The sequence below is a fragment of the Heptranchias perlo genome, chromosome 4, assembly GCF_035084215.1.
Source record: "Heptranchias perlo isolate sHepPer1 chromosome 4, sHepPer1.hap1, whole genome shotgun sequence".
NCBI lineage: Eukaryota > Metazoa > Chordata > Chondrichthyes > Hexanchiformes > Hexanchidae > Heptranchias > Heptranchias perlo.
This window is the reverse complement of record NC_090328.1, coordinates 49,495,996-49,640,174: the sequence shown is the minus strand read 5'-3', so window position 1 is coordinate 49,640,174 and position 144,179 is coordinate 49,495,996. Positions and strand designations below refer to the sequence as shown.

General features: G+C 44.2%; 1 protein-coding gene across 4 annotated transcripts; it reads right to left on the bottom strand.

Annotated features, from left to right (window-relative positions):
* Positions 1 to 32,104: 32,104 nt before the first annotated feature.
* Positions 32,105 to 128,877, bottom strand: LOC137320914 (membrane protein FAM174A-like). Of its 4 annotated transcripts, XM_067982902.1 has the most exons (4): positions 128,342 to 128,877; positions 113,640 to 113,774; positions 93,936 to 94,089; positions 75,802 to 79,770 (listed from the first exon to the last, which is right to left on the bottom strand). In XM_067982902.1, the coding sequence occupies exons 1-4, from the start codon at positions 128,641 to 128,643 to the stop codon at positions 79,663 to 79,665; spliced, it is 699 nt and encodes a 232-aa protein (XP_067839003.1). In that variant the 5' UTR covers positions 128,644 to 128,877; the 3' UTR covers positions 75,802 to 79,662. The 4 variants fall into 4 exon arrangements, with proteins under 4 accessions (XP_067839005.1, XP_067839003.1, XP_067839006.1 ...); XM_067982904.1 differs by lacking the exons at positions 75,802 to 79,770; positions 93,936 to 94,089 and adding an exon at positions 32,105 to 32,345; XM_067982905.1 differs by lacking the exon at positions 93,936 to 94,089 and having other exon boundaries at positions 79,681 to 79,770; positions 128,342 to 128,860.
* Positions 128,878 to 144,179: the final 15,302 nt, after the last annotated feature.

Here is a 144,179-nt window from a genome sequence, read left to right as displayed (position 1 = left end):
ATTAACCCTTCACAAGGTATACAAGAATATCCTGGGAATGGTTCTCCTGATATTTCTTTCATCCGACTGGGGAATCATGTGGCCTACACTCATGCAGCCACCAAATCTAAAGATGTCCAGATGACTGGACATCTGCAGATCTGAACCCACATCCTACCATTCTGTGCCTTCACATGTTGAGCTACTGCACTATCTGCAATTCTTTTAATGTATGTTGATGATCAGATTGTCCCATGGCAAGGACCATGTACTCAAGTCAAGGTGCCAGCCTTGGCTCAGTGGGTAGCACTCTCGCCTCTGAGTCAGAAGGTTCTAGGTTCAAGTCTCATTCCAGAGACTTGAACCCATAATCCAGGCTGCACTGTCGGATATGCCTTCATTCACATAAGATGTTAAAGTGAGACCCTATCTTCCCTCTCAGGTGGGCGTAAAAGATCCCATAGCGGGTCATTTATTTCATTGAAGCTTGTGGGATCTTGCTGTGTGCAAATTGTCTGCCATGTTTCCTACATTACAATCATGACTATACTTCAATAGTACTTAATTGGCTGTAAAGATCTTTGGGATGTCCTGATGTTGTGAAAGGTTCTATACAAATGCAAGGTTCATTTAAATTTGCAAGATGGGGAGCTATATAATTCAGTTAGCAACCAAATTCATCCCAAAATTTTCCTCAGCTCTGTCAGTAATTGAATATATCTTAAAAAGGGTTAATAACAAGCATAGATAGGAAAAAAAGTGTTAAGCAGTCTGGCACTGCTCAGCTTCTAAATTGATTTCTTACATGAGACCTACCACGAAGATGTGGAACATTTGAACATAACATTGGAACAAGGCGAGTCAATCTTTCTCCCCATATTCCTTAAAGAATAGGGAGCAACAACATTTATAATGATAAATTTTTTGTTATTCACTCTGTCTTACTAACAAGCTGTTGCTAATAATGTATAATACTGGTCAGTGTGTGTGCCAGCAGATGAGCATTCTTCTTATATATGTACAATACCACATAGCACAGTTCTGCTGTAATTTGTTTTTATTGCTTAATCAACACCCAAGGGATCTGGTTACTGGAGGTGGTGACTTCAATTGTGCCCTCAGCTCTAGGCTAGATTGATCACCAAGGGATGGAACCAAACACAGTGAGACTGCACACAAAATCACACATCTGTGTCATGCAATCTGTTTAAAGTATGTCTGCCATACACAGTAGCCACAGGTCAGGAATTAAACCCTTTTTTATCACCCTTAGGAGCCTTATTCCAAATTATTACTTATGCCTAAAAGCTAATTGTACAGTGTTTCGAATTGATGGACCAGAAATATTTTATTTCCTGATCACACGTTGGTGATTCCAATCAAAGCTGTGAGTGTCCTCCAGATCCAGACAATGTAGGCTGAATCAGAGCAAATTTCATCTCACTACTAACTCGTTTTTCAGCGTGAATGGGGCAGTATTGAGATAAATATGTTTTTTAAAAACTTACTGTTGATATGCTGCCCAACGCCCACCCGATGCGATTTTTGAGCAGGCCTCAATTTAGGCAGCCAGCACACCTGCCTGAAATAGAGAGGAGCTTAATTAAAATATTTAAATTGGGATCCTTAAACGCGTTTAGGACCCCAATCCAATTTCGGTCTTCCGCTGGGCGGAGTGTTCACTGGGCCTGCTCCACCCCGTGGAACTATATGTAGAGCAGCCTGACTCCGGTCATTAAAGGGACTGCTGGAATCATAAATGCTCCTCCTGGCCCCACAACAATTATCTCCACCTCCCACTGGTCCTTCCCCGGTATCGCCTGTCCCCCCACCAAAGTGTCCCTGTCAGCTTGGCTCCATGGAGGAATTCCTCTCCCTCTGATTGGCGAGCTGCCTATCAGCAGTCATTTAGTGCTGGCAGCTTGCTGATTTTATTAGACTGAGGCCTGGTCAATAAAGTTGATCAGGCCTCCCGCTGACAACATTGAGCGGGCGATGCGATCACCTTGCCAACTGCCAGGCCGATGTCCTACCAAATCGAAAATCACCCACAATGTTTCCACATGACCCAGATGCTTCTTACTTTGTGAAACATAAATAGACTTTATTCCTATACTAAATTGCTATGGGAGAGTAAGAAGACAACTTTACACTGGCAGACAGTAGCTTACACGTTAGTAAAGAAGTCTAATACAGCTAAACAGGTTGAGTTTGAAAATAAAACAATCTCACTGGTGATAGAACACAACAGAATGACTAGCGAGGACCATCTTGATAATTTTTCCTGGCCCTTTGGCAAGTTCAGCTTCCTACTCACCAAAACAACAACAATAACAACTTGCATTTATATAATGTAGTAAAACGTCCCAAGGTGCTTCACAGGAGCGATTATCAAACAAAATTTAACACCAAGCCACCTATTAGGACAGGTGACCAAAAGCTTGGTCAAAGAGGTAGGTTTTAAGGAACGTCTTAAAGGAGGAGAGGTAAAGAGGGGGAGAGATTTAGGGACGGAATTCCAGAGCTTAGGGCCTAGGCAGCTGAAGGCACGGCCTTCAATGGTGGAGCAATTAAAACCAGGGATATGCAAGAGGCACAAGTTGTTGGAGTGCAGAGATCTCGGAGGGTTGTATGGCTGGAGGAGGTTACAGAGTTAGGGAGGTGAGAGGCCATGGAGGCATTTGAAAACAAGGATGAGAATTTTAAAATCGAGATATTCCCGGACCGGGAGCCAATGTAGGTCAGCGAGCACTGCGGAGATGGGAGAACGGGACTTGGTGCGAGTTACGATACGGGCAGCAGAGTTTTGGATGAGCTCAAGTTTATGGAGGGGGGAAAATAGGAGACCAGCCAGGCGAGCTTTGGAATAGTCGAGTCTAGAGGTAACAAAGGCATGGATGAGGGTTTCAGCAGCAGGTGAGCTGAGGCAGAGGTAGAGATGGTAGCACTTTGGTAGGAGAAATAGAAAATTGGAATATTTTTAAATGGTGAGAAACTATTAAATGTTGGTGTTCAGTGGGATTTGGGTGTCCTTGTACAAGAAACACAGAAAGTTAACATGCAGGTACAGCAAGCAATTAGGAAGGCAAATGGTATGTTGGCCTTTATTGTGAGGGGGTTGGAGTGCAAGAGTAAGGAAAACTTGCTGCAATTGTACAGGGCTTTGGTGAAACCACACCCAGTGTACAATTTTGGTCTCCTTACCTAAGGAAGGATATACTTGCCTTAGAGGCGGTGCAATGAAGATCCATGAGATTGATTCCTGGGATGAGAGGGTTGTCCGTGAGGGAAGATTGAGTAGAATGGGCCTATACTCTCTTGAGTTTAGAAGAATGAGAGGTGATCTCATTGTAACTTATAAGCTTCTAAGAGAGCTTGACAAGGTAAATGCTGAGAGGATGTATCTCCTGGCTGGAGAACGAGGGGGAATAGTCTCAGGATAAGGGGTCAGGCATTTAGGACTGAGATGAGGAGGAATTTCTTCACTCAGAGGGTCATGAATATTTGGAATTTTCTACCTTAGGTGGATGCTCAGTCGTTGAGTATATTCAAGACTGAGATCGATAGATTTTTGGACTCTGAAGGAAATCAAGGGATATGGGGATCGGGCAGGAAAGTGGATTGAGGTAAAGATCAGCCATAATCTTATTGAACGGCGGAGCAGGTGCGAGGAGCTGTATGGCCTACTCCTGCTCCTATTTCTTATGTTTCCTATATTTCTTATGGGCAATGTTACGGAGGTGGAAGTAGGCGGTCTTGGTGATGGAGCGGATACGTGGTCGGATGTCATCTCAGGGTCACATAGGAGGTTAAGATTGTGAACGATTGGGTTCAGCCTCAGACAGTGGTCAGGGAGAGGGATGGAGTTGGTGGCTAGGGAATGGAGTTTGCGGTGGGGACCAAAGACAATGACTTCGTTCTTTCCAATATTTAGTTGGAAGAAATTTTTGCTCATCCAGTGCTGGATGTTGGACAAGCAGTGTGACAAATGAGAGACACTGGAGGGGTCGAGGGAGGAGATGGTGAGGTAGGGCTGGGTGTCATCAGCGTACATGTGGAATCTGACGTTGCATTTTCGAGGGCCAGCATGTAGATGAGAAATAGGAGGGGGCCAAAGATAGACCCTTGCGTGACTTCAGAGGTAACAGTGTGAGAGCGGGAAGAGAAGCCATTGCAAGTGATTCTCTGGCTACGACTGGATAGATATGAAAGGCACCAGGCAAGCGCAGTCCCACCCAGCTGGATGACGGCGGACAGGCGTTGGAGCAGGGTGGTGTGGTCAACCATGTCAAAGGCTGAAGACAGATTGAGAAAGATGAGGAGGGATAGTTTACCATCGTCACATAGGATGTCATTTGTGACTTTGAGCAAGAGAATCTACAACAACAGCTTGCATTTATATAATGCCTTTAACATAGTAAAACGTCCCAAGACGCTCAACATGAGAGTTATCAAACAAAATGTGACACCGAACCACATAAGGAGATATCAGGACAGGTGACCAAAAGCTTGGTCAAAGAGGTAGGTTTTAAATATCTGTGCGATACATGTTTTACAGGTATGAGAACAGCTTGAGCAACTCACCCATTGGTATTCTAATAAAGTGTCAGTGTTGTTATCTGAATTAAAAATTACACACCAAAATCAGCTCAGAGTTTGTCTGTTTCTATAAACATATAGATTCATTCAGATTATTCACAGGGTGTGCTCAAAAGGAAAATGCCAGAGCAAAGCCTACTTTACAGGGTGACATTCCTCTTTTAACAGAAAATGGGATAATTCATGTTTTTCTCCATAATTAGTGACCCACTAGCAAAGTTGCATTCTCAGAACCAAGGCCTGGAGTTTCTGTATGTTTTCTGCCTGGATATCAGCGCAATCTGGGCAGAATCTACTGAAATAATGCAAAAGATCGCGGAATTTAAAACGTAAGTGAGTTATGCCCATAACCACTTACTCTCGAGTTTCCATGATCTTTTACACTGGTTCAAAAGTCAATTGGCCCGAAGCAATTCCCGCTCACAAAACTGGCCACGCCCTCAGGGAGTCAGGTCATGTTCCCGTCAATTGTGCCCATTTGGTGGTGTTCAACACATTGCGCTCAGAAATTCGGGCGCGCAGGCACCCATCGTCACATTAATCCATCATTAATGACCTGCAGCCGCAGTGACCAGCAGTCTATTGAAGCCTCTCTTGCTACAATTACTTTAAATTACTTTAAATTCAGTTTAAATGAGTTTAAATTCAGTCAATTGATCGGCTCTTGGTACACAAGACCTGTGACCAGCAGTCAATTGAAACCACTGATTGGCCTGTTTCTTCAGCTGCAGCAATTACTTGACACATTTTCAGTTTAATTCAATCAACTTGAGGCCCTATTGGCCATGTTGCAAACAATAATCGATTACGTTCGATTATGCTGCTCGACTGCGCTGATTCATGGGAGATTTTACATTCGGGCTTATGCAAATGAGTTTGCGCCAAAACTTAGGTGTAACTTCACCTCGGCAAAACCAGCGCAGTATCCAGCGCATTCTGGACGCATTTTTCCGATTGCGCCCCTAGCGGAAACTCCAGGCCCAAATGTTTCAAGGCTGCACATTTCTGCGATTTTGTAAATGGTCACTAATTATGGGCAGAAATATGCATTTTTCCATTTTTTGTTGTGAGGAATTCTGGGCCCCAATTATATTCAGAGGATTGACAAAAAGAATCTGGATTCCCCAGTAAAACTTATGTGGGTCATTCCAGTTATTCAGGCCATGTTGATTAGTAAGGATTAGATGTCTAACAGTCTCCCATAGGATCTACCTAAAAAGCTGATCAGCTTATTTCCCACCACTCCAGTCAAAATGTTTTAACTCTAAATGGGTTTCTGTCAGATGCAGCTTGTGAGGCTCTGATAACAGTTTCCAAAATGGAAATGTATTACCCACCAGCTGATTTCTTGGCTGAGGTGTTGCTTGAAGCAATATTATCCAAGATCGACAAAATGCCTAAACTGGCTTATGTATCTTTTGCAAATTACATACTTAAATAATTCAATAAGCTGAAGGAAGAATATTACTGTGGCAATCTTGATGTATATTGATATTTACAAGTACAAATCTGGCCCTGAATTAATAAAATAATCTGCTCACACAGATGCCTCTTCTTTATTACTCCATAAAGCACAAGCAACAAACTATTCTCTGAGTGATACAGATTATTCATGAACATGTGCAAGTTTGATATATCCTTGATTAACGTTATCTTGGAAGTAGGACTTAAGTAAAGTAGTGGTAGATGAAGAGTGGGAGGCCATGTGAGAGATGATCCATTCAGTCCACAGTGTAAAAGAAATGCAGTTCAAAATTGTGAGTTGTAGCTATTATCTCTGCAACAATTCATTACAATTTTATAGCTCGCCATAGATTCTATCTCATACTGTGCCTCCGCTTTCTGTGATAACCGATTGAATTATGTCATCAAGTTTCATCTATACTTACTCTATAGAACACAGTCCACATCACCTCAAGAACTCAGCACTGACTTTTGCCCAGGAGATAAGCAGTTTAGTACAGCAAACTTGAATCGGAGGCTACCGTAGCAATTTATTGAGGCCAGTGATGGAACTATTTTATTTGTTTTGAATAAGTAGATTGTAAATATAAGTACTCTGTAATTTATATTCCACTGTCAGCCTGCAGTATATTATTGTGTGAATGCATCAATGTCATTACATCCCCCATAAAATGTTATTAAAAAATTCTCAAAACATGACAGATTTTTTTAATATTGCAGAAGTTGCCCATTATACATCACTTGGTGCAGTCCATGAAGTGCAATAAATGTATTTTACAGCATGAACTGAAGGACCAGAATGTTGACAGAGAAGTCAGCGAGCTGATTCACTCCTGTGGAATCAACTGCTGCTGGAGTCTGATATTGAATCAGTGCATGAATAAGGCAGTGTTCTCTCTTAAATAAATGACTGAAGTATTGTGCAAATCATTGCAGAAAGCCAGAGAGTCAATTCTCACGAAATTCTGATGAAGGGTCACCGACCTGAAACGTTAACTCTTTCTTTCTCCACAGATGCTGCCTGACTTGCTGAGTATTTCAATCATTTTCTGTTTTTAAGTCAATTCTCACCCCTGTTTTAAACTGTTGGTAAAAAGATTCCAGCAGACAAAATCCTCAAAGTTCCTTTGAATCAAAAGTGAGTTCTGCATCCATATTTGTACTGGCAACTTTGGTTAGATTGGGTGTGAAATGTGCTGAAATCTGACCTTTGCCTAGCAGTGCCAAGTCCTCTGCTATGAATCAGAGTTCAGCCAAATTTCATGCACTGAGCGATTGAACTAATTTTCGTATAGACCTCATTGCAGTTTGCTTCTTTTGATCAGTTTATAATATCTGTGCTTCACCTTCAGGTTATTTTTTACTTCCTTATTTGGTCACTGTGACTTTAGTTTTTGCTTTCCTTCTCTTTCTTCTCACAGGAACATACTTGCTTTCTACATTGCTTAAAATAGTCTTAAAAATGTTCAATTTTTCTTGAGTTGTTTTCTGCAGTGTCTATATTAGAGTGATGCCCCCAGATATAAAAAAGAGCAGTGTTTGTATTACAGTGCTGTCTGCGGAGTAGGGTTGCCAACTCCGATTGGACATATCCCAGGGGGTTTCATCACATGACGTCCGGCCTCCAGCCGCCACACCCTCACGCTTCCCCATTGGTCACCTGACACATCCATCCTTATGGAGCACTGCCTTCCCAAGCCAATTGGAAAGCGAACAGACTCTTTGTTACTTGATTGGATGATTCGTGACTGTCAGTTGAACAGCTCTTTTTCCCATCTCCAATCTTTTTATAACTATTAAATGAAAGTGTCAAAAGAAAATTTTTAAAACACACAATTTTCTTTGATGCCCCTATGATTTTTCCTGGAGATTTGTCCTGGAGATTAATCTTTAATTCCTGGAGATTCCAGGACAATCCTGGAGGTTGGCAAACCTACCCCAGAGATTCACAAAGGCTGCTTCTAGAGTCAAATTGCTGCTGAAAGCAAATGTAAAGGCCATGCAAGCCACTGCTGACTACCATTTTATTGGGTGCATGTGGGCTGTGGTTTTGACATTACTGTCCTGGAAAGGCTTTCCCTGACATCGAGAAGGTCAGACACATAAAATAACAAATGTTACTTTTGAGCAACTGTATACTAATTTGCAACACCACTAACTTCATCACTGGAAATAATTTCACAATATAATAGTATCATTATTTTCCAATTCCATTTTCCACTTAATCCTTTCTTTCCTGCTTCAACCTGCTTCTTAATTCTCCTTAGAGTTCTTCTCATAGCTCCAGGTCTTTCATAATTGCATTTTTTCCACCACGTTCACAATCCAACTATACAATCATCACTAAAAGTATTTGCCAACTTCCAGCTAACTAATCAGTTCAGGCAGATTGCCAAACACTAATCTGATTACAAAAGGCTGCCAAGAATCTTCCTAAAGCAGTAAACAACTACTATCGGTAAGTAGAAAACATTCATTTTTATTGAAAAGAAAAAACTGCAAATCCAGCAAACCTGAAATAAAAACAGAAAATACTGGAGCTACACAGCAGGTCAACACCTAGAAAAATAGATCACAGATAAATATAGGGGCCAATAATGTTAAGCACTTGAAGCATCACAGAGTTTTAGGCATTGGGGCCACATATTAATGAGCACTGAGGCCTCTTCAGTATCTAATGTACACATCACCCCAAAATGCAACAGTTAAGGACCTTGAGTGCATTGAGCCTGCACACTCACTGTGCTCAAAGCTGATCAGGTACCTGATTCTATTCAAACTAGGGATCATTCCCATAACACAGTAAAAAGTGCTTCATCCCTGGCAGCTCTTTCTAGCATGCTCCCCAGTTCTAAGCTTCCCTGCAGCCGCATAGGCCTAAGCATAGGGCATGATTGGAGGGAAAGGCAGCCATTACAAGGACCTCTCCTCAGGGCCATTATCACTGCTTTCCAGCACCTACTGCCACTTTCAACATGGCAGCCCTGAGAAGTGCTCCTGGGTGGTCCCCTCCTTCTACTGGAGCCACCCCTTGTTCTTGTCCCTACCTTTGTTTGGCCTCCAAAGATCAATTCTTGAAAAGGGTCTTTGGTCCCCACAATATTTGTCCAGCCTAAAAAATTGATGCAGCTGTAAGGACAGCTAGCAGCCCTTTAATAGCTGCTGGTGCCTGATAATGCAGATCCTAAACTCCGTTGCACTCACATCGTGTCATAAGCTAAGCAAACAAATGTAATTGAACTGACCTTGCCTTATCAGGTAAGGTCAGCTGTGTGGGGCACAGATGCAAGAGTCATCTGAGGTGCAAAGGTCCCACCCGTGCTGCACCAGGACTGTACAATCAAACAAATATTTGCTTTTGTATTGACCATTCCTATACAGATAAAATGATATTGGAGAAATATGCTGTGTATAAAATATATTAAGTGGCTTTGGAATTGGAGCTAAGGTATCAGCCTGCATTACTGGGTCAGAATTCTTCTGTGATGACTGATGAAATTGTATATTGCTGCTATCTATATATCATTTTCTACCCTTTTTACCGGTTAGCATATTGTTCATGATCCACATGTGTTCTCACATAGCAGAAGAGGTAGTTCTATTGAAAGTTAATTTATTACTAGTTGATCCTTTGTAGCATGCTCATCCAAAACTCTGTTGCCCGTATCCTAACTCGCACCAAGTCCCGTTCACCCATCATCCCTGTGCTCGCCGACCAACATTGGATCCCAGTCCAGAAACGTCTCGATTTTAAAATTTTCATCTTTGTTTTCAAATCCCTCCGTGGCTTCATCCCTCCCTATCTCTGTAACCTCCTCCAGCCCTACAACTCTCCAAGAACTCTGTATTACTCCAATCTGGCCTCTTGTGTATCCCCGATTTCCTTCACTCTACCATTGGCGGTTGTGCCTTCAGCTGCTTAGGCCCTAAGCTCAGGAATTCCCTCCTTAAACCTCTCCACCTCTCCAACTCTCTGTCCTCCTTTAAGATGCTCCTTAAAACCTACCTCTTTGACCAAGTTTTTGATCACCTGTCCTAATATCTCCTTATGTAGATTGGTATCAAATACGCTTCTGTGAAGCGCCTTGGGATTGCTATGTTAAAGACGCTAAATAAAAGCAAGTTGTTGTTGTTGCATTGCATTGCATAGACTCTTTGGGACAGAGTTCCTGCAGGACAGGACTTCCATCCACTCCTCTTAATCTGTCCCTGGGTTGGGGGTCATTATTGATGCGTGGTGAGCTGCCAGAGAAATTCCTGCCATGAAGTTGGAACCCAACCAATGCTTGGCCATTACTTCATGGTGCTGCTGCACTGTGCCACAATGAAAAGGGCAGAAGAGTCCTGAAGATCAGGAACACTGCAGCTGTAAAGGCCTCAGCAGACAGCATGATTGGAGGGAAAGGCAGCCATTACAAGGACCTTTCCTTTCATTGGGATCCTCAGGGCCATGATCACTCCAGCACCAACTGCCACTTTCAACATAGCAGCCCTAAGAAGAAGTAGTAACTGGGGAGCATGCTAGAAACAGCTGCTGGGAATGAAGGCCCTGCAACCCCACACCTCCATTTGAATACAGCAGGTGGGGAAGAAGTGGCCAGCAGCAGTCCCAATAGGGACAGAGAGAGAGAAACCCAGGTTGGGCTGTGAAGGGGAATCAGTCCTTGTCCTATTGCTTTTCTACATGTTGCCTCTCAATGACATTAGAAAGAAAACAATTGTATTTATATTGCAGCTTATCATACCTGAAACATGTCCCATATCATTTCATAGCCAATGAATTACTTTTGAAATGCAGTCATTGTTGTTATGCAGGTAAACGTGACAGTTGATTTGTGCACAGCAAGGTCCTACAAACAGCAAATGAATGTATGACCAAATAACCCATGTTTGGTGGTGATGGTTGAGGAAGGAATGTTGGTCGGGAAATTGGGATATCTCACAGCTCTTTTTCAAAGGGTTCCATGGGACCTTTTACATCCACCTGAGCAGGGAAAGGCTGCTGAAAAGGCTATGATGTCTACACTGAGTGAGAAGGCCGGCTAAGGAACAGTGATTGGTCTGTGTTAATCACGCGACCAATAACTTTAAGTCCTACAGTGCTATAATATGGGGTTCTTTACCAACATTTGTGACTTGTGCTCACAGCAAAAAGACAATGATGTGTGCTGTAAATAGCATAGCGTGCCAAAGGACTAACAATTGTTGTTTGATTTTTGGTATAATAAACCAGAGACCATGTGAGATACCACCATGCTGTTTTGCCCAATCTAAAAGGCAGCAAATATCAGCCTGCCAGTCCATTACCTTCAGGCTAAAACAAATATTCAAAATTAATTACAATGAAGATAATTTCAGAAAAAAATATAGAAAAAAACACAGCAAAGTGCTAATGGTACAAATATTTACAAAACAACCAGGCTGAACTGTCCGCAAGAGTTTGAATATCTCCTTCAGAACCTATTTCTTACACAAACATTTGGAGAGCCTGGTCTTTATAGACTTCCTACTATGATATTTGTATATAGGTGAGAACTCTGCAGTGAGCAATCCCTGCCGATTGTACAAGGTTGGAGTGTTCATAGCAGAATCTAAAATGGATTTGAAGGCTAAAATCTAAACTTGAACTGAGGATGAATAGTAATGGCAGTACAATTAATTTCCGAGTACAATTAATTGCTGAATACAGGTAACAACGGTGATGAGAAAAATCATCTACGACAGAAGACTTCTTTTGAAGCCAGAAGAGTTTGTGCATTGGCTACACTTTGATATAAGGTCAAAAGAGCACTTTTAAGAATGCAGATACCCAAAGACAATTTTTTAAATGAAGTTCCACTAAAAATACCTAATACAGAAATGTTCACTATTTGACATATGATAAAACTCAACTTCCATCACAGTGGAGCCTGTGGACCAACCCAATCACTATAACAATGATGGAGAACATGATGTGGAGATGCCGGTGATGGACTGGGGTTGACAATTGTAAACAATTTTACAACACCAAGTTATAGTCCAACAATTTTTATTTGAAATCTACAAGCTTTCGGAGGCTTCCTCCTTCGTCAGGACGAAGGAGGAAGCCTCCGAAAGCTTGTAGATTTCAAATAAAAATTGTTGGACTATAACTTGGTGTTGTAAAATTGTTTACAATGATGGAGAATGAAGCAATCAGATCGCTGGAATTGATGGAGTGAACAAACTAATCCGATGGCTAGATGAGAACCAGGCTCAATGATTTTACTAATTATAAAACTAGAGAGTACTTAATAACAGTATGAACATGACAAAAGTGACAATTAATTCAACAGAAAGTATCCACATTTGTAAATTCAAAAGGGATTTTTCTTAAGCAATACACTGGATTGTAGTATTTTTTCTAGTTTAAAAGGCCAAAGATATAAATGTGCCACTTATGACTAAACTATAAATCAAAGATTTAAGATTGGAATTTAAAAAATAATCCAAGTTCAATATTTGCATTGAAGAGCCAGAAATTTTGCAGAATCTTGAGTGATGGTCTTCTGAGAAAAACGTGTGCAAAATGATACGGTGAGAATCAGATGAAAGTTGCACTGAAGTGTCCCAGCACACCAGAGAGCTGGATGCCAGATGGTCTTTAATAAGTCTCAAAGAAAGTCCACTGCACATAGTTACCTAATTATGAAAGAGAATTTTTCACTTTTAAATGACCTGCACGCCAGTGTGCATGTGTTGCGCACATTAACTTATCACAAATTTGAAGTAATGTGAGCTTCAAGAGCAAAAGTAAAATGAATGCTGGTGTTTGCAAAAGCAAAAGAAAAATGGTGCAGAAAATGTTGGCGTTTGCGTATTAATGTTATGCAGAGCTCCCTATGGCTCGTGTGGAGCATAAACACCATGGACCTGTTGGACCGAATGGCCTGTTTCTGTGCTGTACATTCTAAGTAATTCTATGTAATTCTATTACATTGGTTTTCAAAATATATAGATCTTCTGTTTTCACAGATGTGTTGTAAAAAATTTTAATCATTTTGGAACATCTCAAAGGTCATGGTGGATTTTCTGTGTGTCTCTTTAGGAGACATTTATTTTGGAGTTGTTCGGTTGGGAATGTGTGTGGGTGATTGCTCCTCCAATGTACCATATTGTGGAAAGGCAAATAAAATGAGGTAGCATCACACAGCAAGTATGACAGTGTTATAAGGTTAGATTTATTTAGACTAAAGCTGGGATTTTCATTTATATGTATATATATATATATATATACTATTAATATCTTCCTTGGTCTCCAACTGAAGTCTTATCATTGTTGGCAGAGAAGCCCACAGAGATTTGACATGTATGTATATGCTATACTAAAGCAAGCAGATAACGGGAGTTTTAATTAGGCTGTGCAATTAACTCTCTAGTGGTGTCGAGGGTATGTTTGCTACAGCATGCGAGTAAATGCAATTCACATTTAGCACTTGCTGCACATCTTCAAACTATTTTCTTGGTATGAATGCAGAGAATGATTACAGAAAATAAACAACTATTGTGCCTAGTAATTATACATGAGTATACTGTCACTGTTATTCAATTTTGCAAATCATTCAGCCTTGTCCATTGATGCTCAACTGCACTTTGTTACTGTAAACACTATTGCCGTAGGAGCTCATTGGACCAGATTTTGCTGAAAAACTAATGGTGTTTGAACGACGCACACCGTTATTATTGCACAAATCGGTCAGCAACTTGTAGTGAGGAAGAGATCCAACGTGAATTGCGAATTGCCACAAGTTGCTGGTCGATTTGTGCCTCTCCACCGTTAGCTTCGTGAAAACGGCACCTTGTCCTTAACCCCCCGCATGATTTTCATGAAGTTGCTGCATTTACACATTAATTGTTCATTAAGCTTGCCACAGAAAGTTAAGTTTAGTAATTAACAGTAATTACTAGACTTAAGATTCTGTGGCAAGCTTAATGGAGAATTATAATTGTTCATTAAAATGTCAAATTATAAATTTTAAAGTTTTTTTTCTTACATAACATAAGAACATAAGAAATAGGAGCAGGAGTAGGCCAATCGGCCCCTCGAGCCTGATCCGCCATTCAATAAGATCATGGCTGATCTGATCCCAACCTCAAATTTAAATTCATGTCCAATTTCCTGCCCGCTCCCTGTAACCCCTAATTCCCTTTACTTCTAGGAAACTGTCGATTTCTGTTTTAATTTTATTTAATGATGTAGCTTCCACAGCTTCCTGGGGCAGCAAATTCCACAGACCTACCACCCTCTGAGTGAAGAAGTTTCTCCTCATCTCAGTTTTGAAGGAGCAGCCCCTTATTCTAAGATTATGCCCCCTAGTTCGAGTTTCACCCATCCTTGGGAACATCCTGACCGCATCCACCCGATCAAGCCCCTTCACAATCTTATATGTTTCAATAAGATCGCCTCTCATTCTTCTGAACTCCAATGAGTAGAGTCGCAATCTACTCAACCTCTCCTCATATGTCCGCCCCCTCATCCCCGGGATTAACCGAGTGAACCTTCTTTGTACTGCCTCGAGAGCAAGTATGTCTTTTCTTAAGTATGGACACCAAAACTGTATGCAGTATTCCAGGTGTGGTCTCACCAATACCTTATATAACTGCAGCAATACCTCCCTGTTTTTATATTCTATCCCCCTAGCAATAAAAGCCAACATTCCGTTGGCCTTCTTGATCACCTGCTGCACCTGCATACTAACTTTTTGATTTTCTTGCACGAGGACCCCCAGATCCCTTTGTACTGCAGTACTTTCCAGTTTGTCGCCATTAAGATAATAACTTGCTCTCTGATTTTTCATGCCAAAGTGCATAACCTCACATTTTCCAATATTGTATTGCATCTGCCACATCTCTGCCCACTCACCCAGCCTGTCTATATCCCCTTGTAGGTTTTTTATGTCCTCCTCACTCTCTACTTTCCCTCCAATCTTTGTATCATCTGCAAACTTTGATATGTTACACTCGGTCCCCTCCTCCAAATCATTAATATAGATTGTAAAGAGTTGGGGACCCAGCACCGACCCCTGCGGAACACCACTGGCTACTGGTTGCCAGTCCGAGAATGAACCATTTATCCCAACTCTCTGCTTCCTGTTAGATAACCAATCCTCCACCCATGCCAGAATATTACCCCCAATCCAGTGATTCTTTATCTTGAGCAATAATCTTTTATGTGGCACCTTGTCGAATGCCTTCTGGAAGTCTAAATACACTACATCCACTGGTTCCCCTTTATCCACCCTGTACGTTATGTCCTCAAAGAACTCAAGCAAATTTGTCAGACATGACTTCCCCTTCATAAAGCCATGCTGACTTTGTCCTATTAAATTATGCTTATCCAAATGTTCCACTACTGTCTCCTTAATAATAGACTCCAAAATTTTACCCACCACAGATGTTAGGCAACTGGTCTATAATTTCCAGCCTTCTGCCTACTACCCTTTTTAAATAAGGGTGTTACATTAGCAGTTTTCCAATCTGCCGGGACCTTTGCCGTGTCCAGAGAATTTTGGAAAATTATTACCAAAGCATCCACAATCCCCACTGCCACTTCCCTCAAGACCCTAGGATGTAAGCCATCAGGTCCAGGGGATTTATCCGCCTTGAGTCCCATTAATTTACTGAGTACCAATTCCTGAGTGATTTTAATCATATTAAGCTCCACCCCCCCAGAGCCCCCTGTTTGTCCAGTGTTGGGATATTCTTAGTGCCCTCTACCGTAAAGACTGAAACAAAATATTTGTTCAGCATTTTTGCCATCTCCATGTTTCCCACCATTAATTTCCCGGTCTCATCCTCTAAGGGACCTACGTTTGCCTTAGCCACCCTTTCTCTTTTTATATAACGATAGAAACTCTTGCTATCTGTTTTTATATTTTTTGCTAATTTATTTTCATAATCTATCTTCCCTTTCTTAATCAATCGTTTAGTTACTTTTTGTTGTCTTTTGAAGACTTCCCAATCTTCTATCCTCCCACTAAGTTTAGCTACCTTATATGTCCTTGTTTTTAGACGGATACTATCCTTAATTTCTTTACTTAGCCACGGATGGCTGTCATTTCTTTTACACCCTTTTTTCCTCAGTGGAATATATATTTTTTGAAAGTTGTAAAATAACTCCTTGAATGAACACCACTGCTCATGTACCGTCTTACCCTTTAATCTATTTTCCCAGTCCACTTTAATCAATTCCGCTCTCATACCATCATAGTCTCCTTTATTCAAGCTCAGTACGCTTGTTTGAGAACCAACCTTCTCACCCTCTAATTGGATATGGAATGTAACCATGTTATGGTCACTCATTCCCAGGGGATTCTTAACTATGACATTATTAATTAATCCTGGCTTATTACACAGGACCAGGTCCAAGGTTGCTTGCCCCCTTGTAGGATCAGTTACATACAGCTCAAGAAATCCATCCCTAATACACTCAATAAACTCTTCCTCAAGGCTGCCCTGCCCAATTTGATTTGTCCATTTAATATGATAGTTCAAATCCCCCATAATTATAGCTGTTCCCTTATTACATGCCCCGACTATTTCCTGATTAATACTTCTTCCAGCAGAGTTGCAACTATTAGGTGGCCTATATACTACGCCCACTAGTGTTTTTTTCCCCTTATTATTCCTTATCTCTACCCAAACTGTTTCATTGTCCTGATCTTTTGTCCCAATATCTTTTCTCTGTATTACAGTGATTCCTTCCCTTATTAACATAGCCACCCCACCTCCCCTTCCTTCCTGCCTGTCCTTCCTGATTGTTAAATACCCTGGCATATTTAATTCCCAGTCATTGTCACCCTGCAGCCATGTTTCTGTAATGGCCAAAAGATCATACGTAGTTATTTGTGCCGTTAACTCGTCCATTTTGTTACGAATGCTACGTGCATTCAGATAAAGAACTTTCAAATATGTTTTGTGACACTTAGTTCCTGCTTTTTCCTTTTTTAACACTTTACCATTTACTCCATACCTTCTGTCCCTTCCTGGCACACTTTCCTCTGTCTCCCTGCTCAGGTTCCCAACCCCCTGCCACAGCTTTGATGCTGGGTTAATCGCCTTGCGCCGTCTAGTTTTTATTTTATCTGTCGTGCCTAAAGTACACTTTCTTTCCGCTGCTCTACGCTTTTCCCTTTCACTTGTTCTTGAACAACTGTTTGTGCTATTTGTATTGTAGATTTCCCCTGGGTCTTCCCCTCTCTTGCTGCTCTCAACTTTATTCTTTTCTGACTCCCCGCTCAGGTTCCCATCCCCCTGCCACTCTAGTTTAAACCTTCCCCAACAGCACTAGCAAACACCCCCGCGAGGACATTGGTCCCGGTCCTGCTCGGGTGTAACCCGTCTCGCTTGTACAGGTCCCACCTTCCCCAGAACCGGTCCCAATGTCCCAGGAATCTAAATCCCTCCCTCCTACACCATCCCTGCAGCCACGCATTCATCCTGTCTATTCTCCTGTTCCTATACTCACTAGCACGTGGCACTGGTAGTAATCCTGAGATCACTACCTTTGAAGTCCTGCTTTTTAATTTATCTCCTAACTCCTTAAATTCACCTTGCAGGACCTCATCCCTTTTTTTACCTATGTCGTTGGTACCGATATGGACCACGACTACTGGCTGTTCACCCTCCCCCTCCAGAATGCCCTGCAGCCGTTCCGTGACATCCTTGACCCTAGCACCAGGGAGGCAACATACCATCCTGGAGTCACGTTTGCGGCTGCAGAAACGCCTACCTGTTCCCCTTACAATTGAATCCCCAATCACTATAGCCCTGCCACTCTTCTTCCTCCCCGCCTGTGCAGCAGAGCCACCCGTGGTGCCCCGAACCTGGCTCTTGCTGCTTTCCCTGATAAGCCATCTCCCCCAACAGTATCTAAAGCAGAATATCTGTTTGAGAGGGAGATGGCCCCAGGGGACTCCTGCTTTACCTGCCTAGTCCTTTTACTCTGCCTGGCGGTCACCCATTTCCTTTCTGCCTGCGTAATCTTTACCTGCGGTGTGACCACCTCACTGAACGTGCTATCCACGATAGTCTCAGCATCGCGGATGCTCCACAGTGAATCCACCCGCAGCTCCAGCTCCGAAAGACTGTTAGCCAGTAGCTGCAGCTGGACACACTTCCTGCACACATGGTCGCCAGGGACACTGGTAGTGTCCATGACTTCCCACATAGTGCAGGAGGAGCATATCACGGGTGCGGGCTGTGCTGCCATGACTTGCCTTAGACTCTCAGACTCTCCTCCCGCTCTAGGCCTCCCCTTTTATACTCTGCTCACCTCTCGGACTCTCCTGCCTCACCTGTGATGTCGCACAGTAGTTGTCTCTTGTTGCAGGTCTGCTGCTGCTTTTATTCCCCAATCTCAGTCTTCTACGCTCAGGTCTACTTCCGCTCTGGGGAAAAGTTAGGAAAAGCTTACTTTTCCTTTCTGTCTCTTTTTTTTCTCTCTCCCTCTTAATCCAATCTCTCTTTTTCTCTCTATATTTTTCTTTCTGTACCTGATTTGTCATTGAATTCACCTTCTTTCTCAGTCCTCCCTCTGTTTATTTCTCAGTCCTTAAACTGGTTAAGGAAGTACCTTATTGTCCAGTTGTTCACCAAGGTACCAGATGCTCTGTTGCCCTCACTGTGCCTTTATAAGCTCGCACTTCCAGCAACTTTGTGGGCAAAAATGTTTAAAACCTAAACGTGCATGAACAAGTCTAACTTATGGGGCATGCCGTGAGATCCCCCGCTCCGGCAAAATCTGGCCCATTACTGGGTGGTGTGCTTCTCACCCAGAAACTGGAAAAAGACAAAAAACTGCAGATGTTGGAAATCAGAAACAGAAAGGTCTGGAAACACACAGCAGCTCAGCCAGCATCAGTGCAGAGAATTGACAAGTTTACATTTCAGGTGCAAAGTCTTCTGCAGACTGGTAACTAGGCCCCAAAAATCCAGTGGGGGGGGGGGGGGTTCCGCAGATGCTTGGAGGAATCCCCTGGAAAATTGCAGGGACCCAGTTGCTCCACATCTCCACCAATTTGATGAATTTCTAGGCACCCTTGTAAGCGGCAAAACCTCTAACAAGGCAAATTACACTAATAGGTCAACCCCTTGGACAGAGCTGGGGGCAGAGACTCCGTATGCTGGAAAATCCCACTTCCCTTAATCAGGTGGGACCCAGCATTGTACTGGGGACTGGTGCACCAAATGAGGTGAAGCATAACGACCCCCAAAGAATTTTTTAAAAATGTAAAATCGAGATTGCCCCCAACCCCCCCACCAAACCTCTTCCGCAGGCCCCATACAAAATCGATGTCCTCTCACTGTCTCCACAAATTCTGGCAGTGTCCGCGCTGGAGGGCAGCAGCAGGTGCCTTCCCAGCATAAGTGTCGGGATTGCATCCTGTGGATTTTCCTGTGGATTACCATGGCATTTATTTGACCTTCTGATTACTGTCTCTATTGTCAAGTCGATCTCTGACCTGTCACTATCTGATGTGCTTGTGTAGCTGGTAATGATAACAAATTATTAGGGATGGGCAATAAATGCTGGCCTTGCCAGCGACACCCACATCCCATGAACGAATAAAAAAAAATCTTAACAGTTTACCTACTTAGATCACATTTCAGAGAATTCTGACTTCAAAACTATGAACTAGTGTTTTAGTTGTTGACTTACTCTGATGCATTTATAGGCTGTTCAATGGTTTTCACTTCTCTCCTTCTCTAACAAAGCAAATGTCATGCTCTATACAGAATGATGAATATTAGTGCCCATCAAGGTGAGGAATGCCAGTGTCAGGAAATGAAAATGTTTTGAATTGTTGTATCCACTGTTACAAGCAGGCTCTCCTAACTTAGATAATTGTAAACAATTTTACAACACCAAGTTATAGTCCAACGATTTTTATTTGAAATCTACAAGCTTTCGGAGGCTTCCTCCTTACCTGAGGAAGGAGGAAGCCTCCGAAAGCTTGTAGATTTCAAATAAAAATCGTTGGACTATAACTTGGTGTTGTAAAATTGTTTACAATTGTCAACCCCAGTCCATCACCGGCATCTCCACATCATAACTTAGATAAAGCACAGGATGGATTGCAGGATAAAATTCCATCTATACTGTCCCAATAATAGGATGGGAATTCTTCCTGTTAACAATTTTACCAAAGAGATTGACATGAGCACAATACAGACAATCTCATATTTATGTTGATTTTTTTTGTAAAATTATTAATGGAAGTAATTCCACCCCAAATATTACTTAACCAGGAGCTCAGGAAGGCTCCCTTATGCTCCAGTATGATATTTCTATTACTCAAACTGCCCTCTCTATGAGATTGCACTTGTACCCACTGGGTTGAGATTCCGGTCATTTCACTTTCTCTTATAGCCACCAGTCAGAGGGGACTTTTGTCCTGTTAATCTGGATGGATACAAAATCAAGTCCAAGAGATGAGATGGCTATGGCCTGATTTTATACTTTGTTTGTGGTGTGTAATGTACTATGATGTCTTGTTGCAACTGAAACAGCTATGTGAAGTTATAGTATTATACAATGTTTTGAAAACAGATGACTTCAAGGCTGCGTAATCATAAAAAGACTAATATAGCCCAGAGCAATTACAGTCACAAACTAATGTTGCATTTCTCTGGCTGTCATCATGATATTGGTGTGACAGCAAAAAATAAAGGGTACTTTCTGTCTGAATATATAAAAACACATCCTTTTCTTGCTGAAGTTTTCCCCTTTGTATAGCCTGATGGCAAAATCATGACAAACCCTTGGGGTAGAGGGTACAGTAAGCAACTGTCATTTTCTGTGGTGTGTCTTTGCATCCAGAAGCCATCTGGATTCAAATCCTAGAATTATAGAAAGGTTACAGCACGAAAGGAGGCCATTCGGCCCATCGAGTCCACGCCGGCTCTATGCAAGAGCAATCCAGCAAGTCTCACTCCTCCGCCCTTTCCCCGTAGCCCTGCAAATTTTTTCCTTTCAAGTACTTATCCAGTTCCCATTTGAAGGCCATGTTTGAATCTACCTCCACCACCCCCTCGGGCAGTGCATTCCAGATCCTAAGCACTTGCTGTGTAAAAAAGTTTTTCCTCATGTCACCTTTGGTTCTTTAGCCTATCACATTAAATCTATGTCTTCTGCTTCTTGACCCTTCCACCAATGGGAACAGTTTCTCTCTATCTACTCTGTCTAGACCCTTCATGATTTCGAATACTTCTATCAAATCTCCTCACAACCATCTCTGTTCCAAGGAGAACAACCCCAGCTTCTCCAGTCTATCTACGTAACTAAAGTCTCTCATCCCTGAAATCATTCTGCACCCTCTCTAAGGCCTTCACATCTTCCTGAAGTGCGGTGCCCAGAACTGGACACAATACTCCAGTTGTGGCCAAACCAGTTTTTTATAAAGGTTCATCATAACTTCCATACTTTTGTACTCTATGGGCTCGATATTAGGAGGGCTGCGGGTTTGCGGCAGTGGGGCTATTGGGCGCGTGGGTAACGTGCCCGGTGAAATCAGTCTGCCCCTCACGCGATCACAGCCTAATTGGATCCACTTACCTGGTCTTCCGGGTTCCCCGCTGCTGAGCTGCGCGTCGGGCAGACTGCGCATGTGCAATAAGCTCTGTCAGCTGGAGGAGCTCTATTTAAAGGGGCAGTCCTCCACTGACTGATGCTGCAACAAATAGGAAAAAATACAGCATGGAGCAGCCCAGGGGGAAGGCTGCTCCCAGGTTAATGATGCCTCACTCCAGGTATCATTGGATGGGTGAGGAGGAGGAGGGGGAGGACAGAGATCTTCCCCCCCCGGCGGGCGGGAGGAAGCGGCCTGCCTCTGCCACCAAGAAGACCTGGCTTGAGGTGGCAGAGGCGGTCACCTGCACCACCAACATATCACACACCTGCATACAGTGCAGGAGGCGCTTCAATGACCTAAGTAGGTCAGCCAAAGTGAGTACACTTATTCATTCCCCTACACTCCGTCTGCCACATCACCGCCCCCACCCCACATCTCCTTCTGCACTGCCAACACTACTCTGTCACATCACCCTCACACCCACTCAAACCTCATCCTCATCTTACCTGCACTTACTCACCTCGCCAGTACTCATCCCGCCACTACAACTCAACCCAATCCTCATACAATCTCATGGCTCTATCTCATACTCACCCTCTCGTGGATCTCTTTCACGGTCAGCCTCACTCAACCTGCCACTACCTGTGCTGCAGCCACAGGGCATGCATCACATATGTGCAGTAGGCAGCGTAAGGCAAACGTGTCGTGAGCATGAAGGGGATGCACAAGGGTGTTTGAGGGTTTGTCATGGTTTTTACTTATATTTAATTTCTGACCAACTCATATCACATATTATATTGGCAACACTACTGCAACGTCTTTGCGAATCTTGTCTGGTTTGTGCAATAATGCCCTTTCCTGAGGATCACCATGAAGACCCATACCTGATGCCACCCATTGTGTCACTGCAGAGTGGGTATAGGTGTATTTGCAGGGCTCTTTTGTGCAGACGACTGAGAGACGTTGGCGATGTCCCCGGTGGCACCCTGGAAGGATGCGGAGGAGAAGTTGTTGAGGGCAGTGATGACTTGACAGCGACAGGTAAGAAGACGGTGCTCGGGCCAACCGGGAGCAGCTCGGCATGAAGGAGGCTGCAGATGTCCACGACTACTTGTCGAGCGACTCCGAGCCTCCGTGTGCACTGCTGCTCAGAGAGGTCCAGGAAGCTGAGCCTCGGTCTGTGGACCCTGTGGCAAGGGTAGTGCCTTCTGCGACGCATCTCTCTCTGCGGTTGCCCTCCCTCCTGCTGTGCAGGTGGATGTGTCACAGCACTGTGTTGTGGAGCTCCACGTGTCAGAGGTGGACGGCGTGGCCGGCGAGGCTGGTGATGCTGTTCGCCCTCCGAGGAGGTCATGACTGCAGCTATGGCGGCCCCCATCCGCAAGATGAACATCTGAGGGGGTCCGCAAGGTAGGTACATGTCTCTTGACCCCGGGGTAAGTGTGCAGGTTTATGAATTTTATTGATAGGAGGAGGGTGGTGGAGGCCAAACTTTGTCCAAAGTGACGGAGTGGCCTCCCGCAATGAGTGAGGGTCTCCCCCCCACCACCTGTCAAATGGACCTTTGCAGCTGCCACAGGCTGATACCTGCAAGACGTCCATTTGAACTGGGAGTGTTTCCCCCAGTACGGGAAACAGTCCCAGTTGTTTATAAAATCCCACCCCTCCTGACTTATTCCCTTAATCAGGTCGTTAATTGCCTGAAATAGCAAGGTAAATACTGTCAAGTGCCACCCCACTGGCTTTAATTGCCGGCGGGAGTCCCACATGAGGGGGCTGCGCGCGCACGTCGGCGCGCCTGTGGGGAACCCGGAAGTGGGCGGGTTGGAGCTGGGCTCCCGACCTGCTCCGGGATTCCCCGATTTTCAGAGCCCCCCCGCCAGGAACGCACCCGATAGCGGGTGCTAAAATAGAGCCCTATGTCTCTATTTATAAAGCCCAAGATCCCGTATGCTTTTTTAACCGCTTTCTCAACCTGCCCTGCCACCTTCAACGATTTGTGCACGTATACCCCCAGATCTCTCTGTTCCTGTACCCCTTTTAGAATAGTGCCCTCTAGTTTATATTGCCTCTCCTCATTCTTCCGACTGAAATGTATCACTTCGCATTTTTCTGTGTTAAATTTCATCTGCCGCCCATGCCACCAGCCTGTCTATATCCTCTTGAAGTCTATCACTGTCCTCCTCACTGTTTACTACCCTTCCAAGTTTTGTGTCATCTGCAAATTTTGAAATTGCGCCCTGAAACCCAAGTCCAAATTATTAATATATATCAAGAAAAGCAGTGGTCCTAGCACTGACCCTTGAGGAACATTACTGTACACCTTCCTCTAGTCTGATAAACAACCGTTCATCACTACACTCTGTTTCCTGTCCCTTAGTCAATTCTGTATCCATGCTGCTACTGCTCCCTTCATTCCATGGGCCACGTTCTTGATGATAAGCCTACCAGCGGCACTTTATCAAACGCCTTTTGAAAGTCCATACACACCATATCAACTGCATTGCCCTCATCTACCCTCTCTGTTACCTCATCAAAAACTCTAACAGGTTAGTTAAAGATGATTTGCCTTTAACAAATCTGTGCTGGCTTTCCCTAATCAATCCACCCTCATCCAAGTGACTGTTAATTCCGTCCTGGATTATCATTTCTAAAAGTGTCCCCACCACTGAGATTAAACTAACTGGCCTATAGTTGCTGGGTTTATCCTTACACCCTTTTTTGAACAAGGGCGTTACAGTATGTAGCACATAGCTTTTGATATCTTAAATGGAGAAATGTTGCGATTCATTATAAATTGAAGCCCATTTACTAACAGCGAATGTATAATCCAACTCAATTTGGGCTTTTGAAAGGTACATCATGCTACATGTTTAACCCCAAACTACACACAAAGACATGCAAAGGAAAAACAAAATGAAAGGAACATTTAGAAACATAGAAATATAGAAAATTGGAGCAGGAGTAGGCCATTCAGCCCTTCGAGCCTGCTCTGCCATTCAATATGTTCATGGCTGATCCTCTATCTCAATACCATATTCCCGCTCTCTCCCCATACTCCTTGATACCTTTTGTGTGTGGAAATCTATCTAGCTCCTTCTTAAATATATTCAGTGACTTGGCCTCCACAGCCTTCTGTGGTAGAGAATTCCACAGGTTCACTATCCTCTGAGTGAAGAAATTTCTCCTCATCTCAGTCCCAAATGTCTTACCCTGTATCCTGAGACTGTGACCTCTCGTTCTGGACCCCCCCCAACCAGGGGAAACAATTTCCCTGCATCCAGTCTGTTGAGCCCTGTCAGAATTTTATATGTTTCAATGAGATCCCCTCTCATTCTTCTAAACTCGAGTGAATACAGGCTGAGTCGACCCAATCTCTCCTCATATGACAGTCCTGCCATCCCAGGGATTAGTCTGGTGAACCTTCGCTGCACTCCCTCTATGGTAAGTATATCCTTTCTTAGGTAAGGAGACCAAAACTGCACACAATACTCCAGGTGTAGTCTCGCCAAGGCCCTGTATAACTGCAGTAAGACATCCTTGCTCCTGTACTCAAATCCTCTTGCAATGAAAGCCAACATACCATTTGCCTTCCTAACTGCTTGCTGCACCTGCATGTTTGCTTTCAGTGACTGGTGTACAAGGACACCCAGGTCCCTTTATACATCAACATTCCCCAATCTATCACCGTTTAAATAATACTCTGCCTTTCTGTTTCTCCTTCCATTGAACCATAGAACCATAGAAAATATACAGCACAGAAGGGGGACATTCGGCCCATCTTGTCCACGCTGGCTCGAAGGACAACCAGGTGCCCATTCTAATCCCACCTTCCAGTACCCGGTCCGTAGCCCTGCAGCTTACAGCACTTTAGGTGCAGGTCCAGGTACTTTTTTAAAAAGTTGAGGATCCCTGCCTCTACCACCAATTTGGGCAGCGAATTCCATACACCCACCACCCTCTGGGTAAAAAAGTTTTTCCTCATGTTCCCTCAAACCCTTCTGCCAATCAGCTTAAATCTATGTCCTCTAGTTCTTGAACTCTCTGCTAGGGGCAACAGGTACTTCCTGTCCACTCCACCTGGGCCCCTCACAATTTTGTACACCTCAATCAAGTCACCCCTCAGCCTCCTCTGCTCCAAGGAAAACAACCCCAGCCTATCCAATCTCTCCCCGTAGCTGCAATTTCAAGCCCTGGTAACATTCTTGTAAATCTTCTCTGCACTCTCTCCAGAGTAATTACGTCCTTCCTGTAATGTGATGACCAGAACTGCGCACAATACTCCAGCTGTGGCCTTACCAGCGTTTTATACAGTTCCATCATTATATCCCTGCTTTTGTATTCTATACCTCAGCTAATAACGGAGAGCATTCCGTATGCTTTCTTCACAATTTTATCTACCTGTGCTGCCACCTTCAGGGACCTGTGCACACGCACTCCAAGGTCTCTCACTTCCTCTACCCCTCTCAATATATTCCCATTTACTGCATATTCCCTTTTACTGTTTGCCCTCCCTAAGTGCATTACCTCACACTTCTCTGGGTTGAACTCCATTTGCCACTTTTCCGCCCACTCCACCAACCCATTGATATCTTCTTGGAGTCTACAGCTATCCTTTTCACTATCAACTGCACGGCCAATTTTTGTGTCGTCTGCAAATTTGCCAATCATGGCCCCGACATTCAAGTCCAAATCATTAATATATACCACAAACAGCAAGAGACCCAACACTGCGCCCTGTGGCACACCACTGGAAACGGATTTCCATTCGCAAAGACATCCATCGACTTTTACCGTTTGTTTCCTGTTACTGAGCCAATTTTGGATCCAATTCGCCACATTTCCCTGTATCCCATGGGCTTTTACCTTTCTGACCAGTCTGCCATGTGGGACCTTGTCAAATGCCTTACTAAAATCCATGTAGACAACATCCACTGCACTACCCTCATCAATCCTCCTTGTCACTTCCTCAAAGAATTTAATCAGATTTGTAAAGCATGACCTTCCCTTAACAAATATTATCCAATATTTCACACCTCTCCTCTTTAACTACTACGTCCAGATCATCCTTTTCCTATGTGAATACGGAGACAAAATATTCATTTAAAATCCTACCCACATCCTCTTCTTCTACACATAAATTATCCTTATCATCCCTGATAGGCCCCACCTTTTCCTCTTGTTCTTAATTTAACTGATAAAACATCTTTGGGTTTTCTCTAATCGTACTAGCTAATATTTTTTCATGCCCTCTCTTTGCTTTCCTTATTTCCTTTTTCACATCATCCCTGTACTTTTTATACTCCTCTAGGCTTTCTGCAGTATTTAGTTTTCTGTGACAGTCATAAGCTTTCTTTTTCTGCTTTATCTTGCCCCATATACTTCTAGACAACCAGGGAAGTGGATAACTTCAATGGGATAACTTCATTTGAAAGTGGGATGTTGAAAAAAACTTTTGAAAAAAACCCTCAGCTTTGATAAGAAAAATCATGGGCTCGATTTTACCGTCGGGTTTCCTGTGGGTTTCCAGCGGGGGGGCCCCGAAAATCCCGATATCCAGTCACGTGACCGGATCGCGCCACGATCCCGACCACTTCCGGGTTCCCCGATGACGTGCGGGGCTGCGTGCGCGGCCCCCACTGGTGGGAATCCCGCAGGCAATTAAAGCCAGCGGGGTTCCACTTGAGTGTACTTACCTTGCTTGTTGAGGTCATTAAATGAGCTGAATCAGCTGTCAAAACAGGAAGTGTGGGATTTTACCTTCAACGCAGAGTGTTTCACACACTGGGGGAAACAGTCTCCCTCCAACCAGGCGTGTTGCAGCCAGCAGCCTGTGGCAGCTGCCAAGGTGCACTCCACGGGGGTGGGGGGGGGGAGAGCCCTCACCCACGCAGGAGGCCACCGCGTCAAATAGGGCAACCCCTGCTCCCCACCACCCCCCGCCAAGCCAGAGGACAGACCGACCCGAAACCGCAGCCCCAGTCCGAGGAACCACCCACCTACCCTGCACAACCCCTCAGACCAACACCTGCCAGATGGGTGGTGCGTGGACACCCTCGGAGGACGAACAGCATGACCAGTACCAGCAGCCTCGCAGTCCACGCCGTCCGCCGCAGAGACGTGGAGCCCCCCAACACGGTGCTGTTGCACGCCCACCTGCACAGCAGGAGGGAGGGCAACCGCACAGAGAAATGCGTCGCGGAGGGCACTACCCTCGCCACAGGGTCCACAGACTGAGGCGCAGCTCCCCGGACCTCTCCGAGCAGCAGTGCACACGGAGGCGCAGATTCACTCGACATGTAGTCGTGGAGATCTGCAGGCTCTTTCATGCCGAGCTGCTCCTGGCTGGCCCCAGCACCATCTGCTTACCTGTCGCTGCCAAAGTCACCACTGCCCTCCACAACTTCTCCTCCGCATCCTTCCAGGGTGCAGCCGGGTACACCGCCGATGTCTCTCAGTCGTCTGCGCGGAAGAGCCCTGCAAATACACCTGCACCTACTCTGCAGTAACACGATGGGTGGCATCAGTGGTGGGTCCTCATAGTGATACCCAGGAGCGGGCATTATTGGACACAACAGACAGGATTCGCGGAGACATGGCAGTGGTGGTGCCAATATAATGTGTGATGTTTATTGCTCTGAAATTCAATATAGGTAACACCCATGGCAAACCCTCAAAGACCCTTGTGCATCCCCTTCATGCTCACGACACGTTTGCCTTACGCTGCCTACTGCACATATGTGATGCATGCCCTGTGGCTGCAGCACAGGTGGTGGCAGGTTGAGTGAGGCTGGCTGTGAGGGAGATGCACGAGAGGGTGAGTATGGGATAGAGCCATGAGATTGTATGAGGATTGGGTTGCGTGTTAGTGGCGGGGTGAGTACTGGCGAGGTGAGTAGGTGGAGGTAAGATGAGGATGGGGTTTGAGTGGGTATGAGGGGTGATGTGACAGAGTAGTGTTGGCGGTGCCGAAGGAGATGTGGGGTGGGGGCAGTGTTGTGGCAGACGGAGTGTAGGGGAAAGACTACGTGTTCTCACTGTGGCTGACCTACTGCGGTCATTGGAGCGCCTCCTGCACTGTATGCAGGTGGGCGATATGTTGGTGGCGCAGGTGACCTCCTCTGCCACCTCGAGCCAGGCCTTCTTGGTGGCAGAGGCAGGCCGCTTCCTCCCGCCTGCCGGGTGGAAGATCTCTGTCCTCCCCCTCCTCCTCACCCCATCTGATGATACCTGGGGTGAGGCATCATTAAACTGGTAGCAGCCTTCCCCCTGGGCTGCTCCATGCTGTAATTTGTTCCATTGGTTGCAGCATCTGTCAGTGGAGGACTGCCCCTTTAACTAGAGAGCCTCTAGCTGACAGATCGTACTGCGCATGCGCAGCCCGCCCGATGCGCAGACCAGCAGCGCGGACACCGGAGGAGCAGGTAAGTGGCTCCAATTAGTGGATTGCCTGCTACGATCGCGCGGGCAACCCACTAATTTCACCGGGCGCGGAGGCCACGCACCCGAAACCCAACCCGCCGGAAACCCGCAGGCCTGCTAAAATCAGGCCCCATGTCTGTGACATACATTAATTCTGTTAAGGTACCTCTGGCTTCATAATTGGGCACAGAAGCTTAGCTCTACGCTGGTTTCTCAAGTATTTGTAAGATTTTGTTAAATGTTGTGAAATAATTTATATTTATCAGCATCAACTTCTGTTCAAACTGCTAGTTTTGCTGGTAAACTAAAGAGGTTTTCAAGCTATATGATCATTGCTTTTAAGGTCATTTACAAACCTATGTTATTCAAGGATAAAGGGAAGGAATCTTACAACACCAGGTTATAGTCCACCAGTTTTATTTGAAAATCACAAGCTTTCGGAGATTATCTCCTTCGTCAGGTGAGTGAGTGAAAGGTTCTCAAATCGCATATCTTATATTAGGCTGGGACACGATCACACCAATCAAAGGTGTCGTTGGTGTTCAGATAGGTTAGCCACGGAAAACAGTACATCCCAGTATACTGAATACACAATGGGTCAGATTACAAAGCCAGAGAGAGAAAGAGATCCGAAAGGCAGAGAGAGAGAGAGAGAGAGAGAATGTCCAGTTGTATTAAAAACAGATAACTTTTTTTTCCTGCTGGTGGGGTTACGTGTAGCGTGACATGAACCCAAGATCCCGGTTGAGGCCGTCCTCATGGGTGCGGAACTTGGCTATCAATTTCTGCTCGACGATTTTGCGTTGTTGTGTGTCTCGAAGGCCGCCTTGGAGAACGCTTACCCGAAGATTGGTGCTTGACTGTCCTTGACTGCTGAAGTGTTCCCCAACTGGGAGGGAACCCTCCTGTCTGGCGATTGTTGTGCGGTGTCCGTTCATCTGTTGTCGCAGTGTCTGCATGGTCTCGCCAATGTACCATGCTCCGGGGCATCCTTTCCTACAACGTATGAGGTAGACAACGTTGGCCGAGTCACAGGAGTATGAACCATGAACCTGGTGGGTGGTGTCCTCTCGTGTGATGGTGGTATCTGTGTCGATGATCTGGCATGTCTTGCAGAGGTTGCCATGGCAGGGTTGTGTGGTGTCGTGGACGCTGTTCTCCTGAAAGCTGGGTAATTTGCTGCGAACAATGGTCTGTTTGAGGTTGGGTGGCTGTTTGAAGGCGAGTAGTGGAGGCGTGGGGATGGCCTTAGCGAGGTGTTCGTCGTCATCGATGACATGTTGAAGGCTGCGGAGAACATGGCGTAGTTTCTCCGCTCCGGGGAAGTACTGGACGACGAAGGGTACTCTGTTGGTTGCGTCCCGTGTTAGTCTTCTGAGGAGGTCTATGCGATTCTTCGCTGTGGCCTGTCGGAACTGTCGACCAACAAGTCGAGCGTCATATCCCGTTCTTACGAGGGCGTCTTTCAGCGTCTGTAGGTGCCCATCGCGTTCCTCCTCGTCTGAGCAGATCCTGTGTATTCGCAGGGCCTGTCCATAGGGGATGGCCTCTTTGACGTGGTTAGGGTGGAAGCTGGAAAAGTGGAGCGTCGTGAGGTTGTCCGTGGGCTTGCGGTAGAGTGAGGTGCTGAGGTGCCCGTATTTGATGGAGATTTGTGTGTCCAAGAAAGAAACCGAATCTGAGTAGTAGTTCATGGTGAGTTTGATGGCCCCGGAGCATGGTACATTGGCGAGACCATGCAGACACTGCGACAACGGATGAACGGACACCGCGCAACAATCGCCAGACAGGAGGGTTCCTTCCCAGTCGGGGAACACTTCAGCAGTCAAAGACATTCAGCCACCGATCTTCGGGTAAGCATTCTCCAAGGCGGCCTTCGAGACACATGACAACGCAAAATCGTCGAGCCGAAATTGATAGCCAAGTTCTGCACCCATGAGGACGGCCTCAACCAGGATCTTGGGTTCATGTCACGCTACACGTAACCCCACCAGCAGGAAAAAAAGTTATCTGTTTTTAATACAACTGGACATTCTCTCTCTCTCTCTCTCTCTCTCTCTGCCTTTCGGGTCTCTTTCTCTCTCTGGCTTTGTAATCTGACCCATTGTGTATTCAGTATACTGGGATGTACTGTTTTCCGTGGCTAACCTGTCTGAACACCAACGACACCTTTGATTGGTGTGATTGTGTCCCAGCCTAATATAAGATATGCGATTTGAGAACCTTTCACTCACTCACCTGACGAAGGAGATAATCTCCGAAAGCTTGTGATTTTCAAATAAAACTGTTGGACTATAACCTGGTGTTGTAAGAGTCCTTACATTTATCCACCCCAGTCCATCACCTGCATCTCCACATCATTCAAGGATAAGTTATTCATTCATCTAGGTGAGCTGCTTCTCATCTTAAACCTCTTGCAATAATTTGCTATGATGGGATTAGTTTACCTATACACAAATTTTGTTAAAACTTTACAATTAGTTTATAATTTTTAGATTATGCATAGAGATCATTTCATTATTTTGGTGATTTTTTTGTGCTCACCAAGGTGAGGGGCACTGGGATGTTAAGCACACCCAGGTCAGGCACAGCAAGGTCAATTACAGTGTAATGTTCCCTCAACTGTTTCCCAACAATCTCCTTTAATCCCCATCTCAGATTACCCCCATGAGCCCAGTACCAGCCATTTTATATCCTCTCTGAATGTGATTGCTAATTTATACCAAATTACAGACTTTATTTTGCTGTGGATCCACACCCACCAGAAACTGGGTTGAGACACTCCAAGCTCATTTCACTTAGGATCCTAATTGCCAATAGAGATAACAAACTTTCATCCCTTTAGAATGGTCTGAATTCCAACCCAGCTCCAGAAATGTGTTAATTTACTGAACTTTAGTCCCTCATAAAGAAAATAATTGGCGTATTGTTTGAACTTTGGGTAATTTTCAATTATTATTAATTGCATGTTTTTCGAAATTCCAATAAACATGCAAATTGAAAAAAAAATTGGTTTTACTTTCAGTTGCCAGTAATTGATCTGACTCTAATTTGGTAAAAAGGAGCTTTATTGAAATTCACAAAAGGACCAATACAAGCAGTGGTTTACAACACAGAGCAAGAGATCGTATCATCCGTTCTGCACTGGGTAGAGTCGTGTCTGTCCAGGAGTCTTGAATAAAGCAAGCTTTCCACCCCCCCTGGGGTATCTGCGTCGATTTGCACGTCTTCTGCCCCGCCTGGGGTAACCTCTTGGACTTGTCTTCAGTCCTGCTCCTCCTGGAGCCACTCCTGTTGATCCGGATCATTCGTCAAAGTTATGGTACTCCTGCTAAGTCTCTACAACCTGTTACCAGTGCAGGGTGCTTCTTTTATACCCCTTTTGGGGTGGACCCAGGGTTAGCTATTGACATGGGCCCTTGCCCTATTGGGGTCTCCCAAAGAATGAGGTGCCCAATGGTGCCTCGAGTTCTTTATTTAAATAAAAAGGGTCAGCCATCCCCACTATCTTCCACCTTCCAGGGGTCTGCAAAAACAATTTGTATCTCACCTCTGGCCTTAACCGATCATCACCTTACATGATGGTTTAAGACTGTTCTGCCTCATCTTATCTGGTGTTCCTCAGGGCAGTGTCCTAGGCCCAACCATCTTCAGCTGCTTCATTAACGACCTTCCCTCCATCATAAGGTCAGAAATGGGGATGTTCGCTGATGATTGCACAGTGTTCAGTTCCATTTGCAACCCCTCAGATAATGAAGCAGTCCATGCCCGCATGCAGCAAGACTTGGACAACAAGCAGGCTTGGGCTGACAAGTGGCAAGTAACATTCGTGCCAGACAAGTGCCAGGCAATGACTATCTCCAACAAGAGAGAGTCTAACCACCTCCCCTTGACATTCAACGGCATTACCATCGCCGAATCCCCCGCCATCAACATCCTGGGGGTCACCATTGACCAGAAACTTAACTGGACCAGCCATATAAATACTGTGGCTACACGAGCAGGTCAGAGGCTGGGTATTCTGCGGCGAGTGACTCACCTCCTGACTCCCCAAAGCCTTTCCACCATCTACAAGGCACAAGTCAGGAGTGTGATGGAATACTCTCCACTTGCCTGGATGAGTGCAGCTCCAACAACACTCAAGAAACTCGACACCATCCAAGATAAAGCAGCCCGCTTGATTGGCACCCCATCCACCACCCTAAACATTCACTTCCTTCACCACCGGCGCACTGTGGCTGCAGTGTGTACCATCCACAGGATGCACTGCAGCAACTCGCCAAGGCTTCTTCGACAGCACCTCCCAAACCCACGACCTCTACCACCTAGGAGGACAAGAGCAGCAGGCACATGGGAACAACACCACCTGCACGTTCCCCTCCAAGACACACACCATCCTGACTTGGAAATATATCGCCATTCCTTCATCGTCGCTGGGTCAAAATCCTGGAACTCCCTTCCTAACAGCACTGAGGGAGAACCTTCACCACACGGACTGCAGTGATTCAAGAAGGCGGCTCACCACCACCTTCTCAAGGGCAATTAGGGATGGGCAATAAATGCTGGCCTCGCCAGTGACGCCCACATCCCATGAACGAATAAAAAAAAAGTCTTATCTGGTCCTGCCTTTGCATCAAGCTGGGAATCCATAGCCCTCAAGCCTTCTTTCATTCCTTCAGATTCCAGGCCAGGTTTCATGGACCAGTCAATAAGGCTTCATTGCTTTATGACTACCAAAATTCTATAGATTCTGGAATGGTTCCAGCAGATTGTAAGGTAGCAAACATTACCCCGCTATTCAAGGGAGGGAGAGAGAAAATAGGGAACAACGGGCCAGTTAGCCTGACATTGGTCATCGAGAAAATGCTGGAATCCATTATGAAGGAAGTGGTAACTTAGAAAATGATAATATGATTAGGCAGAGTCAACATGGTTTTATGCAAGGGAAATCATGTTTGACAAATTTATTAGAGTTTTTTGAGGATGTAACTTGCAGGGTAGATAAAGGGGAACCAGTGGATTTTTTTTTTATTATTTGTTCATGGGATGTAGACTTTGATGACAAGGCCACCATTTATTGCCCATACCTAATTGCCCTTGAGAAGGTGGTGGTGAGCCGCTTTCTTGAACTGCTACAGTCCGTATGGTGAAGACAATTGTAAACAATTTTACAACACCAAGTTATAGTCCAGCAATTTTATTTTAAATTCACAAGCTTTCGGAGGCTACCTCCTTCCTCAGGTGAACGATTTGGAAATCACCGTATGGTGAAGGTTCTCCCACAGTGCTGTTAGGTAGGGAGTTCCAGGATTTTGACCCAGCGACGATGAAGGAACGGCAATATATTTCCAAGTCAGGATGGTGTGTGACCTGGAGGGGGATGTGCGGGTGGTGTTGTTCCCATGTACCTGCTGCCCTAGTCCTTCTAGGTGGTAGAGGTTGTGGGTTTGGGAGATGCTGTCGAAGAAGCCTTGGCGAATTGCTGCAGTGTATCCTGTGGATATGGTACACACCACAGCCACTGTGCGCTGGTGGTGGAGGGAATGAATGTTTAGGGTGGTGGATGGGGTGCCAATCAAGTGGGCTGCTTTGTGCTGGATGGTGTCGAGCTTCTTGAGTGTTGTTGGAGCTGCACTCATCCAGGCAAGTGGAGAGTATTCCATCACACTCCTGACTTGTGCCTTGTAGGTGGTGGAAAGGCTTTGGGGTGTCAGGAGGTGAGTCACTCACCGCAGAATACCCAGCCACTGACCTGCTCTTGTAGTCACAGTATTCATGTGGCTGGTCCAGTTAAGTTTCTGGTCAATGGTGACCCCCAGGATATTGATGGCGGGGGATTCAGCGATGGTAATGCCGTTGAATGTCAAGGGGAGGTGGTTAGACCCTCTCTTGTTGGAGATAGTCATTGCCTGGCACTTTCTGGTGCAAATGTTACTTGCCACTTATCAGCCCAAGCCTGGATGTTGTCCAGGTCTTGCTACAAGTGGGCATGGACTGCTTCATAATCTGAGGGGTTGCAAATGGAACTGAACACTGTGCAATCATCAGCGAACATCCCCATTGCTGAACTTATGATGGAGGGAAGGTCATTAATGAAGCAGCTGAAGATGGTTGGGCCTAGGACACTGCCCTGAGGAACTCCTGCAGCAATGTCCTGGGGCTGAGATAATTGGCCTCCAACAACCACTACCATCTTCTTTTGTGCTAGGTATGACTCCAGCCACTGGAGAGTTTGCCCCCTGATTCCCATCGACTTCAATTTTACTTGGGCTCCTTGGTGCCACACTCGGTCAAATGCTGTCTTGATGTCAAGGGCAATTACTCTCACCTCACCTCTGGAATTCAGCTCTTTGGTCCATGTTTGGACCAAGGCTGTAATGAGGTCTGGAGCCGAGTGGTCCTGGCGGAACCCAAACTGAGCATCGGTGAGCAGGTTATTGGTGAGTAATTGCTGCTTGATAGCACTGTCGACGACACCTTCCATCACTTTGCTGATGATTGAGAGTAGACTGATGGGGCAGTAATTGGCCGGATTGGATTTGTCCTGCTTTTTGTGGACAGGACATTACTGGGCAATTTTCCACATTGTCGGGTAGATGCCAGTGTTGTAGTTGTACTGGAACAGCTTGGCTAGAGGCGTGGCTGGTTCTGGAGCACAAGTCTTCAGCACTACAGCCGGGATGTTGTCAGGGCCCATAGCCTTTGCTGTATCCAGTGCACTCAGCCGTTTCTTGATGTCACGTGGAGTGAATCGAATTGGCTGAAGACTGGCTTCTGTGATGGTGGGGATGGATCATCCACTCGGCACTTCTGGCTGAAGATGGTTGCAAACGCTTCAGCCTTGTCTTTTCCATTCACGTGCTGGACTCCGCCATCATTGAGGATGGGGATGTTTACAGAGCCTCCTCCTCCCATTAGTTGTTTAACTGTCCACCACCATTCACAACTGGATGTGGCAGGACTGCAGAGCTTTGATATGATCCGTTGGTTATGGAATCGCTTAGCTCTGTCTATAGCATGTTGCTTCCGCTGTTTAGCATGCATGTAGTCCTGAGTTGTAGCTTCACCAGGTTGGCACCTCATTTTTAGGTACGCCTGGTGCTGCTCCTGGCATGCTCTTCTACACTCCTCATTGAACCAGGGTTGATCCCCTGGCTTGTTGGTAATGGTAGAGTGAGGAATATGCCGGGCCATGAGGTTACAGATTGTGCTGGAATACAATTCTGCTGCTTCTGATTGCCCACAGCGCCTCATGTATGCCCAGTTTTGAGCTGCTAGATCTGTTCTGAATCTATCCCATTTAGCACGGTGGTAGTGCCGCACAACACGTTGAATAGTGTCCACAGTGCGAAGACAGGACTTTGTCTCCGCGAGGACTGTGCAGTGGTCACTCCTTCCAATACTGTCACGGACAGATACATCTGCGACAGGTAGATTGGTGAGGACGAGGTCAAGTAGTTTTTCCCTCGTGTTGGTTCGCTCACCACGAGCCGTAGGCCCAGTCTAGCAGCTGTGTCCTTCAGGACTCGGCCAGCTCGGTCAGCAGTGGTGCTATTGAGCCACTCTTGGTGATGGACATTGAAGTCCCCCACCCAGAGTACATTCTGTGCCCTTGCTATCCTCAGTGCTTCTCGACATGGAGGAGGACTGATTCATCAGCTGAGGGAGGACGGTAGGTGGTAATCTCGCAGGAGGTTTCCTTGCCCATGTTTGACCTGATGCCATGAGATTTCATGGGGTCCGGAGTCAATGTTGAGGACTCCCAAGGCCACTCCCTCCTGACTGTATTTCACTGTACCGCCACCTCTGGTGGGTCAGTCCTGCCAGTGGGACAGGACCTACCCAGGGATGGTGATGGAAGAGTCTGGGACGTTGGCTGAAAGGTATGATTCTGTGAGTATGGCTATGTCAGGCTGTTGCTTGACTAGTCTGTGGGACAGCTCTCCCAATTTTGGCACAAGACCCCAGATGTTAGTGAGGAGGACTTTGCAGGGTCGACTGGGCTTGGTTTGCCTTTGTCGTGTCCGTTGCCTAGTGGTCCAGTGGTCCGTCCGGTTTTATTCTTATTATGACTTTTCATAGCAAGATTTTACAACTGAGTGGCTTCCTCGGCCATTTCAGAGGGCAATTAAGAATCAACCACATTGCTGTGGGTCTGGAGTCACATATTGGCCAGACCGGGTAAGGACAGCAGGTTTTCCTTCCCTCAAGGGCATTAGTGATCCAGATGGGTTTTTATGACAATCCGGTATGGCCACCATTACTGATACTAGTTTTTTTATATTCCAGAATTTTATTCAATTAATTGAATTAAAATTCACCAGCTGTCATGGCAGGATTGGAACTCATGATTCTGAGATTACTAGTCCAGTAACATAACCACTATGCTATGTAGTATATTTGGATTTTCTAAAGGCATTCGATCAGGTGCCACATAAAAAGTGGTTACACAAGGTAAGGGCTCATAGGGTTGGGGGTAATATATTAGCATGGATAGAGGATTGGTTAACAGACAGAGAACAGAGAGTAGGGATAAACGGGTCATTCTCAGGTTGACAGGCTGTAACTAGTGGGGTACCGCAAGGATCGGTGCTTGGGCCTCAGCTATTTACAATCTACATTGATGACTTAGATGAAGGGACCAAGTGTAATGTATCCAAGTTTGCTGATGATACAAAGCTGGGTGGGAATGAAAGCTGTGAGGAGGACGCAAGAGTCTGCAAAATAATATAGACAGATTAAGTGAGTGGGCAAGAAGATGGCAGATGGAGTATAATGTGGGGAAATGTGAGATTATTCACTTTGGTAGGAAGAATAGAAAAACAGAATATTTTTTAAATGGTGAGAAACTATTAAATGTTGGTTTTCAAAGAGACTTGTGCGTCCTCGTACAAGAAACACAAAAAGTTAGTATGCAGGTACAGCAGGCAATTAGGAAAGCAAATGGCACGTTGGCCTTTTTTGCAAGGGAGTTGAAGTACAAGAGTAAGGAAGTCTTACTACAGTTGTATCTGGCTTTAGTGAGAACTCACCTGGAGTACTGTGTACAGTTTTGGTCTCCTTATCTAAGGACGGATATACTTGCCTTAGAGGCGGTGCATCGAAGGTTCACTAGATTAATTCCTGGGATGAGAGGGTTGTCCTATGAGGAGAGGTTGAGTATAATGGGCCAATACTCTCTGGAGTTTAGAAGAATGAGAGGTGATTTCATTGAAACATATAAGATTATGTGGGGGCTTTACAGGGTAAATGCTAAGAGATTGTTTCCCTTGGCTAGAGAATCTAGAACTAGGGGGCATAGTCGCAGGATACGGGGTCGGCCATTCAAGACTGAGATGAGGAGGAATTTCTTCACGCAGAATGTGAAGTGAATCTTTGGAAATCTCTAATGATTTCCTGTGGATGCTTAATCATTGAATATATTCAAGGCAGAGATGGATGGATTTTTGAACTCTAGCGGAATCAAGGGATATGGGGATCAGGCATGATCTGATTGAATGGTGGAGCAGGCTTGAGGGGCCATATGGCCTATTTCTGCTCCTATTTCTTACGTTCTTGTGTTCTTATGTACCCAGCATCAGATAAGAGTCCCAGCCCTAACTAGGTCAAGAATGTTTGTTAGTTTCATCTTTTAGCTTGTTCATGTAAACCGACCAGAAGACGGAATGCTAAAGCTGCCTTTCCGGCAAGTTAATGGTTTTAAGAGCTTCCTGCCCTGATATCAGTCCTGCTCAATTTACACATCCAGCACCAAAATATTTAACTCCAAAAAATCATATATGTATAAAAAGAAATATACATACAAACACCATTCTAGCTATTTCACTTGCCCACAGTACTGAGCAAGGGTACAATCTTACAGATAGCAGAGCTCAAGTGGTTTATAAATTCATGAGAACCCTGAGAGTCTGTTAAAACCTATAATACTGGCCCATACGTGCTTCTCTTTATCTTATATACAACTTCTGCTTCTAATGGCTTCTAATGCAATATCTGGGTTTCTTCTGTCATTTCTACACAGTGAGGCAACTATTACACTCTTATCTAAATACTGACTGGAGATAGAGGCATATTGCAGTATTAGAATGTGGTTCCTTCAGAAGCAGGTCTCATGACAGGAAATTATTTTACTGGAAATGTGATTCTGAAAGATACATTTGCAAATAGCCAAATTGAGAATGTATTATATTTCTTCATTTCCTGATTTTTTTTTGCTTCTCAAAGCCAGTGTAACACACTTTGCTCACTTAACTTTCTCTTGTCCTTTCATAGATGACAACTGTCATCACATTTCACAAAGACATCAGCGTATTGAGGGCCTGGTCAGCGTGTCAACGTTTGCTGACAGAAATCAGAGTAACTGGGCCCACTCTGTCCCGCTCCTCCTGAGTCTAGTGGTTATTGCACCAGACAGATGCTGCTCCATTTCAGCACAGTGGCTCAGATTGCAACCTCTGCATAGTGTACGCTGGAACTTCTTTGAGAACAGATGTTCTCATCTTCTGTATAGAGACGTGGCAATTTGGGCCATTGGTGCCGGAAGCAGCACAATGTGGAGGAGTGGGACGGTCTGATGCATTAATCACTGGACTCGGGTAGATGTGGGACTGGGGTGGGAAATGGATGCAAAGGGCATGGGAGAGGAGGTGAGAGAATGAGAGGAAAGGGAAGGGGAGGGTGCAGAATCTGCATCAAAGGAGGCCAAAACATATCGCAAGGGTAAGGTAGGCAGCTACAATGCATGGAAGGGGAAGGGAATGGAAGGGAGAAGAATACCTCTCTTCCATTAACTAGCTTGGTTCTACTGTTACTTTTCTGATCATAGCCAGAGGTTGGAGGGGGAGAAGAGTTCCATATTCAACTGTCAAGGGAGAAGAGTGCAAAAGGAGAGTCCGAGAGGTGAGCACAGTGCAAAAGGAGAGTCCGAGAGGTGAGCACAGTGTAAAAGGAGAGTCCGAGAGGTGAGCGCAGAGCAAAAGGAGAGTCCGAGAGGTGAGCGCAGAGCAAAAGGAGAGTCCGAGAGGTGAGCGCAGTGTAAAAGGAGAGTCCGAGAGGTGAGCACAGAGCAAAAGGAGAGTCCGAGAGGTGAGCGCAGTGTAAAAGGAGAGTCCGAGAGGTGAGCGCAGAGCAAAAGGAGAGTCCGAGAGGTGAGCGCAGAGCAAAAGGAGAGTCTGAGAGGTGAGCGCAGTGTAAAAGGAGAGTCCGAGAGGTGAGCGCAGTGTAAAAGGAGAGTCCGAGAGGTGAGCGCAGAGCAAAAGGAGAGTCCGAGAGGTGAGCGCAGAGCAAAAGGAGAGTCCGAGAGGTGAGCGCAGTGTAAAAGGAGAGTCCGAGAGGTGAGCGCAGAGCAAAAGGAGAGTCTGAGAGGTGAGCGCAGTGTAAAAGGAGAGTCCGAGAGGTGAGCGCAGAGCAAAAGGAGAGTCCGAGAGGTGAGCGCAGAGCAAAAGGAGAGTCCGAGAGGTGAGCGCAGTGCAAAAGGAGAGTCCGAGAGGTGAGCGCAGTGTAAAAGGAGAGTCTGAGAGGTGAGCGCAGTGCAAAAGGAGAGTCTGAGAGGTGAGCGCAGTGTAAAAGGAGAGTCTGAGAGGTGAGTGCAGTGTAAAAGGAGAGTCCGAGAGGTGAGCGCAGAGCAAAAGGAGAGTCCGAGAGGTGAGCGCAGAGCAAAAGGAGAGTCCGAGAGGTGAGCGCAGTGCAAAAGGAGAGTCCGAGAGGTGAGCGCAGTGCAAAAGGAGAGTCCGAGAGGTGAGCGCAGAGCAAAAGGAGAGTCCGAGAGGTGAGCGCAGTGCAAAAGGAGAGTCTGAGAGGTGAGCGCAGAGCAAAAGGAGAGTCTGAGAGGTGAGCGCAGTGTAAAAGGAGAGTCTGAGAGGTGAGCACAGTGTAAAACGAGAGTCTGAGAGGTGAGCGCAGAGCAAAAGGAGAGTCCGAGAGGTGAGCGCAGAGCAAAAGGAGAGTCTGAGAGGTGAGCGCAGTGCAAAAGGAGAGTCCGAGAGGTGAGCGCAGAGCAAAAGGAGAGTCCGAGAGGTGAGCGCAGTGTAAAAGGAGAGTCCGAGAGGTGAGCGCAGAGCAAAAGGAGAGTCCGAGAGGTGAGCGCAGTGTAAAAGGAGAGTCCGAGAGGTGAGCGCAGAGCAAAAGGAGAGTCTGAGAGGTGAGCGCAGTGCAAAAGGAGAGTCCGAGAGGTGAGCGCAGAGCAAAAGGAGAGTCCGAGAGGTGAGCGCAGAGCAAAAGGAGAGTCCGAGAGGTGAGCGCAGTGTAAAAGGAGAGTCCGAGAGGTGAGCGCAGTGTAAAAGGAGAGTCTGAGAGGTGAGCGCAGTGTAAAAGGAGAGTCCGAGAGGTGAGCGCAGAGCAAAAGGAGAGTCCGAGAGGTGAGCGCAGTGTAAAAGGAGAGTCCGAGAGGTGAGCGCAGAGCAAAAGGAGAGTCTGAGAGGTGAGCGCAGTGTAAAAGGAGAGTCTGAGAGGTGAGCACAGTGTAAAACGAGAGTCTGAGAGGTGAGCGCAGAGCAAAAGGAGAGTCCGAGAGGTGAGCGCAGAGCAAAAGGAGAGTCTGAGAGGTGAGCGCAGTGCAAAAGGAGAGTCCGAGAGGTGAGCGCAGAGCAAAAGGAGAGTCCGAGAGGTGAGCGCAGTGTAAAAGGAGAGTCCGAGAGGTGAGCGCAGAGCAAAAGGAGAGTCCGAGAGGTGAGCGCAGTGTAAAAGGAGAGTCCGAGAGGTGAGCGCAGAGCAAAAGGAGAGTCTGAGAGGTGAGCGCAGTGCAAAAGGAGAGTCCGAGAGGTGAGCGCAGAGCAAAAGGAGAGTCCGAGAGGTGAGCGCAGTGCAAAAGGAGAGTCTGAGAGGTGAGCGCAGTGCAAAAGGAGAGTCCGAGAGGTGAGCGCAGTGCAAAAGGAGAGTCTGAGAGGTGAGCGCAGTGTAAAAGGAGAGTCCGAGAGGTGAGCGCAGTGTAAAAGGAGAGTCTGAGAGGTGAGCGCAGTGCAAAAGGAGAGTCTGAGAGGTGAGCGCAGTGTAAAAGGAGAGTCTGAGAGGTGAGCGCAGTGTAAAAGGAGAGTCTGAGAGGTGAGCGCAGTGTAAAAGGAGAGTCTGAGAGGTGAGCGCAGAGCAAAAGGAGAGTCCGAGAGGTGAGCGCAGTGTAAAAGGAGAGTCTGAGAGGTGAGCGCAGTGTAAAAGGAGAGTCTGAGAGGTGAGCGCAGTGTAAAAGGAGAGTCTGAGAGGTGAGCGCAGTGCAAAAGGAGAGTCCGAGAGGTGAGCGCAGAGCAAAAGGAGAGTCCGAGAGGTGAGCGCAGTGCAAAAGGAGAGTCTGAGAGGTGAGCGCAGTGCAAAAGGAGAGTCCGAGAGGTGAGCGCAGTGCAAAAGGAGAGTCTGAGAGGTGAGCGCAGTGTAAAAGGAGAGTCCGAGAGGTGAGCGCAGTGTAAAAGGAGAGTCTGAGAGGTGAGCGCAGTGCAAAAGGAGAGTCTGAGAGGTGAGCGCAGTGTAAAAGGAGAGTCTGAGAGGTGAGCGCAGTGTAAAAGGAGAGTCCGAGAGGTGAGCGCAGTGCAAAAGGAGAGTCTGAGAGGTGAGCGCAGTGTAAAAGGAGAGTCTGAGAGGTGAGCGCAGTGCAAAAGGAGAGTCTGAGAGGTGAGCGCAGTGTAAAAGGAGAGTCTGAGAGGTGAGCGCAGTGTAAAAGGAGAGTCTGAGAGGTGAGCGCAGTGCAAAAGGAGAGTCTGAGAGGTGAGCGCAGTGTAAAAGGAGAGTCTGAGAGGTGAGCGCAGTGTAAAAGGAGAGTCTGAGAGGTGAGCTCAGTGTAAAAGGAGAGTCTGAGAGGTGAGCGCAGTGTAAAAGGAGAGTCTGAGAGGTGAGCGCAGTGTAAAAGGAGAGTCTGAGAGGTGAGCACAGTGTAAAACGAGAGTCTGAGAGGTGAGCGCAGTGTAAAAGGAGAGTCTGAGAGGTGAGCGCAGTGTAAAAGGAGAGTCTGAGAGGTGAGCGCAGTGTAAAAGGAGAGTCTGAGAGGTGAGCGCAGTGTAAAAGGAGAGTCTGAGAGGTGAGCACAGTGCAAAAGGAGAGTCTGAGAGGTGAGCGCAGTGTAAAAGGAGAGTCTGAGAGGTGAGCACAGTGTAAAAGGAGAGTCTGAGAGGTGAGCGCAGTGTAAAAGGAGAGTCTGAGAGGTGAGCGCAGTGTAAAAGGAGAGTCTGAGAGGTGAGCGCAGTGCAAAAGGAGAGTCTGAGAGGTGAGCGCAGTGTAAAAGGAGAGTCTGAGAGGTGAGCGCAGTGCAAAAGGAGAGTCTGAGAGGTGAGCACAGTGTAAAAGGAGAGTCTGAGAGGTGAGCGCAGTGTAAAAGGAGAGTCTGAGAGGTGAGCACAGTGTAAAAGGAGAGTCTGAGAGGTGAGCACAGTGCAAAAGGAGAGTCTGAGAGGTGAGCGCAGTGTAAAAGGAGAGTCTGAGAGGTGAGCACAGTGTAAAAGGAGAGTCTGAGAGGTGAGCACAGTGTAAAAGGAGAGTGTGAGAGGTGAGCGCAGTGTAAAAGGAGAGTCTGAGAGGTGAGCGCAGTGTAAAAGGAGAGTCTGAGAGGTGAGCGCATTGTAAAAGGAGAGTCTGAGAGGTGAGCGCAGTGTAAAAGGAGAGTCTGAGAGGTGAGCACAGTGTAAAAGGAGAGTCTGAGAGGTGAGCGCAGTGTAAAAGGAGAGTCTGAGAGGTGAGCGCAGTGTAAAAGGAGAGTCTGAGAGGTGAGCACAGTGTAAAAGGAGAGTCTGAGAGGTGAGCGCAGTGTAAAAGGAGAGTCTGAGAGGTGAGCGCAGTGTAAAAGGAGAGTCCAAGAGCGAGAGGAGAGACCGAGAGGTGAGCGCAGGGTAAAAGGAGCATCCGAGAGCAGGAGGAGAGTCCGAGAGGTGAGAGCGATGTAAAAGGAGAGTCCGAGAGCAGGAGGAGAGTCCGAGAGGTGAGAGCGATGTAAAAGGAGAGTCCGAGAGCAGGAGGAGAGTCCGAGAGGTGAGAGCGATGTAAAAGGAGAGTCCGAGAGTGGGAGGAGAGTCCGAGAGGTGAGCACGGTGTAAAAGGAGAGTCCGAGAGTGGGAGGAGAGTCCGAGAGGTGAGAGCGATGTAAAAGGAGAGTCCGAGAGCAGGAGGAGAGTCCGAGAGGTGAGCGTGGTGTAAAAGGAGAGTCCGAGAGGTGAGTGCGGTGTAAAAGGAGAGTCCGAGAGTGGGAGGAGAGTCCGAGAGGTGAGCGTGGTGTAAAAGGAGAGTCCGAGAGTGGGAGGAGAGTCCGAGAGGTGAGAGCGGTGTAAAAGGAGAGTCCGAGAGTGGGAGGAGAGTCCAAGAGGTGAGCGTGGAGTAAAAGGAGAGTCCGAGAGTGGGAGGAGAGTTCGAGAGGTGAGCGTGGTGTAAAAGGAGAGTCCGAGAGTGGGAGGAGAGTCCGAGAGGTGAGCGCAGTGTAAAAGGAGAGTCCGAGAATGGGAGGAGAGTCCAAGAGGTGAGCGCAGTGTAAAAGGAGAGTCCGAGAGGTGAGCGCAGTGTTAAAGGAGAGTCCGAGAGGTGAGCGCAGTGTTAAAGGAGAGTCCGAGAGGTGAGCGTGGTGTAAAAGGAGAGTCCGAGAGGTGAGTGCGGTGTTAAAGGAGAGTCCGAGAGTGGGAGGAGAGTCCGAGAGTGGGAGGAGAGTCCGAGTGGTGAGCATGGTGTAAAAGGAGAATCCGAGAGCGGGAGGAGAGTCCGAGAGGTGAACGCAGTGTAAAAGGAGAGTCTGAGAGCGGGAGAAGAGTCCGAGAGCGGGAGAAGAGTCCGAGAGGTGAGCACAGTGTAAAAGGAGAGTCTGACAGCGAGAGAAGAGTCCGAGAGCAAGAGGAGAGTCCGAGAGGTGAGCACAGTGTAAAAGGAGAGTCTGACAGCGAGAGAAGAGTCCGAGAGTGGGAGGAGAGTCCGAGAGCGGGAGAAGAGTCCGAGAGCGGGAGAAGAGTCCGAGAGGTGAGCACAGTGTAAAAGGAGAGTCTGACAGCGAGAGAAGAGTCCGAGAGCAAGAGGAGAGTCCGAGAGGTGAGCACAGTGTAAAAGGAGAGTCTGACAGCGAGACAAGAGTCCGAGAGTGGGAGGAGAGTCCGAGAGGTGAGCACAGTGTAAAAGGAGAGTCCGAGAGCGAGAGGAGAGTCCGAGAGCGGGAGGAGAGTCCGAGTGGTGAGCACAGTGTAAAAGGAGAGTCCGAGAGTGGGAGAAGAGTCAGAGAGCGGGAGAAGAGTCCGAGAGGTGAGCACAGTGTAAAAGGAGAGTCCGAGAGCGAGAGGAGAGTCCGAGAGCGGGAGGAGAGTCCGAGTGGTGAGCGTGGTGTAAAAGGAGAGTCCGAGAGTGGGAGGAGAGTCCGAGAGGTGAGCGTGGTGTTAAAGGAGAGTCCGAGAGGTGAGTGCGGTGTAAAAGGAGAGTCCGAGAGTGGGAGGAGAGTCCGAGAGGTGAGCGTGGTGTAAAAGGAGAGTCCGAGAGCGGGAGGAGAGTCCGAGAGGTGAGTGCAGTGTAAAAGGGGAGTCCGAGAGCGGGAGGAGAGTCCGAGAGGTGAGCGCAGTGTAAAAGGAGAGTCCGAGAGTAGGAGGAGAGTTCGAGAGGTGAGCGTGGTGTAAAAGGAGAGTCCGAGAGCGGGAGGAGAGTTCGAGAGGTGAGCGTAGTGTAAAAGGAGAGTCCGAGAGCGGGAGGAGAGTCCGAGAGGTGAGTGCAGTGTAAAAGGAGAGTCCGAGAGTGGGAGGAGAGTTCGAGAGGTGAGTGCAGTGTAAAAGGAGAGTCCGAGAGTGGGAGGAGAGTCCGAGAGGTGAGTGCAGTGTAAAAGGGGAGTCCGAGAGTGGGAGGAGAGTCCGAGAGGTGAGTGCAGTGTAAAAGGGGAGTCCGACAGCGGGAGGAGAGTCCGAGAGGTGAGTGCAGTGTAAAAGGAGAGTCCGAGAGTGGGAGGAGAGTCCGAGAGTGGGAGGAGAGGCCGAGAGTGGGAGGAGAGTCCGAGAGGTGAGCTCAGTGTAAAAGGGGAGTCCGAGAGTGGGAGGAGAGTCCGAGAGGTGAGCGCAGTGTAAAAGGGGAGTCCGAGAGCGGAAGGAAAGTTCGAGAGGTGAGCGCGGTGTAAAAGGGGAGTCCGACAGCAGGAGGAGAGTCCGAGAGCGGGAGGAGAGTCCGAGAGGTGAGCGTGGAGTAAAAGGAGAGTCCAAGGGCGGGAGAAGAGTCCGAGAGGTGAGCGCAGTGTAAAAGGAGAGTCCGAGAGCGGGGAAGAGTCCAAGAGGTGAGCGCGGTGTAAAAGGAGAGTCCGAGAGCGGGAGAAGAGTCCGAGAGCGGGAGAAGAGTCCGAGAGGTGAGCGCGGTGTAAAAGGAGAGTCCGAGAGCGGGAGAAGAGTCCGAGAGCGGAGAAGAGTCCGAGAGGGGAGCGCAGTGTTAAAGGAGAGTCCAAGAGCGGGAGAAGAGTCCGAGAGCGGGAGAAGAGTCCGAGAGCGGGAGAAGAGTCCGAGAGCGGGAGAAGAGTCCGAGAGCGGGGAAGAGTCCGAGAGGTGAGCGCAGTGTTAAAGGAGAGTCCAAGAGCGGGAGAAGAGTCCGAGAGCGGGAGAAGAGTCCGAGAGCGGGAGAAGAGTCCGAGAGCGGGAGAAGAGTCCGAGAGCGGGAGAAGAGTCCGAGAGCGGGAGAAGAGTCCGAGAGCGGGAGAAGAGTCCGAGAGCGGGGAAGAGTCCGAGAGGTGAGCGCAGTGTTAAAGGAGAGTCCAAGAGCGGGAGAAGAGTCCGAGAGCGGGAGAAGAGTCCGAGAGCGGGAGAAGAGTCCGAGAGCGGGAGAAGAGTCCGAGAGCGGGGAAGAGTCCGAGAGGTGAGCGCAGTGTTAAAGGAGAGTCCAAGAGCGGGAGAAGAGTCCGAGAGCGGGAGAAGAGTCCAAGAGGTGAGCGCGGTGTAAAAGGAGAGTCCGAGAGCGGGAGAAGAGTCCGAGAGCGGGGAAGAGTCCGAGAGGTGAGCGCAGTGTTAAAGGAGAGTCCAAGAGCGGGAGAAGAGTCCGAGAGCGGGAGAAGAGTCCGAGAGGTGAGCGCAGTGGAAGAGGAGAGTCCAAGAGTGGGAGGAGAGGCCGAGAGGTGAGCGCAGTGTAAGAGGAGAGTCCAAGAGGTGAGTGCAGTGTAAAAGGAGAGTCTTGATAGCGGGAAGAGAATCCGAGAGGTGAACGCTGTGTAAATCTAAGGCAAGTCATGGCAGCAGAGCTCGCACCCTTGATATGCTCCTCCTGCACTATGTGGGAAGTCATTGACACTACAGGTGTCCCTGGCGACCATGTGTGCAGGAAGTGTGTCCAGCTGCAGCTACTGGCAAACCGCATTTCGGAGCTGGAGCTGCAGGTGGATTCACTGTGGAGCATCCGCGATGCTGAGATTATTATGGATAGCACGTTCAGTGAGGTGGTCACACCGCAGGTAAAGATTACGCAGACAGAAAGGAAATGGGCGACCGCCAGGCAGAGTAAAAGGACTAGGCAGGTAGAGCAGGAGTCCCCTGAGGCCATCTCACTCTCAAACAGATATACGGCTTTGGATACTGTTGGGGGAGATGGCTTGTCAGGGGAAAGCAGCAAGAGCCAAGTTCGTAGCACCACGGGTGGCTCTGCTGCACAAGCGGGGAGGAATAAGAGTGGCAGGGCTATAGTGATAGGGCATTCAATTGCAAGGGGAACAGATAGGCGTTTCTGCAGCCACAAACGTGACTCCAGGATGGTACATTGCCTCCCTGGTGCTAGGGTCAAGGATGTCATGGAGTGGCTGCACCGCATTCTGGAGGGGGAGGGCGTCGTGGTCCATATCGGTACCAACGACATAGGTGAAAAAAGGCATGAGGTCCTGCAAGGTGAATTTAAAGAGTTAGGAGATAAATTAAAAAGCAGGACCTCAAAGGTAGTGATCTCAGGATTACTACCAGTGCCACGTGCAAGTGAGTATAGGAACAGAATAGACCAGTTGAATGCGTGGCTGCAGGGATGGTGTAGGAGGGAGGGATTTAGATTCCTGGGACATTGGGACCAGTTCTGGGGAAGGTGGGACCTGTACAAGCGTGACGGGTTACACCCAAGCAGGACCGGGACCTATGTCCTCGCAGGGGTGTTTGCTAGTGCTGTTGGGGAAGGTTTAAATTAGAATGGCAGGGGGATGGGAACCTGAGCAGGGAGACAGAGGAGGGGGAAACAAGGATAGAAACAAAAGACAAAAAGGGAAGAAGCAATAGTGGAAGGCAGAGAAAACAAGGGTGAAAAACAAATAGAGTCATAGTGCAAAATAAAACTAAGATGACTAGCAATCTTAAAAAGACAAGTCTAAAGGCATTGTGTCTTAATGCGCGGAGCATTCACAATAAGGTAGATGTATTAACAACGCAGATAGATATTAACGGTTATGATATAGTTACGATTACAGAGATATGGCTGCAGGGTGACCAAGGATGGGAACTGAACATCCAGGGGTATTCAATATTTAGGAAGGACAGGCAAAAAAGGAAAGGAGGTGGTGTAGCATTGCTAGTAAAGGAGGAAATCAATGCAATAGTGAGGAAGGATATTGGCTCGGAAAATCACGATGTGGAATCTGTATAGGTGGAGCTAAGAAACACCAAGGGGCAGAAAACGTTGGTGGAGGTTGTCTATAGGCCCCCAAACAGTAGTGGAGATGTAGAGGTGGGCATTAAACAGGAAATTAGAGATGCATGCAAGAAGGCTACAACTATAATCATGGGTGACTTTAATCTACATATAGATTGGTCAAACCAAATTAGCAATAATACTGTGGGGGAGGAATTCCTGGAATGTGTACGTGATCATTTTCTAGACCAATACGTTGAGGAAGCAACTAGAGAACAGGCGATCCTAGACTGGGTATCATGCAATGAGAAAGGATTAATTAGCAATCTTGTTGTGCAGGGTCCCTCAGGGAAGAGCGACCATAACGTGATAGAATTCCCCATTAGGATGGAAAGTGAAGTAGTTGAATTCGAAATTAGGGTCCTGAATCTAAATAAAGGAAATTACGAAAGTATGAGGTGTGAGTTGCCTATGATAGATTGGGGAACTTTACTAAAGGGGATGACGGTGGATAGGCAATGGCTAATATTTAAAGAACGTGTGCATAGTGGTTATGTTACTGGACTAGTAATCCAGTGGCCTGGACTAAAATCCAGAGTCATGAGTTCAAATCCCGCCACGGCAGCTGGCGAATTTAAATTCAATTAATTAAATAAAAATCTGGAATTAAAATACTAGTATCAGTAATGATGGCCATGAAACTACCGGATTGTCGTAAAAACCCATCTGGTTCACTAATGTCCTTCAGGGAAGGAAACCTGCTGTCCTTACCCGGTCTGGCCTATATGTGACTCCAGACCCACAGCAATGTGGTTGATTCTTAATTGCCCTCTGAAATGGCCGAGCAAGCCACTCAGTTGTACAATCTCGCAACAAAAAGTCATAATAAGAATAAAACCGGACAGACCACCCGGCATCAGACCACTAGGCTCCGGATACGACAACGGCAAAACACCAAGCCCAGTCGACCCTGCAAGGTCCTCTTTACTAACATCTGGGGACTTGTGCCAAAATTGGGAGAGCTGTCCCACAGACTAGTCAAGCAACAGTCTGACATAGCCATACTCACAGAATCATACCTTTCAGCCAATGTCCCAGAATCTTCCATCACCATCCCTGGGTATGTCCTGTCCCACCGGCAGGACAGACCCACCAGAGGTGGCGGTACAGTGATATACAGTCAGGAGGGAGTAGCCCTGGGAGTCCTCAACATTGACTCTGGACCCCACGAAATCTCATGGCATCAGGTCAAACATGGGCAAGGAAACCTCCTGCTGATTACCACTTACCATCCTCCTCCATGTTGAGCACCACTTGGAGGAAGCACTGAGGGTAGCAAGGGCACAAAATGTACTCTGGGTGGGGGACTTCAATGTCCATCACCAAGAGTGGCTCGGTAGCACCACTACTGACCGAGCTAGCCGAGTCCTGAAGGACATAACTGCGAGACTGGGCCTGCGGCAGGTGGTGAGCGAACCAACACGAGGGAAAAACTTACTTGACCTCGTCCTCACCAATCTACCTGTCGCAAATGCATCTGTCCATGACAGTATTGGTAGGAGTGACCACCGCACAGTCCTCGTGGAGATGAAGTCCCGCCTTCGCATTGAGGACACCATCCAACGTGTTGTGTGGCACTACCACCGTGCTAAATGGGATAGATTCAGAACAGATCTAGCAGCTCAAAACTGGGCATCCATGAGGCGCTGTGGGCCATCAGCAGCAGCAGAATTGTATTCCACCACAATCTGTAACCTCATGGCCCGGCATATTCCTCACTCTACCATTACCAACAAGCCAGGGGATCAACCCTGGTTCAATGAGGAGTGTAGAAGAGCATGCCAGGAGCAGCACCAGGCGTACCTAAAAATGAGGTGCCAACCTGGTGAAGCTACAACTCAGGACTACATGCATGCTAAACAGCGGAAGCAACATGCTATAGACAGAGCTAAGCGATTCCACAACCAACGGATCAGATCAAAGCTCTGCAGTACTGCCACATCCAGTCATGAATGGTGGTGGACAATTAAACAACTAACGGGAGGAGGAGGCTCTGCAAACATCCCCATCCTCAGATACGGCGGAGTCCAGCACATGAGTGCAAAAGACAAGGCTGAAGCGTTTGCAACCATCTTCAGCCAGAAGTGCCGAGTGGATGATCCATCTCGGCTTCCTCCCGATATCCCCACCATCACAGAAGCCAGTCTTCGGCCAATTCGATTCACTCCACGTGATATCCAGAAACGGCTGAGTGCACTGGATACAGCAAAGGATATGGGCCCCGACAACATCCCAGCTGTAGTGCTGAAGACTTGTGCTCCAGAACCAGCTGCGCCTCCAGCCAAGCTGTTCCAGTACAGCTACAACACTGGCATCTACCCGACAATGTGGAAAATTGCCCAGGTATGTCCTGTCCACAAAAAGCAGGACAAATCCAATCCGGCCAATTACCGCCCCATCAGTCTACTCTCAATCATCAGCAAAGTGATGGAAGGTGTCATCGACAGTGCTACCAAGCGGCACTTACTCACCAATAACCTGCTCACCAATGCTCAGTTTGGGTTCCGCCAGGACCACTCGGCTCCAGACCTCATTACAGCATTGGTCCAAACATGGACAAAAGAGCTGAATTCCAGAGGTGAGGTGAGAGTGACTGCCCTTGACATCAAGGCAGCATTTGACCGAGTGTGGCACCAAGGAGCCCTGGTAAAATTGAAGTCAATGGGAATCAGGGGGAAAACTCTCCAGTGGCTGGAGTCATACCTAGCACAAAGGAAGATGGTAGTGGTTGTTGGAGGCCAATCATCTCAGCCCCAGGACATTGTTGCAGGAGTTCCTCAGGGCAGTGTCCTAGGCCCAACCATCTTCAGCTGCTTCATCAATGACCTTCCCTCCATCATAAGGTCAGAAATGGGGATGTTCGCTGATGACTGCACAGTGTTCAGTTCCATTCGCAACCCCTCAAATAATGAAGCAGTCCGAGCCCGCATGCAGCAAGACCTGGACAACATCCAGGCTTGGGCTCATAAGTGGCAAGTAACATTCACGCCAGATAAGTGCCAGGCAATGACCATCTCCAACAAGAGAGAGTCTAACCACCTCCCCCTGACATTCAACGGCATTACCATCACCGAATCCCCCACCATCAACATCCTGGGGGTCACCATTGACCAGAAACTTAACTGGACCAGCCATATAAATACTGTGGCTACGAGAGCAGGTCAGAGGCTGGGTATTCTGCGGCGAGTGACTCACCTCCTGACTCCCCAAAGCCTTTCCACCATCTACAAGGCACAAGTCAGGAGTGTGATGGAATACTCTCCACTTGCTTGGATGAGTGCAGCTCCAACAACACTCAAGAAGCTCGACACCATCCAAGATAAAGCAGCCCGCTTGATTGGCACCCCATCCACCACACTAAACATTCACTCCCTTCACCACCGGCGCACAGTGGCTGCAGTGTGTACCATCCACAGGATGCACTGCAGCAACTCGCCAAGGCTTCTTCGACAGCACCTCCCAAACCCGCGACCTCTACCACCTAGAAGGACAAGAGCAGCAGGCACATGGGAACAACACCACCTGCACGTTCCCCTCCAAGTCACACACCATCCCGACTTGGAAATATATCGCCGTTCCTTCATTGTCGCTGGGTCAAAATCCTGGAACTCCCTTCCTAACAGCACTGTGGGAGAACCGTCACCACACGGACTGCAACGGTTCAAGAAGGCGGCTCACCACCACCTTCTCGTGGGCAATTAGGGATGGGCAATAAATGCTGGCCTCGCCAGCGACGCCCACATCCCGAGAACGAATAAAAATAAAAAAATTACAACAATTATTCATTCCTGTCTGGCGCAAAAATAAAACAGGAAAGGTGGCTGAACCGTAGCGTACAAAAGAAATTAGGAATAGTATTAGATCCAAAGAGGAGACATATAAAATTGCCAGAAAAAGCGGCAAGCCTGAGGATTGGGAACAGTTCAGAATTCAGCAAAGGAGGACAAAGAGATTAAGAGGCGAAAAATAGAGTATGAGAATAAACTAGCAGGGAACATAAAAACTGACTGTAAAAGCTTCTATAAATATGTCGAGAAAAAGATTAGTGAAGACAAATGTGGGTCCCTTACAGTCAGAAATGGGGGAAATTATAATGGGGAACAAAGAAATTGCAGAACAATTAAACACATACTTTGGTTCTGTCTTCACAAAGGAGGACACAAATAATCTCCCGGAAATGTTAGGGAACCAAGGGTCTAGTGAGAGGGAGGAACTAAAGGAAATCAGTATTAGTAAAAAAAAAGTGCTCGGGAAATTAATGGGGCTAAAGGCTGACAAATCCCCAGGGCCTGATAATCTACATCCCGGAGTACTAAAGGAAGTGGCCCTGGAAATAGTGGATGCATTGGTGATCATCTTCCAAAATTCTATAGACTCTGGAACAGTTCATACAGATTGGAGGGTGGCAAATGTAACCCCATTATTTAAAAAAGGAGGGAGAGAAAAAACAGGGAATTACAGACCAGTTTGCCTAACATCAGTGGTGGGGAAAATGATAGAGTCTATTTTAAAAGATGTGATAACATAACACTTGGAGGGCATTAACGGGATTGGACAAAGTCAGCATAGGTTTATGAAAGGGAAATCATGCTTAACAAATCTACTGGAGTTTTTTGAGGAGGTAACTAGTAGAATAGATAGGGGAGAACCAGTGAATGTGGTGTACTTGGATTTTCAGAAGGCTTTTGATCAGGTCCCACACAAGAGGTTAGTGTGCAAAATTAAAGCACATGGGATTGGGGGTAATATACTGGCATGGATTGAGAATTGGTTGACAGACAGGAAACAGAGAGCAGGAATAAACGGGTTTTTTTCCGGGTGGCAGGCAGTGACTAGTGGGGTACTGCAGGGATCAGTGCTTGGGCCCCAGCTATTCACAATATATATCAATGATTTGGATGAGGGAACTAAATGTAACAGTTTCAAGTTTGCAGACGACACAAAGCTGGGGTGGAAAGTGAGCTGTGAGGAGGATGCAAAGAGGCTCCAATGTGATTTCGACAAGTTGGGTGAGTGGGCAAGAACATGGCAGATGCAGTATAACATGGATAAATGTGAGGTTATCCATTTTGGTTGTAAAAACAGAAAGGCAGATTATTATCTGAATGGTGATAGATTGGGAAAAGGGGAGGTGCAATGAGACCTGGGTGTCCTTGTACACCAGTCGCTGAAAGCGAGCATTCAGGTGCAGCAAGCAGTTAGGCAGGCGAATGGTATGTTGGCTTTCATTGCAAGAGGACTTGAGTACAGGAACAGGGATGCCTTACTGCAGTTAAACAGGGCCTTGGTGAGACCACATCTGGAGTATTGTGTGCAGTTTTGGTCTCCTTATCTGAGGAAGGATGTCCTTGCCATGGAGGGAGTGCAATGAAGGTTTACCAGACTGATTCCTGGGATGGCAGGACTGACGTATGAGGAGAGATTGGGTCCACTAGGCCTATATTCACTAGAGTTTAGAAGAACGAGAGGTGATCTCATTGAAACATAAAATTCTAACAGGACTAGACAGACTAGATGCAGGGAGGATGTTCCCGATGGCTGGGGAGTCCAGAACCAGGGATCACAGTCTCAGGATACGGGGTATGCATTTAGAACCAAGATGAGGAGAAATTTCTTCACTCAGAGGGTGGTGAACCTGTGGAATTCTCTATCACAGAAGGCAGTGGAGGCCAAGTCATTAGATGTATTCAAGAAGGAGATAGATATATTTCTTAATGCTAAAGGGATCAAGGGATATGGGGAAAAAGCGGGAACAGGGTACTGAGTTAGACGATCAGCCATGATCATTTTGAATGGTGGAGCAGGCCCGAAGGGCCGAATGGCCTACCCTTGCTCCTATTTTCTATGTTTTTATGTTTCTATCTCTCTGAAAGGGTGGAGAGTTGGATGTGGTGTGTTGTATTTATGAACTGGGCCTAGAGAGGGTGGAATGTCTTTGTGAGCTGAGGGGGTGTGGAGAGTTGGATATGGGAGAACGATTATTGGGTAAGATATTCTCATTTGTCTATTAAGTTAAAAAGAGCAGGAAATCAGAGCAGCTTAAAAGAAGCCCAGCGGCAGCCCTGCCCAGCGGTTAAAAACAAACTCAGTGTAAAATCGCAAAAGGTGGCGTCGTAATCAACGCAGAGGGTGAAGCAGCGGAACCCGAGGAAATTAAGCTAAGTGTTTAATTTACTGTGCACACTATATTTTAAACTGTAAACTATAAATAAATAGTTAAATAAATAAATATTCAGCAAATTAATTAATTAATTTAAATCAAGCTAAAATCTATCCAATAAATATAATCTAGTCCTTAAGTGTTTCTATTAGTTCTAGAATTAAATTACTACTAAATAAGTAAAAACTAGAAACGGCCGTGCAGGCTATGTGTCAGGACTGTGATATGTGGGAGTTTGTGGACAGTGAGACTGTCCCGGCCACGTCGGCAGGGGTTGATCTGCCTTGAGTCACTCCAGCTCAGAGTCCTTGAACTGGAGTGTAAGTTAGAGACGCTCCGATACATAATGGAGGGGGAAGAATTTTTGGATAGTTTTTTCCTGAATACAGTCACACCTCAGAGGAAAGCACAGGTACAGAAAGGGGAGAGTGTGACTGTTAGTAAGCAGGGTAAGGGGAACCAAGGGCAGATAGAGAAGGAGGTCCCGCAGACACTGGTCCTGTCCAGCAGGTACAATGTACTTGCTATCTGTGAGGATAAGGATGCAGGCTGCAGGTAGGACACCAGAATGCTAACCATGGCACCATGGAGCAGGAGACAGTCCAAGGAGGGGAGGAGCAGAATAGAAAGGTTGTAGTCATAGGCGATTTGATAATTAGGGGGATAGATAGCGTCGTCTGCAGTCACGACCAAAAGTCCAGAAGTGTGTGTTGCTTACCTGGTTCAAAGGTAAAGAAGATCTCAGAGCAACTGGAGAGGAACTTGGAAAGGGAGGGGGAAGATCCAATTGTTGTGGTCCATGTTGGGACCAATGGCATAGGGAAGAAAAGGGAGGAGGTCCTACGAAGAGAATATCAGAAGGTAGGACTAAATTTTTAAAAAAGGACCTCACTGGTGGTAATCTCGGGATAGGGATAGGCAGATCAGAAAGGTGAATGTGTGGCTCAAAGACTGGTGTGGGAAGGAGGGTTTCCATTTCATGGGATATTGGCACCAGTACTGGGACAGGAGGAGCTGTAACGGTGGGATGAGCTCCACCTGAACCGGAATGGGACCAGTGTCCTAGCAGAAATGATAAATGGAGCTGTGGATAGGACTTTAAACTAGTGAGACAGGGGGAGGGATCTGGTGAAACTAACATAAGTCTGAAGATAAAAGACATTGGAAATGAGAGTAAAGGTCAGACCAAGGTAAGGACTAAGGGTAACATAAATGGTCAGGGAACAAATACAGTTATAGAACATAAGTACATAACCAATAAAGGAGATGATGACAAAAGGAAATATGAAAAGATTAGGAAAGAAGTCAAAAAAACAACTAGGAAGGCAAAGAGGAACTATGGGATTAAATTATCAATGAATATGAAAAGAAATAGTAAAGTATTCTAAAGACACATAAATAACAAAAGAAAAATCAGGATAGGGATAGGGCCACTAAGGGATACACAAGATAAACTCACAGGTAATGACAGCGAAATGGCAGAAATATTAAATAGTTACTTTGCCTCAGTATTTACCAGGGAGACCAATAAGGCGAGCATGGCAGTAAAAGAAGAGATGAAAAAAGAGATAAAGACATTTAAGATAGAAAGGGGGGAGTTAATTGATAAACTAATTAAACTTAGAGAGGATAAAACCACTGGTCCGGATGGATTGTATCCGCGAATATTAAAACAAGTTAGGGAAGAGATAGCAGAGGCACTATTACATATATATATAAAAAGAGGAATAGTGCCAGAGGACTGGCGGACAGCTAATGTTATTCCTATATTTAAAAAGGAAGATAGAACAAGTCCAGGGAACCATAGACCAGTTAGCTTAACATCGGTGGTAGGAAAGATAATAGAATCATTACTCAAAGATGTAATAGAAAAACTAGAAAACAAAAATATAATAAAGAATAGTCAGGATGGTTTTCAAAAGGGAAGTCATGCTTGACCAACCTTATTGAATTCTTTGAAGAAGTAACAGAAAGAGTAGACACGGGTAATGTAGTAGATGTAATATATTTGGATTTTCAAAAGGCCTTCGGTAAGGTACCACGCATTGTAGACTCATGACTGAGGTCAGAGCACGTGGAGTCAGTGGACAGGTAGCAGAATGGAAAGCAAGCTGCTTACAAAGGAAACAGAGAGTAGGGGTTAAGTGTAGCTACTCAGACTGGCAAAAGGTAGGAAGTGGTGTTCCACAGGGATCAGTGCTGGGAACACTGTTATTCACAATTTACAGTAACAACTTGGACTTGGGAATCAGAAGTACAATTTTTAAATTTGCAGAAACATCAACTTGGGGGGTGTAGTTAATACAAAGGAAGAATTTGACAAAATACAAGAAGATATTAATAAACTTGCAGAATGGGCATGTAATTGGCAAATGAATTTCATTATAGTTAAGTGTGAGGTGGTGCATTTTGGTAGGGAGACTGAGGAGGCCACATATTGCTTGGATAATAAGTGTCTAAATGAGGTAGAGGAGCAAAGGGATCTCGGTGTACAGATACACAAATCACTAAAAGTAGCAATGCAGGTTAGAAAATGCTCATGAAAACAAAATCCACTCTGTAGCATTCTGATTGCTCCTTGGGCTTCCAGAGCATCTGATATATATGTCACAACAGCCCGAAGCACCACCTTAAGAGCCACTGACAGCAGCAAGAGTCCTCGTTAGTTTACGAACTGACTAGGATCCTCTTCTTGTGACCAGAAAACACAGCTGCACTCTGGAGCACCAAGGCTGTATTTGTCTTGAACAAAATCCTATTCACTGGCCTCGCAAGGGCAACTCTAAGGTGAGTCAGTAGTTCTTGGCTCTGTTCTCCAAGACCGTGTCATTTTCCTCCAACTCACCGACAGCTGCTTTTAGGAATTCAGCATGAATACTGTCCATGCCAATCATCCTACCATTAGCTAGTAATGCACGGTGGAGTCTACTTTCTCGCATCTAACTGGTTCATTAAGACATTCCATCTGTGCAGCACACTTCACCAGCTTTTCAGACCTGCATGTAGACCAGGCCAGGTGCATACAACAGCCTGTTGGATCAGAGAGCGATTTAGTATAATGCTCTCTCCAGTCGGAGGCTGCTCACATGGTGAGCACCTGACTTTTCAGTCATTGGTACTAGCTCAGAGGAACCCTTTTAATCATAATAAACAGATGTCAGCCTACAGAAAAATAATTTAGCGTTATTTTCGTGTTATTGTGCATCCTGCAGATGTTTGCAACACTTTGACCCTGCTTCATTTCCTTAAGGGCCCTTTGGCCTCACAAGGCGCTGCATCATAATATACTCTCGCAGCAGCCATTGATTGCATTGAAGAATCTTCAACTGCCACATTAAAGGTGCTCAGCTTTTGCCTAACAGCTTTCCTTCCCTTTATAGTTGCCTTAACCAGATGCTGTTTTGTGGATGAGAGATAGCAGGCTTGGCTTTAGTTTGTCTATGATTTTAGCTGTAAAGGCAAGGAAATTATTGACCACATCACTGCTGTCAAGCCCATCCTATTGGCAGTCACACAAATCTAGCCCCAGGCTTTGTAGTTGGCAATATAAGGTGAAAATATACAGTGTAATCAGACTCATCAATTGTCATAGTGAAATGTGAGCATGATTGTTCTATTAGTAGACTGACTATGGCCACGTAAATAGCAATCTAGTTATTTTATCCAGTGTGAATTTGTCCAATTTAACAACAGCTTGTAGCCTTGTGGTCAGAGCTGTGAACATCAGGCAGATCTCATGTGTGAGATTCCCAGTCATTAGTCAGCTACATAGCCGAAGTGTCACCTTGCAGTGAAAATGTAAACATGACTGAAAGTAGCTGCATCTGTCACACAGGTCGCAGAGGATGGCTATCCATGTTCATTGTTGAGCTGAGTTCATTGTTTTGTCAGGCGGCCATATGTGCTTTGAGTCACTACTTTTCTTCCGTTATTGTAAAAGTGGCCAGATTCTCATGGTAACTATGGGAAGAGCACACAGGCAATAGTAGGCCAGGAGCAGCATTCTGTCAAGCGTTTGAATACTCAATGTACAGAGCTCTGCCTTACTGAATTCATAACAATGGAAGCAAGCATTTAAACCATGGCTCTCCTCTGCATCACAGTGAAAATTGAGTAGACACTGACTTCAGTGCAGTGTAATACTGGCATTAATACATTCTTTTTCCATCTTTCTTTACTTTCTTTGATTCTTTTATTCTCTTTTTGCAGCTTTCTGGCTGTGGGGTTTGTGTCTTTCTTTTTATTTTTCTTCCTGTTCTAATAAAACTATAGATCCAGTTATTTTAATGGAACTGTTTCAATGGTGCTATGTATGCTGGGATAGTCCATAACATTTCCTATTTCTTTCATTCTTCAGCAACAATACAATCCCAATCATGCATAAATTGATAAATGATAGCATTATGATGGATGTGATATTAATTTATTGAACACATTCATTTTTCTATACCGTCATTGGTAAAAGTGTGGTCAATTCTTAACCCACTCAAGCAGGAAATGGGTTCTGCCTTTTCTTAGTTAATATAATGTCAACACTTAAATGTACAGGATTTCTAAATAAAATGTGAGATCATATTATGGTTTGATATAGTTTTATATTGCTGAATTTGATAATCTTCCACTTCTCTCTACCCCCCCCCCCCACAATCAAAAGGGCATTGTTGCAATATCTATCCTCTGAGTACAATACAGAACCTCTGTGAGTTTGTACATGTATTTTCATTCCACAGTCTATGCGTCCAAATTTGTCTCACTACCGCCCCGTTTACACCCACCAACAGGAAGTATCAGGACCAAAATGGCCTAACAAACTGAACTGCCGATTTACTGCTGGAGATCAGCCTGTTCCAATTTTCGGGTGGACCTCGATTTAAGTAGTCAGAGCTCCTGCTGGAAACAGGCAGGGTCTCATCAATATATGCAAATGACATTGTCAGGACCTGACGCCATTTTTGTCTCTATCCACATTGCTACCGTCAGTTCCTCAACCTAACCACTCTCAACTGCCCCACCCCCAAACTCCCACCATTGGCCGCCCACCCTCGCGGTGCCAATAGGAAAGCGAGCAGACTCTTTGTTACCCAGTGGGATGATTTTTGACTGTCAGTCAAACAGCCTTTTATCCCATCTCCAATATTTTTATAACTAATAAATGAAATGAAATACACCATTGGTTGCCGTAAGCAGTCCTTATGCAAGGGTCATCATTTTGATTATGGTCACTCATTCAGTGAATTGTTTTTGCCACTGCAGGCCTATATCGCAGCCAGACCAAGGTCATAAATGCAACTTTGCAGTAACTGTCTATGTGCAGTAGCTCTGTTGTTGCTGAATCTTTCTCTCAGTATAATTTTGCAACAAGGGTACCAGTTTAATTACAGCTTAATCTATAGGAAGCAGTTCTGTAATATAAAAGGCATAAATTGGTGTTGAAAGAGAACAATTGCTCTTACTTGAGATACTAACGGCATTCAGTTCAATTTCATTTCCTAGTTGTTTGGAAGCCTGAATTTGCCTTTGCCTTTACTGGTGGAAAATTCTCCATTAATGAGGCATCAGTTTTTGGCCTTCACGTTACAACTGCAACAACTCACATTTTCCTTACTTCGTAACATGTGACACTTAAAAAAGTACATATAGTAGTGCTTGGAATTATTTAATAAGCGTGCCTCAATATGTGCTCAAAAATGAAACAGCATTTTAAAAATTAAATATGGTTGCTGACATCTACATTTTACTGTGAAGTGGAAATTCGGTAGAGAATATTCTTGTTACAAATACTGGCATAAGGCAATTCAGAGAAAAGAGAAAACAAGTATATTATCTTGTCTCTGAGTGGACATGGCTATGGCATATTTACATGATTAAGCCATGCTGAGACAGGAGCATCAAGTCTTTCTTTTATTCTCCAAACTTAATTGTTCCATTTTAATGAAATGTAAAAAAAAATGCAAAAATGCTCCTAACTTTATACCTATAATCACACAGTAAAATCTGCTGTATCCCAAAAAACCTTTGTGTTTACATGACAATCAATTTCTCCGGACCAAACACCATCTGCTGATGCCTTACTTTCCCCAACAAGGTAGTAACTCTTCCCTTGCCAGCATGTTCATAAACATCTATAGCATTTGGCAACATGGGGCACGATTTTAAAAGAAATCTGCAGGTGCGTTGGGGGTGGCGGAGCAAATAAAATCATGTTTTCCAGGAGCGGGCAGAAATCCCGGCTCCCACATGCCGAAGAACGTGAACGACCCAGAGCCACATGGATGCGGCCGCCGTTCCCGAACCCAAATGTCCCACCAGCAATTAAAGACGGCGGAACGATATTTAAAACAGCAATTCAACTATTTAAATCACGTGGAGCTCCACAACACAGTGCTGCGCCACAGGCACCTGCACAAGAGCATAGAGGGGAATAACAGAGGGACCAACGTCGCAGGAGGCACTACCCTTGTCAGAGAGTCTACAGACCGAGGCTCAGCTTCCTGGACCTCTCTGAGGAGCAGTCCATACAGAGGCTGAGAGTGAGTCGTCAGGTGGTCGCAGACATCTGCAGCCTCCTTCATGCCGAGCTGCTCCCGGCTGGGCCTGGCGGCATCTCATTGCCCGTTGCTGTTAAAGTCACCACTGTCCTCAACTTCTTCACCTCCGGATCATTCCAGCGTGCCACTGGTGTTATCACCGGGGTCTCTCAGTCATCTGCACACAAGTGCATAAGGCAGGTCACCGACGGCTTGTTTCTCAGGGCCTCACAATACGTCAACTTCCCCATGGACAACCTCAGCCAGACGGAGAGGGCAGTGGGATTCCACTCTGTGATCGTACACATGTACAGGGTGCAATTGATTGCACCCATATAGCACCTCCACATGAGCTAGGACTGTTCTTCAACTGAAAGGGTTATCACTCCATCAACGCTCAGCTCATTTGTGACCACCGCAAGAGATTTCTTCATGTGTGCGCCAGATTCCCTGGCAGCTGCCACGATTTGTTCATTCTGAGGGAATCCAACATCCCGGGCCTCTTCCACGCACCAAACACCCTCCTCGGGAACAAGGGATACCCCATGCACACGTGGCTGATGACACCTCTGAGGAACCCCATCAGTGAGCAACAGCGTCGATACGACAGCCACATCGCCACCAGCTCTGTAATTGAACATGCGATAGGACTGCTGAAGATGCGATTTAGGTGCCTCGATTGTTCTGGGGGAGCACTTCAATATGCACCAGCGAGAGTGCGTCGCATTATAGTAGTGCATTGTATGTGGCGCAACAGAGAGGGGTACCGATTGATGAGGCCCCATGCCCTCATCCAGCATCCACATCTGCAATGAACATTGAGGAGCAGCAGCAGGAGGAGGAGGAGGAGGAGGAGGAGGAGGATGAGGACGAACCCATGGGCAGAGCAGTGGCTCACCTGGCTGCTTGTGAGGCCAGGAAGTCACTCATATGTGAACGGTTCTCATAAGATCACAAAGTGAGAATAGTCCAGTCCTCACACCACCTGGAAAGACCAGCGCCAACACCAGCACCACCACCCTCCCTACACAACACAGTCCTGCAATTTCACATACACCCACTGTAAAGTGACCCACTGGGTGGCATCAAGTGTCGCCTTTCATGATGAAGCACATGATAGGGCGTTATCACAAAAGCCAGTCAAGAATGGGCAAGATGTGGCAGTAGTGGTGAGAATGATAACATTTAATGTGACTTTAACAAAAACCAAATATAAGTGAAAAACATGACAATCTGTCAGGCACCTTTGTGCATACCCTTCGTGATCCACAAATCCTTAGCCTTTCTCTTCCTACCGCTTCTCCGTGGTGCATCCCCTGTGGCTGCAGCAGAGGTAGTGGCAGGTTGCTCATGTCCATGCCCGGACTGTTTAGATGCTTTTGGCCTGCGTCCTCTGGGTTTTGGAGCCCGTGAGGGCCCCACCAAAGATTGCTCCACCAGCACCTGTGCAGGGGCAGACTCGGCCACCTGGAGAGGGGGGTAATGAGTGAGATGTGGGAGCGCTTCGAGTGGCGTCCCTACTTCCATGATCCCTTTCGCCATCATCCCTCTCCTGGACCAGGCCCACATTACTCTTACCACCCTGCAGGAGAACAGTTTGGAGGACATGTATGTTGCCCTGGAAGCCCAGTTGTAAAGTTTCTGTCTGCCTCTTTAAGGCGGCCGAAAGTTGTTCACCATGAGTCTGAACGACCGTTGTCAGGGCCTGGATGGACTCATTTGTGAGCCGTGCTTGAAGCTGAATGGAGGCCAGCCTTCTCTCCATCGCAGATATTTCCACACTTACCTGCAACACTATCTCAGAAATTTCCGCAGTAACCTGTGACACTATCTCAGAAATTTCCACAGTTACCTGTGACACTATCTCAGAAATTTCCACAGTTACCTGTGACACTATCTCAGAAATTTCCACAGTTACCTGTGACACTATCTCAGAAATTTCCACAGTTACCTGTGACACTATCTCAGAAATTTCCACAGTTACCTGTGACACTATCTCAGAAATTTCCACAGTTACCTGTGACACTATCTCAGAAATTTCCACAGTTACCTGTGACACTATCTCAGAAATTTCCACAGTTACCTGTGACACTATCTCAGAAATTTCCACAGTTACCTGTGACACTATCTCAGAAATTTCCACAGTTACCTGTGACACTATCTCAGAAATTTCCGCAGTTACCTGTGACACTATCTCAGAAATTTCTGCAGTTACCTGCGACACTATCTCAGATAGTTCATAAGAACATAAGAAATAGGAGCAGGAGTAGGCCAGCCGGCCCCTCGAGCCTGCTCCGCCATTCAACAAGATCATGGCTGATCATCTGCCTCACGACATTTTCCTGTACCATCCCCATATCCCTTGATGCCTTTAATATCTAGAAATCTATCAATCACTGTTTTGAATGTACTCAATGATTGAGCCTTCACAGCCCTCTGGGGTAAAGAATTCCAAAGATCCACAACCCTCTGAGTGAAGAAATTTCTCCTCATCTCAGTCCTAAATGGCCGACCCCTTATTCTGAGACTGTGACCCCTGGTTCTAGACTCTCCAGCCAGGGGGAACATCCTCTTTGCATCTACCCAGTCGAGCCCTGTAAGAATTTTGTATGTTTCAATGAATCACCTCTCATTCTTCTAAACTCTGGAGAATACAGGCCTAGTCTACTCAATCTCTCCTCATACGACAATCCGGCCAACCCAGGAATCAGTCTGTTGAACCTTCGTTGCACTCCCTCTATGGAAAGTATATCCTTTCTTAGGTAAGGAGTCTAAAATTGTACACAGTACTCCAGGTGCGGTCTCACCAAGGCCCTATATAATTGCATTAAGACTTCTTTACTCCTGTACTCAAATCCTCTTGTAATAAAGGCCAACATACCATTTGCCTCCCTAATTGCTTGTTGCACTTGCATGTTAGCTTTCAGTGACTCATGTACAAGGACAAGCAGGTCCCTTTGAACATCAACATTTCCCAATCTCTCACCATTTAAAAAATACTCTGCATTTCTGTTTTTCCTACTAAAGTGGATAACTTCACATTTTTCCACATTATATTCCATCTGCCATGTTATTGCCCACTCACTTAGCCTGTCTATATCCCCGTCAAGCCTCTTTGCATCCTCCTCACAACTCACATTCCCACCTAGGTCATCAGCAAACTTGGAAATATTACATTTGGTCCCCTCATCCAAATCATTGGTATAGATTGTGAATAGCTGGGGTCCAAGCACCGATCCCAGCGGTACCCCACTAATCACGGTTCAGACCCGTTTATTCCTACTCTTTGTTTTCTGTCTGTTAACCAATTCTCAATCCATGCCAGTATATTACCCCCAATTCCATGTGCTCTAACTTTATTCACCAACCTCCTGTGTAGGACCTCACATCCCTGTGACACTATCTCATTTCCTCATGTACCTGTGCCACCATTCCACTGATGCAGGAGTTGGACTCCTCCATCCTCTGCGCTATTGTGGACAGTGTGCGTGGCACCTGTTCTAGTACTGCGCAAATGTACTGCTGTCCCTCGATCATTCTCCTTTTAAAGGATGGCCCCCGAGGTTCAGCATCTGTGTCCAGCTGAGCAGAGCCTGGAGAGGAATGCTCCCACCTACTTGGACTCTCCACAGCTGCCCCTGCCACCAGCTTCTGCTCGTGCTCACTAGGTGCCAACCTAACTGACTTCTAGGACTCACCACGGTGTGAGTATCTGCACAGGTGGATGGCTCACTAAGTTGTGATGGTACACTCTCAGAGGTCAGGAGCTCCTCTGAGGAATCGCCCTCTCCCGTCACTACGGTCGTTGAAGGCCCTGTAAGAGAACAGAAGGCAATATTAAGCATCATCACAGATGTGTCATGTTGCGATGAGCATACTGAGGTGTTCAACATGCCAATCATTGTTAACATCAATTCATGTTGTGTGTGATGAATATTAAAGTTGTGTCACCAGACGTTTGTGGAGTGCCAGTCTCAGCATCCCCAACGGACAGGCACTCGAGGGTGCGGCTGATCTCAGGGCCTCCTCCTCCGCAGCTGTGAGGACCACTATTTGTTGTGGCCCCCTCCAGTCCTCACCCTCTCCCGTGCATTTTGCGCTCTCTTCTCCTAGAAGGGGTGAAAGTACAGATGTGTGAGTGAGTGGGGCTGAAGTGGTCAGCCGATTAACGCATTTCTTTGGGTGAGGCTGACCGTGAAAGAGGTGCATCAGAGGGTGAGTATGAGCGAGACAGATATCACATTGGATCAGGATTGGGGTGAGTGGTAGTGGTGGGGTCACAAATGGGGAGGTGAGGAAGTGCTCAGGAAGGGCAGGTAAGTTGAGGATGAGCCTTAAGTGGGTGTGAGGACTGATGTGGAGTAGTCCTGGCAGTGTAGAATGAGTTTGGGGGGGGTGCGGGGTGATGTGCAACATGGAATGCAGGAGAATCAGTGAGTGTACTCACTTTTGCTGACCTAGTTAGGTCATTAAAACGCGTCCTGCACTAGACCAAAGTGCAGGATATGTTGCTCCTACTGGTGACCTCCTCTGCTGCCTCGAGCCAGGCCTTCTTGGTGGAAGAGGCAGGGCACTTCCTCCTGTCGGCCGGGTAAAATAGTTCCCTCCTGTTCCTCACCCCGGCCAGCAGCACCTCAAGTGAGGCATCACTGAAACTTGGAGCAGCCTTGCCCCTGTGCTGCTTCATGGTGTCTTCTTGCTCCTTGCTCCAGCAAAATCCACTGGAGCAATGGCTCTTTAAATATGGACGCTGCAGTTGGCAGCCTGTCATGTGGGTGTGCAGTCCACCCGCTGCACAGCTTTTGGACGGCAAACCCGGAAACAAGATTAATGGCCACCAATTAAGTCGCGATCGTGTGGGGAACGGTACGTTTTTATTATTTGCATTTGCCGTGCGCCCATTGACCACCCCCCCACCCCCCGCTGCCAAGCCGCTGCCTTATTAAAATCGTGCCCATGGCATCTCATAACGTGAACAACCAAGGACGCTTAGTCAACAAGGTTTGAGACAATCTCAAATACATTCAAAACAATATGCAATTAAGACCTGGAAAAATGCAAGGTGTATCCGTGTTAGGCTCACACGTCCACACCACTATAGCTCACATCTCGGTAGCGCAATACATCTATTTGCATATTTAGCTTTTTTTGCATTGAGGATACTACACAAAGGATTATAATAGCAATTACAATAAGAATCAACTGAGTAAGATAAGAATTAGAACTTGTGAGAGAATTCTAGCCTCGGGAGGCAGTCCTACATTACACACAGTTTCCCACCATTTATGTTCTCCTAGCTGTCCCATATCCCTTTCTACGGCCGCATTTCGTTGTCATAGATCAATTAGATGTCACTCAGATATGACCGTCCGGTCAAGTATAGGTTTAAGACTCAGTGACAGTGGTGGAATCGAATGTCCAAACTGTATAACTGCCTTCTCGGCTTCCTCCCTTAAACCAATTTCCATCCGAATTTCCATAGCATTATGAACGCTTACTGGGATCAGAACTGAACTAGCAATTCTCGTAGGTAACTCGGGTAAAGCAAAACGATGGAATTAATACAAGGCACTCCTGTTTCCCATGACGGTATGCCAAGTCCGATGTCATCACACAGTACTGACCTCTTCCCATGTATCCATGTCTTGTTCGTCCCGATTTTCTTCTTTGAATACTAACAGTACAATTAGGGGAGTGCTCAGCCAGGGTGAAACCACAAGCCGGGACACTGTTCTGGGTGACATCATACCAACACATCCACGTGCCCTTGATCACAGTACAGCAAGATAAATCTGTTACCACCCAGGTTTTACCCTTCTTTGTCAATACCTTTGGATAGTTAACCAATTCCTTATGTTCGTAACTCTCAAGGGCGCCTATAGACTCCACCTTGAAGACCTCGAGGGGCTACTGATTGGGTGGAAGGCGTGGAATTGCAATAGTCACAGTGAAAACTTGTCTTTCCTTCCACTCTTCACTGGAGGATTTCACTGGGTATACAGATCCCAGACGCCTAATGTTACAATGGTTTCCTCCATTATCATCGGTCCATTTATCTAGCTGTTCATTAGTTATAAAAGGGATACAATTGTTCTCAATATCTTCCAATCCCTTTTGTACCTTTGACAGCATATATGAGCCGTACATACTACATGTGATCCCTTTGGAGATCTGAGTCTTAGATGTCGTTGTGTCACTTAATACTTCATTCATTTTCTCCTGAGTCCACCGAAAATTGTCAACCGTCTCCTTCAAAGACACTAAAACTTGTTGCTGTTCATCCAACGACCCTTTCACGAACCTATTTTCCTTTTTCATAATACTCTTTAACTGCTTTCGCATAACTTCATCATGTTGTTAGAACTGGCCGTCTCTCGCAAGACCCCCTTGTTGTACTAGGGACTGTATAATCTCGGCTACTGGTCCCTCGACCTCTTTCAGGAATCGATAGTCGGGCAGCACGTGGAGGGTCAGGTCCCTGCATTATCACTTCCTGCTCTATCTTTTCACAATTGCTCTTGTGAGCAGCCCAACATTCCGTCTGTACGCAGATCTCTTGTATTACAGGATCCTCATGGGCTAATAAGGTCTCTAAATTATACCCCTTATGTAGTCCCACTAAATGAATACATCCTTCCTTCTCTATTCTTACATATCCCAAGCCGAGTACTCCTGTCTTCCACGAGCAATGGTGAGCCATGTCTTTTGTTACACCGTATTTTTCCAGCCAGTCTACTCCTAATATTCCACCCATATCTTCCGGCTTACCCCATATCTATGCCGCCTGAACCTCACTCTCAATATTGCCTACCTACATAGGTGTTTCTGTCAAAACGCTGGTATTCACCTCACTGGCAAACCTGCCTAAATCAATAATTGCCATGATTTTACTCCCTCTAGGAGGGGATCCCTAAATGCAGTTACGGGACGCTCCTGTGTCAACTAAAGATCTTTTCTGGAGGCCTCTAACCAGAACAGTCACAATAGGTCGTCCATATGCATCATATTGCAGTTGCGTCAAGGATCCCTCCAGCTTTATCGAGGCCTATCCCGGTCAGCAGGAGTGGGACTCCCCTTCCGTGGGGTCAGCGGACCAGTCGGGGCTGGCGTGACTCCTCCGACACCGTCCTTTTGGGTTCACTATCTCCAGGGGACTTGGTAGGCATTCCCTTAGCCATTTCCCCTCCATGTCTTCCTACTGTCCTGGTGGGGCAGCAGCAGGACATCCAACAGGTCCAACATTCTACTGCCCCTCCATATCTTCTGAAATTCCCCTCATTTCTCCATGGTTGCCTACGGTCTGCAGTCCCCTGTACCATATTGACTTTCCCCTTTTTATCCTTAATTTGTTAATATTTCCTATCCATCCAGGCAGGAACCCATGCCTCGGTGTGCAGGTCATTGGTGGTGATATATATGTCACTAATTGCCTTGTATGACTCACTACAACTGCCCATTATTACTCCCAGTCATCTTCGTAGCTCAGCGTCCTGCAATGTGTTCTGAACTGGTACATCGGGTCCAATTGTGAACACATGCTTATAATGAGTCCACAGCCACGCAGCAAAACCATGGGGTGACTCCTCTTTCTCTTGCTTACAATTCATTAGTGCTTGCATAGCAGCCTGACCTCCACTACCTCCTATCCCCACTGCTCTCCAGACTGCGGTTGTAGTATCTGCCCATCTCTACCTGACTTCCCATACCCTTGTTGACAGACACTTGAACACCTCGGGGCTACAGGCATAAAGCATCGTGCGCACCTTCTCTCTTTTGTCACAGTCGTTTAATTCAGCAGTTTGATCTATTGCTGCTGTTGATATTCCTGGGTCCTCCCTGGCTTTTATTTTAGGAATAGTTTTCACCAATTTTTGTGATCACATACACATATAGGGGATCTCTATGATTTGCGTCACGTTCCCTGCAGTGTCCGCTTTTGGCTGGACTCTGTCCGGGTCCCCATTCCTCATCTCCCATTTGACCGTACTTGTGGAAGCCATTCTGGTTATCGGGTCCCTCAAACATTGATCATGATCTTGGCCCTCGTCCCAGTAGTTCTCTGCCTTTGCTGCTAGGTCATCCCAGTTTATACCTTCACCCCACTATCATCTGCCCCAATTACACCATACTGACTAACGACATGTATCATTCCCCTATGGGATTTTAGTTGTTGTTAAAGCCTTTCTATCTCTTTATTACATTTAACGTGACGACGCCCCCGTTGATTCGCCTCTCTTTCCTTTTCATAACGTCGGCCATTGTTTTAGGCTTCCTACCTGCGTTTGCATGTATGCCACTGATCCCTGTAACATGCCTATATATTGTTTTTTCCCATTGTCATTCTTGTTACTCTCCTCCTCATCCTTCTGTGCCTTATCTCTCAGCACTTGATTCTCAGCCAGATCTGTCTGCAATTGGTCCCTTAATCTTCCCACCTCCTGAAGTTTAAAACAGTAGCACACTTGCTTCCCAATCATTTCCTTTGATCTTCTTCTCTTTAGTTAATTCCTTCATTTTGTCCTCAACTTTGCACAAAGTCTGACAGTTTTTAACTAATAAAGAACAAGTTCCTAATTTTTCCTAGATATACCATATCTTTTCTATGATTCGGTGCCCAAAACTGAATGCAGAACTCTAGATAGGGTCTGACCAAGGCTCTGTACAACTGAAGCAGCAGTTCCTCACTTTCGTATTCTAACCTCGAGATAAAGGCTCACATTACATTAGCCTTTTTAATTACTTTCTGTACCTGTGCACCAGCTTTTAGTGATTTGTGTACATGGACACCTAAATCCCTTTGCTCCTCCACAGCTCCTAGTCTCTCACATTTAAGAAAATATTCCGATTAGACTTTCTCAGATGACCTCACAGTTTCCTACATTAAACTACATCTCCCATAGTTTTGCCTACTTAATTGGTCTGTCTATGTCCCTTGAAACTTCCTACTCCCATCCACACAATTTACTGAGTCTCCTAACTTAGTATGATCTGCAACCTGGATATACAACTCCCTATGCCTTCATCCAAGTCATTAATATATATGGTGAAAAGCCCCAGTACAGATCCCTGGGGAACACCACTTGTCACATCTCGCCAATCAGAGAACGTCTCTCTGTCTCCTACCTCCCAACCAATTATTGACCCATGTCGCAAGGTTACATGCGATTCCATGCGCTTTTATTTTTGTCTTGTGCGGAACCTTATCAAATATCTTCTGGTAGTCCATATAGACAACATCCATAGACACTCCCCCATCCAACGTGCTAGTGACCTTATCAAAAAATTCAACGAGATTCGTCAGACATGATCACCCCTTCACAGATCCTTTGACCAGAAAAATACCCATGAAAATGTCCAGATTGTTGTAAATACCCAACTGGTTCACTAATGTCCTTCAGGGAAGGAAACCTGCCATTCCTACCTGGACTGGCGTAAATGTGACTCCAGTCCCACACTACGTGACTGACTCTTAATTTCCTCTGAAGTGGCCGAGCAACCTACTGTTATAAAAACAATTGCTCAAGATGACAGCTCATAACTGCCTTCTCAGGACAACTAGGGATGGACAACAAATGCAAGATTTCCATTGTCATCCAAATCTTAACAAATAAATAATAATGTAAAATATATTCTTTCCAAAATAACTTACGGTCAATTCCAGCTGGGGCTTTCACAAAGCCTTCAGTAGAAACTCCAACAGACCAAGCTGATAGCTTGTTAGTGCATCTATCAGTGAACTTTACTGACCTTTTCTATGAATAACCTTGAGTCTGAACCATTTAGATTGCACTAAAAGTATAGATAGATAGCAGTGGTTACTTTAATTCTTCTAGTAAGAAAAATGCAGTTTATTTCATTTGTCAGTTGTCATGATCTAAGGACTGGTCTTGGGAACGAGCCAACATTTCCCATCATGGTACCTAGAAAGGGCTAAAACAAATACTGTATTTGTGTTATAGCTGCACTGTTAAATCTTTTACTAAAAAACTTATCTCTTCAAGAACAAAACAGAGCTTAACATTTGTTTTACACAATCATTAAAGAGCTAGGGGTAGATCTTGACTTTGTGCAATAGAGTTAACAGGTGATAACAAGTCAGCAGCCCGTTTTACATCTCTCCTGATTTTTATTTCCAAAATAAAAATTGGGAGAGTTGTAAAACGGACTGTAGTCTTGCTAATACCCATTTTACACTAACAAAGTCAAAATCTACCCGATAGTATCATAAAGTAGGAAGGCACTTTTACATCATTAACCCTGTCTACCACCTCTAATTAGTTATTTTTTTGTTGAATAAGAACTAATAAAAATTCAAAGGGGCAGAAATTGAACCGCATAGCACTGGTTTATTGGTGTAAAATGGGTGCAACGAGGGCCAATTTCAGGCACTAACGTCCTGCGTCCAAAGAATGCCTGAAAGACATCCAACCAATATTGGGTCGCGCCATTTTTCAAGTGTCCCTGGCGGCGCTTAAAATAGGCCTTAACTCTTTAATGCCTGTTCTAGACCCCCTCTACAAAATTGGACATCGCAGAGCAGTGCCTATGGGCCTGTGGAGCTAGGAGGAGCAGGACAGTGGTGGCCCCCTCTCCAATTCCCGCTCCACTCCCCTTCCTGGGACTTATCTTTGGGCTGGTGCCGGCGAGGCAAACGGCCTGGAATTCATCTTTTTAAAATGGGCGGGCTGTCTGTGGACACGCAACAGGCGCCGGCAGCTCACCTAACTATTGTTAATGAGGCCCGATGCCCAATTTCGGGCTGGCCTCGGTCCTTTCGGTTGCGGCTCACACTCTGTACGTGGCGGCCATTTCAGGACTGAAAACAGGCCTAAAGAAATTTCCACACCAAAAAATTTAGATACAAACTTAAGAAAAGTACAGGAAAACATCATGCAGTCCATCAAGTCCATTCTACTCCTGATGCAGTCTACATGCACTATCAATCTACCCCTCCAGTCTCCCAGCAGAGGCAAAGAAAAAAAAAACGTCAACCAGTTTAAGAAAAAAAATGGGAAATTCCTCTCCACCCTTCCCAAAGAAAATTGAGTAAGCTTCAGGAAACTGCAGTAACGGATGTTAATAATTATAGCCACCCATCCACCTACCTCTATAACTGGAGATATTCTCGATTCTCAAGAACCCATCCAGCTTCCTTTTAAAAGTGTGCAGTGAATCCATACCTACTGCACCTTTTGGTAGTCTCTTGCAGAGCTTGATGACTCTCTGTACATCACCCATCACCGGCATCTCTGTATAAAGAAATACTTCCTGTCATCTAGCCTAACTCTATGGCTTTCATATGTTCTAACTTGTGCTGCCTAGTTCTCATTTCCATATCTAGCTCAAATAACTTATCCACTTGAACAGCATTAATTTCTTTTATCATTTTAAAAATCTTAATCATATCCTCTTGAAATCTATACTTCTACATAAAAAGCTTCAGTTCCCTGAGCCTATACTGCTGTTTAAGGGCTCTAAGGCATTGGGCACCATTTTCAACTTTGGCAGGGGCATAAAACGAGTGGTAGCAAAATGGCTGCCCGTTACACACCCAGCCCAATTTTCCTTTCTAAGAAGCAGCTTAACTGTCATGTGTCTGAATGTTGAGTCTCCTAGGATCATAGAATCTTACAGCACTTCGTGCCTGTGCCGACTCTTTGAAAGAGCTGTCCAATTTAGTCCCACTCCTCAGCTTTCTCTCAATAATCTCGCAAAAGTGTTCAGATGTTAATAGCCCAAGATATTTTTCAGTCATTTGAACTTAGAAGAAATTACTACAATTTGTTTTGTTCTTGGGTATTGTGGAGGTGCTAGGGCCAGCTTTATTTATTTTTGAGCTTTTTCTGGTGGCAGCAGGGGTCATGGTGAACATTAGTTAGAGTGTTCTATGAAGTTGAAGTACAACGATGATTTTGTTCAATGATTAATAAATGTAACAATTATTGCAAATTTATCACAAGATTATTTTCAGTTAATTACTGGGAAATAAGAAGTAAACAGTATGTAATGAATGTGTTTTTACTATCAGTCTTCATTTTCCAGCTTTAAGTAAAACACTACTATTTATGAATGTACTGATTTCAGATGAATTAAAAAATGCTTTTTGATCAATGCTTTTACTGTGAATCTCTGACTTATATCCTCACTGTACCATGCTATTCTCCTCCAGTCAGATGGACAGGATACCCTTGGCAGTAGATTTCCTCAACAACTGCTACCTTTTTTTTTCATTCATTCATTCATGGGATGTGGGCGTCACTGGCAAGGCCAGCAGTTATTGCCCATCCCTAATTGCCCTTGAGTAGGTGATGGTGAGCCGCCTTCTTGAATCACTGCATTCCGTGTGGTGAAGGTTCTCCCACCTGCACCATTCCACGTTGGTTTTACTAATATGTTGTCACAGTAGATGATAGGACCTTGTCTTATTCCTCCCTCCCACATTTAAATTCCCTGCATTGTAAGTGCTCCACCTAGGGGCACAGATTATGAGAGTTAGCAGTACTCAAAAATGGAAGTGACCCATCTTTAAGTGATAGTTCAGACTGACCAAAAGTTGAGAGCCTAATGTACTGGACATTTTTCTGAAGTAGTTTTTCTTTTAAAAATATTGATTGCCTTCAAGGGATCATAAACTTGCATATTTCTTGAGCTATGGTGTCCTAAGCCAAATTTTATATAGAATTATATAGAATGCACAGAAACAGGCCATTTGGTCCATGCCGGTGTTCATGCTCCACATGAGCCTCCCCCCTCCCTACTTCATCTAACACTATCCTGGGGATTGCTGACCAGTGGAAACTGCTGTGTGTCTGAAAGTTGTATATTAGAGGGTATATCAGCAAGAGCGCACAGGGCTCGAGCACAGATTGAGTGAACTTCTAAACAGAGTGAACTGCAAACCGAAGACTTTAAAACAGGAATTTGGTGAGAGTGGGAATTAGGTGCAGAAGGGGAAGGAGCTGCCAAGTAATTTTGCTTGAATTATTTTTAAATATCCAGCAATAGTAATTAGTATAGCAAATTAATGAGCAGTCAGTGCAGTCCCTGCAATAGTAAGTCAATTGAATAATTAATAAGATCTATACTCAAGCACTGTGCAGCATATTTTGCCAAAAACTCAACTTCTCTAACACAAGAATTAGTATTCAATCATTCAGTGTTACTTTTATGCACTGATCTTGTTTAATTTACAATTTCATAATAAAGGACAACCCAACATTCAAGGTACCTTGAACATCTCCACTATTTCCTGTTTTTATGAAATATCAAATACTAAATCTGTGGCCATGTTTTTCTTCTGTATCTACGGGAGTTTTGGCTTTAAGTTACAAGTACTATAATAATTATATTACATCATAATAAAAGCATTATAATCACTAATCAAAACACAATTATGTAACTGCAAATTCATGTTTCACTAAGCTTAGGTCATGTTTTTCATCCATGTTGTACTTATAATTGTGACAGAACTGAGTACTTAACATTTTAATTCATGTTTAAATTTAACCTTTATTGCATGAAGAGGTTTAATGACAAATGAGGGCTTGAAGATTATGATTAATGATGCACGGTTGAAAATCCAGACAATTTAGGCATGGAACAGTAAATTCTCTTCCTGAAGGAAATATTTTCTTTATCTACTTGAAACATTCATTCTTCCTACTTAAAAATGGCTATGATCTTACTACTGCTCAAAAGTCCAGTGTCATAGAATCATAAAATGGTTACAGCACAGAAGGAGGCCAGTTGACCCATGCCGGCTCTTTATAAGAGCAATCCAGTTAGTCCCATTTCCCTGCTCTTTCCCCATAGTTCTGCAAATTTTTTTCCTTCAAGTATTTATCCAATACCTTTTTGAAAGCCGCAATTGAATCTGCTTCCACCACCCTTTCAGGCAGCACATTCCAGGTCATAACTACTCGCTGTGTAAAAGTTTTTCCTCATGTTGGAATATTTACCAATCAATGGGAATCATTACTGGAAGCCCTGCATACCAACAGGTATAAGGTGACTGAACTAAATATATTTTAGTAGCTAGTGCTCAACTTCAAACAGTAGTTTTTTTTTCAAATTATTATTGATTTAAATTCAATTTACGCACCCCCCCAAAAAAAAATCAAGATATAAAATTTTAAAAGCTTGAATTCTGAAGTGATGGCAAAAGTGAAGAATCCAATTCAAAACAATAACCTATCTTTCTCTTTCAGATGTTGACTTTCCTGCTATGCATTGGCATTATTTGTTTTTACAACAGAATGAATGATTACCCATAATGACTGCAATGTAATTACTTCAATAACTGTAATTTTCCAGTAGTCAACTATAGATTATCACTTTATAAGCTGGCAGTGATGTCACAATCATTCATGCCTCAAGGTATTTTCAACAGTTGATACTGCATCCGCAAAATCAGGGCACACTTGATTTTTAATATAGAGGTAGATAAAAGATGTTAATTTAGCATAGTAGCATTTTTATACCAAAGCCAGACAACAAATGTTCATAAATGTTTGATTTATTAACCAAAAAAGTGTTCAGTTTAGTACATTTCTTCAAATATGTTATATACAGCATTAACAATTTACAACAAATGTTTTGTAGGTAGCACAAAACAAAACCTAAATGCATTTTTAATGCTGTCAGAGAAATTCTTTACTAAGATCACTAGTATGACAATCTATTGACTGTTAAAATTCATGTAATGGTTAGCCATCGTCATGTTACCATCAGATTGGTAAAGTAGAAATTAAAGTAATGTTAACTAATGAAAATGTTAGCAGTAGGTTAATTGTACTCTTACAGCAGCAATAATGAAAAATATACTTTCAGTAGTTGTGCTACAAACACATTTTAATATAGAAAATAAACTCTCTGCCTGATTTTAAAGATGCTGGGGCAAAATATAAAGTTCAACCTATTTTAACAATTAGCTGGCACAAAAGAGAAAACTATGAATCCAATAGATTTATTGTAATTCTTTCAAGATGAATAGAATACCTACCTTCATGTTTCAACTAGGATAAGCCCAGGTTATGAATTGGAAGAATATGCATGTGACACCACATTACCGTGCTCATTTTGTTACTTCCAATGATGTATGAAAGGTGGGCCCTTCCTTGGTATTATAATTCCCAAATGCACAACAATGAACATGGTAAAATGTTTGAACAGTACTAACTATAAACCAAATATGTGGCACTCGGGCTAGTTGGGCATCTTCATGATACACTGAAGATGTCTTCCACATGAATGAAGATTGATTACCAGCCTTGTATAGCTCCGCTTTGTTTTTCAAATGGATAGAATCCATCTCTTACCACTGAGCTTGTTAAGTAGGAGGAGCGTGGACCTTTCAGGCAACTCCTAACACTTATATTAAGAGTACATCTATAAGAGAGCAGGCATTCTAATTAAGTGAAATCTAAACAATGCTGACTAATTCTATTAGGATTGTTCCATGTGGTAGTATCACTAGCATAAAGCTTGGCTGAAATTCAAGATCAAAAAAGGTGTTCTAGACACAGCAAGAGTAAAGATTGCAGGTGTAGTAGCATATGGTGACACAGCAGTGGCGAGCAGTGATTTAATCTCTCCCCTATCTAGTCCACTGTGGGTAGGAGAGAAAAGTCAGATGATGAGTCATCCCAAGCCAGTGTTTGCCTCCTGTCACTTAGCTCAGAGTAGTTTTGGTGGAGCAATGGGAACAGGTAATGATCCTTTTCATCTAAAAGTGGATGCATAGGCTGGGAGATTTATTTTTTCTGAGAATAGAATCTAAGTCAATCAAGCTAGTTTGTTAAAAGCCTGGTGCTGAACTCTACATCTGAATGTCCAACTTTTATGATCAACTCGGCAATGCAAGTTGCATTACCACAGAGACCAGTGCCTTGCTCAGCCAAAAGGGATGACTAGAATCAATGAGAAGTTTTGAATCCTGAATGGCTACAGTCATCAACAGAGAATACAGAATTCATTTTACATTTGATTCCTGGGTTAAGTAGATAGTATAAGCATTCTCAAAGGGTTAAGAAATTATCTCAGCTGGAGCCTATTGCTATTGGTAACCAGAGGACAAAGATTTAAGGTAATTGGCAAAAGAACCTGAGGTGAGATGAGGAGAATTTTTTTTTAAACAGAGAGTTATGATGATTTGGAATGCACTGCTTGAAAGGATAGTGGAAGCAGATTCAATAATAACTTTCAAAAGGGAATTGGATAAATACTTGAAGTGGAAAAATTTGCAGGGCTATGGGGAAAGAGCAGGAAAATGAAACTAATTGGATAGCTCTTTCAAAGAGCCGGCACAGGCACGATGGGACGAACCGCCTCCTTCTGTGCTGTATCAGTCTGTGATTCTACGACTGAAGTCCTAATAAGTATCAGATCCTGCTATGGATCCAGTTTGAACTCTCTTATTTAACAGGAAGTCCAGATTCCAGGAAACTATCTTTTAGAAAGGTGTCCAAGCAGACTTTAGGTCCTGATAACCTAACTACAGATAGATGTACAGATGTTTAATGAGGCTGTGATGATGGAACAGCAATTGGTAAACATCCTGGTAGCCAAATGAGTCCAAAGACAAGTACTGGTAATGCCTAATTTTTTCTTTGGACATGGAATCAGAGAAACTTCATGTAATATGACATATTAGCTACATGAATAGGTAATAGGAAGCCCTTATATTAGGGCTGAGCCCATTCCACTATAGTGGCACAGAACACCTGAATGAGCATGCAGGTAATCAATTTGCTGAACACAATGTCCATTAGGCAATCAGAAATTATTCTGAATTTCTTCTTGAAGTGCAGATCAGGTCTGAGGTGGTATATTGCTAGTTAAACAAAGTGCTAGAAGTAGAAACCTGGTTTCCCCTGATTCTATTATAGGTGACTATGACTTTATTCAACATAGAATCATAGAAAATTTACGGCACAAAAGGAGGCCATTCGGCCCATCGTGTCTGCGCCGGCTGAGAAACGAACCACCCAGCCTAATCCCACTTTTCCTTTGTACAGGTTAGCAGTAAGTTGGTGCTGGCTCTGGAGCTAGATCTAAACTATTGATTCGAAGATCTCGCAGCACCAGCAGAATGAGGATACTTGTGGGAATGCACTGAACGAGTGGATTTATTTTGCATTTCCCTGAACTTATACCAAGTGGTTAGAGTAGCTTTCACTTAACAGGCAGCCTTTCCAAGCTCTTGCTGCATTGACAAAACAGATTTCACATGGGGCTATATCATGCTTCCAGAAGAAGCAGGACTGAAACTGGGCTTGAAACTAGAAAATCTCTCATTTAAGAGAAAAAGTGAAGAAAAGTTCTTTTTTTAAAAAAAAACTAAATTCAAATAGACTCGAACACAATTCTCTTAAGAAACCTGGACTTATCTTAATGGAATGTGGAGGTTGCAAAATGAAGGAGGTGGCTTTTATTTACAAAGAGTCAAAGCCATATATTTGTTAGCATTTCATTAAAAATTAGCAGTAGTAGTTTAAACATAATAACACTCCTTCTGATTTTATTTTGAAATATCTTTTGAATTTTTATAGTGCTATTACTCAAATACCATTATAATTTAGCTTAGTAAGGCCACTATCATTTACCAAAAAAGATCTTCATAACAAAAGCAAATTATTACAGAAATTTAATTGAAAGGCATTGATCAACATTAAGTAAACATTCTTTCAAAGTTCTCTAATTCCTATCCTGCTTTTCAAAAAAGGAAAAAATATTTAAACTGATCATCACAGAAATCTCTCAGGTAGTTAGTTTGTAAACACTTCCTAGTTTCTTCACATATTCTGTACAAAATGTCTGAGAATTTTGAATCTTTTTATAATGCACTGACATGCAATATAGCTACAATATCAACACTGCATTTAAACAGATTACTGTAAAATACCACTATCAAGTATTAAGTGTTACAAGCTACAGTAATTATTTATATTGCTCTGAAGATGTTAAAGTCTAACTACCTTTTGGTCCTACATTAGTCAACAATTTTTTTAAAATTCCTGTTATTGGACCATTGTTATTCTAGGACTCTGATTCTAACTTTAAAAAGGGGCCAAGTTTGACTCAAAAAATACAGATCTTTGATTTTTTTAAAGCAGAAATTCTAACTCCCATATTGTTTCAGTCTAAACTTAGATTAATGTTTATATGTACGAAAGAACTGGGAAAATTTCATCTTTCTTCAGACTTCAGTTTTAACAAAGTATTAAAAAAACATACATTCTCCATTTTCATTTACACCTATATTCAGAAACAGAAATATCTGACCTTATTAAAATAGTGCATTTTTCATTAAGATGATAGAGCTACAAAACTACTGTACAGAAACTTACAGTACATACAGCTATACACAATATATAGATTTAGAGCTCATTCTGATATAGCCAGTTGCAGGTAGTTTCTTGATATTGCTTTGTAGTTTTGGTTTTCTTGGAGGATGTACTGCATCTACCTGTAATTTAAAAAAAAAAGTAATTTTTTTGCCTCACTGTTTTAAGTGCAAATGTGAAGGAGTATTTTATTATGTACATAATGTGATGTGCATATATAAATTGGTAAGGATCTACAAACCAGTTGCTAATGACAGGAATAAAGCACTAAACAGAGTATACCCATCAGATGATATATATAAAAAAATAACAAAGCAACAGGAAATACTGCATCAAGTACATTTGGTGTTCTAGTACTTGTATCCAAGATTCAAAAAGGTGCATAGTTTCATTGGCCAATTTGATTAAAATACATTCACACGATGAACTCTCAAATAGGCCCATAGCATACCTGATCTGGGAATACTTGATTCTGACCCTGGGTACTAAAGTAGAAAAGTGTTCTATTCCCTTGACATCCTTCACCCCAATGAAAGCAGAAATTCAAAAAGTAAATTTAAGACATCAGTCACAAAATGGCAACCGTATTTGCCAATTGAAGGTTGCAGTGCCACATCTGTATCAACATTACAAATCTAATTTTTAAAAAATCACTGTTTTAGATAATTCCAAGAAAAATAGTTGTGTACAATTTTTCTAATTCTATAGAATAACTAGTATCATCCAAATAGAAAACCCATTTGGAAAACTGACAAGGTTTGCCAAAGAACATCTACAACATTTTTGTTGATTTCCATTTTGTTTGTTGCATTACTGTAAGAAAACCGTTATATTCTCTATATTAACTTTAGCTTTTAAGTGAGTTTGTTAGCAATGGTCAGTTAGTAAAAGGGATTCCAGTCAGATAGTGTTTTAGTTGACAAGGAGGCCACAAAACTGTCCGTTAGTTCTAGCCTTGAAAAGGCACCTGCCCTAGACCTGGAATATTAGGTAGTGAGTCAAGTCATGGGGAATTATTCTTGTTAAAACTGAAGTTATTGCAGCTAATTGGATGAGATAATACTTTGAAACATGTAGATCCTCACGTAGCTAGAGTGAAAGGTATAAAAAGAGGAGAGTTAGAATTCAACAAGGCTTGGCCAGTCGATCCCTTTGAGCTCGAAATCAGTGATGCTGTGAATTCTCCAATACTTGGTACCGTAAATGTCTCAAGCATATATGTAATTATTATTAGTAATGGTTATTATTGTATGTGTAATTGTTGGGTAATGATGGTTATCATTGTATGCTTAATTCCTACGAAAGCCAATAAATGCCTTTGAACCCTATTATCTTGTGGAATAACTTATAAATGCATGAGTAAGAACATCCATTCTCTAAAATTACTATAGCTGGACATGAACTGCATCTGCTGCCTGCCTATCATAGTAAAATGCGAATGAATACATTGAAAATAATGGGAAAAAAAGATGCATCTTAAATAGACATGCAAAGGGATCTTGGTGTATAGATATACAGGTCATTAAAACATACCAATGCATGTAAATAAAGCCTAAAAAAAAAGGAAAATTGAATCCCTGGTATTATATCTAGGGACACTGAATACAAAAGATAATGAAATAATATCATACTTTTACAAAACCTTGCTTAGGCCATGACTGGAGTACTGAGAAGTTTGGGCACTCCATTATAGGAAAGATATATAGGCAATGGAAAGACTACAGCAGATATCACTAAGGGAGGGGCAGGACTGGCAGCTCAATGTTCCAGGGTACAGATGCTATAGGAAAGATAGAGCAGGAGGTAAGAGAGGAGGGGGAGTTGCGTTCTTGATTAGGGAGAACATCACGGCAGTAGTGAGAGGGGATATATCCGAGGGTTCGCCCACTGAGTCTATATGGGTAGAACTGAAAAATAAGAAGGGAGAGGTCACTTTGATAGGATTGTACTACAGACCCCCAAATAGTCAACGGGAAATTGAGGAGCAAATATGTAAGGAGATTACAGACAGCTGCAAGAAAAATAGGGTGGTAATAGTAGGGGACTTTAACTTTCCCAACATTGACTGGGACAGCCATAGCATTCGGGGCAAGGATGGAGAGAAATTTGTTGAGTGTATTCAGGAGGAATTTCTCATTCAGTATGTGGATGGCCCGACTAGAGAGGGGGCAAAACTTGACCTCCTCTTGGGAAATAAGGAAGGGCAGGTGACAGAAGTGTTAGTGAGGGATCACTTTGGGACCAGTGATCATAATTCCATTAGTTTTAAGATAGCTATGGAGAATGATAGGTCTGGCCCAAAAGTTAAAATTCTAAATTGGGGAAAGGCCAATTTTGATGGTATTAGACAGGAACTTTCAGAAGTTGATTGGGAGAGTCTGTTGGCAGGCAAAGGGACGTCTGGTAAGTGGGAGGCTTTCAAAAGTGTGTTAACCAGGGTTCAGGGTAAGCACATTCCTTATAAAGTGAAGGGCAAGGCTGGTAGAAGTAGGGAACCTTGGATGACTCGGGAGATTAAGGCCCTAGTCAAAAAGAAGGAGGCATATGGCATGCATAGACAGCTGGGATCAAGTGGATCCCTTGAAGAGTATAGAGATTGCCGGAGTAGAGTTAAAAGAAAAATCAGGAGGGCAAAAAGGGGACATGAGATTGCTTTGGCAGATAAGGCAAAGGAGAATCCAAAAAGCTTCTACAAATACGTAAAGGGCAAAAGAGTAACTAGGGAGAGAGTAGGGCCTCTTAAGGATCAACAAGGTCATCTATGTGCGGAACCACAAGAGATGGGTGAGATCCTAAATGAATATTTCACATCGGTATTTACGGTTGAGAAAGGCATGGATGTTAGGGAACTTGGGGAAATAAATAGTGATGTCTTGAGGAGTGTACATACGACAGAGAGGGAGGTGCTGGAAGTCTTAACGCGCATCAAGGTAGATAAATCTCCGGGACCTGATGAAATGTATCCCAGGACGTTATGGGAGGTTAGGGAGGAAATTGCGGGTCCCCTAGCAGAGATATTTGAATCATTGACAGCTACAGGTGAGGTGCCTGAAGATTGGAGGGTAGCAAATGTTGTGCCTTTGTTTAAGAAGGGAGGCAGGGAAAAGCCTGGGAACTACAGACCGGTGAGCCTGACATCTGTAGTGGGTAAGATGTTAGAGGGTATTCTGAGAGACAGGATCTACAGGCATTTGGAGAGGCAGGGACTGATTAGGAACAGTCAGCATGGTTTTGTGAGAGGAAAATCATGTCTCACGAATTTGATTGAGTTTTTTGAAGGGGTAACCAAGAAGATAGATGAGGGCTGTGCAGTAGACGTGGTCTACATGGACTTCAGCAAAGCCTTTGACAAGGTACCGCATGGTAGGTTGTTACATAAGGTTAAATCTCACGGGATCCAAGGTGAGGTAGCCAATTGGATACAAAATTGGATTGACGACAGAAGACAGAGGGTGGTTGTAGAGGGTTGTTTTTCAAACTGGAGGCCTGTGACCAGCGGTGTGCCTCAGGGATCGGTGCTGGGTCCGCTGTTATTTGTTATTTATATTAATGATTTGGATGAGAATTTAGGAGGCATGGTTAGTAAGTTTGCAGATGACACCAAGATTGGTGGCATTGTGGACAGTGAAGAAGGTTATCTAGGATTGCAACGGGATCTTGATAAATTGGGCCAGTGGGCCGATGAATGGCAGATGGAGTTTAATTTAGATAAAGGTGAGGTGATGCATTTTGGTAGATCGAATCGGGCCAGGACCTACTCCGTTAATGGTAGGGCGTTGGCGAGAGTTATAGAACAAAGAGATCTAGGAGTACAGGTTCATAGCTCCTTGAAAGTGGAGTCACAGGTGGATAGGGTGGTGAAGAAGGCATTCAGCATGCTTGGTTTCATTGGTCAGAACATTGAATACAGGAGTTGGGATGTCTTGTTGAAATTGTACAAGACATTAGTAAGGCTACACTTGGAATACTGTGTACAGTTCTGGTCACCCTATTATAGAAAGGATATTATTAAACTAGAAAGAGTGCAGAAAAGATTTACTAGGATGCTACCGGGACTTGATGGTTTGACTTATAGGGAGAGGTTGGATAGACTGAGACTTTTTTCCCTGGAGAGTAGGAGGTTTAGGGGTGATCTTATAGAAGTCTATAAAATAATGAGGGGCATAGATAAGGTAGATAGTCAAAATCTTTTCCCAAAGGTAGGGGAATCTATAACGAGGGGGCATAGATTTAAGGTGAGAGGGGAGAGATACAAAAGGGTCCAGAGGGGCAATTTTTTCACTCAAAGGTTGGGGAGTGTCTGGAACGAGCTGCCAGAGGCAGTAGTAGAGGCGGGTACAATTTTGTCTTTTAAAAAGTATTTGGACAGTTACATGGGTAAGATGGGTATAGAGGGATATGGGCCAAGTGCAGGCAATTGGGACTAGCTTAGTGGTATAAACTGGGCGACATGGGCATGTTGGGCCGAAGGGCCTGTTTCCATGTTGTAAACTTCTATGATTCTATGATTTATACCAGGAAAGAGGGGTTACAGTTATGATGTGAGATTTCAGAAGTTAGAATTTATTTTCATTGGAGTTGACAAGGCTAAAAGGATAACATGAAAGGGGTAAAGATTATAAAGGGTTATAAGATAAACTGTGATGGACTAATTCCATTGCTAGGCAAGACATTGGTAGGCTTGTATTCCCTTGAATATAGAAGATTATGGGGTGATCTGATTGAAGTGTTTAAGATGATTAAAGGATTTGATAGGAAATAGCTTCTCTCCATCTACCCTCTAGTGGGAGAGTCCAGAACAAGGGGGTATAACCTTAAAATTAGAGCTAGGCCGTTCAAGGGTGATGTCTGAAAGCACTTCTTCACACAAAGGGTAATGGAAATCCAGAACTCTCTTCCCCAAAAAGCTGTTGAGGCTAGGTCAATTGAAAATTTCAAAACTGAGATTGATAGATTTTTGTTAGGCAAGGGTATTAAGGGTTACGGAACCAAGGCGGGTAGATGGAGTTAAGATATAGATCAGCCAAGTGAATGGCGGAACAGATTTGAGGGGCTGAATGGCCTACACCTGTTCCTATTATCTAGAATGGCAAAAAGAATTAAAGGGGAAGTTAAAAAAAAGGTCTGTTACAAACTGTTGCTGAAGCCTCAAGTTATTTTAAAATGGAATTAGATAGTTAATACTTCAGTTTCATGTAAAGATTACGTGGAGCAAACTGGAGAGTTAGATTAGACGAGGATGCTCATGTGGAGAAAAAACAGTGCAGATGAGATAGGCCAAATAGTCTGTTTCTCAGTTGTAACATTCTATTAGCTGTTATTCCTCTGGTCCTGTTGAGTATAGAAACCATGTGACTTGGCAATGCATGATTAAAAATTCAAACCTCAGCTGTGCAGAAGCAACCTGGAAGTTTGGATAAAGATAGCTGGTATCTGGCTCCTTATTAAAGTCGAACAGGGATAAAGTGGATGCTCGGTCCAAATGCGGACTATCCCTATAAAACTCTGATGGTTTGCATGTACGCTGTTGTGGAACTGTACCCCAACATGATTCACTAATTCTCTCTACATTTTAGAATACAAACATAAAAACTAGCTGCAAATGTTATTTCATATTTCGAAATATTAGTGTCCAGTATAGTTTAATAATTTCTACATTTAATAACTTTCTGAACCCTCCATCATATTCACATTTTGAAATCAAGAAAGTTCTCTACTTTAAAAGACAGTTATACAAGGTAGGAATTTATACACAGTAGTCGAAGCAGAATGGCATGAAGGAATGCACTTTCTGCAAGCACCAGCAGCAGGGCTCCCAGCTCCTTGTCGATCTTTTTCCTCCTTTGACAATGTTATTTGTCACTAGGATATCTCACCCAAACTGGGAGTTTAGCAGCAACAGCCTCAGTTATGATCACCATAGGGTCCCAATACTTGCTACATAAATCATCCTTTGTGATAGAAGCAACACACCAAAGGGAGGGGAGAAAAAATGTGCAGCAACATTGCAGGCTTCAGGTACGCCAGCTGTCAGGGTGTGCAGACATTCTTGCTCTCACATTTATGGTCATCACACAGAAAAACTGATTGTATTAGACAGGCTCATCATAACTTGCATAGATCTACTCATCTCCAGTCTAGTTTAGTGGCAGGAGTCTGAAACCCTCATCAAATCAATATCTAATTAATAAATAAAGATTGAATTACTTTCAGTTAGACTAACTTACTCTGAAAATAATTTAATCAAGTGATATTTAACAAATGATGCTAACAATCCAATAATAGTACAAAAAAGGATATTCCCTGAAAGTTACTACATGCAAGTCACTATACTATTCATTATATATAGTAGGTCACATTCTCAACATGATCAGAATTATTGGAAATGGTTCTGATACTTATCGCTTCCTTAAAGCCTCCAGAGCAGATGGCTTTGGTTCGGTTATGATAACTTTGTTTGAAAAACTTCTGATTTAATAAGATGCATTTCTAAATGGCAAATTTCATGAGCTGTTCAATGGTTCATATAAATTGTACTGATAAAATTGCAGAGTATTTTTCCATTCAAATTAAATGGATTTCTACCAGTTAGTTGAAAAAAGAATTAGTTTTATTTACAATACCTAACACTGATTTGAAATATTAAATTTTGAAGCTAAAATAAAAATTCTCTGCCACAATGAGATTGTTGCTAGAGATGCAGTACAATGTCATTAAAGCAACATTTTTAATATTTTATAGTGCATTTGTTTTAATTTGCAGTTTTAAAAAAATGTAACTGTTATTGCTGAGGTGAAAAGGGGTCTGTGCTTCTATTTCCTTCTTTAACAGCTGAAGTTGCTCAACATGTTGTATGAATATTTTAAAAAAACAGATGAAGGGAAAGTAATTCTCAGGAGAATATTTTCCTCAGGGGCATGCTCTTTCATTTTATACCTATCAAAATATCCGCTTAAGAAAAAAAATCAATTTTCTTAGCTGCTGAGAGGCACATCATTTTGGGCTGCCCTCCCTTGCTAGGTTGCTCAGTGACAATATTTACAGGGAGTGAGTCTGCATTTTGGAACATCGCCACAGAAAACTGGGGCCAACTGGGCCCCAACTTCAATCCAGAACAGTAGAATCCCCATGCTGGGGTTGCAGAGTACCCTTCATGTTTTTCTGGAACAATGGAATATACTGGAGTACTTTCAAATAAAACAACTCCACATCCCCTTTAATTAAGTAGTTATTCATATATATTTAAAACTCAGTTTAATAATTTACACTTTTAACAAAGCCCGTTAGGCTCTCATTTACCTATTTCAATTTCTTGAAGATGTTAAATTGTGAGTAAAGTAGGCAATGACACATGGGTCTAAATATTTTTACAACTGGAACCATGGGTTCTAGGGGTACAGATTCACAAACCGTTAAAAGTAGGAACGCAGGCTAGCAAAGCCTTAAAAATAGTGCAAACAAAAGCACTGGGGTTCATTTCTAGAGGATCAGAATTCAAAAGCAGAGAAGTTATGTTACACTTATATAGAACCTTGGTTAGACCACACTTAAGAGTATAATGCACAGTGCTGGTCTCCATCAGAAAAGCTAACAGGAAAGACTGAACAGGCTGAGGCTCTTTTCTCTAGAAAGAGAGACAAACGAGAGGTTGAATACTACTGTTCGAGGTTGAAAATTATGAAGTGGTTCGATAGGGTAGACATAGAGAAGATGTTTCCACTTGCGGGACAGTACAAAACTAAGAGCCATTAATATAAAATAATAACTAATAAATCCAATAAGGAATTCAGGAGAAACTTCTTTACTCGGAGAGTGGTGAGAATGTGGAACTCACTACCACAAGGAGTGGTTGAGGCAGTAAGAATATGGTTTAATGCAAACATGGTCAAGTATCCCATCTAGCATAGCATCCAGACATTTAGCAAGAGGACGATGTTGGTTGGGAGTGTACCCAGCATCTCTGGGTACAAAGACAGCTTGTAAAGCAGGAAAGAAGGGAGGAGGAGGTCAACATTGAAGGACTGCTTAAACAAGTTAGAATTATGAAGCGAAACAGAGCACGCAAGGCCACGAGACACAGATAAGGAAAAGGCCTATACATTCCTCAGAACAATAACAGCTTGTAAACAGAGATGAAGGTTGAGGTGACTAGTGACGCTATGTGAAACAGCTCATCTTGAGTTGGTAGCATGGTGTCAGCTTGACTGGATCATTTACGACTAGGAGAAAAGGCCAGAGATGCATACGTGCAGAACAACGCAGCCGAATAATATAAAGATAGGGCCTGCTCCCTCCCAAAAGTTAGAGCTCTCGGGACAGTCAAAAATCCACAGCCCAGAAAGGCAGCTTACGGAGGTAGAGTCTGATCAACATTACATTAAATGACAAGCAGTTCATACAACCTGGATTCAAGGTGAAGACAGCTGTTGTGCAATTCTGTTGTAAGTCAACATTAAAACTTGTTGAATAACCACTCAGGCCTGAATCTCGCGGACGTTATTATTGAAGGACTAACAACCCATTGTTGCGACAGTAAGGGGAAAATCCACATACAGAGGCGAATAGCACAGATGCATTTAAGGGGAAGCTAGATAAGTGCGTAAGGGAAAAAGGAATACAAGGATATGTTGATAGGGTGGGATGAAGTTAATAGAGTGGGCGGAGGCTTGTGTGCAGCATAAACACCAAATGACTTGTTCTTGTGCTGTAAATTTTTACGTAATGTTGTAATTTTCACACAGTATACTTAGTACAAATACTGTACTGCAACAAAAAGTTCTGTTTGTAATGTTTGGTCTCTTGAAATAAAATATGGATAAAAGGGGGAAAAGCTTTAAATTTCATGGAATTTGCCACTTGATACTTGGGGAAAATCCAATTAATGTAATAAATGTGAAGACTATTAAGTCTCATGCGCCACTGCGTTGATCGCTCCCAGCAGCAGAAGTGAGCTTTCACATTCTTCTGAAAGAGGTTTTGGGGAAATGTAAACTACACATCTATATGCTAATTAATGTTGTGGAAATGGTGACTATGCAAGAACTCAATTTGCAAGCTTTTTTTGCAGAAATTAAAAGTGTTGTTATCTTTGTGGCAACACCCAATGCTTTAATATTGAAGTATTACTATTTGAACAAAATTTTTCACACTGGTGCTTTTGTGTATGTTACTTTAATTTACTAGTTCTGCACCATTCAGGCCAGTAGCAGGGCTCCCAGCTCCTGATCATATTTTTCCAAAATGTTCCTGCAGTATCTTATTGTGCACAATCAAAAACTAAACACAACCTAAAATGTACAGCAACATTGTAACAGTGGTGCTATTTTGTTAAAGACATACTGCCAATTCACAGTTAGTTAATTCACAATATATGCTGAAAAAACATTCCTCTAGGCATAGACAACCTGTTACTCCAGAGTATGAGTTGGAGTGTTCTAGTGAACAGAGGTTTTTTTTATATTCCAAGGATGTGAGGGCAGTTTAGCCCCATGGAGAACAAATAATCACGGTGTTTGAAGCATTTACATTTTGTTTGAATATAGGTAATATGGGAGTACCTTCACCACACGGACTGCAGCGGTTTAAGGCGGCGGCTTACACCGCCTTCTCAGGGGCAATTAAGGATGGGCAATAAATACTGGCCATGCCAGCGACGCTCACATCCCATGAACGAATAAAAAAAAAAGTTATTTCATCATCACTTTTAAACCCATAAATTAAGTCTATAGTTAGATGGTGCTGATAATTTATTGGTTTCAGCATTACTTCTGTCAATTTGGCTCAGCTGCTGGCACTCCAGTCAGAAAGTTGTAAGGCAAGATTCATTCTGGACTTGCAAAGATACAACCCGTATCCTAACCCGCACCAAGTCCTGCTCAGCCATAACCTGTGCGCGCTGATCTACATTGCCTCCAGATCCACGAATGCCTTGAATTTAAAATTCTCATCTTTGTGTTCAAATCCCTCCATAACCTCACCCATTCATATTTCTGTAATCTCCTTCAACCCTCCAAGAGCTCTGCGTACCACCAACTCTGGCCTATTATGTATCCCCACTCCCTTCGCCCCACCATTGTCAGCCATGACTTCAGCCATTTAGGCACTAAGCTCTGGAATTACCTCGCTGCCTCTCCACCTCTCTCTCTCCTCCTTTAAGACCCTCCTTAAAACCTACCTTTTTAGCCAAGCTTTTAGTCACCCATCCTAATATCTCCATCTATGGCTCAATGTCAATATTACGCTCCTGTGGAGCACCTTGGGACGTTTTCCTATGTTAAAATGTGCTATATAAATATATGGTGTTAACTATTAAAAAACAGGCAGATTGCACCATCTCACATCATCCCGCAGCCAGAATTCGAAGTTTGCCCAAGAAAAATGATATAGAAAAATGTCAAATCATTCAAAAAAAACCTTCTGCTTGTAGAGCCATTTCCTTTTGCTGAAACCACAGATCGCTACATATGTCCTTTATGCAACTGATGAATCCTTCTTAAGGGCCTTCTCCCACCTGGTAAATGACTACCGTATAATGGTGTACTGAAAATGGCAGAAACAGCTCATTCAACATCTGGAACTGAAGCATGTGCAGGGCAGGCTAGCTTTATTTTAGTTCTGCATTTTTATTGTTTTCTTTCTTCTAACGACAGAGTAGGTGCCACAATGCAGCAAGAGTTTAACTGCTGAATTATGCTCGAGATCTATTTTCAGTACCTGGAAATCCATTTATGAAGGAATTGTTGGGTAGAAAAAATTGAGTGCGGCAACAGTGTACAGTATTCAACTTTACAAATCAGCATTTTCAGAACAAAATATAGTGCAGATACCTTTTCAACTTATTTTGCATGCTTGCAATAGTGCATTTAGTAATCTGATCCACCTATACACAAACTTGATGAGAACTCCTGGAAAACATCCAGAGCACTATCAGTAAATCCTTTCCAAGTTCAATTTATTCCCGAGTTAGTCAATAATATAGACCATGCGCACGGCTGATTATACCATCACATGAATTGTGCTAATAGCAGTGTTGGGATGGGACTTGAAATCAATTGCCGGAATTATTCTGCAAGGTTACAGGCCGTATCACAGCCTTCTCCTGGTCGCAAACTCTTCAAGAGTTACTTACTTCTCTCTCTTAGTTGTACCAATGTTCTTTTCAGGTGTGGTCTCTTATTCTGCATCTCAGCACTCTCTCAGCTCTGTTACATTTCGTTCCATTTTCCTCTTTTATTTTTGAGTTGTGATGCTCACTATTCCTGCTATCTGCTGTTTGCCTAGCAAGGCCTTAAAACTGCACTGGTCAGTTGTCCAATAACTATTCTCCTATATGCTTTCAGCTTTGTTCTGATGCTGGTTCCAGACATACTTTTAGAGCAGCGAGCACATCGGAATCATATAAAGTGACCCTACACTGCACCTCTTGAACTGTGCCAATTAAAAGCAACCCCATGAAAAGGGGCATCATACTGCTCTAGAGACCATAATCATGGCCCAAAAGATATTTATACATACAAAGTAAGGATAAATATAATTTTCTTCAAGCTTGAAAGGGCATTCAAAATCCAAAAAAGTGTTTGGTTCAGCAAAAAATCTCTTGCATCCTAATTTCCCTTTTAAAACATGCTTTTAAATGAATATCCATTATTTTATCACAACACATAGGCAGAAACAAAATTAAACTATGGTCAGAAAAAATGCTGCATCGACAGCTCTAATAAGACCAAGTTGGTAACTCTATTGAGGAAGATTGACCCACCTCTACTCTAAGGGTTGTAATCTCTATTCAGAACCTTGGCTTGGTAATCACATCTGATCTAAGGTGGTGTTAACAAGTGACAAAGATGGCTACAAAAGTTGGCAGGACACTGGGAATCCTCAAGGAAATTCAGCTCTACTTGTCACCATCAGCAAATTCAGTATTTTACATAATCTATTATTAGCCATCTGATGGAACATTGTAACCTGTGGCAGGCTGTACAGAAGATCTAGCTCTTCCCCTTGGATTTAGTACAATGCAATCAAGTTCAAAATCATACAGACCACTGGCTTCACTACAAAGGGTGGGGAGTGCCTGGAACGAGCTGCCAGAGGCAGTAGTAGAGGCGGGTACAATTTTGTCTTTTAAAAAGCATTTGGACAGTTACATGGGTAAGAAGGGTATAGAGGGATATGGGCCAAGTGCAGGTAATTGGGACTAGCTTAGTGGTATAAACTGGGCGACATGGACATGTTGGGCCGAAGGGCCTGTTTCCATGCATTTCAGAGTCTACTCTCTGTCTACGCGAATGCAACCAATTCCCTATCCAACCCAGGATCTATCCTCCAATTCCACAGGATTCCACCTTATATAGTAACCTACGGTGAGGCACCTTGTCAAAAGCTTTTTGAAAGTCCACATGGACAATGTCTATATGGCTACCTTCATCCATCAACCTTGTAACCTCTTTTCCAGAAGCCATGTTGCATTTCCCTAACAACTCCTTTTCTGTCGAGGTGGTCATACAGTGCATCCCTAATGATCCATTCTACCAATTTTTCTACAATAGATGTCAATTTAATGGGCCAATAATTTCCTGGTTCTGACTTGTTGCCCTTTTAAATATTGGTAGAACATTATCCTCTGTCCAGTCATCAGGACTATCCCCGACTTCAGCGATGTATTGGATTTATGAGCAAGGGGCTTGCTTCGCATAGCTCCCATTTCTTTAAGCAACCTCGGGTAATCGCCTCCTGGACCAGCAGCTCGATCTGATTTGAGACCCCTTATTCTCTCCAGGATTAGTTTTGCGTCTGCTTTAACATTTACAATATTAGTGTTAACTACACAATAATCGTAACTGAACACAGTCTACAGGAGTAAAGACTGATGCAAAGTAGCATTTAAAACCTCTATGTCCTGGGAGTCCACCTGAATCTGCCCTAAGGAATCCTTTAACAGGCCTATGCAACTTTTTAATCACCCTCTGACTCCTAAAATAACTAAAAAAGATTTTACTATTGCTACCGCATTTATCCAGTCTTCATTTCCACTTTTTGGCTGCTCGGATAGCAGCTCTCGTTACCATAAACTGAGCATGATATTTAGCCCATATTCTCCCAAGAGTTACTTTCTTTTAATCTGTAAAAGTATTTCTGCTCAAGTCTAATTAGTCCTTACACATGACAACATCATGCGGCCAGATTGTCAAACAGCTATACGTTTATGATTAGAATAGTGCCCCAGCGGTTGGTAGCATGTAAGTCAACATTTATGCCAAGAACACATTAGCTGCATCAGAATACCAACTACATCAACGTGCATTTACATAGCGACTTTAACGAAAAAAAGTCCGAAGGTGCTTCACAGAACTGCAGACAAAAATAGATGCCGAGTCAAAGACGGCGATTATGCAGCAAAACTTCATATGCTGCTTCTCTTGTCTGTGGAATTCTCTCCAAGTCAGTCTAAAAAGGTCCCTTGAATAGAAAAATTCAAATGAAGATAAATTTATTTCCTGAATCAAAGATGCATTAGGCAGGCTCTTTGGCTGAGACAGTTAGTTATGGGAGGTCTGTCACTTGCCTGTTGATAGCCTAATACAATTTCTTGAAGTCTTTGTGTTCCCAACCACAATGAGACATCAGTTCTCGTTACGTTTGTGCCTGGCTCACCTCATTGCTATGCAACTTAATGTACTCAACAAAAATAAAACAAACACCAAATCTCAAAATCAAAGCTATCTAAGATATTCATTTGAAAAATCTTAAATTTAGCTCAATTTAAAGCCTCTAAATTTTAATTTTGTCCATCTCATATACATATTTTCAACCTGTAAGGAATCTTACAACACCAGGTTATAGTCCAACAATTTTATTTTAAAATCACAAGCTTTCGGAGATTATCTCCTTCGTCAGGTGAGTAGTGAATGAGAGCTTCTCAAATCGCATATCTTACATTAGGCTGGGACACCATCACACCAATCAAAGGTGTCGTTGGTGTTCAGACAGGTTAGCCACGGAAAACAGTAGGTCCCAGTATGCTGAATACACATTGTGTCAAATTACACAGACAGAGAGAAAGAGACCCGAAAGGCAGACAGAGAGAGAGAGAGAGAGAGAGAGAGAATTTTCAGTTGTATTAAAAAGATAACTTTTTTTCCCCTTGCTGGTGGGGTTACGTGTAGCGTGACATGAACCCAAGATCCCGGTTGAGGCCGTCCTCATGGGTGCGGAACTTGGCTATCAATTTCTGCTCGACGATTTTGCCTTGTCGTGTGTCTCGAAGGCCGCCTTGGAGAACGCTTACCCAAAGATCGGTGGCTGAATGTCCTTGACTGCTAAAGTGTTCCCCGACTGGGAGGGAACCCTCCTGTCTGGCGATTGTTGCGCGGTGTCCGTTCATCCGTTGTCGCAGTGTCTGCATGGTCTCGCCAATGTACCATGCTCCGGGGCATCCTTTCCTGCAACGTATGAGGTAGACAACGTTGGCCAAGTCACAGGAGTATGAACCATGTACCTGGTGGGTGGTGTCCTCTCGTGTGATGGTGGTATCTGTGTCGATGATCTGGCACGTCTTGCACGACAACGCAAAATCGTCCAGCAGAAATTGATAGCCAAGTTCCGCACCCATGAGGACGGCCTCAACCGGGATCTTGGGTTCATGTCACGCTACACGTAACCCCACCAGCAAGGGAAAAAAAAGTTATCTATTTTTAATACAACTGAAAATTCTCTCTCTCTCTCTCTCTCTCTGCCTTTCGGGTCTCTTTCTCTCTGTCTGTACAATTTGACACAATGTGTATTCAGCATACTGGGACCTACTGTTTTCCGTGGCTAACCTGTCTGAACACCAACGACACCTTTGATTGGTGTGATGGTGTCCCAGCCTAATATAAGATATGTGATTTGAGAAGCTCTCATTCACTACTCACCTGACGAAGGAGATAATCTCCGAAAGCTTGTGATAACCTGGTGTTGTAAGATTCCTTACATTTGTCCACCCCAGTCCATCACCGGCATCTCCACATCATATTTTCAACCTGGTCCATCACTGTTGGCTTTGAACCTTCAACTTGTTTTTTATCTCCCCCAATAAAAGGTTAAATATTATATTCAGCAAGCTGAAGAATATTAATGCTGGCACATTTTCCCAATTTAGGTATGCCATGTCAAACATTTCCAGAACATGATGTGGAGATGCCGGTGATGGACTGGGGTTGACAATTGTAAACAATTTTACAACACCAAGTTATAGTCCAACAAATTTATTTTTAATTCCACAAGCTTTCGGAGGCTTCCTCCTTCGTCAGGTGAACGGTATGGAAATGACATTTTCGAATCCTTCGCATTTTAAAATCACAGAACAATGCCTGGTGATTACTGCCCGTTGCCAAGGCAATCACAGTGAGCAGACAGAAAGGTGTCACCTAAAAAGGCCACCGAATATACAAACCCCCAAAAAAAGAGAGAGAAGGAAGACAGTCAATGACCCGTTATATTAAAAACAGATAACATTTGTTCGCTGGTGGGGTTACGTGTAGTGTGACATGAACCCAAGATCCCGGTTGAGGCCGTCCTCATGGGTGCGGAACTTGGCTATCAATTTCTGCTCGACGATTTTGCGTTGTCGTGTGTCCCGAAGGCCGCCTTGGAGTATGCTTACCCGAAGGTCGGTGGCTGAATGTCCATGACTGCTGAAGTGTTCCCCGACAGGGAGAGAACCCTCCTGTTTGGCGATTGTTGCGCGGTGTCCGTTCATCCGTTGTCGCAGCGTCTGCATGGTCTCGCCAATGTACCATGCTCTGGGGCATCCTTTCCTGCAACGTATGAGGTAGACAACGTTGGCCGAGTCACAGGAGTATGAACCGTGCACCTGGTGGGTGGTGTCCTCTCGTGTGATGGTGGTATCTGTGTCGATGATCTGGCATGTCTTGCAGAGGTTACCGTGGCAGGGTTGTGTGGTGTCGTGGACGCTGTTCTCCTGAAGGCTGGGTAATTTGCTGCGAACGATGGTTTGTTTGAGGTTGGGTGGCTGTTTAAAGGCAAGTAGTGGAGGTGTGGGGATGGCCATAGCGAGGTGTTCGTCATCATTGATGACATGTTGAAGGCTGCGGAGAACATGGCGTAGTTTCTCCGCTCCGGGGAAGTACTGGACGACGAAGGGTACTCTGTTGGTTGCGTCCCGTGTTAGTCTTCTGAGGAGGTCTACGCGATTTTTCGCTGTGGCCCGGCGGAACTGTCGATCGATGAGTCGAGCGTCATATCCCGTTCTTACTAGGGCGTCTTTCAGCATCTGTAGGTGTCCATTGCGTTCCTCCTCGTCTGAGCAGACCCTGTGTATTCGCAGGGCCTGTCCATAGGGGATGGCCTCTTTGACGTGGTTAAGGTGGAAGCTGGAAAAGTGGAGCATCGTGAGGTTGTCCGTGGGCTTGCGGTAGAGTGAGGTGCTGAGGTGCCCATCTTTGATGGAGATTCGTGTGTCCAAGATTGTTTGATGGAGATTCGTGTGCCCACACCTCCACTACTCGCCTTTAAACAGCCACCCAACCTCAAACAAACCATCGTTCGCAGCAAATTACCCAGCCTTCAGGAGAACAGCGTCCACGACACCACACAACCCTGCCACGGTAACCTCTGCAAGACATGCCAGATCATCGACACAGATACCACCATCACACGAGAGGACACCACCCACCAGGTGCACGGTTCATACTCCTGTGACTCGGCCAACGTTGTCTCCCTCATACGTTGCAGGAAAGGATGCCCCAGAGCATGGTACATTGGCGAGACCATGCAGACGCTGCGACAACGGATGAACGGACACCGCGCAACAATCGCCAAACAGGAGGGTTCTCTCCCTGTCGGGGAACACTTCAGCAGTCATGGACATTCAGCCACCGACCTTCGGGTAAGCATACTCCAAGGCGGCCTTCGAGACACACGACAACGCAAAATCGTCGAGCAGAAATTGATAGCCAAGTTCCGCACCCATGAGGACGGCCTCAACCGGGATCTTGGGTTCATGTCACACTACACGTAACCCCACCAGCGAACAAATGTTATCTGTTTTTAATATAACGAGTCATTGACTGTCTTCCTTCTCTCTCTCTCTCTCTCTCTCTCTCTTTTTTTTGGGGGTTTGTATATTCGGTGGCCTTTTTAGGTGACACCTTTCTGTCTGCTCACTGTGATTGCCTTGGCAACGGGCAGTAATCACCAGGCATTGTTCTGTGATTTTAAAATGCGAAGGATTCGAAAATGTCATTTCCATACCGTTCACCTGACGAAGGAGGAAGCCTCTGAAAGCTTGTGGAATTAAAAATAAATTTGTTGGACTATAACTTGGTGTTGTAAAATTGTTTACAATTTCCAGAACAGGTATAGCCTGGGCAAGATGCAGAGTAAAAACAACTCTGCCGCAACAATAAGCTTTACTTCATCTCCCTATTGCACCAATGTGACATTTCCTTTGCTATACCTCGATCTATGTGGCCTCTCAGAGTAAGATTGTCAATTTAGTGCCAATCAATGCCATGTTAGGAAAATGTTGTGCTGTGGGCCCATGCCACTAGCCACCGGGTTGAAACTGTCCAAATCTATTTTACATAAGACTAATACAGCATGAAAACCTAATAGGCTTCCATCCTACCAGTCTGTACTAGCTCAAACCCACATTCCAGAGGTGAAACGACAGTGTGCTAACACAGTTCCCAGAGTGGTGGATTATTTTTGAAAAAGCACTTATTCTACTCACTGAAATAGTAGGATGCAGCACATTGCACACACATATAAACTATCAACCTTTTAAAATGTTCTTCACTTTTGCCATTCACTGATCTTTTCTACAATGTAAACTTCTTGAAGATAATCAGTTAAAAAGTCTGCATTTCAGCCAATCCTATCTTCCTACTAAAAACTCATCAACTGTACTGTGATTAAATACATGAACAGTGATGCTATATTACAGGACTTGCAGCAGTTTTCCACAATCCTAATTCCTGAAGTCATTAAAGAAGAAAAAAGTAATATGAATTCAAATACTCAGTGCGAGATCTAAAGAAGATACATTAAAGACTCGGTTATATGGAAAAAAAATTAGCGCTGCATTACTTGCTCACCTTTCAAGCTACCTAACTATAGCCCAATATCACTTGATGGCTCCTTTGCAGTGAGCTGAGTTCAGTCCACGTAATCTACATGTTCAACTCTTTCAATGAATACTTTGTTCTGTACAATATTGAAAAAAAAATCACTGTATACATCTATAAAATGAGCAGAAGGTATACAACCTGCTGTCCCAGATGTTCCAATAACAATTAGGCAAGGTAAAAAGTCCTGTACATTTTAAGAAACACAAGACAATTATTATTTAGGTTTGTCATTCGCTTCCAAAATTATTACATTAGCAAATATGGGATTTGGAGCACAATTTAGTAACAAAAGGTTCTACAATAGTAATGTTTCTAGGACAGAAAGATAAACCACACAACTATCAACTACATGATTTGTCTGACCTACACAACAGTAGAATATGAATGAATTAGATTATCTGTATTTCATTTTTCTGCAGTCAGTTACATTGCTTAGAAATGGTAAAAAGTCAAAATTAAAAGCTCTTTATCTGAATGCACAGAGCATTCGTAACAAGATAGATGAATTAATTGCACAAATAGAGATAAATGGGTTTGACCGAATAGCCATTACAGAAACATGGGGCCCGATATTAGGAGGGAGACAGGTTGCCAGTGCGGGGGGCGGGGGGGGTCGACGGGGCGCGTGGGTAACGCGCCCAGTGAAATCGGTGTGCTCCGCACGTGATCGCAGCCTAATTGAAGGTACTTGCGCGTGCTTCTGGGTTTCCCATTGCAGACCTGTGCACCCACATCACAGGCTGTCAGCAGGAGGAGCCCTATTTAAAGGGGCAGTCCTCCAATGCTCCTCCTGCAGCAAAAAAAACAAAATTATAGAATGGAGCAGGCCAGAGGCAAGGCTGCTCCAAGCTTTTCTGACTCCTCACTCCAGGTGCTGCTCGATGGGATGAGGAGGAGGAGGGGGGGAACGTTTTTCCCATCAGATGGGAGGAAGCGGCCTGGCTCGAGGTGGCAGAGGAGGTCAGCAGCAGCAACGTCGCCCGAACCTGGGTCCAGTGCAGGAAGCGCTTTAATGACTAACAGGTCAGCCAAAGTGAGTATACTTGCGCATTCTCCCACACTCCGTCTTCCACATCACCTCCACCACTACACAACTCCTTTTGCACTGCCACCACAACGCTCTCGAATCACTCCTCACATCCACTCAACCATCATCCTCACCTTGCCTGCACTTACTCACCACCCCAGTTCCCATTCGAACACTACCACGCAACCCAATCCTCATACAATCTCATGGCTATGTCTCACATGCACTCTCCCATGCATCTCCCTCAGTCACCCCCACCCACACCAATGCATGCAGCAGGTCACTATGCAACCATCACTATCACGCCTCTCATGTTTTGCCTTGATAGGAGGAGAGATGCCAGAATGCCTGGGAGAGGGCAAGGACCGGAGGGGGCCCGCTACACCAGGTGGTCCTAACGGACGCAGAGCAGCAGGCACTAGAAATAAGCTGCACGCTGGAGTGCCTGCCTGTGGCGGACGCTGAGACTGGGAGCGCACAAGCGGCTGGTGACAGAAATCTAACACTCAGCACTCATGCTAGCGAACGATCTTAGCATCACTTGACATCTGCAGCACCTCAACATCTGTCCACATGCTTAATATTGCTTTCTGTTCTCTTGCAGGGCCATCTGCGACCGCCGTGACTGCAGAGGGAGATTCCTCAGAGGACCTGCCGGCCTCTGAGGAATCCTGGGGGCCAGCCACGAAAAGGAGAGTCATCGAGGGCCAGCAGCACATTGCGGAGGTACTGGAACAATTGCCACGCGCACTCTCCACAATCGTGCAGAGGATAGATGAGTCCAACTCCTGCATGAGTGGAATACTGTCACAGGGACGTGAAGGCATCTCTGAGATAGTGTCGCGGGTAGGTGCAGGAACGTCTGCGATGGAGGGAAGGCTCGCCTCCATCGAGCTTCAAGTACAGCTCATTCGTTCGGATTCAGGGTGAGCAACATTCTGCCGCCTTAAACAGGCTGATAGATACATTACAACTGGCCTGCCAAGGCTTCACGCAAGTCCTCCAAACTGTTGTCCAGCAGGGTGGAAGGAGTGATGTGGGCCTGGCCCAGGAGAGGGATGATGGCGAAAGTGGGCATGGACATGGGGACGCCACTCAACGCGCTCCCACATCTCACCCGTTGCCTCTCTCTCAACCAGTACCCACAATGCTGCCTCCTCTCCAGGTGGCAGAGTCTGCCCCTGCGCAGTTGCAGGTGGAGCAGTCTTTGGAGGGGCCCTCACGGGCACTGAAGCCCAAAGGACGTCCGCACAAAGCATCTCATCAGTCAGGGCATGGACAAGAGCAACCTGCCACTACCTCTGCGGAAGCCACAGGAGTAGCACCACGTAGGGGTTCCCGTAAACGTAAGGCTAAGGTTTTGAGAGCACAAAGGGGATGCTCAAGGGAGGGAAAGAGAAAACAGGGAACTATAGGCCAGTTAGCCTGACATCGGTCGTCGGGAAAATGCGGGAATCCAATATTAAGGAAGTGGTAATAGGGCACTTAGAAAATCATAATATGATTAGGCAGAGTCAACGTGGATTTATGAAAGGGAAATTGTGTTTGACAAATTTATTAGAGTTCTTTGAGGATATAACTAGCAGGGTAGATGAAGGGGAACCAGTGGATGTAATATATTTGGATTTTCAAAAGGCATTTGAAAAGGTGCCACATAAAAGGTTGTTACACAAGGTAAGGGCTCATGGGGTTGGGGGTAATATATTAGCATGGATAGAGGATTGGTTAAAGGACAGAAAACAGAGAGTAGGGATAAACGGGTCATTCTCAGGTTAGCAGGCTGTAACTAGTGGGGTTCCACAAGGATCGATGCTTGGGCCTCAGCTATTTACAATCTATATTAATGACTTGGATGACAGGACTGAGTGTAATGTACCCAAGTTTGCTGACGATACAAAGCTAGGTGGGAAAGTATGCTGTGAGGAGGACACGAAGAGTCTGCAAAGGAATATAAACAGATTAAGTGAGTGGGCAAGAAGTGGTAGATGGAGTATAATGTGGAGAAATGTGAGGTTATTCACTTTGGTAGGAAATATTGGTGTTCAGAGAGACTTGGGTGTCTTCATACAAGAAACAGAAAAAGTTAGTATGCAGGTACAGCAGGCAATTAGGAAAGCAAATGGCATGTTGGCCTTTATTGCAAGGGGTTGAAGTACAAGAGTAGGCAAGTCTCACCACAGTTGTACAGGGCTTTAGTGAGACTGCAAACAGTTTTGGTCTCCCTATCTAAGGAAGGATATACTTGCCTTTGAGGCGCCTGCAACTAAGGTTCACTAGATTAATTCCTGGCACGAGAGGGTTGTCCTATGAAGGAAGATTGAGTAGAATGGGCCTATATTCTCTGGAGTTTAGAAGAATGAGAGGTGATCTCATTGAAACATACAAGATTCTGAGGGGGCTTGAAAGGGTAGATCCTGAGAGATTGTTTCCCCTGGCTAGAGAGTCTAGAACTAGGGGGCATAGTTGCAGGATAAGGGAACAGCCATTAAAGGCTGAGATGAGGAGGAATTTCTTCATGCAGAGAGTTGTGAATCTTTGGAATTCTCTAACCCAGAGGGCTGTGGATGCTGAGTCAAGGCCGAGATGGATAGATTTTTGGACTCTAGGGAAAATCAAGGGATATGGGGATCGGGCGGGAAAGTCGAAGATTAGCCATGATCCGATTGAATGGCGGAGCAGGCTCGAGGGCCTTATGACCTACTCCTGCTCCTAATTTTTATATTCCCGTGAGGATTTTTTTTTCAATGAAAATGCTTAGTTTCTACAGCAGCATATTTTTAAATTATATATCACAGCTGGAACTGTGGACTGGTTTTCTCATCCGCACTAGATAATTACTGTCTAATCCTGTTAATTCAAAGTCACCTAATTCAAATACTGAATAATTCAAATAGTTTTACCGCTAAAAAAACTTCCTGTGCTGTATTATTTCAATTGCTTAATTCCAATGAATAGATAATTGGATTTTTTTTAAAAAGCACAAAAAACAACTTTAAAATAAATTAATAGTAGACTGTAGATAAAAAAACAAGTTGTTAATGGAATCACACTTATAAAATACTAGAAATACATATATCCTCTAAAGTCTGAGTACATTACAAAGCTCCATTATGAACTCTACTTCATAGCAAATTTGGTAATTTAGAACATACTTATATAAGTAGCTGGAGCTAGCGATTAATTTTAGGGGATTTGCCCGATTTCAGCAACTATGCTTAAAAAAAGCCCACATACTCATATTTACGGTCTGCACCTCAAATGGTGTTCTATTAAAAAGTATTAAACCTAATTACATTATTTGTAAGAGTAATAGAAGTCATCACCCCAAAAAAGAGGTAAAAGATTTTTCCTCCCCAGAAGTTTTAAACAGCAGATGGACAAAGTTTTTATGTACTTTTTTCCTCTTCCTTCAGTAATCGTTCAAAAGGCATTTTGCTCCCTTGATGGCTCAGCAAGTAAATATATTATGCAGTACAGGTATAAACCAGGCAAACGATAGAAATTTACAGGACAGAAGAATGTCATCGGCCCATTGTGTCTGTACCGACTCTTTGTTAGAGCAATCCGAAACTAATCTCAGTGTTCCGTTAACACCGCATAGCTCTGTACCTTTCTCTGCTTCAAATATTTATGCACTTTCCCACTAAAAGATACAATTGTCTCTCCCTCAATATCTTTATATGGCACACAATCCATGTTCCAAAAACTCAAGAAATTTCTCCTAACTTCTCTCGTTACTCTCACTGTCAATTTAGGTAGGTCCCACATTCAAATCCTGGTATGTTCTGAGTTGGCCATGGCAGTTGAGACAATGGTGGTGGAGAAAAGGAAGAAAAACTACAGCCAATATCCAAACACCCTAGCTATAAATATATCCCTGTGGACATGGACAGGTTAGAGCAGATTTAAGCACATCAGTTCAATAAAGATAAATGTGAAGTTCTGGGTTTTATACATAGAGACAGTGAGCACAAAAGCAAGAGATGATGAAGAATGCAGTAAAAGTATCTGCAACTGGAGGAACTTCAGCTCAACAGCTCTGAGCTGGAGTCCGAGCTGCAGACATTGTGATGCATCAGGGAAGAGGAGCGTTATCAGGACACTTTGATCCAGGAGGCAGTCACACCCCTTAGGTTAAGTAGTAGTTCAGATTTGGTCAGTGGTCAGGGACAGGAGGATGTGACTACGAGTCATGCAGATGGGGATTCAGGATGCAGTGATGGAGGAGCCTCAGCCTTTGACCTTGACAAGCAGGTACGAGGTATTTGCTACCTGTATGGATGAGAGAGTGTTGTGGAAAGCAGGGGTTTTAATTCATGGGGCACTGGCACCAGTACTGGGGAAGGAGGGAGCTGTTCCGTTGGGACGGGCTCCACTTAAACCGGGCTGGGACCAGTGCCCTGGTGAATCGAATAACTAGGGCGGTAGACAGGGCTTTAAACTAATAAAGAGGGGGGAGGCAGGAGGGTTGAGGTAAAGATAATTTTATCAGGCTAAAAAGAAAAGCCAAGGCTGTAGAGCAGAGTAACGATTTGGGTAAAAACAAGCAGACTGTGTCAGGAAGGGATAGAGACTTTAACAAAGCTAATAGGGCATTAGTGGCTAAAGTCACATCAGGGAACAAAAGTTAAAATTAAGGCGCTATATCTGAATGCACGAGCATTCGTAACAAAATAGGTGAATTAATAGCACAAATACAGACAAATGGGTTTGATCTAGAAGCCATCACGGAGGTGTGGATGCAGTGTGACCAAGGATGGGAACTAAATATTCCAGGGTATTTGACTTTCAGAAAAGATAGGCAGAATGGAAAATGGGGCGGGGAGGGGTAGCCCTGATAATAAAGGAGGAGATAAAGACAGTAATGAGAATGGATCTTAGCTCAGAAAATCAGGATGTAGAATCAGTATGGGTGGAGCTAAGAAATAACAAGGGGCAGAAAACACAGGTGGGAGTAGCTTACAGGCCTCCTAACATTAGTTATAGTTTTGGACGGAGTATAAATCAGGAAATTAGAAGAGCATGTAACAAGGGTAATGCAATAATCGTGGGGGACTTTAATCTTAATATAGACTAGGCAAACCAAATTGGCAAAAGTAGTTTGGAGGAAGAGTTCGTGGAATGCATCAGGGACAGTTTTCTAGAACAATATGTCGAGGGACCAACTAGGGACCAGGCTATTTTAGATCTAGTATTGTGTAATGAGACAGGATTAATTATTAACCCTATAACAAAAGGATCCTCTGGGGCAGAGATCATAATATGGTAGGATTTCATATTGAGTGCGAGAGTGATGTAGTTAAGTCCGAAACTAGGGTCTTAAATTTAAACAAGACCAATTATGTAGGTATGAGGGGTGAGTTGGCTAACTGAGATTGGGAAATGAGATTAAAAAGATATGATGGTAGATGGTAAACATTTAAAGAAATAATTCATAATTCCCAATGAATATTCATACCCTTGAGGAATAAAAACTCCGCAGGAAAAGTGATCCAACCACGGCTAACCAGAGAAGTTAAGGATGGTATTAGATTAAAAGAGGTTTAAAATGTTGCCAGAGGATTGGGAGGGTTTTAGAAATCAGCAAAGGGTGACCAAAAAATTGATAGAGGGAAAACATTGAATATGAGAGTAAACTAGCAAGAAATATAAAACCAAATTGTAAGAGGTTCTACAAGTATATAAAAAGGAAGAGATTAGCGAAAGTAAACGTGGGTCCCTTAGAGGCAGAGACAGGAGAAATTATAATAGGGAATAAGGAAATGGCAGAGATGTTAAACAAATATTTTAACAAGAAACATACCAGAAATAGTGAGGATCCAAGGGTCTAATGAGAGGGAGGAACTTAAAGTAATTAAGATTAGTAAAGAAAAAGTTTTAGAAAAATTAATGGGACTAAAAGCCAACAAATTCCCTGGACCTCATGGCCAACATCCTAGGGTTTTAAAAGAGGTGGCTGCAGAGATAGTGGATGCCTTGGTTTTGATTTTCCAGAATTCCCCAGATTCTAGAACAGACCCCGTGGACTGGAAGGTAGCAAATGTAACCCTGCTATTCAAAAAAGGAGGGAGAGAGAAAACAGGAAACAATAGGCCAGTTAACTTGACATCAGTAGTAGGGAAAATGTTATAATCTATTATTAAGGACGTGGTAACAGAGCACTTAGGAAATCATAATATGATTAGGCAGAGTCAACACGGTTTTATGAAAGGGAATTCATGTTTGTCAAATCTACTGGAAATTTTTGAGGGTGTAACTAGCAGATAAGGGGGAACCAGTGGATGTAGTATATCTGGATTTTCAAAAGGCATTCAGTAAGGTGCCACACAAGAAGTTGTTACACAAGATTAGGGATCATGGGATTGGGGTAATATACTTTCATGGATTAAGATTGGTTAACGGACAGAAAACAGAGTAGGAATAAACGGGTCATTTTCAGGTTGGCAGGTGGTAACTAGTGGGGTGCTGCAGGGATCGGTGCTTGGGCCTCAGCTATTTACAGTCTATATTAATGACTGATGAAGGGACTGAGTGTAATATATCCAAGTTTGTTGATGATACAAAGCTAGGTGGGGAAGTAAGCTGTGAGAAGGACACAGTGTCTGCAAAGAGACATCGACAGGTTAAGTGAGTGGGTAAGGAGGTGGCAGATGGAGTATAATGTGGGGAAATGTGAGTTCATTCACTTTGTTGGGAAAAATAGAAAAACGAAACAATTTTTAAATGGTGAGAAATTATTAAATGTTAGTGTTCAGAGGGATTTGGGTGTCCTTGTACACGAAACACAGACAGTTAACATACAGGTACAGCAAGCAATTAGTAAGTCAAATGGCATGTTGGCCTTTATTGCAAGGGGGTTGGAGTACAAGAATAAGGAAGTCTTGCTGCAATTGTACAGGGCTTTGGTAAGACCACACCTGGAGTACTGTGTGCAGTTTTGGTCTCCTTACCTAAGGAAGTATATACTTGCCTTAGAGGGGATGCAACGAAGGCTCGCTAGATTGATTCCTGGGATGAGAGGGTTGTCCTTTCAAGAAAGATTGAGTAGAATGGGCCTATGCTCTCTGGAGTTTAGAAGAATGAGAGGTGATCGCATTGAAACATATAAGATTCTAAGAGGGCTTGACAGGTTAGATGCTGAGCGGATGTTTCCCCTGGCTGGAGAGTCTAGAACTAGGGGTCATAGTCTTAGGATAAGGGATTGGTATTTAGGACTGAGATGAGGAGGAATTTCTTTACTCACAGGGTCGTGAATATTCGGAATTCTCTACCCTGGACAGCTGTGGATGTTCAGTCATTGAGTATATTCAAGGCTGAGATAGATAGATTTTTGGACTCTAGGGGAAATCAAGGGAAATGGGGATCAGGTGGGAAAGTGGAGTTGAGGTTGAAGATCAGCTATGATCTTAATGAATGGCGCAGCAGGCTCGAGGGGCCGTATGACCTATTCCTATTTCTTATGTTATTATGTTCTAAGAATCTGTACATGACATTAGTTAATCTTGCCTCAGTGGTAGCACTCTCACCTCTTGAAACAGAAGATTGTGGGTTCAAGCCCCACTCCAGAGACTTGAGCACATAATCTAGGCTGACACTAGTACAGTACTGAAGTAGTGCTACACTGTTGGCGGTGCGGTCTTTTGGATGAGATGTTAAACCAAGACCCCATATGCCCCCTCAGAAGGCCAAAAAAATTCCATGGCAATTCTCAAAGAAGAGCAGGTGAGTATTTATCCCTCAACCAACATTACTAAACACAGATTTTCTGGTCGTTCATCTCAATGCTGTTTGCGGGACCTTGCTATGTGCAAATTGGTGGCAACATTTCCCTACACTTCAAAAGTACTTAATTGGCTGTAAAGCACTTTGGGATGTCTGGAAGTCATGAAAGGCGCAATATAAATGCAAGTTCTTTATTTGGACCATTGTCGGAGTACTCCAACACTGAATCAGTAAGAAGATGGTATTAATTTAGAATTAGAACTCGAAGCATAAGGGGGAAAGTATTTGAATTTTTTCTTTCAAAGGGTTATTAAAATATGGAATCCATTACCACAAATGGGTATTGTAGCCAATTCAATCACACTGCTTAACAGGGAATTAGATAAACACGAAGAAAAATATTAAACAGTGCAGAGAAATGGGACAAGAGCAGACCCTTGAGCTAGGAACTGCACGTGTCTGAAGGGTCAAATGGCCTCCTTCTGTGTCTAAATTTGCCATGGAGATCAATTGCAGACAGAAAAAGGCTTGGCTTTGGCAATTCACCATAGCTGACTATACTGCTAACATAAAGCATGCCACTGGACAAGTAACTGGTAGGCTGCTTTCCCTGCAGAACCACATCCCAGCATGGGGGGAGAGAAGAGAAACAAAAAGAACATTTAAAATAAGGAAAAGCATTCCAATACTAATTTATATTCGGCTTTTTGTGCTGCATTTGTGATTCCAGTAAAAGAAACACTGAATTTAATGCCGCTCCAGCTGCGTTACCTTCAAGATCCAAGGTAGCAGTCTGCAAATTACATAGCTATGTCACATTATGCATCTACTGACCAATAAAAGTCTCTTTAGGCAAATGTATGACATAGATTGGTATTTAATCCATTACCTCCCAAACCTGAGACCTCCACCATCTAGAAGGACAAAGGCAGCAGGAGCATTGGAACACCATCACCTCCAAGCTCTCTTCCTGACACACCATCTTGACTTCTATATACATCGCCGTTCCTTCATAGTCACTGGGTCAAAATCCTGGAACTCCCTATCCAGCAGCATTGTGGAAGCTCCTTCAGCACATGATCTGCAGCAGTTCAAGAAGGCAGCCCACCAACATCTTCTCAAGGGCAACTAGGGATAGGCAATAAATGCTGGCCTTGCCAGCGATGCTCGCATCCCAATAAAAAAAAAACCTGGCCTTATACACTAGGTGCTCCAGCATCTTCTGACACTCACCATCATCATGCATGCACTGGTATTTTATGTGGCACAGGGCTTGCTCAGATATGCAGAGTAAGCTGGTACTACTATAACCTGTCTGGCACAACTGAAGTAATATTATTTAATACAACTGGGGAGTTGGGAACTTGACAACATCATGATAGGTATAATAAGGACACAGCAAGTAGGACATATTGGCATTATTTCAAAGATGCTGGTAACAATACGCAGTGTGGTCATGCAAGTAATATGCCATCATCAAGCCTGATACTCGAAGACTGGTTACCTAGCAACACATTTGCTTGCAGCAGGATCAAAAAATTCTAGTCTGATCGGTCCTTCGGCTTTATTTACCCTTACAATAGCTACCTAAATTATTCTTTGAACTTATTTTTTTTTAAATGGTTTTCAAGAGATATTATGGCAAGTATTGTGGTCAGAGCACCATTAGTAAATTAACTATGTTAGTCTGATTTACTGCGCAGCTTATGGATCAGTTTCAGGCATGAAGAGGTTGGTATGGTTAAAAAGGTCATTGCTAGCAGAAGCTGTACTGCATTTAGTGGGTTGACGTTAATCATATTGGTTGCAGCAGAGTCTGCACACATTTTAAGTGAACAGATTTTTTTTTAAAATGGCAATTACCAAATGAAAGTAAAACAAGGTCTCCAGTATACTACAGAGGTTGCAGTAGAGATTGTAGTGCAAACTGTACTCTTTTCAAAACTACAAAGAGTACTATACTTACATAAATGTGAATGGATTGTATAACCTGTAGGAAGAATCTATTGGAAAGAAAAATTGACATTTCTAAAGGAGTTCTTTAGTACATTTAAAGGACTGATTGCTACATAGGGAAGGAGTCATGGGAATTGGAAAGGGGGGGGGGGGGGGAGGGAGAAAAATGCATTTAATATAAGTACTATCTTATGCAGATAGACTGAAGAAACAATTTAAAAATCTGCTACTGAAAAATAATGCTGTTCTTAGTGTTTGGTCTCCACAGGCTGTAAAACTTTCATTTAAAGTTCCTCTCTCACCAGGGAGTTCCCCTCTTCACTTCAGCTACTGGAGCATCAGCAGATATCTCCATGGGCCAGTGTGACAACTCTGAGGTGACACACTGATATACATATCACACTTGGCTGGTTGTTTCAATGGATCAGGTGCTTCTCAAATCAGCATCCAGGGCTGGCAACAACCAATATTGTTTTTGGCCCAGATGCAAATTCATGTGATTTTCCATATAAATGCTCATTGATACTCTCATTGCAGACATAACTCAATACCAAGAACAAAAGTATCTTGTGCGATAGGCGATTTTTAAAACTATTTCTATGAATACCTACATGTGTATCTGCATTTTATAGTAAACATACTTCTTTCTTGTACTTTATTTCCCTTTTAAGGAAAAGTATTACATTAAAACATTTTCAACTGAATTGGAAGAATCTTGAAAAACATGCTTTTTTTTAAAAACATACTCAAGATAAAAATATAACCGCAGGATACTCCTACTGAAATTTCTTCCCCCTCCATTCCTGAAGGTCGTGATGGGATAGAATTTATAAGTCAGCTTGGCTATGTGTAACACTATCACTCATCAGTCAGAAGGTCATGGGTACAAGCCCCACTCAAGAGACTTGAGCACATAATCTAAATTAACAATTCAGTGCAGGACCGAGAGAATGCTGCACTGTTGCAGATGCCAACTTTGGATAAAACTTTAAACCAAGACCCTGTGCGCTCTTTCAGGTGGATGTAAACGATCCCATGGCACTATTCGAAGAAGAGCAGTTTCCTGGCCAATATTTATCCCTCAACCAACAAAACTAATACAGATTATCTGGTCATTCATCGCATGGCTGTTTGTAGGACCTTGTTGCGTGCATATTAGCTGCTATGTTTCCAAACTTTACAACAATGACTACACTTCAAAAATACTGCATTGGCAGTGAAGCATTTTGGGATGTCCTGAGGGGTATGATATAAATGCAAGTTTTTTTCCTTCCACTGATACTGGTACTTTGCCCATGAGTCCATTTTATCTGGGGTATCACAATTGAACTTGATTTGGTCTCCACCTGGGTGATTTTTTTTTCTCGTTCAGGGATACAAAGGCTAGGACCACTACCACAACATGGCCTTGATTAGCTAAATCAGCAAAGAATAGTGATCAAACTACAGGCTTTCCAGGTCTGTTCAACACAAGTGCTACACCACACAGTGCTTTTAACTGTGGAGTCATTGGGGGAGTCTGGAAACTTAAAAGGAATTTTCGAAAGAATTCATATGTGCATTATCTCTGAAAATATTACTATTACTTAATAGGACAGATGTTGAGTCCTTGCATACATTAGAAAATTTGGACTTACTGTGTGGTACCTCACCACAGACGAGGACTTGGAAAAATCTAACCTAATGTTTGAGAGTTATTTAATTCAACTATCAATCCTTGAGCCCTGAGTTTACCCATCCAGAAGCTGGGGACCATTGAAAGAGTATACATGTTTGGCAACCCTCTTCTTGGTTTTGATGCATTAAATATCAATTTGGTTGATTCTACATCAAGTTTCCAAGTTTGGGCTTTGACTAGCTGGAAAAAACACTTTTAAATAGGATTAAACTGAAAGCTAGTATTACTTGTAACAGATTGAGAACACAGGTTATGAAATGTACATCATAAAAGGCCAATAAACAAATAAAACTAAACGTGAACACCCTATTCCCGCAATATTAAACATGCGAGAAAGTCAGATAGAATTTAAAAACTAGTTCTGTAGAAAGCTATTAAACACAGGTGCTGGGTCTCTGGCCGCCAACATTCTAACTATGGATTGCTGTTTAGACCATTTTCAAGACAATGGACAAAATATTCTGAAGATAGGTCATAACTGTTTTGGATGAAGACAGATGAGGTACTTAAAACACACTTGTAGGTTATGAGAGAACGACAGAAAGACAGAAAGAACTCGATTGGAAAATGATCATCATGTTTTAAAGTTTCCAAACCAAGCTACTGAGAAATCAGCGGGTAGTTTCTGTTTGCCCAATATAAAATACATACTCTCTTCCCAGAGATAAATCCCGCTTAGCTAGGTCCACAGAGTTTAGATGTAGGTTAGAATGAGGCAAGACTTAAGTGTGTGCAATACTGCTGCAGTTTAACCAGCTAAAACCATACAGCTTACTAGTACAGAGTATTGGTAAGCATCCAGCTGTTTGTCAAGCCAAGCCCACCCTGCATTAGGGTAGTGGCGTGCCAAGTTCCCTGAATCTGAGTGCAAACAATCTCAGCCTACAGTACATTTAGCTCTCCAAGCCCCATTAATGAGCCAGGCAGGCTGGTCAATTATATGTGCTGTGGAAATCTGTGGCCTAGTTTAGGTATAGGATTATCAAGTCTTCTGCAATGAGTTGACTCAGTTCCAATATTCCATGGGCTTCAGCATTTTGCTCATATATAAATGACCTGGGTTTAAAAATAGAGGGGAATATATCCACGGTTGCAGATGCTAGAAAAGTATTGTGAAGAAGATAACAAAAATGAAAAGGACAGATAGATTAAGTTGAGTGAGTGGAATGATGCCAGGTGCAGTCATGTAGTGTGAGGTAGTCTACTTTGGATACAAGAAAAGCAGATGGGGAAGCACTAAGGTGTGGACGGAGAGGGATTTAGGGGTTTAGGTACCTAAGTCAATAAAAGCTAGTTCTCAGGTGAAATAAAGAATATAAGTTCAGTTATACAGATTGTTGGTCAGATCTCATTTGGAGTATTCTGTTCAGTTTTGGGCACCACACTTTATATGCTTACCAATGCCTCTTGCTAACCTAAACTTGAGCTCCCTGGATCTAGCTAAGTGGAATTTATCTCTGGGAAGAAAGTGTGGGCAAACAGTATAAAGCACTAAATGCTTTCACCTCCGTTTATTGCTGGACATCCAACTTCCATGTTCAAAGAAATTAAATTTTACGGTCCGTATTGGTTGATTGCCCATGATATTGCTCAGACAAAATATGAAAGCATTTTTGAATATGAATTGGTAGAAAATTCACAGAGAAGCCCATTTCTACCCAATGTTCTAGTAAAGAGCGTGTAACAATAGATGCAAATTACCATAAACAGGCAACTGTGATTAAACAAATAGCCTTGCTTTTATTTTTAGATTCAAGTTCCATTAAAAAACAGGCTTTACAACCCAGTATGCCATAGGGAAAATTATTAATCCAACTGAATGATGAGGCAGAAAGAAGACATTAAGTGAAAGTGATTGCGTTCTACAATTTAGAGCTCTTGAATAAAACTTTATTAAAATGCTACAATTCTGAGCAAAGTTACTGCATGGTAAACCTATACAGGGCAAGTTTATTTAACCAGAGACGGCATTTTTAAAAAAAATGCATTCATGGGATGTGGGCATCGCTGGAAGGCCAGCATTTATTGCCCATCCCTAATTGCCGTTGAGAAGGCAGTGAGCCATCTTCTTGAACCACTGCAGTCCGTGTGGTGAAAGTACTCCCACAACGTGGTTACTGGACGGTGAGGTAGCAGCACTACCCCAACAATAATAAACCACCTCTAAAAGTACCATCAGGAACTCTGCTGATCCTGGAATATTAAAAGAGTGTAATGGGGGACAAGTAGGAGAATAGGATTAGATGAGAAGGCTCACGTGGAGAAAAACACTGACACAGATGTAATGGATCAAATAGCTTGTTTCTATCCTGTAACATGCTACGATTCTACAAAGTGGGGAATAAAACAATGACATTCCTCATTTTCTAATTGTGCCAGTAATTGATGCCAGCAGAACACAGCTCAGCATTACGTGACCTCAAAGTCTGGTTTCATCTGGGGTTTCAGACAGAATTTGGATTTCCATAATTTTTTTTAAAAAAACTGTTATGTATCAGACATAAAAAATGGTAGTACTTGACACTGAATGCCTCTTCCTTTTCCCAGAATGAATGCAATAAGTGTTCATAGGAAATAGCTTGGGATTTTCAATTTCTGGTCACTCAACAGGAGCACTCACTTAGCTATTCAGTCAAGTGAAGTCAGCTATCCCACTTGGCTACTTAATGTTTTACACTATGAGTAAATTACTGCATAATTTCTCCAGCACACTTCACGAACAATTCCATAATGCTAGAGTGCCAGAATTGAGTTTTCTACTGAATAGATCGGTTAAAGTATTGGTACTTGATTACTCCATATATGATATATTACGCGCTGAAGCATTTTTTAAATTGTTAAAATACAATTTATTTACAGGTACGGTAGGTAGCATAGTGGTTATGCTACAGGACTAGTAATCCAGAGGCCTGGATTAATAATCTGGAGACATGAGTTCAAATCCTGTCACAGCAGCTGGGGAATTTAAATTCAGTTAATTAAAAATAAAAATCTGGAATAAAAAGCTAGTATCAGTAATGGTAACCATGAAACTACCAGATTGTCATAAAAAACCATCTGGTTCACTAATGTCCTTCAGGGAAGGAAACCTGCCGTCCTTACTCGGTCTGGCCTATATGTGATTCCAGACCCACAGCAATGTGGTTGATTCTTAACTACCCTCTGAAATGGCCTAGCCGTCTCAAGGGCAGTTAGGGATGGGTAATAAATGCTGGCCTTGCCAGCGGCACCCACATCCCATGAATGAATAATAAAAAATAATCACACCTATTTGATTAGAAAAACAATGAAAAATGGCCAGTTTGTTTCTTTTTCATTAAATAACATCTTTCATAATTTGACTACAACAAAATGCATATGCAAACCATAGCTACATCATGATTTTGGACACTCCAAACTAAGAGATCTAACTTGTTTATTAACTTCATAGCTTCAGTTTTTTTTTTAAAAAGTTCATCTATTAGTTTAGGTACTCACCTCCTCGAATGATTTACATCAAATAATGTATCATCCTCATCATCATCTTCCTGATCTAAAGGTCTCATTTCCATGTTTTCTAAATTTGTATTCAGTATACCATACTTCCGGTTTTTTCTGTTAATCCTCCTCATCCTAGATTGAAATCAGAAGTTATTATAACATCTCATACAGATCACAAAATAGCAGCATTCATCTGCATTCAATTGTAGCTACACTCTGATAGCTTCAAATGGATGTCACAATACAGGACATTCACCAGTATAATTTCCTAATTATTAGAAATAAATTTTAGTGGGTATTTAACTCAGAACATGACACACAAGTACAATTTGAAAGTCTCAGAATGATAACTCTTAGCTGTGTGAGCTGTGGCTCAGTTGGTAGCACTCTCGCCTCTGCATCAGGCTCAAGGGGCTGTAAGGCCTACTCCTGCTATTTCTTATGTTCTTTTGAATCAGAAGGTCGTGGGTTCAAGTTCCACTCCAGAGACTTGAGCACAAAATCTAGGCTGACACTCCAGTGCAGTGATGAGGGAGTGCTGCACTGTCGAAGGTGCCGGTGTTAGGCCGAATGGCCTGTTTTTGTGCTGCAAATACTGTGTAAAAAACTATGTAAAATCTTGGTCTCCTTCCAACCTTAAAAATCAATAGCTCAAGGAAGGCCAAGATCACAAAAGCACAGATTGAACAAGCAGGCAGGTTTAAAGGGCTGAACAGTCTTTTCCTATTCCATACTTTAGGTTCTAGCTAAAGCATTGGCCAGTGGACTACAAAAGTTGAATGAGCATTGAAATATGATCTGGTTTCTAATCAGCCAGAGAGGAAAAGCTATCTTTTAAACTCTGGAGAACATTTTGGATATCTGACCCCTGCTATGGTATCGCCAACAAGTCTCAAGTTCAAAAGTCTAAAAAGGTATGGCTAAGTCTTTTACGTCTTTTGAGGTGGAAGGAGAACAGCCAGAAGTCGTGGTCCATGTGGGAACCAATGATCTAGGAATGAAAAGGGTCAAGGTCCTGCAGTCAGAGTTTCAGGAGCTAGGCAGGAAGTTAAAAAGCAGGAATCTCTGGATTACTCCCAGTGCCACGCGCGACTGAGGAATAGTAGGATAAGAGAAGTTAATGCGTGAGTGGAGCAATGGTGTAGGAGGGAGGGCTTCAGATGCCTGGGGCATGGAGACCAGTTCTGGGGCATGAGAGAGCTGTTCAAGATGGATGGGTTGCACCTCAACAGAGCTGGGATCAATGTCCTCGTGGGGCGTTAACTGATAATGTGGGGGAGGGTTTAAAATTAATTTGGCAGGGGGGTGGGCATCAGGATGAAACATTAGAGAGGAGAAACAAGGTGCACAGAGGACTGGGAGGGACAAGTAGCGCTAGAGTAAAGAATAGTTCAGAAACTGGAGGGATCAGACAGGGGGCAAATGTGAGGCAATCCAAGATGAGACTGGAGTGCATGTGCATAAACGCATGTAACGTGGTAAATAAGGTTGGTGAGCTGCAGGCTCAAGTTGCCACATGGGACTATGACATAGTGGCAATAACAGAGACCTGACTCAAAGAAGGGGATGACTGGGTACTTAATATTCCTGGCTACAAAGTATTCAGGAAAGATAGGGAAGGAAAGAAAGGGGGGCGGGTGGCTGTATTGATCAAAGAAACTATTATAGCACTGGAAAGGGATGATGTAGTTGAGGTGTCAAAGACAGAATCTGTTTGGTTAGAATTAAGGAACAATAGAGGAGCTATTATGCTACTGGTTATATACCACAGGCTACCAAATAGTGGGAAGGAGATAGAGGAGCAAATTACAGAAAGGTGCAAGAGCTATAGAGTAGTGATAATGGGGGGACTTCAATTATCCCAATATTGACTGGGACAGTAACAGTGTAAAGGGCAAGAGGGGGAGGAATCATGAAATGTGCTCAAGAGAATTTTCTGGAACGGTGTGTTTCCAGCCCAACCAGGAAAGAAACAGTGCTGGATCTAGTTTTGAGGAATGAAGTGGGGAAGGTGGAGCATGTTTCAGTTAGGGAGCATTTGGGGTAGAGTGATCATTAGGTTTAGAATAGTTATGGAAAAGGACAATGAACAATCAAATGTGAAAATGCTTATCTGGAGGGGGGCAAATTTCAGTGAGTTAAAAAGGGATCTTGCCCAGGTGGATTGGAATCAAAAATTGGTAGGCAAAACAGTAACTGAGCAATGGGAGGCCTTCAAAAGAGAAGAAAGTTCAGACCAGACACATGCCCATGAGGGGAAAAGGAAGGGCATCCAAAGCTACAGCTCCCTGGATGACTAAGGATATAGAGATTAAAATGAAACAGAAAAAGGAGGCTTACGACAAATGTAAGGTTCATAATACAGTAAAGAACCAGGCTGAATACGGAGGAGATCTAAAAATAGGGAATAAAAGGGGCAGAAAGTATGAGACTAGATTAGCGACTAACATAAAAGGGAACCCAAAAGTCTTTTATAAAACATGTAAATAGTAACAGGGTAGTCAAAGGAAGTGTGGGACCAATTAGGGACAAAAAAGGAGATCTTCTTATGGAGGCAGAGGGCATGGCTGAGGCACTAAATGAATACTTCACATCCGGCTTCACTAGAGAAGAGGATGCTGCCATTGTAGCAGTGGAGGAGGTAGTAGCGATACTGGATAAGATAAAAATAGATAAAGAGGAGGTACTTAAAAAATTGGCAGCACTTAATGTAGAAAAGTCACCTGGTCCAGATGGGCTGCATCCTAGGTTACTGAGGGAAGTAGGGAGGAAATTGCAGAGGCTCTGGCCACAATCTTCCAATGCTCCTTAGATATGGGGATGATGCTGGCGGACTGGAGGATTGCAAATGTTGCACCCCGGTTCAAAAAAAGGGAGAGGGATAAACCTGGCAATTACAGACCAGTCAGCCTAACGTCGGTGGTGGGGAAACTTTGAGCCAATAATCCGAGACAAAATTAATTGGCACATGGAAAAGTATGGGCTAATAAATGAAAGTCAGCATGGATTTGTTGAAGGAAAATCGTGTTTGACTAACTTGATTGAGTTCTTTGATGAAGTAACAGAGAGGATTGATGAGGGTAATGCAGTTGACGTTGTGTATATGGACTTTCAAAAGGCATTTGATAAAGTACCACATAATAGACTTATTAGCAAAATTAAAGCTCATGGGATTAAAGGGACAGTGGCAATGAGGATACAAAATTGGCTAGGGGACAGAAAGCAGAGAATAGTGGTGAATGATTGTTTCTATTTTTCAGACTGAAGGGACGTATACAGTGGTGTTCCCCAGGAGTAGTAATAGGACCACTGCTCTTTTTGATATATATTAATGACCTGGACTTGATTATAGAGGGTATAATTTCAAAGTTTATGGTTGACACGAAATGCGGAAATGTAGTAAATAATGTGGAGGATAGTAACAGACTTCAGGAGGACACAGACAGACTGGTGAAATGGACAGACAGATGGCAGATGAAATTTAACGCAAAGAATTGTGAAGTGATGCATTTTGGTAGGAAGAATGAGGAGAAGCAATATAAACTAAATGGTACATTTTTAAAGGGGGTGCAGGAACAGAGAGACCTGGGGGTATACATACACAAATCTTTGAAAGTGGCGGGACAAGTTGAGAAGGCTGTTAAAAAAGCATATGGGATCCTGGGCTTTATTAATCAAGGCACAGAGTACAAAAGCAAGGAAGTTATGCTAAACCTTTATAAAACACTGGTTAGGCCTCAGCTGGAGCATAGTCTTCAATTCTGAGCACCACACTTTAGGAAGGACGTCAAGGCCTTGGAGAGGGCGCAGAAGAGATTTACTAGATTGGTGCCAGGGAGGAGAGACTTCAGTTACGTGGAGAGACTGGAGAAGCTGGGATTATTCTCCTTAGAACAGAGAAGGTTAAGGGGCGATTTGACAGAGGTGCTCAAAATCATTTGATAGGGCAAATAAGGAGAAACTGTTTCCAGTGGCAGAAAGTAAGCAGAGGACACAGATTTAAGGTGACTAGTAAAAGAGCCAGAGACAACATTTTTTGTTTAAACACAGCAAATTGTAATCATCCGAAAAGGGAATTGGATAAATACTTTTTTTTTCTCGTTCATGGGATATGGGTGTCTCTGGCAAGGCCAGCATTTATTGCCCATTCCTAAATGCCCTTGGATACAAAATTGGCTTGACGACAGAAGACAGAGGGTGGTTGTAGAGGGTTGTTTTTCAAACTGGAGGCCTGTGTCCAGCGGTGTGCCTCAGGGATCGGTGCTAGGTCCGCTGTTAGTTGTTATTTATATTAATGATTTGGATGAGAATTTAGGAGGCATGGTTAGTAAGTTTGCAGATGACACCAAGATTGGTGGCATTGTGGACAGTGAAGAAGGTTATCTAGGATTGCAACGGGATCTTGATAAATTGGGCCAGTGGGCCGATGAATGGCAGATGGAGTTTAATTTAGATAAATGTGAGGTGATGCATTTTGGTAGATCGAATCGGGCCAGGACCTACTCCATTAATGGTAGGGCGTTGGGGAGAGTTATAGAACAAAGAGATCTAGGAGTACAGGTTCATAGCTCCTTGAAAGTGGAGTCACAGGTGGATAGGGTGGTGAAGAAGGCATTCGGCATGCTTGGTTTCATTGGTCAGAACATTGAACGCAGGAGTTGGGATGTCTTGTTAAAGTTGTACAGGGCATTGGTGAGGCCACACTTGGAGTACTGTGTAAAGTTCTGGTCACCCTATTATAGAAAGGATATTATTAAACTAGAAAGAGTGCAGAAAAGATTTACTAGGATGCTACCGGGACTTGATGGTTTGACTTATAGGAAGAGGTTAGACAGACTGGGACTTTTTTCCCTGGAGAGTAGGAGGTTAAGGGGTGATGTTATAGAAGTCTATAAAATAATGAGGGGCATAGATAAGGTAGATAGTCAAAATCTTTTCCCAAAGGTAGGGGAGTCTATAATGAGGGGGCATAGATTTAAGGTGAGAGGGGAGAGATACAAAAGGGTCCAGAGGGGAAATTTTTTCACTCAAAGGGTGGTGAGTGTCTGGAACGAGCTGCCAGAGGCAGTAGTAGAGGCAGGTACAATTTTGTCTTTTAAAAAGCATTTGGACGGTTACATGGGTAAGATGGGTATAGAGGGATATGGGCCAAGTGCAGGCAATTGGGACTAGCTTAGTGGTATAAACTGGGCGACATGGACATGTTGGGCGCAAGGGCCTGTTTCCATGTTGTAACTTCTATGATTCTATGATTCTTGAACTGCTGCAGTCCGTGTAGTGAAGGTTCTCCCACAGTGCTGTTAGGTAGGGAGTTCCAGGATTTTGACGCAGCAACAATGAAGGAACGGCGATATATTTCCAAGTCGGGATGGTGTGTGACTTGGAGGGGAACGTGCAGGTGGTGTTGTTCCCATGTGCCTGCTGCCCTTGTCCTTCTTGGTGGTCACTGGTTTGGGAGGTGCTGTCAAAGAAGTCTTGGCGGGCTACTGCGGTGCATGCTGTAGATGATTCACTGCATTCACCACAGGCGCACCATAGCTGCAGTGTGTATGTTTAGGGTGGTGGATGGGGTGCCAATCATGCGGGCTGCTTTGTCCTGGATGGTGTCGAGCTTCTTGAGTGTTGCTGAAGCTGCACTCATCCAGGCAAGTGGAGAGTATTCCATCACACTCCTGACTTGTGCCTTGTAGATGGTGGAAAGGCTTTGGGGAGTCAGGGGGTGAGTCACTCGCTGCAGAATACCCAGCCCTTGTAACCACACTATTATGTGGCTGGTCCAGTTAAGTTTCTGGTCAATGGTGACCCCCAGGATGTTGATGGTGGGGGATTCGGAAATGGTAATGCCATTGAATGTCAAGGGGAGGTGATTAGGCTCTCTTTTGGAGATGGTCATTGCCTGGCGCAAATGTTACTTGCCATTTATCAGCCCAAACCTGGATGTTGTCCAGGTCTTGCTGCATGCGAGCACGGACTTGAAGGAAAAAATTACTGGGCTATAGGGAAAGAGCAGGGGAATGGGATTAATTGGATACCTCTTTCAAAGAGCCGGCACTGGCACAATGGGCCGAATGGCCTCCACCTGTGCTGTACCTACTATGATATGTGTGCATGGGTGTGTGTAAATCAGAAGTGAGGATAGATGGATACTTTCCAGGAGAAACAGTGCAACAGTCATGTAAGGGTGAACTTACATTGCAGCCACTAGTTATCACAGTTCAGGTTCCAGCCAGGCAGAACCCTGTTGATATCGCTTGGCTTATTCCTGACTGGAAATGTAACTTCTGTTTAGGCTCTGTGAACACCTGGATGCATGCATATTCAAACCTCTCTTCCAACAAATGAAAATTTAAATGTTTGGACAGAGTAGGACCCTCACTCATTAAACATTTAAAACAGAAGAAAAGGTAGGAAGTGATCATTTTGTAAACCAGATTTGAAATGGCACTGGATTTACACTCCATACAGTATCAAACCAAATCAGTGTGAGACTGCTGCCTCTGGACAATCTTACTCCACTTTACTTGAGTCAGATTGGGCCCTGACTCAGGACGACACTCCAAGTTAAAGCTCCAGTTACTTGTGCATGCAAAAATTTACCAGAAAAATAATTAGAATACACCGCCAGAGCATAGCAGCAAAGCCAATGGTCAATTTGAATGTTAGCATATTATTGACAGGAGTGCAAAGGGCATTTGTTTTCAGATTTTTATCTCCCACCCCCCCGCCCCACCAACCGTTCCAACTTAGATTTTAAATTGTGTATTAAAATATATGATCCTTGCAATAGATTGCATAAGGTTGAATTCCTTATCATTGAGCACTTGTATGCAGCGGGTCTAACTTTAAGTATCATGTGCCCTGGCCCCAGCCCAATGCATCTGCCTGTTACCTGGCACATTGATGTCTCTCAATTATTCTTCTGATCTTTAATCCGTAATATAGAGCAAGTGGACGTCCTGTGGGAGCCGTAGGTAGGCTCATCTCTCTGTTGAGGTTAAGATTGTGCTCAAATGTTCAGCTAGCTTGCAGGACCCAGGTTTAGAAATAGGACCAGGTCGGTGATGTACTACAGCCAAAGAAGTGATCTAAGGTCAGCAGCATTTTTAAGACTCACCCTAACCCTACCATGAAACAAATAGTTATCCCCTATTGTAAACAAATTATTCCATTCACTAATTTTTTTATTGCCTTACAAACCATTGAAGTTACATTGATCAGTTATGATGTGTTTGTCTTTAATTATTTTTAACATGAGGACATTAAGATAGTGTTACAGGTCTTTTTTTGTTTACATTTATAACAACATACCCAAGATACTTCCAATGCAACGTGGACCATTTAGTGAGGTATATGTAATTTGAACTGATGAACCCTTTGAATCCATAAATCACATCACTGTCAAGTCACCAGCACTATTATTCTTGAGTCTAAGTGGTAGCAGTGTGAAAACTGGTGCCCTCAACCAATATCACTAAAAACAATCTGGTCATTATCACATTGCTGCTTGTAGGACCTTGTTGTGCGCAAATTGGCTGCCATGTTTCCTACAACAGTGACTACACTTCAAAAGTACTCCACTGGCTGCAAAGCGCTTTAGGACGTCCTGAGGTCATGAAAGGACCAGCTAGGATTCCTTGTACTTGACTCCAGATAATGTTGCATGTCGATGTCTTAGTAGGTAGAATGATACAAGCTGAATAATCAGCAGGAAGCTTACCAGTGCTCTGTGCTAGCAAGGTGCTGTTTAAGTTGATTAAACCCCCGCAATATTTTTGCACACACTTGGGGGTTCGTCGTTACATTTTTAAAGAAAAAGGTATTCTGATTGGTTACACAAGAATACACTAGTGTATTAGCAACCCAAAGCTATTGGCCTCTCTGTCCCCCCCAACTAATCAGATTGAAGCATCCTTGACAAGCCATGCAGAGTCAGAACCAGAAAGTGCAAGCTACAACAGTTAATTCAATGTAAAATCAGTTAGAGAAAGCTGTGAACCTCACTAAATGGTCTAAGTTGCAGTGGAAGTATCTTAGGTATGTTGTGAACCTACACCTAAGCTCTATGGACTTGGGTAAGTGGGGTATGTCCCAATGGAGTGAGTGTATGCAAACAGAAACTCTACTTGAGTACATTTCTCAATAACTTGCTTTAGCGATTCTTAAGCATGGCAATAGGTTGCAGCGTCTCAGACTTCCAACTATGGGAGGTTCCCAAGTATGAGCTTCTATTCATAATGCAATGCAAACTCTTTTGTAGTTTAGGTGAGTATGTATGCGACAATTACATTTTAAAAAAGTTGTCTTTGGTTAAATTTGCATGCCATTGTTTAAAATTAACTGTCCCAATTCTTGTCCTTTTCTTTCCCCAGATCTTGAAAGTGGAGTGGGACAGAACTAAATCAATAAACAGAAAGAGAAATAATGAAGTAGAAAAGTAGAGAAAGTGAAATAAAGAGAGGATATGAAATATTGAATTAAAAGAGAGATAAAAGAGACAGAAATAAAGAGTAAGAAAACAAAATTATTTTTTAAAAAATCTCCAATAACAAATAGGAATGAGACTCCACATTTTAAAAAAATTAATTTTCAGTGCCAGAGAGGTTGTTTGGCAGTCATTATGACTTACCACGCCATTGAAAGTTAGTTTAGGCCTAAAAAAAACAGCGTACCTTTTTCTGTGTAGATTAGTTAGTGTCCAGCTGGGCAGTGCAGCAACTTCATGCTGGTCCAGTCATTTCACTGGCGAGCTGTCCTTCCCACACAGCTTTCAAACAAGCAGGGGATCTCGTAGAGCAATTTCCAGATTTGCGTGTTTGATTTTGCATGTGTACTCGTCAGAAGTTGCTCTTCCATTTGCCCTTAAATAACAGTGAGCGCTGTTCGGCTCTCCGTTATCAGCTTTCTCTAACTGATTTTACGTTGAATTAATTGTTGTAGCTTGCACTTTCTGGTTTTGACTCTGCACGGCTTGTCAAGGATGCTTCAATCTGATTGGTTGAGGGGACAGATAGGCCAAGAGCTTTGGGTTGCTAATACACTAGTGTATTCTTGTGTAACCAACCAGAATACCTTTTTTTAAAAAAATGAAACATCAGGGAATATAATGACCATCACACTGAATTCTTGCCATTAGCTTTAGACACAGAAAGATGCAACGCTGCGCTATATAATGTGCCAGGGCAGCATTTTCAATTTATTGAGAAACAGATAGCAGAGGTTTATACAATCTCAATTTGGCTCCACTGGGCAACTCAGACACCTAACTCATCTCAGCTTGGGTTCAACCTCAATGTGAGCTTGAGCACAGAGGTTGGTAAGGACAGAGAGTGAACTTCTAACGGAGTGAATTGCTAACAGAGTGTGGACTTTCAACTGGGAATTTGATGAGTGTGGGAATTAGGTGCAGAGGGGGTAGGAGGTGCTAAGTCATTTAAAGCAAGGGACTATAAACTAATCTATCAATGTTTCAAACAAAAAAAATACATAAAATAAAAAGACTAAGTAATTACTAATTATTTCAAAATCAAACTAAATCCAATTACTAAATATAATCTAGTTCTCAAGTGATTCTATTAGTCCTAGAAATAAACCACCAATAATTAATTAATAAATAAATACATTCATACTTGAAACGGCAGTACAGGCTGTGTCAGGACTGTAATACGTGGAAGTTTGTGAATAGCAAGACTGTCCTGGATTGCCACATCTGTAGTTAATATCTCTGGCTTGAGACACTCAACAGATGTTTCTGAAGATACAAGGTTTTTTTCTTCTCAACTTTTATCACTTTATTTGTGCTAAATTTTGTTTTATTAACTTCATTTGTTCTAAAAACAATACATCCTATTCTAGCCTTCTCTACAGTTTCAACTTTCTTTCTTCCCTTCTGCTTTCCTGTACCAACTTTTAAACTCAAAAAAGTTTGCCTTCATTGATAGAAAACTGACTTCAAAGATCATATTTTTCTACTTCATAGACACAAGCCCAATCTTTGATCTGTAATTTTGTATCAAACAGGATGAGTTCGCTGTTGTAGGAGTACAGTTGTCAGTGACCTCTGAAAAAGGAGCCCAAGTGGTAAAGTAAGTTCATCTGTGATGTTACAGGTTAATCTCAGGATTCATGATATCAAACAGATCCCTTCTTTTGATTAAATAATTTGGTGTTTGCTACTATATCTCGATCTCTTACAAGATCATATGCACAACTCACTATTTTATGATTTAGTGCCCAAATCCATTCAAAATGTAACATGTGCAATAACACTTCTTCTATACTTTTGATTTTGTGCAAACTTATTGCCATGTGATGAAATAACAGATCAAATTTAGTAATGATTATGTGGCTTTTAAAAATGTTTATAATCGATAGGGATTTAACTCTCGCCATGATCTGAAGTGTCAAAAAGGTTTGAGAGGAAAAAAAATGGCTTCCTGCTTTCCATAGTCAAAGACTCATCTAATCTCTGCAAACTATTCAAGTCTTATATGCCTTCCAGCACCTTTCGGTCCTCAAACTCTACCCTTTTGTGCATTTCCCTCCTTTTACCCCATTACTGATAGACAACCTTCAGTCCTGTTGTCTGGAACTCCCTCCCTAAATCCCTCCACTTCACTACTTCTCTCTCCAACTATAAAAATGTTCTTAAAACCTATCGCCTCGACTAATACTGTATTGAAGCATACGAATTTCAAAGCTGAAATAAAAATTCACTAACCTGGACAGTTTTTTGAACAAACGAAATTGAGGAATGCCAACTTCAGCCTGGTTGGATGCCAAAATAATGTCAAGGAGCTAAAGTAACTTCTCTCCTCTCCCCTCCCCACTTCTTGGGTGTACTGCACTTAGAAATATCTGGGTGTTGAGGTGAACTAGACATTAGCCTCTCTCCATGTATATGGATTCAAATCCAACTCACTGATGGGATGAAAGCCTATAAAAGTTCTATTTGAAATGAGCTTGCCAATCTTATTCCAATTCCGAGTAAGCATGGGCCTGCAGCATAAAACTGCCCATAATTGGCATTCTGATTTGGACATGCCTAAGCATGATTTGTACAGGAAAAGAAAAAAATGTGACACTGGGGGAAATAGGGGATGCTCTTCTGAAGTTGGCGCTCAGCACATTGTTGAGGCACAGAAGAGGAGCCTTTACTCTGCATCAAGTTATGTTATACCTGGCATAGTTTGATGTTGACACTGGGTGCTGAAATAGAAAGTATTCAATTCCCCAGTACTGACAATCCTCACCTTGACAAGCACACAAAATGTATTCCAAATTAGTAATGGAAAACTGAATTTCTTACTGGCTAGGAGGTAGATGCTTCAATTTAAAGTAATTTGTTTCAACAATTTTTCTGTTAAAAATTGAGTTACAGAAGTGAAAACGTTTCTGACGTAATTTATATCCGGTTCTTACAATGATGTGTTTATTTTATATTTGTCAGTGCGAATGCCATGGTAACATATAGCATGTGATTTTAGTGATTGCAGTCACAAAAAAATATTGGATAAGCTTGGCTGATATTCCCTGGGACTTCGATGATTGAGGGGTGATCCAGGAACAGAGGAACAGGAATTATTTTTTGTACCTGTCCACTAGCTTTTAGTGATTTCTGTACATGGACCCCTAAATCTCTCTGCTCCTCCACAGTTCCTAGCTTCTCCCCATTTAGAAATGATCTATCTTTCTTAGGTCTAAAGTGGATGACCCCACACTTCCCCACATTGAACTCCACCTACCACAGTTTTGCCCACTCACTTAATCTATCATTGTCCTTTGCAACTGTGGGGTTCAAAACCCCTTTATCAAAAGATATTTGAAGGAAAGGGTTAACTGTACCCCTTTTAAACAAAGTCATTTGAAACACAGTAATGTAATAGACTGTTCTCCAATGCCATCAGCGTCAGCGAGGGAAAAACAGGATTTGCGAGAAGTGAGAGTTTCGGGATCGAAGACATTGTACTGTGGATAGATATCTAGATTATTAAATAAATAAGCAGGATGGATTATATTGAGCTTAAAGCATTGTCAGGCTTTCAAAATACATAGGCTTTTGGAAGCACAAGCTTTTCAACACAGCAGGGGGTAATGTAAGAAAAGGCAACAAAGACATACATCAAGGGCTTCGGATCAGGAAAGCAACGACAGGTGTGATAAAAAGTATGGGCTCTCATTCCTATCTGGTAATCTGTTCAAAGAACTGGGATTTGTAAAACGTCAAATAGTATTGCATCCAGCATATGGTCAAATGGTATAAGGAAAGAATTTGAAGCCACTGAAGCAATCAAAATTGGAGACGTAAGGACCATGAAGAATGTCTGGGTGTAGAAACGTAAGGAGCTATCTCTACATGAAAGGCCATAAACAGAGAGAGTAAAGGGGCATTTTACAACCCATCGTTCGAGCACATGGTCTTTTCTACATCAAAGGGTCTCCAGTCACATGAACAAAGCCTAACCTGTCAATCATTGAAATATGTTGATGATTGAAGCATAGCAACAGGGGTCGATTGGACAAAAAGAATGACCCTCCCCAATCCTACTGGTAAAAAAAAAGTCTAAAAAGACAACTTTGAGAGAAGAATGGTCTATTCTCTTCTTCACCACCCGGCAGTCACAAGAAACGCGCAGTTGAACATCACGCAGAAGAGAACCTCGAGTTCTGAAGAGCTGATCAACCTTCAGGCTCGATGAGCAAAATCCTTGGTTTAAAGGTTGTATATGTATTAATGATTTGCCTGATGTGTGTATGAATTGTTAAGTCATTACATAATGTTACAAATTATTAAGTGTATAAAAGAGTTTGATTTTGCTTCATGAATGCTGATATGAATGATAACATCATTAAATAATTACTTTTGATTAACAAACTGTGAGTGAGGGTGACTTTCTTTGCTTGACTATTCATCCAGTGTCCAAGAATCTCTCAAAATAAGGAATTCCCTGCACAACTAGCTGCTCCCATCTACACTACTTACTATGCCACCTAACTTAGTGTCGTCAGGAAATTTGGACATACAGCTCTCTATTCCTTCATCAAAGTCATTGATAAATATAGTGAAAACCTGAGGCCCCAGTACAGATCCCTGGGGGACACCACTAGTCACATCCTACCAGTTGAAGTACATACCCATTATCCCTACTCTTGTCTCCTACCTGCTAATCAATTTCCTACCCATATCAATAGGTTGCCTCCAATTCTGTGCGCTTTCATTTTTGCCAACAGTCTCTTGTATGGAACCTTACTCTGGAAGTCCATATAAATGCCATCCACTGACATCTGATCAAGGTGTTTAAAATGTTAAAAGGATTTGATAGGGTAGACACAGAAAAACTACTGCCTCTGGTGGGGAAATAAAGATTAAGGGGACATAATCTTAAAATTAAAGCTGAGCTATTCAGGGCAAAATCAAAGGGTAGGAGAGATCTGCAGCGCTCACCCCCAAAAGGCTATTGATGCTAGGGCAATTGGAGCTTTCAAGACTGAGATGTAGATTTTTGTTAGGTAAGGGTATCAAGGGGTATGGATCAAAGGCAGGTAAATGGAGTGGAGGTACAGATCAGCCACAATCTAAATGAATGGCAGAGCAGGCTCGAGGGGCTGAATGGCCTACTCCTGTTCCTAGTAACTCAGAGCTGCAATATCAGGATCTGTTCTATTTCCCAGTGGTTATTGGCAACACGGCTATCCCGCATCAATGATGTCACAATGACAATTGACGACGTCACAATGATTAGACACTGCAGCCTGCCCGGTATGGAGCTATTGACACCATGATTAGGGTTAGAGTTGAAGAGTTTATGGTTAGAAACTGTTTATTTTCCTTATTATTGCCAATGCATTTTTAATAGCAGAAGTTGCTGCTGATGAGCTATCCTTGCGGTCTGTATATTCTTGGCATTATTCAAGAAAGGTCTCCATGGAATCATAGAAAATTTACAATACAGAAGGAGGCCATTCGGCCCATTGTGTCTGCACCAGCTGAAAATGAGCCACCCAGCCTAATCCCACTTTCCAGCACTTGGTCCGTAGCCATGTAGGTTATGGCACTTCAGGTGCACATCCAGGTACTATTTAAATGAGTTGAGGATTTCTGCCCCTACCACCCTTTCAGGTAGTGAGTTCCAGACCCCCACCACTCTCTGGGTGAAAAAAGTTTTCCTCAGCTCCCCTCTAATCCTTCTACCAATCACTTTACATCTATGCCCCCTGGTTATTGACCTCTCCACTAAGGGAAATAGGTCCTTCCTATCCACTCTATCTAGGCCCCTCTAGGCCCAGCCTCTCCAATCTTTCCTCATAGCTAAAATTCTCCAGGCCTGGCAGCATCCTCGTAAATCTCCTCTGTACCCTCTCTAGTGCACTCACATCCTTCCTGTAAAGCGGTGATCCTCCAGTGTGCGCGATGCTTAACTAATGTTGGCAGATCCGAATAAAACTACAATACTCTTACCTACAGGCTGACTGTAAATAACTGCCGGCCGTTTGGCATCTTCCCACAACCATCAGTGTCATTAGGTTCTGACCAAACCTCAACTTAAAAGCCTGTTTCTCGTCCCAGCTGCTGGCGGACCGGCCGCGTGTTTCCGACATTTCCTCTCATTAGGACCAGACTTGCAGTCACCCCGGCCCGGCCCGGCCCGGCCAGTGAAGGGCAAACACCTGTCAGTACTGTATCTGACAGGCCCTCCTCTTACCTGATGGTCCTCACCACGAAGTAGACGACGACGAGGGCAGTGACAGCGACCAGCACGTAGAGCGCCCGCTGGATCATCATGGTCTGCTCCGTACCGGACACGATGCTGTACTCGCCGTGATTCTTCTTGCCTCCCGTCACCAGCACCGTGCTGCTGCTGCTGCTGCTGCTGTTCGCACTGACACCCGGGTCGGGGCCCGCACCCTTGCGCTCGATGGGCAGCTGCAAGCCCGGCACTGCGTCCCCAGCCCACATCATCAGCCAGAGGCAGAGCAGCCGAGGCCTGCATAGCCTCACCGACATCGCTCGCTCGCTCCCCTCCCCACCCCACCCACTAGCCGCGGGGCTGGAGGTTAAACGTGGGGCCGGCCTTTCTCCGCCCGTTTTATTATTGAAGGCCCCGCTTCCAGCCGTTACTGGGCGAGCGCGCCGCCTCAGCAGGAGCGCGCGGCCCGTGACGTCACCCGAACGCGGAAGCGGCGCCGATTGTTTGTTTTGTTTTTTTTTCCCCCCGTGAAACGGCCACGTGCAGGCGGCGGGAATCTGCTGCAATTTGCAGCACCACTGTTATCATTAATGTTCATCACTGGACTCAAGCCAGCTCAAACCACACGTTTTATCAGCATGGTAAACGTTCCGTAGGTTCACTCTATCATTATTTGGAGCAGCGCGACAAATCCTATTAATAGTTATTAATTGTAAATATAATTATATAATCCAGCAACGTACATTCCAACCCAGGCAGCTAGCAAAAGTTGGCCGACAGCTTCAAAGAAGCTGACAGCACAAAAACGGCCTTTATGACCTCTGAAAACAAGGAGCTACACAGGTTTTGTAACTTAAGCTGGTGTGCATAACATTCTTTCACTTGTATTGGAGGGAACAAACAGAAATATGTGAAAGCTTGAAGGGAGAAATACAAATGTTGAAGGGATAAAATTGGTTTTAAATTTTTAACAGTCACTTTCCTAAATCACCCCTCACCCAGTTCACACTGACATTATTCCATCCTTGGCCCCAAATTCTCAAAGACCCTACCCCATCCAACTCCTCAACCCATCACACAGACTCTCCTCCTCTGACTTAACCTAGTTTCAACCAGCACTCCTCTCCCTTAAACCTAGTTGAAACTGTTCTTCTATTCCCCTAGTTCAAGCTGCCACTCTTTTCCCCTCCCCAATTGGAAGTCTTCTTTCTCAACCCAAAGCACTATACTCAGCTTCTCCCATCTTCTGCTCTTCCTTCTTCATCTCCCCTTCCCCCTACTCTTCATTTGCCCTATCCTGCTCCCTTTCATTGCCATGCATTTCCCTCTCCCCTCTCCCTTCATTGTTACCATTTCTCCCTCCCCTCCATTGCATCCATTCCTCCCCCTGCCCTTACCTCTCCTCTCAGCACCCTGCAGCCTGTTACAAAGTGATTCTGGCCTCTGCATACTGCAGGTTGGAATTTCTGTTCTCATGAGAAATCTTGCCTACAATGTGCAACAGCCAGACAAGATAGGAACGGCATTGAAGGCGAAGGGCCCCAGTATGCACTGATTTTTGTCAGCAAACACTGGCACACAGACCAGGGCCCTAAAAGCTGCCTTTCAGCTGATGGCTGCCAATACCCCTATGCATTCCCTAAGCCTTAGCTCTTGCCAACTTTGTGCTGGGTTTTCTGAAGTTAAGTATAAAGAATCACTGCTCTCAGTGAAAAGTCTGTCCCTGCAGAAACTAAAGTGAGGGGCCAATGTGCACAGTGTAGGACACCACCAAGGTTGAAAAGAGAAAAACTTTAAGTGGATTGTGCCACGAAGGGATTGGACGCTCCATATCCCACAAACAGAAACTACTTATGTAGATTTCTCAGCAGTTTGGAGAGTGCAGTTAAAATTATACTTTCCTGCTAATGCAAAGAACAATATGAAAATAGCAGCATAACTTCAGAAATAAAAACAAAATGCTGGAAACACTCAGCAGGTCAGGCAGCATCTGTAGAGAGACAAACAGAGTTAACGTTACAGGTCAATGACCTTTCATCAGAAATGGAAGATGCTGGTGATGAACAGTTTTAAAGCAAATACAGAGCCAGGGAAGGGTGGGGTGGAGTGCAGGGAAAGAACAAAAGGGAAAGATCTGATATAATGTGGAGGACAGGAGTGATTAAATAACAAAAGGGATGATGGTGCAAGGATAAAATCAGTGATGATGGGGCAAACATAGAAGCAAAAGATGGGTCCAGAGGAGATATGAATGGTTAAAGATTGTCCAAGAGAAAATGGAAGCGATGATTAAGATCTAAAGTTGTTAAACTCAATAGCTGTAAAGTGCCCAGTAGAAAGATGAGGTGCAATCCCTCAACGTTGTTTTGAGCTTCATTGGAACAGTGTAGGAGCCCAAGGACAGAGAGGTCAGAGTGGGACGGAGAATTAAAGTGGCAAGCGACCGGAAGCTCAGGGTCACACTCACGGACTGAACAGAGTTGTTCTGCAAAGCGATCACCCAATCTGCATTTGATCTCCCCCATGTAGAGAACACAGTGAGCAACATAACTTCAAAGTCTGGTCCTGATCTGACTCCAGAATACACTAAATAGTGTGAGACACCCGTTCAGGAGGACATCTCTTGGATTCAACATTATTAGGAATGGGCATCCTGTTGAAAATTCACATTTTTGAAATTTGCAAATCTAAAATTCCAATTTTGTGATGTTGGAAAATGAAAGATTAAGGCCTGAGAATTCCAGAACAGGCCTTACTTCTCGGAAGCCCCAGTGATTCAGGCTATTTACACTCAACTTTGGCCCCACTTGCAGGCCTGGAATTAAGAAATTTCTGTTTTCAATGCTGCTCCTTTATTGCTGGATAAAATCCTAAATCCGTAAATAAAGGAGTAGCATTGAAAACTCTCAAAGCTCCAGACCCATAGAATTTAAACTATAAAAATACAGTAGAGCCAGAATAGGAGCAGTCTGTATTGCAGAAGATAGTGGGAAACAGTCAGAGCCGGTATCGTTGTGGACTGCAAGGGCCAGCCTAGAACTTCCAGAGCTCACATCAGGGGGAGAGTAGCAGGCCTGTAGCTGACATCAGAGGAGGGTGGCAAACCTGAAGCAGCTGGCGTCCAGGTGGGGGTGGGGGAAGAGATCAGGTTACAGTAGAAAAATATTTCTGCAGAAATAAGATATGTTTATGCTTATATCAGTGTTGTCCAATTCATTAGACATTAGCCACATATGACTAATTGGAATCCAGATGTGGCTAATGGCATTTTTGATTAGTAAACGAAAAATGAATAATAGACATTATCGCTGGACTTGAGATCTCAGTAATCATATTCGCACAGTATATGCATGTGTACTTTAACTTTTTTGTGCATTTGTTGGTAAAATGGTGAGATGAAAAGAAGAATGTGCAAGTGTTTTTTGATTGTTGTCTGTACTTTACTTCCATCGTCACTGCTTATCAGCTATAATAGTGTGTAACACAGATGAAAACACTCTCCAGCCAGGGGAAGCGACCTCTCAGCATCTACTCTGTCAAGCCCTCTAAGAATTTTATACATTTCTAGAACTAGGGGGACATAGTCTCAGGATAAGGGGTCGGCCATTTAAAACTGAGATGAGGAGGAATTTCTTCACTCAAAGGGTTGTGAATCTTTAGAATTCTGTACCCCAGAGGGCTGTGGATGCTCAGTCAATGAGTATATTCAAGACTGAGATGGATAGATTTTTGGACACTAAGGGAATCAAGGGATATGGGGATCGGGTGGGAAAGAGGAGTTGGGGTAGAAGATTAGCCATGATCTTACTGAATGGCAGAGCAGGCTCAAGGAGCCATATGGCCTACACCTGCTCCTACTTCTCATGTTCTTAAAATGTCGAACTTCAGCACTGGAAACACCAGTAAAATTGTATGGAGAGGGAAGCTGTTATCATGGTCAGCTCAACCAATCGGAATAACCATGCCAGGTGTAAGATACCCTATTCTTACATACATATTTACGTAGGATTAGGATTTGGTTTAATCTCATAAGATTAAGATTTTTACTTTCTTTTCACTTATAAATAGATTGTAGACTTGTACTTGCTAGAAGTAATAAAATGGTCAAGTTGCTCATTCCCAGAATTCTTCAGAGTACGGATGACATTTAGCAAGAAAAAACTTTGTCAGCAATGCGAAGGTTCATTAGATTGATTCCTGGGACAAGAGGGTTGTCCTATGAAGGAAGATTGAGTAGAATGGGCCTATATTCTCTGGAGTTTAGAAGAATGAGAGGTGATCTCATTGAAACGTATAAAATTCTTAGCGGGCTTGACAGGGTAGATGCTGAGAGGCTGTTTCCCCTGGCTGGAGAATCTAGAACTAGGGGTCAAGATATGGGGTGGGCCATTTAGGATCAAGATAAGGAAAAGGAAAAATTTCTTCACTCGGGTTGTGAATCTTTGGAATTCTCTACCCCAGAGGGCTGTGGACACTCAGTCACTGAGTACATTCAAGACTGAGATCGATGGATATTTGGACACTAAGGGAATCAAGGGATATGGGGATCGGGCGGGAAAGTGGAGTTGAGGTAGAAAATCAGCCATGATCTTACTGAATGGCAGAGCAGGCTTGAGGGGCTGTAAGGCCTACTCCTGCTCCTATTTCTTATGTTCTTATGTTTGTTAGCAAGGAGTGCTGAATAAAGGGTCAATGGTCTCCCAGATAAGAGGGTAGCCTATATCACAAACAACATGACAATGACCAACAGATCAGTCAGGAAACTGAAGAACAACTCCTTTTAAGGGATGGCTATGTGCGACTCGAGTCATATAAAGATCTTAAACTTTCCTTCACAATTTGTAGAGAGAGACAAGAATGAAAGAATCAACAAAAGTGACGTTCTCTATCCAGGGTGAAAGCGGGTAACATCGTTTATTTCTCTGTATGACTACTGCTTAAGATATCGAGTGTGTCAAGACTCGGTCGAACTCAATAAAGATTATTTGCAACCAAATTGGTGTCAAGTCCAAGAACCTTACAAAGTGGCCACCACAAAGAGACTTGACAAGCAATAATCTGATTTGAGGGAGATTGAGGGCGCTAAATTGGGCCATGTAGCGCTCGTGTTTCAGTGCTACAAGGCCTCTCCGACATCCAAGATGGCGTCTTGGATGAGCACACATGTTTCCTGCGTGACTTGAGCCAGACGCCATCTTGGTATTGGAGTTAGCGCATACCGGACGCTGGAAGCATGTGAAGTAGGGAGAAAATGGGTGCAATCAGTGTGCAACGCTGATTTAAAGTGATACATTTTCGACCTTAACGCTCAAATCAACGCACAGTCTTATCCCCGACCATCTGATCGTTTCTTACAGTGTCTGAAGGACCCCCCACCAGTGCTATTTAAAGGGGCCATCCAGGTGTTGCAGGTTAGTTGCTGGATTATTGCTTCTGGCTGCTGGAGGAGTAGGAAGTGTTTTCTGAAGCTCCCAATTCTTACCGAGAGTTACTACACTACTTTTGACAGTGCTTTGGCAGGTACTGCCTTACAGGTCGGAAAGTTACAACACTGGTGGAACAACATTCCTGCCAACTATGGGTGGTCTGCTTGGGCTCCCGCTGGGCATTGAGCATGACTGGGAGCATGCAGAGAGGCCACGCACAGCAGGTCAAGCTGCGAGGACATGGAGGACAAGGAGGCGCAGGGCACTGAGCAGGAGGCCCTACCCAATGAGGGCCATCCGGGATCAATTCTCTTACCTCAACATGACCGAGGAGGATTGCATCCGATGCCTGAGGTTCACCAATGAAGCCGTGACCTAGATCTGTCAACTGGTGCAGCCACAACTGCAGCCTCAGAGCAGGGTGAGGACAGCATTGCCTGTGGCTGTGAAGGTCACCGTGGCGCTGAACTTCTATGGCTCAGGATCATTTCAGGCCTCTGCTGGCAACATGTGCAACATCTCACAGTATGCAGTGCACTGCTGCATAAGGGAGGTCACTGACGCAATATACCAGATTAGGAACAGGTTCATCACCTTCCCTCTCCACAGAGATAATCAGAACGAGCGAGCACAGGGGTTTGCCCGCATTGCTGGCTTCCCCATGGTGCAGGGTGCCATTGACTGTACACATATTGCCCTGCTTGCCCCGTACATCAACTCAGCTATCATCGTCAATCGAAAGGGCTTCCACTCCCTCAACATGCAGCTAGTGTGCGACCACACGCATCGAATCATGGAGTTCGATGCCCGCTACCCTGGGAGTAATCACGACGCCTTCGTCATGCAGCAGTCCAACGTGCCAGCTTTCACCCAACTCGGCAGGTCAAAGGCTGGCTACTGGGCGACAAGGGCTATCCCCTCAAGACGTGGCTCATGAGACCGGTTAGGAACCCACGCACATGTGCACAGCAGGCCTATAATGAGAGCCATGCTGCCACATGGAACATCGTCGAGCACACCAAAGGCCTCCTCAAACAACGCTTCCGCTGCCTGGACCGGTCTGGAGGAGCCCTGCAGTACTCCCCTGAGCGGGTGGACAGATTTGTGGTGGTATGCTGCATGCTGAACAACCTCACCATCATGAGGGACCAGCCTTTGCCATCAACGATTGCAGAAGATCCTGAGGAGGAGGAGGCTGAGGAGGAAGAGGCGGAGGAACAAGAGGAGGAAAAGGCTGAGGAGGAGGAGGAGGGAGTGGAGCCGGAAGAGGAGGTGGAGGAAGATGCAAGGTTGCAACAGGAACCACAAGCCTTGTCTTCAAGGGCTGTGCGTGCTCGCCTGATCCATGCCCACTATCAATAATTTGAACTGCATCCCCCAACTCACCAACTGTCCTACACTCCCCACTTTTCCGCTCCCACAAGACAATCAAATCGCCCTCCATCTGATTACACATTGGTGTCCCTCTCAGCTCATTGCATAAATAAAAACAACCAGCAGAATCATACCTTTCAGCCAACGTCCCAGACTCTTCCATCACCAGCAGGACAGACCCACCAGAGGTGGCGGTACAGTGATATACAGTCAGGAGGGAGTGGCCCTGGGAGACCTTAACATTGACTCCGGACCCCAGGAAATCTCATGGAATCAGGTCAAACATGGGCAAGGAAACCTCCTGCTGATTACCACTACTGCCCTCCCTCAGCTGATGAATCAGTCCTCCTCCATGTTGAGCACCATTGGGAGGAAGCACTGACGGTATCAAGGGCACAGAGGGTACTCTGGGTGGGGGACTTCAATGTCCATCATCAAGAGTGGCTCGGTAGCACCACGACTGACGATGCTAGCCGAGTCCTGAAGGACATAGCTGCCAGACTGGGCCTGCGGCAGGTGGTGAGTGAACCAACACGAAGGAAAAGCCTACTTGACCTCGTCCTCACCAATCTACCTGTTGCAGATGCATCTGTGCATGACAGTATTGGTAGGAGTGACCACCGCACAGTCCTCGTGGAGACGAAGTCCCGTCTTCGCACTGAGGACACCATCCAACGTGTTGTGTGGCACTACCACCGTGCTAAATGGGATAGATTCAGAACAGATCTGGCTGCTCAAAACTGGGCCTCCATGAGGCACTGTGGGCCATCAGCAGCAGCAGAATTGTATTCCAGCACAATCTGTAACCTCATGGCCCAGCATATTCCTCACTCTACCATTACCAACAAGCCAGGGGATCAACCCTGGTTCAATGAGGAGTGTAGAACAGCATGCTAGGAGCAGCACCAGACGTACCTAAAAATGAGGTGCCAACCTGGTGAAGCTACAACTCAGGACTACATGCAAGGTAAACAGCGGAAGCAACACGCTATAGACAGAGCTATCCAACCAAGATTCCACAACCAATGGATCAGATCAAAGCTCTGCAGTCATAGGAACATAGGAACAGGAGTAGGCCATTCAGCCCCTCGTGCTTGCTCCGCCATTTGATAAGATCATGGCTGATCTGTGATCTAACTCCATATACCTGCCTTTGGCCCATATCCCTTAATACCTTTGGTTGCCAAAAAGCTATCTATCTCACATTTAAATTTAGCAATTGAGCTAGTATCAATTGCCTTTTGCGGAAGAGAGTTCCAAACTTCTACCACCCTTTGTGTGTAGAAATGTTTTCTAATCTCGCTCCTGAAAGGTCTGGCTCTAATTTTTAGACTGTGCCCCCTACTCCTAGAATCCCCAACCAGCAGAAATAGTTTCTCTCTATCCACCCTATCTGTTCCCCTTAATATCTTATAAACTTCAATCAGATCACCCCTTAACCTTCTAAACTCGAGAGAATACAACCCCAATTTGTGTAATCTCTCCTCGTAACTTAATCCTTGAAGTCCGGGTATCATTCTAGTAAACCTACACTGCAATCCCTCCAAGGCCAATATGTCCTTCCGAAGGTGCGGTGCCCAGAACTGCTCTCAGTACTCCAGGTGCGGTCTAACCAGGGTTTTGTATAGCTGCAGCATAACTTCTGCCCCCTTGTACTCCAGTCCTCTAGATATAAAGGCCAGCATTCCATTAGCCTTCTTGATTATTTTCTGCATCTGTTCATGACACTTCAATAATCTATGTACCTGAAGCTCTAAGTCCCTTTGGACATCCACTGTTTTTAACTTTTTACCATTTAGAAAGTACCCTGTTCTATCCTTTTTTGATCCAAAGCGGATGACCTTGCATTTGTCCCATTCACCCAATCTATCAATATCGCTTTGTAATTTTGTTTTCTCATCTACACTGCTTACAATGCCATCAATCTTTGTGTCATCAGCAACTTAGATATGAGACTTTCTATGCCTTCATCTAAGTCGTTAATAAATATTGTGAATAATTGAGACCCCAAGACAGATCCCTGCGGGACTCCACTAGTCATATCCTGCCAATGTGAGTACCTACCCATTATCCCTACTCTCTGTCGCCTTTCGCTCAGCCAACTTCCTAACCAAGTCCGTACTTTTCCCTCAATTCCATGGGCTTCTATCTGAGCTAACAGTCTCTTTTGTGGGACCTTATCAAATGCCTTCTGGAAGTCCATATAAATAACATCCATTGACATTCCCCTGTCCATTACTTTAGTCACCTCTTCAAAAAATTCAATCAGGTTTGTCAGGCACGACCTACCTTTCACAAATCCATGCTGGCTCTCTCTGATTAACTGAAAATTCTCGAGGTGTTCAGTCACCCTATCCTTAATTATAGACTCCAGCAATTTCCCCACAACAGATGTTAGGCTAACTGGTCTATAATTCCCCAGTTTCCCCCTCTCTCCTTTCTTAAAAAGCGGAGTGACATGTGCAATATTCCAATCTAGAGGGATAGTTCCTGAATCGAGAGAACTTTGAAAGATTGTAGTTAGGGCATCTGCAATCTGCTCACCTACTTCCTTTAAAACCCTGGGATGGAAATCATCCAGTTCTGGGGATTTGTCACTCTTTAGTGCTATTAGTCCTGCCACGTCCAGTAGTGTATGGTGGTGGACAATTAAACAACTAACGGGAGGAGGGGACTCTGTAAACATCCCCATCCTCAATGATGGCGGAGTCCAGCACGTGAGTGCAAAAGACAAGGCTGAAGCGTTTGCAACCATCTTCAGCCAGAAGTGCCGAGTGGATGATCCATCTCGGCCTCCTCCCGATATCCCCACCATCACAGAAGCCAGTCTTTGGCCAATTCGATTCACTCCACATGATATCAAGAAACGGCTGAGTGCACCGGATACAGCAAAGGCTATGGGGCCCGACAACATCCCGGCGATAGTACTGAAGTCTTGTGCTCCAGAACTAGCTGCGCCTCTAGCCAAACTGTTCCAGTACAGCTACAACTCTGGCATCTACCCGACAATGTGGAAAATTGCCCAGGTATGTCCTGTCCACAAAAAGCAGGACAAATCCAATCCCGCCAATTACCGCCCCATCAGTCTACTCTCAATCATAAGCAAAGTGATGGAAGGTGTTGTCGACAGTGGTATCAAGCAGCACTTACTCACCAATAACCTGCTCACCGATGCTCAGTTTGGGTTCCGCCAGGACCACTCGGCTCCAGACCTCATTACAGCCTTGGTCCAAACATGGACAAAAGAGCTGAATTCCAGAGGTGAGGTGAGAGTGACTGCCCTTGACATCAAGGCAGCATTTGACCGAGTGTGGCACCAAGGAGCCCGAGTAAAATTGAAGTCAATGGGAATCAGGGGGAAAACCCTCCAGTGGCTGGAGTCATACCTAGCACAAAGTAAGATGGTAGTGGTTGTTGGAGGCCAATCATCTCAGCCCCAGGACATTGCTGCAAGAGTTCCTCAGGGCAGTGTCCTAGGCCCAACCATCTTCAGCTGCTTCATCAATGACCTACCCTCCATCATAAGGTCAGAAATGGGGATGTTCGCTGATGATTGCACATTGTTCAGTTCCATTCGCAACCCCTCAAATAATGAAGCAGTCCGAGCCCGCATGCAGCAAGACCTGGACAACATCAAGGCTTGGGCTCATCAGTGGCAAGTAACATTCACGCCAGATAAGTGCCAGGCAATGACCATCTCCAACAAGAGAGAGTCTAACCACCTCCCCTTGACATTCAACGGCATTACCATCGCCGAATCCCCCATCATCAAAATCCTGGGGATTACCATTGGCCAGAAACTTAACTGGACCAGCCATATAAATACTGTGGCTACGAGAGCAGGTCAGAGGCTGGGTATTCTGTGGCGAGTGACTCACCTCCTGACTCCCCAAAGCCTTTCCACCATCTACTAGGCACAAGTCAGGAGTGTGATGGAATACTCTCCACTTGCCTGGATGAGTGCAGCTCCAACAACACTCAAGAAGCTCGACACCATACAGGACAAAGCAGCCCGCTTGACTGGCACCCCATCCACCACCCTAAACATTCACTCACTTCACCACCAGCGCACTGTGGCTGCAGTGTGTACCATCCACAGGATGCACTGCAGCAACTCGCCAAGGCTTCTTCGACAGCACCTCCCAAACCCACGACCTCTACCACCTAGAAGGACAAGGGCAGCAGACACATGGGAACAATACCACCTGCACGTTCCCCTCCAAGTCACACACCATATCGCTGTTTCTTCATCGTCGCTGGGTCAAAATCCTGGAACTCCCTACCTAACAGCACTATGGGAGAACCTTCACCACGCGGACTGCAGTGGTTCAAGAAGGCGGCTCACCACCACCTTCTCAAGGGCAGTCAGGAATGAGCAATAAATGCTGGCCTCGCCAGCGACGCCCACATCCCATGAACGAATAAAAAAAAGCAGGTCCGACTGCCATGGCGCCACTGTTACTCTCCCGGGGCGGCGCCTCAGCAATCCTGGTGATCGGCTGGAGAACGGATTGCTGGAGCGCTGTGATGCCCTGGAAGCCCGGTTCCACAGTGGGGAATTGAGCAATTAGGAATACAAGAAGGAGGGAACGGACGCCACTGCACAAGATAAGAGCTCATGGTGTTGGGGGTAATATACTGGCATGGATAGAGGATTGGCTAACTAACAGAAAACAATGAGTCGGGATAAAAGGGTCATTTTCAAAATGGCAATCTGTAACTAGTGGGGTGCCGCTGGGCTCAGTGCTGGGGCCTCAACTATTTACAATATATATCAATGACTTGGATGAAGGAACAGAGTGTCTTGTGGCCAAATTTGCTGATGATACAAAGATAGGTGGAAAAGCAAGTTATGATGAGGACACAAAGTGTCTGCAAAGGGATATTGACAGGTTAAGCGAATGGGCAAAAATTTGGCAGATGGAATATAATGTGGGAAAATGTGAAGTCATTCACTTTGGGAGGAAAAATAAAAAAGCAAAATATTATTTGAATGGAAAAATACTACAAAATGCTGCGGTACAGAGGGATCTGGGTGTCCTCATCCATGAAACACAAAAAGTCAACATACAGGTGGAGCAGGTAATCCGGAAGGCAAACGGAATATTGGCCTTTATTTCTAGGGGGATGGAGTATAAAAGCAGGGAAGTCATGCTACAACTGTAAAGGGTGCTGGTGAGACCACATCTGGAGTATTGCGTACAGTTCTGGTGCCCTTATTTAAGGAAGGACATACTTGCATTGGAGGCAGTTCAGAGAAGGTTCACTAGGTTGATTCCGGGTATGGAAGGGTTGTCTTATGAGGAAAGATTGAACAGTTTGGGGCTATACTCATTGGAGTTTAGAAGAATGAGAGGAGATCTTATTGAAACATACAAGATTCTGAGGGGACTCGATAGGGTAGATGCTGAGTGGATGTTACCCCTCATAGGGGAATCGAAAACTAGGAGGCATAGTCTCAGAATAAGGGGTCGCCCATTTAAGACGGAAATGAGGAGGAATTTCTTCTCCCAGAGGGTCATGAATCTTTGGAATTCTTTACCCCAAAAAGCTGTGGAGGCTGAGTCATTGAATACATTCAAGGCTGAATTAGACAAATTTTTGATCAGCAAGGGAGTCAAAGGATATGGGGAAAAGGCGGGAAAGTGGAGTTGAGGTAAAAATCAGATCAGCCATGATCTCACTGAATGGCGGAGCAGGCTCGAGGGGCCGAATGGCCTACTCCTGCTCCTATCTCTTATGGTTTTATGGCAATGACAAAGCGGGACCTCCCCGAAGCTAATGGTGGGGTTATGGTATGATTGCAGTAACCATCCCATTGTCTCAGTTATTATTAATGGATGCCAATGATAGAATATGTTAATAGGTACTGGATCGGCTCCTACGATCTTTCATACCCCATACCCTGAACGCCTTCTTGCGATGACAGAAAGCTTATTTCTTTAACTGCTTTTGAGGGATCTATGGGCCAGGTGCATGAAATTAAGGAGGCACATTTTGACTTTGGCCAGATAGAATTCATTTCTGACCATCACGTATCGTGATGAGAATGATGAATTGTGAAGGTATCTTCGGGTCCGATTTTCTCGAGCGTTGTGGTATGATTGTTGATTATATGAAAAATATATTAGGGTTTCACCAAGGGTCCCCCTCCAACCAGCTCATGTTAGATGTGCACACAGTGTTTGCGATCAAGAGACCCAAGCTATACCCCTTACCCTCACATCCAGATCCAGATATACAGGTGCGTTTAACGCAGTACAGAGCAGTATTTGCCTTGTAAAAGCACGACGTGGGTGCCTGAAATAGTTAACGGGCTGACACATGTTAAAGTTAAGCAGTACCCTATTCTAGCTGAGAGCTATCCTGCATTGCAAACTAAGGTTGAAGTGCTGTTACTACAGGGTGTTATATGGCAGGGCACTTTCACGACCAATTCGCCCATTTGGCCTGTTAAGAAACCGGATGGGAGCCAAAGTCTCACGATTGATTGTCGGAAGTTAAATCTAGTGACCCCAGCCTGCACTCGGTGATGAGAAAGACCCTCACGTTATTATCCCAGGTATCAAGGAAAGCCAAATGGTTCTCGACACTGGATATTTCCAACGGGTCCTGGAGTATTCCTGAAAAGAGGGAGGACCAATATAACTTTTCTTTCACTTTTCGGGATCAACAGTATACCTGGACTTGCCTGCCACAGGGATTTCATAATTCTCCCACTATTTTTCATAAGAGAACAGCTGCGGCGGTCGGTAACTTTTCACGTCCAGGCTATTTGTTACAATATGTCGATGATCTGCTTCTTGCCACCGAAACCGGTGACAATGTATACAAGTGCTGCAGGAACTACTGCAGCTGCTCTTAAAATTAACCCTTGAAAGGCAAACCTCCTGTAACCTGAAGTTACTTTCCTCAGCATTAACACCTCGGATGAAGGACGCAGCCCCGATCAACATAAAGTAGATGTGGTCCCTGCCTGCTTCTACGATCTTTGCGATCTTTTTTGGGGTTGGTCGGCTACCAGCAATCGTTTATTCCACAATTTGCTGAGCTCGCCAAACCACAGTATGACCTGCTGAATCTCCAGGAGAAAGAACTTAAAGATAATCGGACAGAAGCACACACTAAGGCCATCGAATGGTTAAAAGCTGCAGTGATGGAAGCTACTTGCCTTATCTCACCCTATCCAGATAAAGCATTCCACCTCGAAGTCGCTGCTACTGATCAAAGCTTGGCTGCAGTCTTATGTCAAGAGGTTCAGAAAAAACTACTTCCCATTGCATTTCCCTCACAGATTCTCCATGGAGAAGACATATAATGCCCGTGAGAGACATTTACTCGGCACATTTTAGGCAGTTCAACATTTTACCATTATCACTGGTCTGCAGTTGCTAATTCTCCACTCCCCTCATACACCCTTGAACCTCCTGATACGACAGGGCGACACTCTGGTTTCCTCTGCGAGGCTGAACCATTGGACTTTATTACTAATGGCGCGTGATTTGGACATCACCCCAAATAAAACTACCTTGCAACCGCAACTTTTACTTCATCCAGGGGAACCTCACCAGTGTCCACTGCCCCTGTTGGAGTTCAAAACACACCCCGTGCTGAAGGAATCACTGCCAGATGGTGAACATGTGTATATCGATGGGACTTCTTTTCACCAAGTTGGAACACCTATGACTGGATTCGCTGTTTGTACGACCTCACCAGTATAAGTGTGCCCCTCATTCAGCTCAATATGCCGAACTAGCTGCTTTGCCGACAGCTGTGAAGGACACCTCCCAATCGCCCAGCAGTATCTGGTCAGATAATGGCTATGCTGATAACACCACACTGTCCCTCCCGCTATACAGTAAAAATGATTTTAAAACGACTGACGTGGAAACTTTAATACACGCATCACTATTGATTTCCTTATGGCATGCGCTCAAATCCAGATAGGCCCCGTGCCACGTTGGTAAAGTAAAGGCACATATTAAGACAGGTAGTAAACATTCACAGGGAAACTCACTGGCTGACAGGGCAGCTAAAGAGGCAGCTCGAATAGGCCAGCCTTGGGAACCTCCTTGCCTTAGCTAAGACAGCGCCACGGGAGTTGGATTTAGTATCCCTCAGGATACATTTTAACCTTACCAATCAGTCAAGGAGTGGAACGCCTCCAGCAAACCGCTGCCTCAGACTACTCAGTGGGCTAAGGATACTGAGGGGTTAGGGACAGATCAGCCCCTATTAGACCATAAATTTCCCGATTGCCCAATGTTTACTGTTTATTTGCCCCCGCAGCTTGCTGAGGATTTCTTTCACATGTTTCATTCTCATCCTACAAGGGGCCATTATTCAGCCGAGGTAACTTATCAAAAAGTGAGTATGGTTGCCTGGTGGCCTGATATGAAACAGGGTATTGAAATGCACTGCCAGTGCTGTTTAGCTTGCCTGCAACATAATCCCTCTTTGCATACTAACCATGCTTTTCTCCGATCCGCTTCGTCCCCCCCCCCTCCCCGAGGGCCCATGGACTCACCTCCAAATTGATTTTATCGAACCCCTGCACAGGTCCAGTGCGGTCACCAGCATTGCTTAGTGATTATTGACAAATTCATCAATTGGATCGAGGCATTCCCATACAGAACTAACATGGCACTCACTGCAGCCCGCTTGCTACTGAGTGAGGTGATCTGCAGGCGGGGACTACCAATACAGGTGAATAGTGATCAAGGTTCACATTTCACAGGGAAAATTTTTACAGAATTACAGAAAACAATGGAAATTACGCAAAAATTGCAGGTATCCCATCATCCTCAGTCATCAGGGGTGGTCGAAAGGGGAAATTGAACTTTAAAAACGATGCTTAAAAGGTTTTGTGCAGATCACCCAACTCGGTGGGCTACCCATGCTGACAATGTGCTTAATGGCTATACGTTCTACCCCACACTCCACTATAAGAGTGTCACCCTGCCAAGCAATGACTAGGCGACTAATGCGTACCCCAGGACACCTTTTGTTGTTGGCAGCAACACCATTGCTGCAGGGAGCAATTGGAGACACAT

Excerpts from the sequence above, each read along its gene's own strand:
- LOC137320914 (XM_067982901.1), bottom strand. The coding sequence starts at position 128,643 with ATGTCGGTGAGGCTATGCAGGCCTCGGCTGCTCTGCCTCTGGCTGATG. Across the intron at positions 113,775-128,341 it reads TTCGTGGTGAGGACCATCAG|GATGAGGAGGATTAACAGAA; the intron begins GTAAGAGGAGGG and ends ATTTCAATCTAG. Across the intron at positions 94,090-113,639 it reads GATGTAAATCATTCGAGGAG|GAAAGGATGCCCCGGAGCAT; the intron begins GTGAGTACCTAA and ends CATACGTTGCAG.